We start from the raw sequence: 144,179 nt of genomic DNA, 5'->3' as shown, positions 1-144,179 counted from the left end.
TCTTAGAAACAGGAAGACAAAAACCAGGCTAAAATAATATACTGCTCCATTTGGAAATTGGAATCCAGTAGCCAAAACACTGCTACCAATAGATAAACACATATACAACTCTTAGATTTGTACTCCTGCGCTGATCCTCACTACACTGCTTAAAAGTATCATCTGGATAAGGACGAGTTGCATATAGTATCCCTGCAAGGGGTATCCCGGAAACAGAATGGGCCTCGCGATGCCTTTGGCCTGGTACTGGCAAAACATGCTAATTAGACTGCAGAGTGATAGTCGAACTCGATGAAGCACCCGATGCATCAATCAACAAATCAGTAATATGTGGCAGCGGCGCCGTAGTATGGCTGAGGAGCTGCCGCAGGTTGCTGAGGGTAAGCAGCTACTGGTGCCGGTGTCGGTGATGGTGCGGCTACTGGTGCTGCCACTGGCATTGCTGCAGGTTGTGCATAGCTTTGCTGCGGGTACGCCTACAATATTTTCACCATGACATTCATCAGTTGGATTTCTTACGGCAGATTAAAAACAATAGTAGTAGAGAGAATATGGAAAGCTCACTGGACAAATGAGTATTAAGGTGCAAGAGGAAATGGTGAATTATAGTCAAATATCAGCAAGTCCAAACAAATAAAGTAATGAAAACCAGTACATAGGATAGTGGAGAAAAACACTCTAAAACTGAATGCTAACAAGTTAGCATGAAACATGACATTGAACAATCTGCATATAACAGAAACTACAGCCAGTGTAGCAAATTTGGTTATTCTAGGTAGACAACTACCTCGCACTTTAAAAAAAGTGAATAAATGGCTCCAAACAACCAACTTGAGGTGATTATGCAACACAACGCATAAGTTGCTGTCTGTTGATAATAGGTTCATGTACTACTTCGTCTGTTTGCACTGAATGAGGCGGTAGAATGTGGAAGGAATCTTCTACAGGATTAACTTCCAAAATAATAAAATAATTCAATTCTCAACCAACCATGTGCATAAATACACGTGCATGTAAATGTTTCTAGAAAAAAACTGTATGTATGACTAAATATGACCTTAATTTCCAGAAGTATTTTGCGAATGTTGGAGGAAAGAAGATTCGGTACCTGAGGTGGGTATGTAGAAGGATAGGCACCATAAGCTGCCGCTTGAGGAGCAGATTGGGGCATTTGATGGCTGTAGTCATACGCTCCATATGCAGGATAAGTGGCCTGTCCAACACATATAGTTAAGTATAACACTACAGAAACAGTAAAAACTATAGGTCACAGAAGTAGTACAATGAGATCTAAATCTCTTTGTTTTAGGATTCCAGGATTCGGTAAAAAAATAAAGTGGCAAAACTACAGACCACATTAGTAGTACAGTAACATCCAAATTTATTCTCATGTTCCATCATGAGAATTCCAAGACGCGGTAAAAGAAGTAGCATAGGAGTGAGAAGCAAATCATATGTTTAAACAAAAGAAGCAAGTGATGGGAAGAAGTTGACAAAATCAACATCTTCTAATGTTGACCGACAACATGAAGAACATTATTTTAGCTGCATGTTTGGTGAAAGATTGACCTAAAAGCAAAAAAAAAAAAAACAAGAAAAATAACCGCTATGATCCATGACCTGAAAGATCTAGCGGTTCTAAGTTCTAGCCCAAGCAAAACAACAACAATGACCCATTTTTCTTCTTCCTCCCTGTTTGATTTTTAAAATTTTCAACCCCATTGTCCAAATACGTTCACAAAATAATGCATAAAATAGTAAAACATGTAAGTAATAAGCAACCTGCGGTGGATAAGCAGCCCCCCATTGCTGCGCTGATGATTCAGAAGTTGCAGGCCAAACTGGAGGATTATGAGCATTAGGATCAGTTCCCGTGAATGGTTGGGCGCCATCTTCAGTTTTGGCCATTTTTTCTCTGTCAGACATGCCAGCATCATCTGCTTTCCGTTTCTTTGATGGCAGAATGCTCCTTTTCCGTGAGAAAAGAACAGTATGCCGAGTTGTAGCCTTCTTGATTGACTGTGCATCTCCAAAGGTATCCATAAACTGTAAGCAATTTGCAAATGTATCAGTAAAGTTGTAAGGATGGTTACGTTACATAGAACTGTTAGGCAAAAGTAGTATAAATTTATCTTCTGCCCACGACTCACACGTGTAAGATGAAACAGATACTCATTTAAGTATCTGAAGTACATATTATTGTTCTCTTTAAGCATACCTCTAAGAATATGGAAGATATTTCTTCTTTGTCGCTTAAACTTGCCAACTCCCCTTGAGTTGGAGTTGGCTCAGGTGTAAGGAACTTCTCTACCAGTGAATCTAAGAAATCAATGCGCTTTTCAGATGGAAAGACCGACTCAAGAAAGATGACAGCCTGCAGAAAAATAAAATAAACAGTGGCCAAATTAGACTGGATCAAAGATGGTATACAAGAAAAATAAAGGTGGCTAAATGAAACAATTCAGATAGATTTCATAAGCAATAACCTCAAGAATTGATTTAGTCATGTTAACTAGCCCGTGCAGTCCAGATGAGATCTCCTTTGCCTTTTCGAAGTCACGGACCTACACATTTTGGAGAATACATCAAATTTCCTAAACCAAAACAAAAATATATAGAAGAGAAGATAAAAAGGAAAAAAGGAAACGACTTCAACCAGCTACTCATTTTGATTAAAGAAATGTGATTCCTAGCTCAAAGACAAATTGGAGTCTTTAGATTGTTCAGCATATGCCAAATGAAGTACTCCCTCAGTCCCGTAAAGGAAATTCGGATGTATATACATCGAATTTATAGAAATCTAAGACATCATTTACAGGACTTAGGGACTTGTTCTTTTAATTGGTATGGGCACACTTAAACTGCACGAAAACACTGGTCTTTCCAATATGCATGTTCAATCAAAAATGTCACATGTTCAAATGGCAAATTTTAGACAGGTATATAAAATTACTAGTTATACAAACATGATCCTAGTCTTTCGATGAAACACCCACCATGTACAAGAAACGTGAGTACTGAATCAGCAATGTTGGCAAAAGCTGGCTCTGCTCCTTTTCCTTTTCAACAGCTATGGCTTTCTCATAAACTAGGCAAGCAGATTCTTTATCTCCCTGCGTGGAAATAAGAGGAAACAATGAACTCTTGAACACTGAAAAAAAAAGCAACAAGGCCACTTTTTGTTTGAAGAGGTGGGGATATACCAGCCGGTGCTCCATATTGGCATGCTTCACAATGGCTTCGAGGAAGCCAGGATATAACTCTGAGTGAAGGTGCTGATATTCTGCACGTGCTCCAGCACTATCGCCATTTAGCTCCTTGAATCTTGCACTAAACAGATGGATCTCTGTCTGCTTCTGTTACAAGTAATAAAGAAATAGAATGTAGCTGTCAGGAAATGAAGATAGATTATATTATAACCTATATACAAAGTTATGCAGCAGTAAGCACAGAAAATACACTCATTATCATCAAATTACACATTACTTCCAGGCTCCAATGCAAACAAAAATCTGAACAAGATTTCTAATGGCAAAACCGCTGCTAGTACTAATCATGGCAAAGCTTTTGATTTTTTAAATTGAGTTATCAACACATCAATATCAAACGAGATTTCAAAAGGCAAGTCTGCTCAAATAAGTACAGCATTAGTGAACTTATTAGGATAGTGTATACATTATATTTAAAAAACCAATAAACTAAAGTACTTAAGGTATTGTACAAATTTCCCTTTCTTTTTCTCAACAAACATGGAAAATCAAGAAAGTCAAATCATAAAAGCTTCAATCTTAAAAACGCAGAACCAATATGTTATGTGACAGTGAAAAATTATGCCATTTGGATCCACGCTGATGAGCTGGTTGATGTGTATGATAAGGAACAGGGTAACAGGGGTAATTAAAGAGTAACAATAGAATATTATTGAGTATAGATCATAATGTATATAATACCTTGACAAACACATGAGTGGCACGAGCAAGAGCATTGTTAGCTAGTTCTAGGCTTTGTCTATCCTCCATGCATTGAACATAGCGGATCCAGAATTCTGAATAGCTAGCACACGCAATAACACATCTTTCATACAGCTTGATAACCTGAAACGGTATAGTTTACCATCAGAAAACAGGCATGACGAGACAAAATGAATACAAAGTGAATTACGAATTATGATATTGACAACAAAAAAGAGAAGTTCACAAGTTACTCCATTAGCTGATTAGGTTGGCCCCTCCAAAAGAAAGGAGGGACCATCCTTGCTCGATAGATAGATGGTTAAGAAGGTGAGCATAAAGCAAATACCTGCATATATGAGATTCAAAATTCAAACAACTGATATTTGGTACCAAATATCATTAACCCAGAACGGCCACTGACAAATGAAAGTTTGGAGTACTTAGCCTCATCGAAACCAAACATTATGTCCACGCTCTATCCTCAATTCAATATCCCATTACAAAGGAAGCTTCGTCCAAATACTAGCCGTAAGCATAGAATGGAGCCCAATAAGACTAGATTGTAAGTTATAAGGTAGCAAGCAATGCATGAAATCTACTAAACGAAAAGGTGACTAAGTGTCAGAATTGCAAAAGCATACCTTATTAATGTCTTCTTCACTCTCGATGAAATCAAGATAGCTGTGCCAATTTTCAAGTTCTGGTTTGTCAAGAGGCCTGACGTGAAAGTATGGTCTTCTAATAGCTTGCTCAAAAACAATAATCTTTGATTCATACTCTTTAGCCTTCTTATACATCTCTTCTCTAACAGAAACATATTTTGCCTTGTCCTCTGCTTCTGTTGAACATGAAATTTCAGGTTCGGCAGTTTTATCTACATCATTCTGATGTGCCTCCCCATCAAGGGCCTGAGCACTGTTCTCAACAGTAAGACCATACATGGAAGTTTCCTCAGCAGTAAGTATTTCTGATAGGTTCCGTGTCGTGGTTAACTCCTTCAAGCTGAGCAATATAACGATAAAAATTAGAATCACATTACATATTTATTTTCTGTACTATTGTTATATAGTTATGTTCTCAGTAAAAATTGCAAAATTAGAATCCTAGATGGATTAAGAAATACTATGCCAATGGATGTGTTTGTTATATTCTTATTAATCCACTAACCAGTGAATAAGATTAACTAGTAGCACTTAGAATAGTAATGGTAGTGTACACTAAAAGGTGAGAATCCCGAAAACATACTTGAATACTAAAATATACAAACAATGCCAATGAACTCACCAATTAAAGTACCGATCAAGCTGTTGTACAGGATGTTCTAGTATTCTTGTATATATCACAGCCAGATGACTCCATGCCTGAAGTGATTCTTCATACTTGAGGTACTCATCCCACAAAGTATTGGAACGAAAATCTGATCCAACATAGGCCAGACCCCGCTCAAACAGTCTGTGGAAAAACAAACAATTAGTTAAGCTAGTGATACAAACATTACTAGAAAATTCAAGAAACGGTCAGTGAATGATTGTCTTGCAGGATCAAACAGTGGTAGCTACATTAATCCAAAGAGGGACACATTTTTCTTGATAGACATGTTCTAACTTGCGTACTTTTTGATCGCACAACATGTTTATCTCAAAACGAACCAATTAGCTCATGCATTATTAAATGCGTTAGTAAGAAAACACCTACAGAGATTACAGCTGTCTTGGATCCAAGAAGGCCAAACAAATAGAGCATTTTATGGAGAAAGAAATAGTCATTGCAACTGTGAGACATGCGTGAAGTCCAATAACACGCTACCACGTAGGCACATACAGATTTAAACACATGTGGCCTACACTACAAAATGGACTTGAAGATACACAGTACTAAGATATTATACAGCATTTTATCAGGTCTTCCTGTAAGGTGCCGAGATATTATAAAAGCACTTCTCATTAGGCACTCCAGTATACAGATAACCTAATAAAGCAATCATTAAAAATAAAGTGGACACAAACTAAACTTGCAAAAGGTTAAAAAAACATGAAAATAGTCAGTATATGCATACCTTCTGATGATATCTGGGTCATCGTATGTCGAAATTGCAAACAGACAATAGTTAACCCAAATGTCCACTGAATAAGTAACTGCAAGAACTGCCCGTTCATAAACCTCTATAACTTTACTGACGCCATCAAGATGGCCTTCGTGATCTGCGTATTTCTTCCAATACCCAAAGCATAGAGGGAACTCCGCAAGGAATGCGTCATACACTTTGCGTATTTTCAAAATATTGCCCTGAGCAGGAATATACGGAAATATTGCATTAGCTGAAAGTAATTATCATAAAACGTTACGTTTTATTTATTGCTTAACATAGATTAAATTTAAAGTATTTAGTACACTTAGTCACTTACCAAACACAAAAATCAAAGATTGACAAGACTACGATAAAACAATGATAAGCTTCAAGAAGACTACCAAAACCTTCAATACAGTACAGCTACAGGGAACAAGGCTTATGAAATCTACTAGCAAGCATATACTGAGATCCAACATTAAGAGGAGAAAATATATACCAGAGTACCAGACAGCCCTTTTTGGCTGCTAATTGATATGCTAATAGAAACCATGAAGCAAGTTACTATCCATGGCATAACAAAGATTCACATAACTTTGTGGTCGTCTAATTATATATGAATCCAGTATAACAAAAGAAATATCTATTGCATGTATATAACAAAAATAAAATGATAAGCTGAAGAAAAACAGAGCATTCTGCATAGCAATTTGCACAAAAAGAGAATTATGGATTCACTGGATTGTATGGGAAGGCGATAAAGCAAATTTTCTGACTATCCATGGCATAACAAAGATTCACATAACTTTGTGTGGTCGTCTAATAATTATATATGAATCGAGTATAACAGAAGAAACATATACAGCACGTATAACAAGAACTAAAATGACAAGCTGAAGAGAAACAGAGCATTTGCATAAAAACTTGAGCAAAAAGAGAATAATTGATTCATCACTGGATTGTATGGTAAGGCGAAAATCTGAATTTTACCCCGGCAATTCTCTCAGTCTCCTCAATAAGTGCAATCCAAGCATTGAAGTCTAAGCAATCTGCGGTAACAACCTCCCACAACCTAGCCTCCTCTGCTGAAGCTACAGCTGCATAAACGTACACAACATCTTAACAACAAAACAGCAGGCAACCGAAACCAGATGATAAAAGGAAGCTGCAGTCCCAGCAGCAAATTACCATCCTCGTAGGATTGCTCGGGAACCATCGGCTCGGCCATCTCGTCAGTGGCGCCACCGTTCTCCGCAGCTCCCGCGGCCTGGTAACTCGCCTCCTGGCCAGCGGTCCCGTTCAGGGAGGCGTGCTCGGTTGGATACGCAGATCCGTCAGCGCCCTGAGCTCCATTGTAACCCGAGTCTGGGTACTGGACGCCAACGCTCGCGTCAGGGTTCGCGCTCGCCGAGTTCTGGCCGTAAACTGTCGCGTCAGCGCCAGCGGTTGCCGAATCGACGGAGGAGGCCGCGGCGCCGGCCTCTGGGTTTGCGGATTCCGGAGCGGCAGCGCTCTGGTCCTGCTCCATTGCGCGCGAATTGCACGAGCGGTGGGGTCGACCTGCCGAGGCCTGGAAGAACGGGAGCGAGAGGCGGGATTAACGCGTGGGAGAAGTAGGCATGTGGATCTGCGGCGAACAAGTGGCACGCACCGGCGAGTGGACGGCGAGCGACGGCGCGAGGTTGAGGACGGGGAGCGCCGGCGAGCGGGGTCGGGGGTTGGGCGCCGGCGAGTTGGAGAGGGTTAGGGTTGGATCCGAGTGGCGGTGGTGGTGGTGGAGGCGCGGATAGGTGGGCCTTCTTCACACAAGTAGAGCGCTCGTGCGTGACCCGGCAGGGCAACGCAGAGTTTCGATACGGCCCAAATTGCTGTGAGTGGCGGCCCGTTTTGCCTAAGCTCGGAAAACGGAAGTCCTAACGCGATGCGACGGTCCTTGCCACTTCATTCGTGAAGCTTTTTTTTTCCTGCTACTACTACCATATTGTACCACATCTGCTAAGCTCTGTTTACGTCCATGGCTGATGTTTATAAACGGTAAATTGTTTTGTCACATGACTGGATGCAAGTTTCCAATGTGGTGAAGGAAGCATCTTCGAGGCAACAGAAAACATTAAAATATACCCAAAAACCACTTTAGGCTTCGTTCGGTTAGTCCCTACCCCGCCGGGTTCGCGGCCCAACCCCTGTGGATAGGCCGAGATAAAACCGTCCAGGGATTAAACCCCGTCAGCCCGTTAGGTGTGTTCGGTTAGCCCCGCCTGGGCTAAGTTCCCGGCCCAAACCCCGCCAAACTCGTCCATTACACGGGGGAAAAACAATCGACTGTCGACCCGTGGAATCGACTGACAAGGGATTAACTTGTCAATGCCTACGGATTGTAGACTAGGGTTTAGTTGGAAGTAGAGGTAAGTAGATCTCGAGGGTTCAGCCGGAAAAGTACTCGACTGCTAAAAAACTAGGGTTGTGTTGACAATGAAATCGATCCCTTCTTTCTCCCTCGACTCCCCCTTATATAGGAGGTGGAGCCGAGGGTTTTGTGATGTACAAGTTTACAAAGTCCGGGAGACTCTTTGAGTCCGTCCCGAAATAGTTTACAAGTCGAATATTTCTAATACAACTCTATATTTCCAAGCTATCTCTTAATTGGGCTTCTGGGCTTTATAAACTTCGGGTTGTGGGCCTTCCATAAACCCCGGGTACCATATTCGGCAGGCCCATTGGGGATGCCTATGTCATCGACCCCGAGCCGGTACGAGAAAAACGCAAGCCTTTCTCCCCCACTCCTCTCGTGATTGGGGGAGGCAACAACAGCGGCGACCGGCGGCGCCTTCGGGGGCGGAGAGGTCGGCGGCCGGTGGCGCCTTCGGGGGCGGAGAGGTCGGCGGCGCCTTCGGGGACGAAGAGGTCGGAGGCTGCGGAACGAACTGGAGGAGAGGTCCTCCCCTAGTCTCAGCGCCCTTGCTCAAAACCGACGCCACCATGGAGCTCGGCTTCCAATCTCCAGCGTCTCTCTCTTTCATTTGTGTTAACGCGTGCTACTGCTCGATTTTCCTTTGTGTACTGCTGCTTGCTTTTCCTACCCTGTGTGTTTCCTGATTTTGCATGTGGGAAGAGGGGATTAACCGAATGTGCAATAAGAGCATGGATTAACAGGGAATATGGAGATAGGGGTTAGGTGGGATCAGGGTGATGATTGGGGTTCACCCAAATCCCTGCAGGGTTCAGATCCGAGGTGTATCTAACCCTCTGCAACCGAACGAGGCCTTAAGGAGATTAAGTTGCTCTCACAAATAGTGCCTATCCATGTGCAAAGGGAGGCAAGTTTCAATGTGGCAAAGTACGATAGGAATAGATAATTGCCATCAAGCACCGTGTTGGAGGATGATGCTCGCTTTTTCTCGAACCATACTCTTTGGGCCGCATCCATGACGGTTAAGTCGACGAGCATGATTCAACTCTCCTCCGCGAATAACTTGGCCTCGACATTAAGCTTTTGGACTTGTAAAGCTTGTTTGATGATATCGATGAAGGTGGCACATGTGGTCTATTTCTCTCGGTGGCGCTTCTCCTCCCTCTTGACGATGGACTCCTCCTTCTCGGACATCATCGTATTTAGCTTCTTGCTCAATTCAGTGCCAAAGCATCGCCTTTGAGATCAACCTTGGTGACCCTTGGCCGAGATGGAAGGGAACCCTTGCCCGAGGCTTCCTCTTCGCCATCTAGGGCCACTGCCACACGGGCTCTGCCATTCTTGATGTTGATCTTGTAGGCCTCGTAGCTAAGCCGCCACTTTTGAGCATTCTTCACCGCCCTCCAACAATGGACCATGTGATAGCCCTTTTTCAAATTGCCTTAAAGACGTCCAAGGCACGAGGCAACTACAAACATGATATTCGGTAGATGATTTCAATATGCAAAGCCATGTACAATGCTGGATTGGGAAGAAAAGGCCGATGCCTTACCACATCGGCGATGCGGAGGCCGCTCACGGGGAGTGACACGGTGTTATCGATTGTTGCGCAAAACTTGTTACTCTTCTGTTGGATGGTAGCAAGTAGTCGGCGCTCATGAAAATCTTGGGTGACCTTCTACCAATACGCATTGCACTTTTGCTTGGCACCGCATATAGGATCATGGCTAGTTTCCAGCCAAACTCGGTACAGCACGAGGACCTCCTTGGCAGCCGACAGTCATTTGGCTCAACCCTTCTTCTTCCCATCGTTTGTGGCCTCGACCTCGATCTCGCCCTCCTCGAAGCCAAAGCCCCCCTCGTCGCCCATGCCATCATCATGTAGGATAACATTGCATAGAAAACAAAAAAATTCCTACCGCGAACACGCAATCCAAGCCAAGATGCAATCTAGAAGACGGTAGCAACGAGGGGATTATCGAGTCTCACCCTTGAAGAGATTCCAAAGCCTACAAGATGAGGCTCTTGTTGCTGCGGTAGACGTTCACTTGCCGCTTGCAAAAGCGCGTAGAAGATCTTGATCACGGCGCCACGAACGGGCAGCACCTCCGTACTCGGTCACACGTTCGGTTGTTGATGAAGACGACGTCCACCTCCCGTTCTAGCGGGCACCGGAAGTAGTAGCTCCTCTTGAATCCGACAGCACGACGGCGTGGTGTCGGTGGTGGTGGAGAAATCCGGCGGAGCTTCGCTAAGCGTGCGGGATGTGGTGGAGGAGAGAGGGCCGCTAGGGTTTGGGAGAGGGGGGCGCCGGCCACTAGGGGGTGCGGACACCTTGTGGTCTTGGGGTGGCCGGCCCCCTCCCCTTGGCCCCTCATTATATAGGTGGAAGCCCCAAGTGTTGGACTACAAGTCTCCGAATAAGACCCGAACCCAAAACCTTCCATGTGATAGGGAAACCTACCCAAGGTGGGAATCCCACTTGAGGTGGGATTCCCCCCTTCCATGTGGGGGGTTGGCCGGCCCCCATAGGGGAGTCCACTTGGGACTCCTCCCCTCTAGGGTTGGCCGGCCATGGAGGTGGGGTCCCTTTGGGACTCTGCCTTCCATAGTGGTTTCTTCCGGACTTTTCTAGAACCTTCTAGAACCTTCCATAGAACCTTCCGGATCATTTTAAATCTTATAAAATGACTTCCTATATATGAATCTTATTCTCCGGACCATTTCGGAACTCCTCGTGATGTCCGGGATCTCATCCGGGACTCCGAACAAATATTCGAACTCCATTCCATATTCAAATTCTACCATTTCAACATCCAACTTTAAGTGTGCCACCCTACGGTTCGCGAACTATGCGGACATGGTTGAGTACTCACTCCGACCAATAACCAATAGCGGGATCTGGAGATCCATAATGGCTCCCACATATTCAACGATGACTTTAGTGATCGAATGAACCATTCACATACGATACCAATTCCCTTTGTCACGCGATATTTTACTTGTCCAGAGGTTTGATCATCGGTATCACTCTATACCTTGTTCAACCTCGTCTCCCGACAAGTACTCTTTACTCGTACTGTGGTATGTGGTCTCTTATGAACTTATTCATATGCTTACAAGACATTAGACGACATTCCACCGAGAGGGCCCGGAGTATATCTATCCGTCATCCGGATGGACAAATCCCATCGTTGATCCATATGCCTCAACTCATACTTTCCGGATACTTAATCCTACCTTTATAACCACCCATTTACGCAGTGGCGTTTGATGTAATCAAAGTACCTTTCCGGTATAAGTGATTTACATGATCTCATGGTCATAAGGACTAGGTAACTATGTATCGAAAGCTTATAGCAAATAACTTAATGACGTGATCTTATGCTACGCTTAATTGGGTGTGTCCATTACATCATTCATATAATGATATAACCTTGTTATTAATAACATCCAATGTTCATGATTATGAAATTAATCATCCATTAATCAACAAGCTAGTTAAGAGGCATACTAGGGACTCTTTGTTGTTTACATATCACACATGTATCAATGTTTCGGTTAATACAATTATAGCATGGTATATAAACATTTATCATAAACATAAAGATATATAATAACCAATTTTATTATTGCCTCTTGGGCATATCTCCAACAGTCTCCCACTTGCACTAGAGTCAATAATCTAGATTACATTGTAAGGTACCTAACACCCATGGCATTCTGGTGTTGGTCATGCTTTGCCCTAGGGAGAGCTTTAGTCAACGGATCTGCTACATTCAGATCAGTGTGTACTTTGCAAATCTTTACTTCTCCATCTTCGATGTACTCGTGAATCGAGTGATAACACAGCTTGATATGCTTCAGCCTCTTGTGTGACCTTGGTTCTTGCATTGGCGATGGCACCCATGTTGTCACAGTAGATGACTAGTGGGTCCAATGCACTAGGAACCACACCGAGCTCTACAATGAACCTCTTCATCCATACCGCTTCTGATGAAGCCTCTGAAGCCGCTATGTACTCTGATTCTGTTGAAGACTTCGCCACCGTGCACTGCTTCGAGCTTGCCCGACTTACTGCAAGCACCATTCAATATAAACATGTACCCAGACTGTGACTTAGAGTCATCAGGATCAGTGTTCCAACTTGCATCGGTGTAACTTGTTACAACGAGCTTTTGGTCACCTCCATAACAAAGAAACATATCCTTGGTTCTTTTTAAGTACTTCAGGATATTCTTGACCGGTGTCCAGTGTTCCATCCCTGGATCACTTTGATATCTGCTAGTCAAACTAACAGCATGTGCTCACTACAAAGGAAAACATTTTTTTTGACAAATCACTTTCGTCATGTTAAGGCCAATTTTCGTCAAGGATTACTTCGCGGTGACAAAATTTGATCGTCATGGGGTTCGTCAAGGAAGCTCCGTCATAAAATATCGGGGGTGACGGTATGCATTTTTTCGTCAACGTCAAATGTTTGATGGTGACGACACTGCAAATTCGTCAACATCAAAGGTTCATTGTTGACGAGACGGGTTTGTCACGAAAAATTGCAACTTTCGTCAATATCTAAATCTTGGGAAGCTTCGATTGGTCCAAAAAAGCATACGTGGCCTTACATGTGGGTCCATTTGGCTTCGACAACATGGGTCCGACGGCGCTGACATGGATATCCGGTGGGACCCACAAAATATTATGACAAGCTGGACCCACAATATTCGACCGGTGGGATCCACAAAATTCGGACAAGTGGGACCAGGTTGTTGCCGACATATGGGTCCCAATAATGCTGACTGGTGGGACCCACAAATTCGACAAGTGGGACCAGAAATTGGTGCCACGTGGTTTCATTTAATAGTGACGTTGTGACATTTTCCGTCACCTTTTGAATTTGACAAAATTTGAGAGCATTTGAATTATTTGCGAAATTTGGGAAACAAAAAAGCTGGCGAAATATCAAAAAGTAGACAATAAATATCATACTTAAATGGTGGCACAAGAAGTATATATGTCTCTCACGAGACCGAAAGATTCATAAGAAAATTACAATTGGAACACAAAGAAATTAAAAGACCTATGATTAATAATGTTGTAGGACGGTGGTGCAATAGATTAGTTGCCCCGGGATTGAGACATGGATGGTGGCTGGGATGTCCTCAAGAGCAAATTAAGCACGGCATCCATTTACGCCGGCCTCTTTTCATAAGCCGAGTCTTTTCTTCTTGGGCTTTCTTCACGGCTTCAAGTTCTTCCTCCTGCTTCTTCCTGATCTCTTCAAATTTTTCATCTTGTCCTTGTAGTCTTGCTCGCATCTCAACGTGGTACGTTTCAGTCTGCTCGTATGGAGTTACTGCTCTTGATCCGCCGGTCTTTGTTGTAGCTCTCGGATGCGTGTAGCCGAGACGGAAGACTTCCTGGAACTTGTTGCGACGCCCAATCTTGGTAGGAATGTCTTGTTGCGAGTGGTGGATGGGCTTTTCTCGCTCGGAACTAGCTGAACAATTTGCAAATCGGTCAAATCAGGTTCATCTTCATTGCGTGGCGCCGCTTTTTTGCCACCATTTGATCCTGCATAAAGATTACAATCATTGCATGGACAACATACAAAACTGGATTATATTATATTGTGCTAATAAGAAATATTTCTTACATATGCACTTTTTGCTTCGAGCACTCATAATGTTATCCTTGTTAGTGTGTGTGATTCTAAAAAATTCAATTGGAGAGGTTTCTTCTTCCTGTTGCTTAGCCTTCGCTTGAAAAAATGTAGAATGCACATTACCATTGTACACTCGTGTATGACGAAGTATGAAGCTGTATTGGGAAATTCAGAACACTTACTAGATGTTCCCGAGTGAGCAACATAGCTTCGAGATCCGAGTGGTATGGAAGCTGTTTCACAGCTTCTCTGTTCTTTCCATTTATTACACACAGTCCCTATGTTCGGTACATGCATTTTATTTATCCGGATCGGAGAAATGTAAGAATTCGGTAGTCTGTTATTGAAAGGAATAACGTTTATGTACCTGGTACTTCTCATCAAACCATCTTTTCACCAGTTCTTTCCAGCTTTTCTCTTCTACATGATCTGGCTTCTTGAGATATGCTTGCTCCAGTGTGAGATTTTTAATTTTCGGCCAATACTCCTTTTTAAGCCTATATCGGAGATGCCGAATACTAACTTGCAGCATATCAGTGCACACATCTTGAGCCACCTCATCATTTTTGTCCATATTAAACTTTCCCTTCAAAATAGTGATGCATTAATCAGTAGAATCTTAGATAGTTGATCATGTAGCATACTAATTAGGTTAAACCAAGATTGTACAGGACTCACCGCTACTTGTACTTATAGCATGAGGAATGACATGTTTGAGAGTGTCATCTTTCTTGTACTTGTGTCCGAGTGTGTTGCAAGCGGCATTTTTTCACGGATGTGAATACCAACCTCATTGCTCGGCTTTGCTGATTGGACATAATCCTTGGGTCTCCCGACACCAGCGGTGAATTCAATTGGCATCTTATTGCCACCATGTCTTCTTGTGTACTCATGTAGTCCATGGCCCATGGTACGTGCTGCGTCCACCTCTCTTTCTCTTACTACCGCCGGATGTTGTCGGTGTCTCCGAAAGAAGATATATGAAATGATTCTCTTTTATATGAAAATATGCGGTACGGTGTTTAGTTTTTACAAATTTTCATACCTTGCCGCTCAAAGTTTACAATTTGATTGTCCTCGGGAGATGAGGTGCTGCCTCCGGATGTCATGATCTGGTTAGGTGAGGGTGCTCCTTCGGTGTTCGGACCAGCGGTGGCCGTCGGCTCATCGGATGACCCGGCCTCGGGTTCGGTTGTTGCCATTGATCTTGTTGCAATGTTGGATGGTGCAACTTCGGGTATGGATCGCTTCTTACGTGCAACTATTGCAGAAGAAGCAACTATCTGCAAGCAAAGTAGAGGCTACATTAGTAGGAAACATTTAGCATGTACGTATTTCCTATCATAGTTCAGACATAGTTCCACAGACCTGAGCTGAAGTTTTGCCGACAGTGCGCTGATCCTCATCTGAATGAAGATCATCATCGGCGGTAGCTATCTCTTACGGATTCGGTTCATACGAAGGGTCCTCTTCGACCTCCATCTCTTCGCGATCTGTGTCCTTTAGATTGTTACTAGTTCCTATTTGTACCCCACCATACACTAATGTACGTGCAAAACCGAGAGAAATCTTTCTGAAATTTGTGGGCAGGTCCATATCTTTCAGCGAAATTTTTTTCCATGCGTACTACATTTTCTTGCATTTGTTTCTCCTTGGCAAGCTCATATGCCGGCTTGACGGGGTTTTGTGTCTCCGCTGAAATAATCGGAAGAGCGGAGCGTGAACAAAACATAAGAGGGGGCCAATTCCATAGAAAACAGCAAATAATTGTCTTTGCAAAATATTGTACAGCAGCAAATGATTGAAAACATAAGAGTCTACGTGCTGATTGAAAACATAAGATATGTGCTGATAGAAGTTCAGATATGTGCTCATAGAAGTTCAGATTTGTGCTGACAGAAGTTCAGATATGTGCTGAAATTTGATTTTTTACTTTTGAAAGACATAGATAAACAAAAATTGTGGAAATAAATAGACTGATGAAACAAAGTACATGATTAAAAAAACTTCATTACATTGTTAAGACGTGCATTGCAGGTGCAAACTAACTAGTTCCATAGAAAACAGCAAACAATTGTTCTAGATCAAACTCTGCTTCCCTCTGAAACTGAGGAATAAAAGTCTGAAGCAATGTCGTTGTTCACTGTAGCTCGTCGAGCTGTTTTCGGCAACGGCTGGAATTAGTTCGGTTAAGTGTTTCGGCAAACAATTGTCTATGCAAAAGATTGTACGAGCAGCGGGATGGCAAAGATTGTATAGCACGGCATGATTGTCTCTGCAATAAAAACGATAAACCCTATACGTATGATGTCGGGATTGGATCTATCAAATATGCAAGATCTAGATATAGGTCAAACGGGCGTGGTAGACATGTAAAACCGATCTCTCGATCTAACCATCCGAAAAACACGACAACAAGCCGATCACCGACAGATTTACCTTGGCGTTTCTTCGAGCCGGGCGCCTTCTTCGGCGTGTGTGTGCGATTTTCCTTCCCCCCGACGTTTCGACGACTGCCGGCCATGGCGACCACCGGCCGGGGAGATAGATGCGAGATGGATGAACGTCCGGCGAAGACACCGGATCGGGGTGAGCACGAGAGGATGAGGTCGGGGGGTGGGTAGTTAAGATGCTCGTAAATCATGGGGTAGAGGCACGACGTATATAAGGGAGGGCGAAATATTTGATAGGTGGGGTGCGCGGGAGGAGTGGAGGGAACAAAAAATTTGGGCGTTTTGGCAGCCGGCGTACTACAATTTGGAGGGAACAAGTTTTTGCCGCGAAAGAAAAAATATTACTACGAAAATGGAACTGTACATGTATATTTTAATTAAAAAATGACAGAAAACGAGTAAAACTCATAATAAATGCTAAATTCAATGTAAAATCATCGAGTAACTAGTGGGACTGAGTAAATGTTGTGACATTCATGTGCAAAATTCAAATTTAAATTTTTCATGAGGTTTGGTGTAGTTTGATGTGAATTTACACAAGTGAGGGCATTTTCGGCATAACGGTCGAATCGTCGACCCCGGAAGTTGTAAAACCTTTTGCATGTGAGGTATATGTGAGAACACATCCCACATATACATGTTATTGTTCACACATGTGAGATTTTGTCCGAAAACACTTGTGGAACCTCATGTTGGTTGGGTCGATCCATGTGTGGACCCACATCGATCATGTCGGTGAAGGGCTCTTTTTCAAGCAAGCTTGCACTTCAAATACTCGGATTGAGCTGCAAATTTTTGTGAGTGGTCATGAAGGGTAGGTATGTGTGCCTAAGGAGTTTCAGATTTTTCTGACAATTTTAGGTGTTTGTTGATTTTTTTATTAAAAAATGACAGAAAACGAGTAAAACTCATAATAAATGCTAAATTCAATGTAAAATCATCAGTAACTAGTGGGATTGAGTAAATGTTGTGACATTCATGTGGAAAATTCAAATTTAAATTTTTCATGAGGTTTGGTGTAGTTTGATGTGTTGAAGTGATGCCTACTTTGGTATAATTGTGCACTTCGTCCACAAATGAGCATTTGTTTTTATGTATGTTCAAAAATGACTAACATGCCATAATTGTTCGACCTAACCTATAGTCGAACAAAGGCATGTAGTCAACATTTTGTTGTACATTTGAAGTTGTAAATCATATGGTTTTAAATAATTTTGAAGTGCAACGTTATGATTCAATGTATTTTCCATGTGTGATGTTTATGTCATTATCGAACTTATTGCCGCGTCTTGTGTGAAGGGATTGTATAGTGGGATTATGTAGGGGGTACACTTTACGATTGACTATTTGGTCCTGCATTTTTTCTACTGCCAGTTCAATTTTCACTGATTTTAATTGTTCATTTTTTGCAAATTAATATGTACTTCCCTGGGCCTTGGGAAAAACAGAACAAGCCCACTAGGCTGGTAGTTAAACAACTGGGTATGATTGCCCAGGTTCCAAATAACAAAAGTAGAACATAGTCTTTGAAACATGACATAGTTTAACCATGAACCTACGGGGGAACAACTAAACGAAACTAAATTTAGTGGAGAACATGAGGGCCAACAGGCTGGACCGACGAGCGGGATGAGGCCGGTCCCGACGTAGTCCCCGAGGAACTTGCCAAAGGCAGCGTGCTTCGCCTTGCTAGCGAGGATTGTGCTTCGCTTGCTACCTTTTCCAACTCCCGTCGCGTGCTTGGATCGGACACACGAGATCGTTCGGGAAAACCCCGCCGCGAGAATGGGCAATGTGGCTTTCCGTTACGACGGAAAGGGATCTGGCCAGTCTTCAGCTTCTTCAGAACGAAGCGGCTCTTCCGGTCCCGGTCCTCCTTGTCGCTGTCAACGTCCTCAGAGTCTTCCTGCGATTTTGAAAAAAAAGAAGAAGTGAGAGAAGGAAATTAACTGAAATACAATTGAAGCATTAAATATTTTTGTATGAACATTATTAAGAATTAATCATGTAGAATCAACATTTATGATCCAGATCCAACCATACATAATTACTTCACTAATATAAATAACCACCAATTTAAACTGTTGTCACAACTGGTTCATGGGTAGTCCAATCATTATTTCAGTATTATAAGTAAGCACCAATTTAAGAGAAAATGGTGATTATAAATTTCATGGATCAGGGATCAATCATTTGTTCCCTGAAGATGTACTGATTCATAAAACAATATGGATTCATGACGTCAATAAGCAGGAATTGAACAAAAATTATGGTCATAAATTACATGCAACTGATAATTCACTTGTTCCCCAAATTAAAATGATGTACACACTATGGTTTCATCGTATAAATAAGCACCAGTTTAAAACAAATGGTGATTATAAAATCCATGTATCAGATCAATTAATACTACCTATAATATAATTCTTGTAATCATAATCACTCCGGTATGATTCATATTCGGATGAATTTAAGTTTGAAATGCATTGAGCGTTACACTAAGCAGGTATCATTCATCACACAAAAGGAATCATTACGGTTGAATCAAGATGTGCATCAAATATTACGGATCTAGTAACTACAAACCATAAATCAGATGAGCAAGAACCCCGGAATCATCAATTTGTACAAGAAGTCGCAGACGGGGCAAATCAATCTACCCTATGAGCAAACCCTATGGTGAACGAGTAAGATCAAGAAAAACAGGGGATCGATCGGAATAGTAGAGTACCTCGCTGCAGTTGTCGGAGGCCTCCTCTTCGAACTCGTCGCACTCTCTGGGGCCATATAGCTCGCGGTACTGCCTGGAGTGGCGGTAGAACGGGTCATTCGGATCGAAGCCCTGGTCATCTGCTTGTGCCGCGGGAGCGAGGACGTCTCCCTGGGCCTCATCAGCGACGGCGACCACGGCCGGTTGGGCGGAGCCCTCCACGGTCACGGCGCGGCGAAGAGCGGCTCCAGGTCCGGAAGAAGATCCCGCCTCCGCGACGTCGACTACTACCGGACCCTCGCCGTCGCCTGCTGTCGACGTTGACGACCGCACTCGCCTCCGGCTCGTCTCCGCGAACACGCTTCATCTTCGGGATCTTCGGTGGAAGGGGAGGTCGGTGTTGCGCTGGTGGAGGTGCAAGCAGGGTTTTTCGCCAGAGATTGGGGAATAGAAGTTGCGGGTGGGAGAGACGATGGGGCCGATGGATATACAATAGGTGCTGCCGTTTGGGTTCCTCTCTCGATGCGTGGGTGTGAAAACGTGGATTGCTCGCATGTAGTCAGTCCACTTTCCCATTACTTTGACATGGGTCCCACGCATGACGGATGGGCTGGCACAGAATTTTCAGTATGGGTATTAAAAACTCTAAATTATTTGAAATACGAATTAGTGATCACACATAGCCTCTTCTTGAGTTTAGGGGATGAATTTTTGAAAATTTTCAAACCAAACTGCCAAGATAGCATGCTAGCGTCATTACCCACATGTTGATGCACCCTTATGCCAAATTTTTTTCTAGTTTGTTATTTTCCATGGAAAGTGTTAGCCACACATGTCCACCATGGGGACACCAAGCCACCAACTCCAAAAAATCAAAACCCATAGCAGCCAAGGTGTCATATCACAATGTGCACAAGGGTGCCAAATCATGCCCCAGATCCATGGTGGTTTGGTGAGTTTTTGGCGATTTCCCCTCTTTTCGTCCGAAAACCCCTCGTTCGACACATGTCCACCATGGGGACACCATGCCACCAACTCCAAAAAATCAAAACCCATAGCAACCAAGGTGTCATATCACAATGTGCACAAGGGTGCCAAATCATGCCCCAGATCCATGGTGGTTTGGTGAGTTTTTGGCGATTTCCCCTCTTTTCGTCCGAAAACCCCTCGTTCGACACATGTCCACCATGGGGACACCAAGCCACCAACTCCAAAAAATCAAAACCCATAGCAACCAAGGTGTCATATCACAATGTGCACAAGGGTGCCAAATCATGCCCCAGATCCATGGTGGTTTGGTGAGTTTTTGGCGATTTCCCCCTCTTTCGTCCGAAAACCCCTCGTTCGACACATGTCCACCATGGGGACACCATGCCACCAACTCCAAAAAATCAAAACCCATAGCAACCAAGGTGTCATATCACAATGTGCACAAGGGTGCCAAATCATGCCCCAAATCCATGGTGGTTTGGTGAGTTTTTGGCGATTTCCCCCTCTTTTCGTCCGAAAACCCCTCGTTCGACACATGTCCACCAACTCCAAAAAATCAAAACCCATAGCAACCAAGGTGTCATATCACAATGTGCACAAGGGTGCCAAATCATGCCCCAAATCCATGGTGGTTTGGTCAGTTTTTGGCGATTTCCCCCTCTTTTCGTCCGAAAACCTCTCGTTCGACACATGTCCACCATGGGGACACCATATTATGTTATTGTTCACCACTTTGAGATTTTTTCGATGAAAAATTTCAGATAAATGAGTAAAAGTCATAAAGAAAATTTGAATCACAATTTTTGGTGATTTTTACGTCCGGTATGTTTTGATTTTGAAGAACTCTACTTGCTCCGAACATTTAGTTTACTAGCACTTTGAAGTACTAGGATGTACACAACATAAAATTGAAACCTCCCAAGACAATTGTTAACATATCATGGCAAAATATTTACGAGTTTCAAAAGAACGGACTACTAGCCAAAAGCACCTCACGCGGGAGGGAGACCAAACCAAAAGATCAGGGGGTCATGCAGCAGAAGAGATGATCAATCCACCATCAGCAGGACTTTGTCGACCACGATCTTGCGGTAGAGCTCGTACGAGACCCAAGCATCAATGGCTGCATACTCGATGTTCATATTTGGAAGTGGGAAGTCCCCCCACAGTCTGTGCCGATGGTGGTGGAACTTCTTCTTCATATCACCGAACCATGAATCAATGAGTCTTGCTGCCATGGTAGCCATGCCAGCCCTCGCATGACCAGTGTACTTGAAGTACTCGTCCTGGAGATCGACGTAGTACTCAGAAGGAATCTCCATGTGCCATGTCCTCCACAGAACTCTCTTGTCACCACGGATGTCAACACTCGCAAACGTAGCGCCTTCTCGAAAGAAATCGTAGATTGCCGGAGACTCCCACCAGTTAGCACTGCAGTAAACAAAGTAATGTACTAGTCACGGATCGGTTACAAATATGCAAGAACCTACGAGAGGAGACGAAGATGAAACAAATTAATAAATCGGGAACAATGTGTAGCAGATTTAGATCGGGAATGTCTTGCTTTTACGGAACAATGTGTAGCAGATTTAGATCGGGAATGTACTTGATTTTCGGGAACAATGTCTAACGAAAATCAAAGAGAGACAGAACGGCGGCAAGTAAAAAACCCCAATCGAAAGATTAAAAAAGGGGATTAGTTCTTACGCTGCGTAGTGGAACACCGGCACATGTCGACGCATGCGGAGTTGAACCACGGCGATCTTCTTCTCGTCCTCGGCTCGATGGTTGGTGTACTCGAAGTCGAGGCCGACGAACTTGTGCTCGTCCTCCATGAGCCACTCCGTGTACATGTCGAGGACGCGGCGCACTTCCCAGGGGTCGTTGGTGTAGACCACCTCCAGGTCCTCCTCGTCGTGGATGTGGACTGCGCGCGTGCTAGTCCAGTTGTACATTTGCTGCTCATCCATGTCCATGGCGACGCGGCGGCGGGAGACGAAGATAATGAGGGAGAGGAGACGACGAGAAGTGTGGAAAGTGGAAACCGGGATGCGGTGCGAATATTGAGACGGTAGGGGAGGGGAAGGGGATAAATATCATCCCCATTAATTACTCCGTCCCAATATTGACACGGCGGACGAAGAGAAAACGACGCGGGTCTAGTCCAAGCGACGCGCGATCGACCGTGTTGTCACGTCTAAACCCAGCACCGCCCATTTGCACTCCTATTGACCTACCGAAATTTACTCCACGATATAACTTGCCATCATATCACGACCTCCTTCAGCCGCCGCCGGATCTCGCCACGTCTCTCGCCGCCGGATCTCGCCACGTCTCTCGCCGCCACGGCTCGCCACGTCTCTCGCCGGCGAGACTTGTAAGACTCGCGCTCCGCGTCGAGACCAACGATGGCGCCTACTAGTGGAGTACGTAAATAACATGTACGTCTCGCGATCGATCGTTGTTTCCGATTTGTAATCTTTCTTCATATTTTTTGCAGTGTCCAGTTTGCTTTGACAAGAAGGGGATGTGCGGCGGAGGGGGAGTCGCGTTAGGTTTTTTCGTCCAAACACTACAAGAGGGTTTTGAGGAGAAGACGGTACATGCACTTACAAGTTTAAAATTCATTCCGATGTTTTATTAATTCGCCGCCACATCAAAGTTTAACACGTGATCCTAGTAGTTATTGCTAGTTTAGTACTATTATTCAGATGTGTGTAATAATTGTTGGTCACCATATGTATTAACCGCTTATTTATGGTTGAGTTTTACGATAGTTGTGATAACTTTTACGTTCATACCAGTTTTACGATAGTTGTAGTTGTTAGAGATAGAGGTATCGGTAGTTCGGTCCTATACCGATAGAAGTTCGGATATGTGCTGATAGAAGTTCAGATATGTGCTTGATAGAAGTTCAGATATGTGCTTGATAGAAGTCCAAGATACGAGACTCGGTGATTATCCGAGTAGACGCATATTTAACTTACTTTTGTATTAACTCTACTGAATTTAGGTCATCCCTTGCTACTATAGACCGTATTTCCTTAAGAAGTATGGTGTCCAGACCTCCCACCGGACAACTTTTGAAGCTGCACTCAAAACCAAAGATGGCCATGCATTTGTTGTTAATGTTACCAACGGAGCTGGCGAGAACCTATATCAACGGAAGATTTTGGAACGAATTTGCTAGAGTGTACAATTTTAAGGTTGGCATGGAGTTAATTTTCAGAGTTAACTCATCTGCATCGGGATACTCTTGTAATAACTGGAGCTCGAACCACTAATCCATCCAGGTAATTTTCCACCTTTGGACACAATGATTGATCATATTAATTATTCCATCTTATGTCAGTTATTTTAATTATGCGGCTTACTACCAGTTGTCCCGTACGAAGCGTGACATTGTTGACTCGCTCAGTAGTACTGATGGAACAATGATAAATTGGAGGATGATGCATACCGTCATTCTTCGGGTGGACAACTTGGACTACCTTGTTGACTACCACAATGCTTGGAGATTATGATCAAGGAGCACTAGTTGTCCCAATGCTGCATACTCCGAATTGGACAAACGGCGAAAATTACAACAAACACGTGGTAAGCGGTAGATCATATCATTTCATTAAGTTTGCGACCTACATTACGTACAAGTGTTAACTAAACTATGTCCCTACTTGTTGGAACAGAAAATCCCTAGCCGTTTGGTTCCTAAAGATATGGAACAATATGGTGCAATCGGTATTGTGTGCCATCCCGGTACTTTGGTGCATGCGTCCTACGCAATTTCTTCGGACGATGGTCGTCTCGCGTCGGTGGGTGGAAGGAGTTCATGGACAAGGAAAAGCACCTTCGGATGGGTGACAAGATCTTGTTCTTGCTTTACCGGGAAATGCGGGGGTTTACTTGTTTGCTACCCATGTGCACGAAATCGATCCGGAGTAGCTAGTCCGTGATTCATGGTGCCCGTGTGTCCAACTATGCAGCCCCTTTAGGTTTAAATTAAGTTGTAAGACTCTTTATGCGATTGTCGATTTTGCTTGTGTTAAAACAATAGTTAGTCATATCGTCTTGCTTGGTTGTAATCGTGTCAAGTGTCGATTAATTAAAACCATTGTCAAAGTTATGTTACCGACATGTTGGCTTTCTTATATTTGTCCATATTTTTGCTTATATTAATTTGCTCTTAAACCCTTCTGGATAATTCAATGACAAGTTCGAGATCGTAAACATCTAAATAAGAACATTTCAAATGTTTGGAACAAAACATATAGTTGTATGCATTACATGTTTCTATCAATCTAAATCACTATCTTCTTCTGAATTTTTTCCCTCGTCATCATGTATGTTCTCTTCCAAAATGACACTATCTTCCTGATTCTCTAGTTCATCTTCGCTCATATCCATGTCAACATTGGGACTATCTTCCTCATTCTCTAGTTCACGGATTGTACGAGCATCATGAATACGTACAACTTCAGCAGCACGATGATCATCCTCCTCTGCTTCCACCTCTGCTTCCTCGTCTAGGTCGACAACATCATGAAATGTATGGTCGACTGAACCTTCATCCTCCTGGTATGCGTCTTCATTCCGTACAAATGCATCATCGTTACCATCTTCTAATTCTGGAACGTCGTACACATGTCTATGGCTGAACTTACGCACCACTTTCCACGGATCACCAAACTTTGTATCCTCCAAATAGAAGCATGTTTCAGCTTGGTGGCCAATATGAATGGTGAATTCTTGAACCATAGGATAGAAGTGTTAACGCTTTTAAAAAAACCATCATCTTTAATCTTGGAACCCTTGCTCGCAAGGTCGAACCGATCGCAACGAAACAAGTACACGGACTGTCACCGTGTTTGTTAGTCCCGTACTTGCGGTTCAAGAACTTCTTGCGAGAACACCATAGTAGTCGGTCTCATCTGCATCACCAAAAGATCCCTTAGTCGCTACGCCCGAATTTTGAGTCTTCAGGTCTTTATCCCGAGTAAGCGTGCGAAACCTCGCACCCTTTACGTTGCAACCAGCGTATACTACTACACGCCGGTCTGGCCCGGCAGCCGGAGACTTCAAATCTTCGATGCATTGTCCAAGCTGTCTCACATGGTTTGCAAACCAACCTGCAAACTCTCTCCGAACCGTCTCCTCGATGTCACGCACACCCCTACCTCCCAATTCTTGTCGGAATTCCACTGAAACATAGAAAAAACACATATGAAATACAGGACAATTATGTCTGCAACATTGAGAAGTAGTTATTAAAGTGAAGCTAACTACTTACTTGATATAACGTTCTACATCGTCACAGTTATTCAGCACATACCAAACCATGTTGTCAAATTCCTTGTCAAAATGTTTCAAAATGGATTTCCCAAGACCTTTAGCTCCAACTGAAAATACTTCCATCTCGTCAGGATCAGGTTTTCTCCGAATGTCTTGGTTCCTATCATCTTTGTTAAATCTTGTTTCTGTGCCATCCTTGAAAAATCTAGAGCAAAAAATCAAACACTCATCAACAATGTAGCTCTCTGCGATAGAACCTTTGGCCTTGCTTTGTTACGGACCGTAGACTTTAGATAACCTAATCTTCTCTCAACTGGATACATCCAACCATAATGAACAGGACCCCTCGAAAGAGCCTCCTCAGGAAGATGAATAGCTAAGTGCACCATTACATCAAAAAAAGCTGGGGGAAGAGCTTCTCAAGTTTGCATAGGATCACAACAATTTCAACCTTCAATCGATTCAGCACATCAACTTTCGGGGTTTTGGCACACGGCTCTCTAAAAAATCTTCCTAGCTACGCAATAGCCACATACATTTCCTTAGATGCAATTCCCTTGAGCCCAGTCGGCAACACTCGCTGCGAAGTATGTGGCAATCATGCGTCTTCATACCGGTAACCTTACAACCATCAATATTCACACATCTTCCCCGGTTTGCGCAATAACCATGCGGGAACCTAGTGTTTGCCAAATACCTACACAAATGTCTCTTCGTTCCTTCGAAAGCGTCCACGGTGCGGGGGCTTCGCATAAGTTACTGCTGCATCATCATCATCCTTCACAATTTTCTTCAACCAATACTTCTTCCACATTTTGAATTTCTTCAAATCAATTCTAGCACTAACAGTGTCCTTATTCCTGCCCTCAAGTTCAAGTAGTGTACCAACAATATTGTCACATATGTTCTTCTCAATATGCATCACATCTAAGTTGTGAGCTATCTTAAGTTCTGGCCAGTACGGTAGATGATGTAAGCTGACTTTCAGGTGCCATGTTGGTTCACCGGGTACAGTTGCACGCTTCCGCTTTCTACATATTGGATTTTTCCCATGTTCAAAATCCTTAACCATTTCTACCTTCGCAGCTACCTCTTTGGGTGTGTACTTCCTTGGTGGATCTCTAGTCTCAGTTGTACCATTGAAAAGTCTGCTGTTCCTGTATGGGTGATTTTTATCAAGAAATCGCCGATGCCCAATATATCCAATTTTGTTTTTCAAAGGTTCAGCGCAAGGATTCTCATCGCAATGCACACACGCATGAAATCCTCTTGTGCTTCGGCCGACATAGTGGCATATCCAGGATAATCATGAATAGACCAAAGAAACGCAGCATGCAATGGGAAATATTCCTCTGTGCATGCATCAAATGTCTCCACACCACTCCATAGCTGCATCATATCTTTTATCAGTGGCTGCATAAATACATGAAAATCTTTCCCTGAGGAATACTTTCCGGGGATTAGCAATGCCATCATGTAATTCGATTGATCCATGCACATCCATGGTGGGAAGTTGTAAGGAATCACAAAAATAGGCCACATACTGTAAGGATTACTCATACTTCCAAAAGGATTGAAGCCGTCCGTGGCAAAACCTAGTCTTATGTTACGAGGATCTTTAGCAAACCAATCAAACTTGCCATCAAAGTGCTTCCATGCCTCACCATCGGCGGGGTGCCTCGGTACATTGGGCTCAACAACCCTCTTCTCTTTGTGCCATCTAGTATGTGTCGACATTTCCTTTTTAACAAATAGTCTCTGCAACCTTTTAATTATAGGAAAGTACCTTAACACCTTGTGAGGGATTTTCTTTTTTCCGATAGGGTCTCTATATCTTGATAATCCACAAACATGGCAGTTCGTATCGTCCTTGTGATCTCCCCAAAATAAAGAACAATCAAACTTGCATGCATGAATTGTCTCATAACCAAGCCCAACATCGGAAAGAACACTCTTAGCATCGGCATATGATTTGGGAAAGTCCACATACGGCAAAGCTGTACGTAAAAGCTGAAGTAAGAGATCAAATCCTCTGTTTGTTATCCAGTTTGTATGATTTGACATGAAGGAGCTTAATGATGAACGACAACCTAGTGAAAGAGGTGCATCCCTCATAAAGTTCTTTTTCGCTGACTCAATTAGATTAGCATACAGATTTGGCGAGGTCGGGACCTTTATTTCCGGACTTCGCAGTTCATCGATCATACTAGACGAATCATCAACATAACAATCACCATTGTCTTCCTCTTCATCGTTGTCACTATCATACGCACCATCATCGTTTCTATCCCGCCCTTCGTCATCACTAAAATCTTCCCCATGTCTAGTCCATCTTGTATACGTCATGGACATACACGAACAATTGCGGTGATCCTCGATTGTTTTTATATCCCGACGTATCAGATTTAGGCGAGTCCTTGCAAGGGCACAAGATTGGTTCATCTGTATTGTCCAAGTGTTCTCGCGCAAACTTGATGAAATCCCTAACACCTGCCATGTACTTTGTTGTGAACTTCTTGGTGCCATCGGTTATCCAACTTCGATCCATTGCCTACAATTCGGTTAAGAACATGCCAACGTTCTTCGAACGGATCTTGACAAGCTGATTAAAAAATCTAGACCTAACGAACAATCAGGAGAACTCACCGATGATGCGTCTCGCCGCCACCACAATGGAGCCTTCACGGAATTCTTCTCACCTCGACGAGAACCCTAGTCGATTCGACTGTTAGCAAGAGCACCTATATAGGCCGTGTATGCTAGCGGCGCGACTTAAACGAGGCACCCTCGGCCGACATAAATATTAATAAGGGAATTATTATGTCGTAACATCTAGATCACACCATTGAAATAAATATGTAGAATAGACTACTTACGGATCCGAGATCAAAATTCCATATCTACCTTAGCGGTAAGACTCCGCGTCGGTCACGCCGAAGCCCTTGTTCGATTCTTCCAAACCACAATTTTTACTTAATTAAATATGTTCCTGACAAGTGGGTCACGCATGATATATAAAACTAATAACATTTAATAAAGTAACTTAGTATTATTTCGTCACCTCGATCTTTGATTTCGTCACCTATTAACAGACACGATGGAAGCCCTTCCCGCTTGGGTAATGGGTGACGATTTTTCTTGACGAGAAATCATACCGTCAAGCATTACCTTAAATGCTTGACGAAAGATGAATTCGTCACCTATAAGGACACATCCATGACGGTATGCATTTTTGTCACCAGGGTTTTCGTCAACAAATCCCCCATCTCTTGTAGTGGCTATATCCGGTCTAGTACATAGCATGGCATACATGATAGAGCCTACTGCCGAGGCATAGAGGATCTGACTCATCCTTTATCTTTCTTCTGCTGTAGCCGAACCTTGAGTCTTACTCAAGACCTTGCCTGGTAACATAGGTAAGAATCCTTTCTTACTTTCGTCCATTCTAAACTTCTTTAGAATCTTGTCCAGGTATGTACTCTGTGATAGCCCTATTAGGCGTCTTGATCTATCTCTATAAATCTTGATGCCTAATATGTACGATGCTTCACCAAGGTCTTTCATTGAAAAACTATTATTCAAATAACCTTTTACACTGCTTAATAATTCTATATCATTCCCAATTAATAATATGTCATCTACATATAATATCAGGAATGCTACAGAGCTCCCACTCACTTTCTTGTAAATACAGGCCTCTCCATGACACTGTATAAACCCGAAGTCTTTGATCATCTTATCAAAGCGTCGGTTCCAACTTCTTGATGCTTGCTTCAGTCCATAGATTGAACGCTGAAGTTTGCATACTTTGTCGGCGTTTTTAGGATCGACAAAACCTTTGGGTTGTACCATATACAACTCTTCCTCAATGTCTCCATTAAGGAACGTCGTTTTGACATCCATCTGCCAAATCTCATAATCGAAAGTTGCAGCTATTGCTAACAAAATCCTCACAGATTTTAGCTTCGCTACAGGTGAGAAAGTCTCATCGTAGTCAACTCCTTGAATTTGTCGGAAACCCTTTGCGACAAGTCGAGCTTTATAGACGGTAATATTACCATCGGCATCTGTTTTTCTTTTGAAGATCCATTTATTCTCGACAGCCTTGCTGCTATCGGGTAAGTCTACCAAAGTCCACACTTTGTTATCATACATGGATCCCATTTCGGATTTCATGGCTTCTTGCCATTTGTTGGAATACGGGCTCATCATTGCTTCTTCATACGTCGCGGGGTCCTCATCATTGTTGTCCACAATCATGACATTTAGACAAGGATCATACCAATCAGGAGTGGCACGTTCCCTTGTCGATCTGCGAGGTTCGATAGTTTCCTCGTTCGAAGTTTCATGATTATTATCATTAGCTTCCTCTCGTTGCCGGTGTAGGCGGCACAGGAACGATTTCCGGTACTTGCGCTACTCCGATCAACGAGTATAGATTCATCAATCTCATCGAGTTCTACTTTTCTTCCGAGTCACTTCTTTAGTGAGAAATTCTTTCTCAAGAAAGGTTCCGTTCTTGGCAACAAAGATCTTGCCTTCGGATCTGTGATAGAAAGTGTACCCTATAGTTTCCTTAGGGTATCCTATGAAGACGCATTTCTCCGCTTTGGGTTCTAGCTTGTCCGGTTGTAACTTCTTTACATAGGCTTCGCAACCCCAAACTTTAAGGAACGACAACTTAGGTTTCTTATTAAACCATAATTCATACGGTGTCGTTTCTACGGATTATGATGGTGCTCTATTTAAAGTGAATGCAGCTGTCTCTAATGCATAACTCCAAAATGATAACGGCAAATCAGTAAGAGACATCATAGAATGAACCATATCTAAGAGAGTTCGATTACGACGTTCGGACACACCGTTTCGTTGTGGTGTTCCCGGTGGAGTCAATTGTGAAAGTATTCCGCATTCCTTTAAATGCATGCCAAACTCATAACTCAGATATTCACCTCCGCGATTAGATCGTAGAAATTTGATCTTCTTGTTACGTTGATTTTCTACTTCACTTTGGAATTCCTTAAACTTCTCGAAAGTTTCGGATTTATGTTTCATGAAATAGATATACCCATATCTACTCAGATCATCTGTGAAGGTTAGAACATAACGATAACCACCGCGCGATGCTACGCTCATTGGTCCGCACACATCGGTATGTATGATTTCCAATAAGTCGGTAGCTCGCTCCATCATACCGAGAAAATGGAGTCTTAGTCATTTTTCCCATTAGATATGCTTCGCATCTATCAAGTGACTCAAAGTCAAGTGATTCAAGTAATCCATCGGTATGGAGTTTCTTCATGCGTTTCACTCCAATATGACCAAGATGACGAGTGCCACATATAAGTAGAATTATCATTCAATTTAATTCGCTTAGCATCAATGTTATGTATATGTGTATCACTACTATCGAGATCTAACGAGAAATAAGCCATTCTTTTCGGGTGCTCGACCATAAAAGATATTATTCATAAAAATAGAACAACCATTATTCTCAGACTTGAATGAATAACCGTCTTGCATTAAACAAGATCCGGATATAATGTTCATGCTCAACGCGGGTACAAAATAACAATTATTTAGGCTTAAAACTAATCCCGAAGGTAGATGTAGAGGAAGTGTGCCGACGGCGATCACATCGACTTTGGATCCGTTTCCAACGCGCATCGTCACTTCATCCTTTAGTAGTCTTCGTTTATTCTTTAGTTCTGTTTCGAGTTACAAATATGAGCAACCAAACCGAGTATCAAATACCCGGGTACTAGTACGAGAACCGATGAGATAAACATCTATAACATGTATATCAGATATACCTTCTTTCTTCTTCTTGACAAGGCCGCTCTTCAGATCCGCCAAATACTTGGAGCAATTACGCTTCCAGTGTCCCTTGTCCTTGCAGTAATAGCACTTAACATCGGGCTTAGGGCCAGTCTTAGGTTTCACAGGAGGCGTGGCAGCTTTCTTGCCACCCTTCTTGAATTTGCCTTTAGACTTGTCCTGTTTCTTGAAACTGGTAGTTTTGTTTACCATCAACACTTGGTGCTCTTTCTTGATCTCAATCTCAGTAGCTTTAAGCATGGCGAAGAGTTCAGGTAACTCTTTGTTCATGTTCTGCATATTGTAGTTCATCACAAAGTTCTTGTAACTAGGTGGCGATGATTGAAGGATACGATTAATCCCCGATCCGTTAGGAATAACTATTTCCAAGTCATCGAGTTTCTTCGCATGCCCGGTCATAACGAGCATGTGCTCACTAACGGAGCTACCCTCTTCCATCATGCAAGCCGAAGAAGTGTTTCGATGCTTCATAGCATTCCACGGCCGCATGAGTTTCAAAAATAGTCTTCAACTCTTTGATCAACTCATGTGGATCGTGGTGCTCAAAACGTTTTTGAAGATCGGCTTCCAGACTGCATAGGATGGCACACTGTACTTGAGAGTACCGAGTTTTCCGAGTCGCGTAAACATTCTTTACTTCATCGGTTTCCGTTTCACGGGAGGGTCACCTAGCGGTGCATCAAGCACATATTGCAGATTTCCGCCGGCGAGGAAAATCCTCACATGACGGAACCGGTCGGTGAAGTTGCTACCGTTGCTCTTAAGCTTTTCTTTCTCTAGGAACTGGTTAAAATTGATTGGGGACGCCATATCTACAACATATATTTGCAATAGTTTAGACTAATGTTTATGACAAATTGAGTTCAAATTTTAATTCAACAAAATTAAAAATCTATGTGAACTCCCACTCAAAAACAATATCCCTCGCATTGTCTTAGTGATCACACGAACCAAATCCACCGCACCTAAGTCCGATCATCACGAGACAAGGTGTAATTTCAATGGCGAACACTCAAAGTGTTCATCATATCAACCATATGATTCATGCTCTACCTTTCGGTATCACGTGTTCCGAGACCATGTCTGTACATGCTAGGCTCGTCAAGGCCACCTTAGTATCCGCATGTGCAAAAGCTGTCTTGCACCCGTTGTATGCACTTGTTGATTCTATCACACCCGATCATCACGAGATGCTTCGAAACGACAAGTCTTGGCAACGGTGCTACTAAGGATGAACACTTTATTATCTTGAGATTTTAGTGAGGGATCATCTTATAATGCTACCGTCGCGATCTGAGCAAAATAAGATGCATACAAGGATTAACATCACATGCAGTTCATATGTGATATGATATGGCCCTTTTGTCTTTGCGCCTTTGATCTTCATCTCCAAAGCACGGACATGATCTCCATCATCTTCGGGCATGATCTACATCATCTTCGGCGTAGCGTCAAGGTCAATGGCGCCGTCTTCATGATTGTCCTCCATGTAGCAACTATTACAACTACTTTGAAATACTACTCAACATGAAATTTAAAGACAACCATAAGGCTCCTGCCGGTTGCCACAATACAATAATGATCATCTCATACATATTCATCATCACATTATGGCCATATCACATCACCAAACCCTGCAAAAACAAGTTAGACGTCTCTAATATGGTTTGCATATTTTACGTGGTTTAGGGTTTTCGATAGAGATCTAATCTACCTACGAACATGAACCACAACGTTGATACTAATGTTGTCAATAGAAGAGTAAATTGAATCGTCACTATAGTAGGAGAGACAGACACCCGCAAAGCCTCTTATGCAATACAAGTTGCATGTCGAACGAGGAACAAGTCTCATGAACGCGGTCATGTAAAGTTAGTCCGAGCCGCTTCATCCCACTATGCCACAAAGATGCAAAGTACTCAAACTAAAGATAACGAGAGCATCAACGCCCACAAAATCATTGTGTTCTACTCGTGCAACCATCTATGCATAGACACGGCTCTGATACCACTGTAGGATAACGTTGCATAGAAAACAAAAAAATTCCTACCGCGAACACGCAATCCAAGCCAAGATGCAATCTAGAAGACGGTAGCAACGAGGGGATTATCGAGTCTCACCCTTGAAGAGATTCCAAAGCCTACAAGATGAGGCTCTTGTTGCTGCGGTAGACGTTCACTTGCCGCTTGAAAAAGCGCGTAGAAGATCTTGATCACGGCGCCACGAACGGGCGGCACCTCCGTACTCGATCACACGTTCGGTTGTTGATGAAGACGACGTCCACCTCCCGTTCCAGCGGGCAGCGGAAGTAGTAGCTCCTCTTGAATCCGACAGCACGATGGCGTGGTGTCGGTGGTGGTGGAGAAATCCGGCGGAGCTTCGCTAAGCGTGCGGGATGTGGTGGAGGAGAGAGGGCCGCTAGGGTTTGGGAGAGGGGGGCGCCGGCCACTAGGGGGTGCGGCCACCTTGTGGTCTTGGGGTGGCCGGCCCCCTCCCCTTGGCCCCTCATTATATAGGTGGAAGCCCCAAGTGTTGGACTACAAGTCTCCGAATAAGACCCGAACCCAAAACCTTCCATGTGATAGGGAAACCTACCCAAGGTGGGAATCCCACTTGAGGTGGGATCCCCCCTTCCATGTGGGGGGGTTGGCCGGCCCCCATAGGGGGATTCCACTTGGGACTCCTCCTCCTCCTCTAGGGTTGGCCGGCCATGGAGGTGGGGTCCCTTTGGGACTCTGCCTTCCATAGTGGTTTCTTCCGGACTTTTCTAGAACCTTCTAGAACCTTTCATAGAACCTTCCGGATCATTTTAAATCTTATAAAAATGACTTCCTATATATGAATCTTATTCTCCGGACCATTCCGGAACTCCTCGTGATGTCCGGGATCTCATCCGGGACTCCGAACAAATATTCGAACTCCATTCCATATTCAAATTCTACAATTTCAACATCCAACTTTAAGTGTGTCACCCTACGGTTCGCAAACTATGCGGACATGGTTGAGTACTCACTCCGACCAATAACCAATAGCGGGATCTGGAGATCCATAATGGCTCCCACATATTCAACGATGACTTTAGTGATCGAATGAACCATTCACATACGATACCAATTCCCTTTGTCACGCGATATTTTACTTGTCCGAGGTTTGATCATCGGTATCACTCTATACCTTGTTCAACCTCGTCTCCGACAAGTACTCTTTACTAAGTGCCGTGGTATGTGGTCTCTTATGAACTTATTCATATGCTTGCAAGACATTAGACGACATTCCACCGAGAGGGCCCGGAGTATATCTATCCAGTCATCCGGATGGACAAATCCCATTTGTTGATCCATATGCCTCAACTCATACTTTCCGGATACTTAATCCCACCTTTATAACCACCCATTTACGCGGTGGCGTTTGATGTAATCAAAGTACCTTTCCGGTATAAGTGATTTACATGATCTCATGGTCATAAGGACTAGGTAACTATGTATCGAAAGCTTATAGCAAATAACTTAATGACGTGATCTTATGCTACGCTTAATTGGGTGTGTCCATTACATCATTCATATAATGATATAACCTTGTTATTAATAACATCCAATGTTCATGATTATGAAACTAATCATCCATTAATCAACAAGCTAGTTAAGAGGCATACTAGGGACTCTTTGTTGTTTACATATCACACATGTATCAATGTTTCGGTTAATGCAATTATAGCATGGTATATAAACATTTATCATAAACATAAAGATATATAGTAACCACTTTTATTATTGCCTCTTGGGCATATCTCCAACACATCAAACATTGTTGTATCTTGGTACATTGGTTGGCGCAATTGGTAAAATAATGGCGGCTCATTGACGCCGTACTCTTGTGTTTGTTCCTTGATCTCGGGCCGTCATCCGGGATGAATCCACCGCCATTGAGCATGACATGCATGTACTCTCGTCGTCATCCGCAAAGCACGCCTCCGGATCATTGGTCATCACATGGGAATGTCAAATGGCAATCGAAACGCAGGGCGCGGTCATACCTCGTCGGCAGGCATTGTGAGGGTCGGCGGCATTTCGATGAACAGGTTGATGGACACGGGAATGTTCTCCGACAGGATGGCCCGGGACTTCCTAGTACACCCTGGCCCCAAATCTGCGCACGTCGACGACCGATTGAGGTCAAGATCAACAGACGGGGCCTTCGACAATGAGAGGTGGGAGAGCGGTTGCTGGACATGCATGACCGGGTAAGGCGAAGACGGTGGAAAATGCGATGGTCATCGATGCATAGGTAGTAGTGCAGTGATACGTCTCAAACGTATCTATAATTTCTTATGTTCCATGCTAGTTTTATGACAATACTCACATGTTTTATATACACTTTATATCATTTTTATGCATTTTCCGGTACTAACCTATTAACAAGATGCTGAAGCGCCAGTTCCTGTTTTCTGCTGTTTTTGGTTTCATAAATCCTACACAGGAAATATTCTCGGAATTGGACGAAACAAAAGCTCACGGTCTTATATTCCACGGAGTCTTCCAGAACACCGAAGAGGAGACGAAGAGGGGCCACGAGGCGGCCACACCATAGGGGGGCGCGGCCCCACCCCTAGCCGCGCCGCCATATGGGGTGGGCCCCTCGGGCGTCCCCCGACTCTGCCCCTTCGCCTATATAATCCTTCCGTCGTGAAAACCCTAGTACCGAGAGCCACGATACGAGAAAAGTCACTGAGACGCCGCCACCGTCAACCCCATCTCGGGGGGTTCTGAAGATCACCTCCGGCACCCTGCCGGAGAAGGGAATCATCACCGGAGGGCTCTACATCACCATGCCCGCCTCCGGACTGATGCGTGAGTAGTTCATCCTTGGACTATGGGTCCATAGCGATAGCTAGATGGTTGTCTTCTCCTCTTGTGCTATCATGTTTAGATCTTGTGAGCTGCCTATCATGATCAAGATCATCTATTTGTAATGCTACATGTTGTGTTTGTTGGGATTCGATGAATATGGAATACTATGTCAAGTTGATTATCGATCTATCATATATGTGTTGTTTATGATCTTGCATGCTCTCCGTTGCTAGTAGAGGCTCTGGACAAGTTGATACTTGTAACTCCAAGAGGGGGTATTTATGCTCGATAGTGGGTTCATGCCTCCATTGAATGCAGGACGAGTGATGAGAAAGTTCTAAGGTTATGGATGTGTTGTTGCCACTAGGGATAAAACATCAATGCTTTGTCTAACGATATTTGTATTATTTACATTACGCACGGTACTTAATGCAATTGTACGTTGTTTGCAACTTAATACTTGGAAGGGGTGCGGATGCTAACCCGAAGGTGGACTTTTTAGGCATAGATGCATGCTTGGATATCGGTCTATGTTCTTTGTCGTAATGCCCTAAGTAAATCTCATAGTAGTCACCATGATATGTATGTGCATTGTTATGCCCTCTCTATTTGTCAATTGCCCAACTGTAATTTGTTCACCCAACATGTTATTTATCTTATTGGAGCGACACCACTAGTGAACTGTGGACCCCGGTCCATTCTTTTACATCTGAAATACAACCTATCGCAATCATTGTTCTCTGTTGTTCTTTGCAAGCAAACATCATTCTCCACACCATACGTTTAATCCTTTGTTTACAGCAAGCCGGTGAGATTGACATCCTCACTGTTAAGTTGGGGCAAATTATTTTGATTGTGTTGTGCAGGTTCCACGTTGGCGCCGGAATCCCTGGTGTTGCGCCGCACTACACTCCTTCACGTGGCCTTCATCTCCTACCGGTTCGATAACCTTGGTTTCTTACTGAGGGAAAACTTGCTGCTGTACGCATCACACCTTCCTCTTGGGGTTCCCAACGGACGTGTGCTTCACGCGTTATCAAGCAACTTTTTCTGGCGCCGTTGCCGGGGAGATCAAGACACGCTGCAAGGGGAGTCTCTCACACCCAATCTCTTTACTTTGGTTATTGTCTTGCTTTATTTTATTCTGTGTCTTGTTTGCTTTCTTTATATCAAAAACACAAAAAAATTAGTTACTTGTTTTACTTTACTTAATTCGGTTTGCTTTACTTATTTTTATTATTGTTAAAATGGATACTCATGAGAACACTAAGTTGTGTGACTTCACTAGCACCAATAATAATGATTTCATATGCACTCCTATTGCTCCACCTGCTACTACAGCAGAATTTTATGAAATTAAACCTGCTTTACTAAATCTTGTTATGAGAGAGCAATTTTCTGGTGTTAATACTGATGATGTTGCTGCCCATCTTAATAATTTTGTAGAACTTTGTGAAATGCAAAAGTATAATGATGTAGATGGGGACATTATAAAACTGAAATTGTTTCCTTTCTGCTTAAGAGGAACAGCTAAAGATTGGTTGCTATCTTTGCCTAAGAATAGTATTGATTCATGGACTAAATGTAAAGATGCTTTCATTGGAAGATATTATCCTCCTGCTAAAATTATATCTTTGAGAAGTAGCATTATGAATTTTAAGCAATTGGATAATGAACATGTTGCCCAAGCATGGGAAAGAATGAAATCTTTGGTAAAGAATTTCCCTACCCATGGACTAACTACTTGGATGATCATCCAAACCTTTTGTGCAGGATTAAATTTTTCTTCAAGGAACCTATTGGATTCAGCTGCTGGAGGTACTTTTATGTCCATCATTTTGGGTGCTGCAACAAAGCTTCTTGATGATATGATGATCAACTACTCTAAATGGCACACTGAAAGGACTCCTCAAGGTAAGAAGGTAAATTCTGTTGAAGAAACCTCCTCCTTGAGTGATAAGATTGATGTTATTATGTCTATGCTTGTTAATGGTAGATCTAATGTTGATCCTAATAATGTTCCTTTAGCTTCATTGGTTGCTCAAGAAGAGCATGTTGATGTGAACTTCATTAAAATAGTAATTTCAACAACAATGCTTATAGGAATAATTTTGGTAACAACAACTATAGGCCATATCCTTCTAATAATGGTAATGGTTATGGTAATTCTTATGGTAATTCTTACAACAATAGTAGGAGTGTACCCTCTGGTCTTGAAGTCATGCTTAAAGAATTTATTAGTACACAAAGCTTGCTTTTAACAAATTTGTTGAGGAAAAGCTTGGTAAAATTGATGTTCTTGCTTCTAAGGTTGATAGTCTTGATGCTGATGTTGATCTTTTAAAACTGAAAGTTATGCCTAATGAAACTAAAGATATTAAGTCATTTTCTACAGCAAACGCTATCCAAGTTCGAATTAATAACAATATTAGAATGATGGCTGAATTGCATGCTAGGTGGGAAAGAGAAGAAAAACTTGCTAAAGAGAATAATGTAGCTAAAGTTTGGACTATTACCAGCACTAGTAATGTTGATGCTTCACATGTTGCTAAACCTCCTACTATCAATGGTAAAATAATTGGTGTTGGCAATGTTTCTACTTCTAACACAAAGCATGCAAAATTGCCTGAAACTGCTGAAACTGTTTGTGATAAAAGTGCTGAAATTTTTCAGAATATTGGGGACAATGATCCCATTGCTTTAGATCATAATGGTTTTGATTTTGATAATTGTCATATCTCTGAAGTTATTAAGTTCTTGCAAAAACTTGCTAGAAGTCCTAATGCTAGTGCTACAAACTTGGCCTTTACAAAACATATTACAAATGCTCTCATCAAAGCTAGAGAAGAGGAATTAAAACTTGAAACTTCTATTCCTAGGAAGTTAGAAGATGGTTGGGAGCCCATCATTAAAATGAAGGTCAATGATTTTGATTGTAATGCTTTATATGATCTTGGTGCAAGTATTTCTGTTATGCGTAAGAAACTTTATGATATGCTTGACTTGCCACCTTTCAAATATTGTTATTTGGATGTTAATCTTGCTGATAATTCTATAAAGAAACCTTTGGGGAGGATTGACAATGTTCACATTACGGTTAACAATAACCTTGTCTCCGTTGATTTTGTTGTTTTTGGATATTGAATGCAATGCATCTTGTCCTATTATTTTTGGAAGACCCTTTCTTCGAACCGTTGGTGCTATTATTGATACGAAAGAAGAAAATATTAATATCAATTCCCTCTTAAGAAAGGTATGGAACACTTCCCTAGAAAGAAAATGAAGTTGTCTTTTGATTCTATTATTAGAACAATTTATGATGTTGATGCTTCTTCTCTTGATGTTACTTGATTTACACTTTCTGCGCCTAGCTGAAAGGCGTTAAAGAAAAACGCTTATGGGAGATAACCCATTATTTTATTTCTGCAATTTTTGTTTTATATTTGAGTCAAGGTGCTTGTTACTGTTGGAGATATGCCCAAGAGGCAATAATAAAATGGTTATTATAATATATCTTTGTGTTTATGATAATGTTTACATACCATGCTATAATTGTATTAACCGAAACATTGATACATGTGTGTTATGTGAATAACAAGGAGTCCCTAGTAAGCCTTTTGTATAACTAGCTTGTTGATTAATAGATGATCATGGTTTCGTGATCATGAACATTGGATGTTATTAATAACAAGGTTATGTCATTATATGAATGATGTAATGGACACACCCAATTAAGCGTAGCATAAGATCACGTCATTAAGTTATTTGCTATAAGCTTTCGATACATAATTACCTAGTCCTTATGACCATGAGATCATGTAAATCACTTATACCGGAAAGGTACTTTAATTACATCAAACGCCACTGCATAAATGGGTGGTTATAAAGGTGGGATTAAGTATCCAGAAAGTATGAGTTGAGGCATATGGATCAACAGTGGGATTTGTCCATCCCGATGACGGATAGATATACTCTGGGCCCTCTCGGTGGAATGTCGTCTAAATGTCTTGCAAGCATATGAATAAGTTCATAAGAGACCACATACCATGGTACGAGTAAAGAGTACTTGTCAGGAGACGAGGTTGAACAAGGTATAGAGTGATACCGATGATCAAACCTCGGACAAGTAAAATATCGCGTGACAAAGGGAATTGGTATCGTATGTGAATGGTTCATTCGATCACTAAAGTCATCGTTGAATATGTGGGAGCCATTATGGATCTCCAGATCCCGCTATTGGTTATTGGTCGGAGAGAGTTCTCAACCATGTCTACATAGTTCGCGAACCGTAGGGTGACACACTTAAGGTTTGATGTCGTTTAAGTAGATATGGAAATATGGAATGGAGTTCGAAGTTTTGTTCGGAGTCTCGGATGGGATCTAGGACATCACGAGGAGGTCCGGAATGGTCCGGAGAATAAGATTCATATATAGGAAGTCATTTTCTAGGTTTGAAAATGATCCGGTATTTTTCCAGAAAGGTTCTAGAAGGTTCTGGAAGAGTCCGGAATAAATCGGCATGGAAGGTGGAGTCCCAAAGGGACTCCACCCACCTTGGCCGGCCAGCCTAAAGGGAGGAGGAGTCCCAAGTGGACTGCTCCCCATGGTGGCCGGCCACCCCACCAAAGGAAAGGGGGGAGTCCCACTCCCCCTAGGTTTGGTCATATGGAAGGTTTATGTTGGGGTCTTATTCGGAGACTTTTGACCTAACCCTTGGGGCTTCCACCTATATAAAGAGGGGAGAGGAGGGGCTGGCCGGCCACACCAAGACCACCATGGCCGCACCCCCTCAAGGCTGCCCTAGCTGGCGCCCTCTCTCCCAAACCCTAGCGGTTCCCTCCTACTTCTCTCTCCCACATAGCTTAGGCGAAGCTCTGTCGGAGATCTCCACCACCACCGCCACCATGCCGTCGTGCTGCCGGGATTTCGAGGAGGATCTACTACTTCCGCTACCCGCTGGAACGGGGAGAAGGACGTCGTCATCAACACCGAACGTGTGACCGAGTACGGAGGTGCTGCCCGATTGTGGCACCGTCAAGATCTTCTACGCGCTTTTGAAAGCGGCAAGTGATCGTTGATGTCTACGTTCCCCCTCCTTTCCTGTAGACAGTGTTGGGCCTCCAAGAGCAGAGGTTTGTAGAACAGCAGCAAGTTTTCCCTTAAGTGGATCACCCAAGGTTTATCGAACTCAGGGAGGAAGAGGTCAAAGATATCCCTCTCATGCAACCACTGCAACCACAAAGCAAGAAGTCTCTTGTGTCCCCAACACACCAAATAGGTGCACTAGTTCGGCGAAGAGATAGTGAAATACAGGTGGTATGAATAAGTATGAGCAGGTAGCAACGGTGCCAGAAAATAGCTTGCTGGCGTGTAGTTGATGGTGGTAGTATTGCAGCAGTAGTAACACAGTGAAACAGTAAACAAGCAGTAGTAACGCAGCAGTATTTAGGAACAAGGCCTAGGGATTGCATCTTGGCTTTGGAAATCTTCAAGGGTTAGTCTCGTTCATCCCCTCGTTGCTCCCATCTTCTAGATTGCATCTTGGCTTGGATTGCGTTCTCGCGGTAGGAAATTTTTTGTTTTCTATGCTACGAATCCCATCAGTGGTATCAGAGCCGTGTCTATGCATAGATGGTTGCATGAGTAGAACACAATGGTTTTGTGGGCATTGATGCTTATGTTGTCTTTAGTTTGAGTACTTTGCATCTTTGTGGCATAGTAAGATGAAGCGGCTCGGGCTAACTTTACATGACCGCGTTCATGAGACTTGCTCCTCGTTCGACATGCAACTTGTATTGCATAAGAGGCTTTGCGGGTGTCTATCTCTCCTACTATAGTGAAGATTCAGTTTACTCTTCTATTGACAACACTAGTATCACCGTTGTGGTTCATGTTCTTAGGTAGATTAGATCTCTCTCGAAAACCCTAAACCACGTAAAATATGCAAACCAAATTAGAGACGTCTAACTTGTTTTTGCAGGGTTTGGTGATGTGATATGGCCATAATGTGATGATGAATATGTATGAGATGATCATTATTGTATTGTGGCAACCGGCAGGAGCCTTATGGTTGTCTTTAAATTTCATGTTGAATAGTATTTCAAAGTAGTTGTAATAGTTGCTACATGAGGTGAACAACCATGAAGACGGCGCCATGGACCTTGACGCTACGCCGACGATGATGGAGATCATGCCCGTTGATGATGGAGATCATGTCCGTGCTTTGGAGATGAAGATCAAAAGGCGCAAAGACAAAAGGGCCATATCATATCACATATGAACTGCATGTGATGTTAATCCTTTTATGCATCTTATTTTGCTTAGATCGTGACGGTAGCATTATAAGATGATCCCTCACATTTATAAGATGATCCCTCACATTAATATCAAGATAATAAAGTGTTCTCCCCTCGTATGCACCGTTGCAACAGTTCGTCGTTTCGATGCATCTCGTGATGATCGGATGTGATAGACTCAACGTTCACAAACAACGGGTGTAAGCCATGTTGCACACGCGGAATACTTGGGTTTGCTTGATGAGCCTAGCATGTACAGACATGGCCTCGGGACAACGGAAACCGAAAGGTTGAACACGAGTCATATGGATGATATGATCAACATGTTGATGTTCACCATTGAAGCTACATCATCTCGCGTGATGATCGGTTTTGGTGTAGTGGAATTGGGTCGTGTACCACTTAACAACTATGAGGGATGTTGTATTAAGTGGGAGTTCATTAGTAATTAGATTAAAACATGAACTAATTATCATAAACATAGTTTGAGTAGTTTTTTGAATTAATTTTGTAGTATTGGCATCCGTTTTCTACCATGCGCTAGTCTTGTAATTGAGATAGAAATACTGTTAAGTCTGACAAGAAACTTTACGGACTGGTACCGTATTGTTAAAGAATCAAGAAATGATTAAGTCCTATTGCAAACTTTTAGTAAACCTCACATTGTTGATTCAAAGAGCTATGGTTTCAATTAGTACCTAAAGTTATCTTGTCTCCATGAAACTTGAAGTTCAAATATGTTTGAAAAGTAAGGAGCTGGAAATTTAGTTTTCAGAAATAATCAAGGTACGAGATATATGTGATATCTAAGACCTTATTGCAAGATGATAGAATATAATTTGGTGAGACTACATAAACTCATAAGTTTTATGGGAATGTACGAAGGTTGAAGACGCAAGGCATCCCAATCCTCCAACTATTGGGGCACTGACAAAATTCGCATATCCATGAAGTTATCATCCTTAGTATGCACCGTTGCTAAGACTCGTCGTATCGAAGCATCACGTGATGATCTGGTGTTATAGATTCTACGTGTGCATACAACGGGTGCAAGCCAGTTTTGCACATGCGAATACTGAGGTTAAACTTTACGAGCCTAGCATGTACAGACATGGTCTCGGAAAGTCATCATGATACAATGGATAAAATTATGAGTGAAATTGTTCATCATATTACAAGATTACTAATAGTGAAATCTGGAACACTTGTCATATGATGATCAACTTCAAAGTAAAAACCTCAAGGTTATTGGTATTTGACCAACAAACCTAGAAGTTATTGATGTTGAAGTGTCTTTCTGAATAATGAGGAAAGCTAAAAGAGAAACTACAAAAGATTATTGGCGGAAAGAAAGAAAAGACCGGAAAGTCTAGCTCGTGTGTATATAAATGATATACATGTTATGGATATATTCCTCGTTTGGTCACACAATGAAATTCTTGGGTATTTGTACCATATTGGTTGGTATGAAGTGTCATACAAAACAACGCAATACAAGAATACAATGGCCTAAGTGACTAACAAGGAATATGATAGGAATGCACGTCTGGAACAAAAATAAAGTGTTATTATGTTCGTCGTTGGCATTCTATCTAGCCCTTAGAATTTATAATAAAGAACTTAATAATTGTTATTTTGCTCTGGTCAAATAAAAACAATGAGCTGTTCAAATTATGACATTACTCCATGTACGATGGATAAGTTATTATAAATCTTAATGGTGAAACACACATACATAACACTGACGCTAAAATGCCATAAGGCAAATGATTTGAATTCCACTTATTTGTGGAACCGCCATTTAGGTCATGTTGGAAAGGAACGCATGAAGAAACTCCATGCAAATGGATTATTGGAGTCATTTGATTTTTGAATCATTTGGCGCTTGCAAATCTCTTCTAAAAAGAATGACTTAAGTACCGTTCATAGGCCAAGATTTGAACGGGCAACTAACTTAGTGGAAACATACATGATGATGTATATGGTTCACTGGGCATAGTTGTGTGCGGGAGATTCTTCTACTTCATGAAAACTTCAAACAATGAATTGAGTATATATATGTGGATATATTCGATAAGGAAGAAGTTTGAAACATTTGAATGGATTCAAATAGATTTCAGCATGAAGTGGAAATCATCGTAATAGAAAAGTCAAATATCTATGATTGGATCATTGAGAAAATATTTGAATTACGAGTTTTAGCGAACATCTAAAAGAGTTATGAAATTGTTCTACAACTCACGTTTCTTGGAGTATCATAGTGATGATGGAGTATCCGAGAGATGTATCCAAACCTTGTTGGGTCAATGATGAGATAATATATTGATGCCATTATATTTTTGTGGATTGTGCTTTAGAGACTACCGCTTTTACACTAAATAGAGCATCATCACGATCCGTTGAAATGCCACCATACGAGTAATGGCATGGGTATGAACCCTAATAGTCTTTTCTTAAATTTTGGTATGCATAGCATAAGTAAATAAGTTTACAACCAAAATCGGATGAATGTCTTTGTTGGTTATCCCAGAGAATTGATTGGGAATTCTTCCCACTATGGAGACAAAGACAAAAGTGTTTGTCAATGTTTCTTATTTCCAAGAAATTATTTCTAGCGAAGTTTTTGAGTGGGAGGACAATAGAACTTGATAAGGTTTATAAACCTGAGCATAATGATCAGAGTAGCGCAGCTTCGGAATTGGTTCCGAAAGCGGCCACGACGATCATGGCTCCCATGACTACAAAGTGTTTTAGCCATGGAGATCGAAGTACATATTGAACCTTGTAGGTATGGTTTACTTTGTGATCAAATAAATGATTTGTGGACAAAGGATTGATTTTGAATAATGATAAACCAACTACAAACAAAGAAGTTATGATGGGCCCTGACTCCGTTAAAATGGCTATACGCCATGAAACCCAAGATAGATGAATACTTTTTGAAAGTAAATGGATCTATAAAATTGATGGACTTGGATGAAATATCCTTGAAGAAGCTTGACTTGTCGAAAAGTTGTTTACGGCAAAGTTCAAAGAGTTGACTACGATAAGATTAGATCTTCCATAGCAATGCTTATAGTCTATGTGGATTATTCTAGTAATCACTACATATTTCTTTTATGAGATATGTTAGTAGGATGGCAAAATACATTACTTATCAGAAGTGTGTATTAAAAGGTGTATACAAGATACAACCAAGAGTTTTGCTGGTCCATGAAATACTAGATAGGTATACAAACTTCAATTGGATGAAGTGAGTATCACGGAGTTGGAATCTTCACCAGATGAAATAGTCAAAGAGTTTTTGACTTCATCAGAGACGATGAAGAGGCTTGCATTTGCAAGAAATTAAGTGGGAGCGCTGAGACATATTTATAATACTTATGTAGATGACATATAGTTGGTTATAAATGATGTAATTATATACTTGATTAAAAGGTTTCATTGAAAATTAAACTTCAATGAAAGGATATGGATCGAAACATATTTAGTGTCAAGATCTATGAAGATAGATTGAAACACATAATAAGTTTAAGTCAAAGTACATAGAATGGATATTGAAGTAGTTCAATATAGAAATATTAAGAAAATGTTCTTGTCATGTGAAGGTTTAACAAGACTTGAGTGTATGTGACACTCGATGAGTAAAAAACACATGAGTGATTTTAGATCACGAATAATATGTACAAAATCAGATATCTTGTGCTCTAAAAGGTTAGAGCATATACCAGAATGATTCATGTGATGAGTATTGGACAACAGTAAGAATATCCTTGAGTACTTTAGAAGAACCAAGGATACATATATAATTTTGTATGGAGAAATGACAAACAAATCGCTGTAAGGTGTTGCACCGATATTGGTTTTGTCACATATAAAATACAATTTCAATATCAAATTTGACTAAGTGTTGTTTAAAAGGTAGCACAATGAGCTAGAAGTTGTCTATGCTAGATTTAGAAGAGTTCTAAATATTGTGACGGATTCTACAAATGAAGGAAGAATATGTCATTGTTTTGACAATGACTGAGGATGTTAAGTCAAGAGGTTCTTTGAGAACTTGGTGTAGTTCCGATAGTGTCAGAACTTTGAAGCTATATTGTGTGTGACAATATTAGTGACATATTTCAGACCGCGGAATTAAGGTTCCACCGAAAGACCAAACATATTTAATGCCGACTCATTTGTAAAATGAGTGATGCGTTGAGACGCAAATGAATTGCAAAATACATACGTTTCTGAGCGTGTCAGATACGTTGACTAAAACCTCTCCTGTGAGCAATACATGATGAAACTAGATTATTGACTCTAGTGCAAGTGGGAGACTGTTGGAGATATGCCCAAGAGGCAATAATAAAATGGTTATTATAATATATCTTTGTGTTTATGATAATGTTTACATACCATGCTATAATTGTATTAACCGAAACATTTATACATGTGTGTTATGTGAATAACAAGGAGTCCCTAGTAAGCCTTTTGTATAACTAGCTTGTTGATTAATAGATGATCATGGTTTCGTGATCATGAACATTGGATGTTATTAATAACAAGGTTATGTCATTATATGAATGATGTAATGGACACACCCAATTAAGCGTAGCATAAGATCACGTCATTAAGTTATTTGCTATAAGCTTTCGATATATAGTTACCTAGTCCTTATGACCATGAGATCATGTAAATCACTTATACCGGAAAGGTACTTTAATTACATCAAACACCACTGCATAAATGGGTGGTTATAAAGGTGGGATTAAGTATCCGGAAAGTATGAGTTGAGGCATATGGATCAATAGTGGGATTTGTCCATCCCGATGACGGATAGATATACTCTGGGCCCTCTCGGTGGAATGTCGTCTAAATGTCTTGCAAGCATATGAATAAGTTCATAAGAGACCACATACCACAGTACAAGTAAAGAGTACTTGTCAGGAGACGAGGTTGAACAAGGTATAGAGTGATACCGATGATCAAACCTCGGACAAGTAAAATATCGCGTGACAAAGAGAATTGGTATCGTACGTGAATGGTTCATTCGATCACTAAAGTCATCGTTGAATATGTGATACGTCTCCAACGTATCCATAATTTCTGATGTTCCATGCTTGTTTTATGACAATACTTACATGTTTTGCTTGCACTTTATGATGATTTTATGCGTTTTCCGGAACTAACCTATTAACGAGATGCCACAGTGCGCGTTCCTCTTTTCGCTCGTTTTTGGTTCCGTAAAGGCTGCTCGAGCAATATTCTCGGAATTGGACGAAATCAACGCCAAACCTCCTATTTTTCCCGGAAGGCTCCAGAACACCGAAGAAGAGTCGGAGAGGGGCCAGGGGGCCACCACACCACAAGGCGGCGCGGGCCAGACCCTGGCCGCGCCGGCCTAGGGTGAGGCGCCCCCAGGTGCCCCCTGTGCCGCCTCTTCGCCTATAAAATCCCTTTCGACCTAAAAACGCGATACCAATTGACGAAACTCCAGAAAAGTTACTGAGGCGCCGCCGCCATCGCGAAACTCCAATTCGGGGGACAAAAGTCTCTGTTCCGGCACCCTGCTGGGACGGGGAAGTGCCCCCGGAAGCCATCTCCATCAACGCCATCGCCTCCATCATGCTCCGTGAGTAGTTCCCCCATGGACTACGGGTTCTAGCTGTAGCTAGTTGGTATTCTCTCCCCCATGTACTTCAATACAATGATCTCATGAGCTGCCTTACATGATTGAGATTCATCTGATGTAATCGGTGTTGTGTTTGTCGGGATCCGATGGATTGATACATTATGAATAGTCTATCTATAAAGTTTGTGAAGTTATTGTTGCTGCAATATTGTTGTGTTTAATGCTTGTCACTAGGGCCCGAGTGGCATGATCTTAGATTTAAGCTCTATACTTATTGCTTAGATTGTATCTACAAGTTGTATGCACATGTCACTGTCCGGAACCAAAGGCCCCGAAGTGACAAGAATCGGGACAACCGGAGGGGATGGCGGTGATGTGAGGGACACATGTTTTCACGGAGTGTTAATGCTTTGCTCGGTGCTCTATTAAAAGGAGTACCTTAATATCCGAGTAGTTTCCCTTGAGGCCCTGGCTGCCACCGGCTGGTAGGACAATAGATGTTGTGCAAGTTTCTCATTGCGAGCACGTACGACTATAATTGGAAAACATGCCTACATGATTAATGAATTGATGTTCTTTCTTAATGCTTTATCAATCCTATCAATTGCCCAACTGTAATTTGTTCACCCAACACTTGTTACTTGTTATTGGAGAGTTGCCACTAGTGTAGATAGCTGGGAACCCCGGTCCATCTTTCATCATCATATACTTGTTCTCTATGTCATTAGAAGTAGTATCAACTATCTTCTGGTGCCATTACCTCTGTGTTACTATTACTGCTGTTGTGTTACTGTTACTACTGCTCTCATATTACTGCTACTTTCACATCACCCCTGTTACTAGTGCTTTTCCAGGTGCAGCTGAATTGACAACTCAGTTGTTAAGGCTTATAAGTATTCTTTACCTCCCCTTGTGTCGAATCAATAAATTTGGGTTTTACTTCCCTCGAAGACTGCTGCGATCCCCTATACTTGTGGGTTATCAATATGTGGGAGCCATTATGGATCTCCAGATCCCGCTATTGGTTATTGGTCGGAGAGAGTTCTCAACCATGTCTACATAGTTCGCGAACCGTAGGGTGACACACTTAAGGTTTGATGTCGTTTAAGTAGATATGGAAATATGGAATGGACTTCGAAGTTTTGTTCGGAGTCTCAGATGGGATCCAGGACATCACGAGGAGGTCCGGAATGGTCCGAAGAATAATATTCATACATAGGAAGTCATTTTCTAGGTTTGAAAATGATCCGGTATTTTTCCAGAAAGGTTCTAGAAGAGTCCGGAATAAATCGGCATGGAAGGTGGAGTCCCTCTGGGACTCCACCCACCTTGGCCGGCCAGCCTAAAGGGAGGAGGAGTCCCAAGTGGACTCCTCCCCATGGTGGCCGGCCACCCCACCAAAGGAAAGGGGGAGTCTGATACGTCTCCGACGTATCGATAATTTCTTATGTTACATGCTTGTTTTATGACAATACCTACATGTTTTGTTCACACTTTATATTGTTTTGATGCATTTTTTGGAACTAACCTATTGACAAGATGCCGCAGTGCCAGTTCCTGTTTTCTGCTGTTTTTGGTTTCAGAAATCCTAGTAAGGAAATATTCTCGGAATTGGACGAAATCAACGCCCAGCATCTTATAATTCCACGAAGCTTCCAGAACACCCGAGAGGCACCAGAGGGGGGCCACAGGGCCACCAGATGCCAGGCTGGCGCGGCCAGAGGGGGGGCCGCACCCCCCTATTGTGTCGTCGCCTCGTCAGCCCTCCGACTCCGCCTGTTCGCCTATTTAAAGGTCCCTGACCTAAAACTTCGATACGGAAAAGCCACGGTATGAGAAACCTTCCAGAGCCGCCGCCATCGCGAAGCCAAGATCTGGGGGACAGGAGTCTCTGTTCCGGCACGCTGCCGGGACGGGGAAGTGCCCCGGAAGGTATCTCCATCGACACCACCGCCATCTTCATCAACGCCGCTGTCTCCCATGAGGAGGGAGTAGTTCTCCATCGAGGCTAAGGGGCCGTACCGGTAGCTATGTGGTTAATCTCTCTCCCATGTACTTCAATACAATGATCTCATGAGCTGCCTTACATGATTGAGATTCATATGAGTTTTGTATCACTATTCATCTATGTGCTACTCTAGTGATGTTATTAAAGTACTCTATTCCTCCTTCATGATGTAATGGTGACAAGTGTGTGCATCATGTAGTACTTGGCGTAGTTTATGATTATGATCTCTTGTAGATTATGAAGTTAACTATTACTATGATGGTATTGATGTGATCTATTCCTCCTTTCATAATATGATGGTGACAGTGTGCATGCTATGTTAGTACTTGGTATAATTGCAATGATCTATCATGCACTCTAAGGTTATTTAAATATGAATATCGAATATTGTGGAGCTTGTTAACTCCGGCATTGAGGTGCTCTTGTAGCCCTACACATTTAGTGGTGTTCATCACCCAACAAGAGAGTGTAGAGTGGTTTTATTATGTGATCAATGTTGAGAGTGTCCACTAGTGAAAGTATGATCCCTAGGCCTTGTTTCCTAATACTGCAATCATCGCTTATTTACTCGTTCTCATCGCATCTTTACTTACTCGCACGCCAGACAAGCTATTTTCTCGGCACCGTTGCTACCGCTCATATACATTCATACCACCTGTATTTCACTATCTCTTCGCCGAACTAGTGCACCTATACATCCGACAAGTGTATTAGGTGTGTTGGGGACACAAGAGACTTCTTGTATCGTGATTGCAGTGGTTGCTTGAGAGGGATTTCTTTGACCTCTTCCTCCCCGAGTTCGATAAACCTTGGGTGATCCACTTAAGGGAAACTTGTTGCTCGTTCTACAAACCTCTCGCTCTTGGAGGCCCAACACCGTCTACGGGAGTAGAAGCGTGCGTAGACATCAAACACTTTTCTGGCGCCGTTGCCGGGGAGGAAAGGTAAAAGGCATTCACACTCCGGTCCCAGGTAACCAAACACTTTTCTGGTACCGTTGTGAGTGCTCGAAGCTATTTCCTTTAGATCCTACAATGGCATCTTTTTGTTTCTTGTTTACACTAGTGAGGCATAATGGAAGCAACCGTGAGCTTTTTAAGCTATTTCCTGATTTAAGACATGGATGGTTTGATGCGGAAATTAAAAAACCTATGGAACCTTATTTGCATGCTAGTAGTAATATTAGTATGAACGCTTTGAACACCATTGTTGATAATGATATAGAAAATTCTAAGCTTGGGGAAGCTGGCTTTGATGAGCATGATATTTTTAGTCCCCCAAGCATTGAGGAGAAAATTTACTTTGATGATACTTTGCCTCCTATTTATGATGATTATAATGATAGTAGCCTTTTGGTGCCGCCTACTATGGAGGATAAATTTGATTATGATTACAATATGCCTCCTATATTTGATGATAGCTACTTTGTTGAATTTGCTCCCACTACAATTAATAAGAATGACTATGCTTATGTTGGGAGTAGTAAATATTTTATGCATGAGACTCATGATAAGAATGCTATATGTGATAGTTATATTGTTGAGTTTGCTCATGACACTACTGAAAGTTATTATGAGAGAGGAAAATACGGTTGTAGGAATTTTCATGTTACTAAAACACCTCTCTATATGCTGAAAATCTTGAAGCTGCACTTGTTTTATCTTTCTATGCTTGTTGCATTATGCTTCATGAATTTGTTTATTTACAAGATTCCTTTTCATAGGAAGTGGGTTAGACTTAAAAGTTTTTCATATTTGCTTTTTGATGCTCTCTTTTGCTTCAACTCTTATTTCTTGCGAGTGCATGATTGAAATTACTGAGCCCATCTTAATGGCTATAAAGAAAGCACTTCTTGGGAGATAACCCATGTTTTTATTTTGCTACAGTAATTTTTGTTTTATATTTGTGTCTTGAAAGTTGTTACTACTGTAGCAACCTCTTCTTATCTTTATTTTATTGCATTGTTGTGCCAAGTGAAGTCTCTAATAGAAGGTTGATACTAGATTTGGATTACTGCGCTAGAACAGCTTTTCTTGCTGTCACGAAATTGAGTCACTACGTATGTAGGTAACTCAGAAAAATAAGCCAATTTACGTGCGTGATCCTCAGATATGTACGCAACTTTCATTCAATTTGAGCATTTTCATCTGAGTAAGTCTGGTGCCTCTAAAAAATTCGTCTTTACGGACCGTTCTGTTTTGACAGATTCTGCCTTTTATTTCACATTGTCTCTTTTGCTGTGATGGATGGATTTCTTTGTTCCATTAACTTCCAGTAGCTTTGTGAAATGTGCAGAAGTGTTAAGAGTGATTGTGTCACCTCTGAACATGTGAATTTTGATTATGCACTAACCCTCTAATGAGTTTGTTTTGAGTTTGGTGTGGAGGAAGTTTTCAAGGGTCAAGAGAGGAGGATGATATATGATTAAGAAGAGTGAAAAGTCTAAGCTTGGGGATGCCCCCGTGGTTCATCCCTGCATATTTCAAGAAGACTCAAGCGTCTAAGCTTGGGGATGCCCAAGGCATCCCCTTCTTCATCAACAATTTATCAGGTTCTTCTATTGAAACTATATTTTTATTCCGTCACATCTTATGTGCTTTACTTGGAGCGTCTGTGTGCTTTTATTTTCGTTTTTGTTATTCTCATTCTCTGAATAAATGCTTGTGTGGGAGAGAGACATGCTCCGCTGGTTCATATGAACACATGTGTTCTTAGCTTTTAATGTTCATGGCGAAGGTTGAAACTGCTTCGTTAATTGTTATATGGTTGGAAAAGAAAATGCTTGATGGCGTGTAACTCACACGTTCGTTGGGAACCCCAAGAGGAAGGTATGATGTCGTATAGCAGCAGGTTTTCCCTCAGTAAGAAACCAAGGTTTATCGAACCAGTAGGAGCCAAGAAGCACGTTGAAGGTTGATGGCGGCGAGATGTAGTGCAGCGCAACACTAGGGATTCCGGCGCCAATGTGGAACCTGCACAACACAACCAAAGTACATTGCCCCAACGAAACAGTGAGGTTGTCAATCTCACCGGCTTGCTGTAACAAAGGATTAGATGTATAGTGTGGATGATGATTGTTTGCGTAAAAACAGTAGAAACAAGATTGCAGAGATTGTATTCGATGTAAAAGAATGGACCGGGGTCCACAGTTCACTAGAGGTGTCTCTCCCATAAGAAATAGCATATTGGGTAAAAAAATTACAGTTGGGCAATTGACAAATAGAGAGGGCATGACAATGCACATACATGACATGATGAGTATTGTGAGATTTAATTGGGCATTACGACAAAGTACATAGACCGCTATCCAGCATGCATCTATGCCTAAAAAGTCCACTTTCAGAGTTATCATCCGAACCCCTTCCGGTATTAAGTTGCAAGCAACGAGACAATTGCATTAAGTATGGTGCGTAATGTAATCAATAACTATATCCTCGAACATAGCATCAATGTTTTATCCCTAGTGGCAACAAGACATCCACAACCTTAGAACTTTCCGTCACTCGTCCCAGATTTAATGGAGGCATGAACCCACTATCGAGCATAAATACTCCCTCTTGGAGTTACAAGCAATGACTTGGCCAGAGCCTCTACTAGCAATGGAGAGCATGCAAGATCATAAACAACTGTCAACACCCGGATTTTTAAGACCAGATGCCTATTATGCCATTCCTCGCAATCCCAGGAATATTGTTTTTGCGAGACATAATAGATTTATATCACAACACATCATTCATTACAACACATAACCGTCTTACAAATAAAGGATCACATGATCCAGTCTCATTACAACATAGGGGATCTAGAGATCCAAATACAAATCAAATAGCGGAAGCGAAGTAGTAACGGTCTTGGTCCATTTATTCCACAGGCAACAGCTTGACGTCGGGAGTGATCCTAGTTGTCGTAGACGTCCTGCTGTCCTTCTTCCGGGTTCTGGTACTCGTCTTCATAGTCTGGCCATTTGAATAGCCAGGGACACAGCCATGAGTACTTTAAAGTACTCGCAAACTAATACTATGGTAAAATACTATCAATGTAGTAAGGGGTTTCTAAGCTCTAGTTTCATTTGCATAAAGCCAGTTTTATTGCATAAACACTTTAATAATCAAAACTCTTCATTTGCTTAACTAACTCCAGTGGGAACAATAGTGTCATTCCCACAACTCAGTTGTGATTCAAAGTCAAAGTCACCTTTCAATTCAAATCACAAGTCACTATTCATATTTTTGGAAAAGTTCTGATGACGGAACAGTATGGCCTTTCCAATCGTCCATAACCGCGGACGCGGCTATTCGAATAGGTTTAACTCTGCAGAGGTTGTACACTTGTGCCACAACAATTGCAATAGTTCGTCGGGGTAATCGGCCCCGATTTATCGTACGCAGTACGCGAACTACCAATCCTAACCTTTCATTTACATATCCTAGTATAGGCACCTCTCCCCATGAGCTTGGCCTCCCAGGTGAAAACCAACCGTCAACCCGGGAACTGCACAGGGCTTGGGCCGGACATTCACCTCAGTTCACGTCATCTCACATTCAACGGAGGCAGCCTCGGCGTAACCCCCATGATGCTTGTTCAGAGGGAACCCATACTAAAATACATAAGTTTCCAGCTAAGCCTTACCCAGATTCAGGTATTGTGGGGGTACTTGAAAATTGGAAATGGTATCGCATCCGAACCCAACCATCAGATTTTTTGTAAGTTTCACCAAATCATTCACAAGTCACATTCACCTTCAAAAGCTTTCAATGGAATGAATCTTCATTCCAAGGTTTTCAAAGTCATTTCAAATCACAAGTTCCCAACTAGAGTAGTCACTTTTAATCTTTAGCACTAGCAACTAGATATGAGGGGTGCTAAGTATCTTGGAGCTTGCTAAGCTAAGTGGGATGCTCTCGTACTACTCTATAACTAAACCAAGTGAAACATTACTCAAAAGTAACTTTGATAAATAAATTACAAGAAAACTTGTAAAGTAAAAACTTGGGATAGGACCATAAAGTAAAATGTAATGTGCCTTGCTCTTGTAGAGCTTTGCACAAAGTAGCTTGCATTGGTAAAATCTTGCAAACAAAATAGTTTGCAATAGTCTAACTTGCATTGGTAATAGCTTGCCTTGATTGGTGAGATGATCAAAGTGTTCTTCTTCTTCCTCTTGGTAGAATACCTCTTCCTCTTGATAGTCTCCGGTACTAGCGTATATAAACGAATACGAGGATACAATCACCAAACAACACTTAAGTAGTCTTAGTTAGCCTTAATGGCTCACACAATTGATCTAGCATCACTACTTAACCTTTATTCCCAAATTATGCTAGGGTTTCTTTATTTAACAACAGGAAAAATAATTTCCTCCCATTAAAATGGAGTTAGGGTTTCTCTTTGGTTTGGAGAAAAATAATTTCCTCTCATTGAATCTTCTTAAGATTTAATCTTCTCAAACAACCAGGGATGATCACATGTTGACCAAAGTCAACAATTCACCTCATCATTTGAGAAACAAGATTTAAATGAGCTTCATTAACTCATGTGAATTAAATAACCATTGTACTTTAAATACTATGTTGAATTACAATCTACAAGTGAGCAAGTATGAGCCTATGCAATTAAAGGTCAACACATCTCTTCATATCACTTGAGAAAAGGATTTAAATTAGGTGCTATACCTCATAGATTTAAATTCCTAAAATTTGAAATAGTTTAAATGGGCTAGACATTGACTACATAGCCAATCTTTGCTTCTAGCCCATGATCATGAACAGAACCCATGCTATATTTTTACATACTAAATTAGAGTTTGTTAAATGTGAATTATTGCAATTGGATTCAATTCAAAATTCAAATTAGTTGATTTTTAAGATTTATTTGAATACTGAAAAGTATCTGTTTTGTTATTTTTGCTATTCAAAAACTACACAAGATATGTGGTTGAAACCAATGGGATTTGCTAGATAATTTCTTAGGCTTTCCAACAATATAAAGTTTTTCCAAAATGGTTCAGTAGATTTGGAGATATTTGATTTTTAGCAAAGCATCTGAGAGCAAAAAGACTGAAAGTGTTTAATTCAAATTCGAATAGGTGGGCTTAGGCGGGAAAGCAAACGGGCTGGCCCAGTGAAGCGTCAGCGCTCAGAGGGCCACCTGACAGGGCTTCCCCACCTGTCAGTGTGTTTTAACACCCAAAACGGTATGGGGTGAGCTGCGCCGTTGGATTAAAAGGTTGATCGACGGCCGAGGGTCGTCCTCATCCTCGACCAAGCTCGCCGGAGAGCTAACCCTACCGGCGGCAGCGAGGGTCGTCGGCGGCGTACCTGGGCTCAGGCAGGACTTGGCGAGGCGGGCGATCGAACGAGAAGACGATGGCGAGGCAGAGGGTGGTCGCAGCAGGGCTTGGGGTGAAGTAGATCAATGGCATCGTGGAGCTACTGTGGCGGCGGACTCCGACCAAATTCCGGTGAACTAGCGACTAATTGAGGAGGGGGGGTGGTCGAGGAGAACAAGGGGAAGGAGGGGAGGCGACTGGGGTGAAGAATGCACCAAGGGGGTGCCTCTATTTATAGTGGCGCGTGAGTGCTGTGGGTGCCCGTGGAGGTCGTCCATGGCGCCGGCGTTCTAAGGTGCGAAGGGGCAAGCTACGATGCGCGTCGGGTAGGCGACGGCTAGGCGGAGCTAGCGCGCGTGATGGCGTGCTAAATGATGGTCTGTGGCGTGCTAGCGAGGGTGGCGTCCTTGCGGTACCGTGGCGGCGAGAACTTGGATCATGGCGACGTCGACCGGTCCTCCGCGGGCGAGTGGGCATGTCTAGCGTGTAGCCGGAGTGGTGAGGATGCGTGATGCAGAAATAGGGAGGTAGGGGAGGACTGAGGCGATGGCCCGGCTCGCCGCTCTGGCGTGTCCAGTGCACGGTGAGCGTGCTCACTGGCACGTACTGGACGTGCATGGGCGCGCCTGGTTTGGCCAATGGGGGCGTCGCGCGAGTTCTAGCTGGGCAGGGTGATGATCAACGAGTACAAGGCGTGCTCCAGGACATGATGATCGAGAGAGAGGAGGGCCAGAGAGGATCAGGGCTTGTGTGTGTGTCATGTGCACGGCATGGCCAAAGTTTTGCCGTCTCCCCACTTTATTCAGCACCAGCAAGGACATGCACTGATGCAGGGGATGCAGGGGAGCCCAATGATCACAAATGGAAAGGGGTGGAGGCTAAAAACCAGTGTGTAATAGAGGGTTTGTGGAATTCGGATTGTTGCACTGCCATGTGCTCGATTAAATGGCCGCAAGAGAAATTTGGTTGAATTTTGGAAATCTTTTTGGTGAATCTCAATTATATAAATAAAGAGAAAGAATGGTGGTGGTGGTGGTGGATTTGGTGAAGGTTTGTGAGATTTCAAATTTGGGGTTATCTTCACATAGTTTCAAAGTCTCCATTTGTCAAAATCCTACTGGTCAACCTGGTCAACATTGGCACCAATGGTCAACATGAAAGTTGTTCACCATCACTTGGTCTTGGATGACATGGCAAAGGTTGACCAAGTTTGGTTGTAGAAACAAAAGATAGATGGGTGCAAAGTGGGGAAGAAATTATAAATGTGACATATGACCATTATCATATGTGAATTGAATTTGAGATTTCCTTTGATTTGATTCTTGTTTCTTTGATGCAATTGTGTTTGTTTATCATATATAAACATTTTACAAGCAACAGATCAAGCAATGATGGCCTTTGGTGAAGTTTTGCAAAATTGGCCTTATGTGTATTGAGTGAATTTTGGGATTTTCTCACTAATTGATTTCTCTCCATTTGATTTGACTTTTCTTGACTCTAATGTGATTCTTATTAGTTTAGAAACATTTTCCAACCATTGAAACCAATTCAAATGGTCTTGCTCAAAGATTTGCAAAAATGGCCATAAACACATAAGAGGTGAAAATCCAAATTTCTTGATTTCTTATTTTATTTTCCTTGGCTTTATTTGGGCAAGGTATAGGGTCCATGTGATGTGAGATTATGTTTAAAGATGGTTTCACACCATTTGGGTAAGGTCTAGATGCTTAGAAGAAGATTTGGGAAAAATGGCTAAGTGCCACATATGCATCTATGCATAGGTTGCATTGAGTTTTTATTTAACTTGGCTTGACCTAATTGGTGTTGTTGAGTGTTTAAATGGTATATAGGAGTAATCCCACCATTCACAACAAGTCCTAGGGTCAAGATCCTCAATTTCACAAATTGCTAATTTACTCTCATATGCCACTATGGCATTTTTAATTTCTTTTTATTAAATTTGGATTTTCTTTGGATTTGGTTTGATAGGTGCTAGGTAAGGTGTATGAGGGTTTTACAAACCTCTAAATAAAGTAGAAGGGTATAGGGTAAAGATTCATAAAAATAACCATAAGCACCTATGCCTTTTTCTTATTTAATTTCTTTTTATTTTATTTTAACTAGGGTGATGAAAAGAGGGGTGAGGTTTAGGGTTTAAATTCATTTCAAATACTAATAACAAGCAATCATGGCAATAACACAAGAATTAAGCAAGGTTGCTATGTATCAAACTTAATTTAATAAAAGTTTTTGTTGGTTCCAAAATTTGGGAAAAAGGGAAATTCATTTGTTTTGTTTTGAAATTTTTGGGATGTTACAAACCCTTCCCCCTTAAACAAATCTCGTCCCGAGATTTTAAGAAAGTTAGGTTCCTAAGAGCGATTGAGAAATTGATTAACAGGAAGACATACTTGGCATGGTCTGGGGTGCTTCCTGGGCTTCAGTGGCATTCATGTGGTATAAACGGCCATTGTTGTTGTTCTGGTTCCTTCTACCGGCGAAGCGACGCTGTTGCTGGGCAGGTGCAGCAGTATTGGGGGCAGTCTTGGCTAGTTTCTTGGGGCATTCATTTGAGTAGTGGCCAACAGTGCCACATTCATAGCAGGTCACAGTTGACTTGTCCTTCGGGGCGGCGGGGGTGGCATTGCTTCCGGTTCTCGGGGCAGTATTGGTGTTGTTGTTGTTCCCATTGTTGTTGTTGCTGTTGTGGTGGTTGTTGTGGTTGTGGCTATTGTTATTGTTGCCTCCGGTCTTCGGGGGTCCTCCGTTATTATTGGGGTAGTTGGGGCGATAACTCTGAGCAGTTGGCTTGTTGTTTCTTGGGGTGAATCCTCCAGAGGAGTTATTGCGATACTTCTGGGTATGGTGGGGTCCACTCTGGTTCATCATCCTTCGTTTGCGGTTCTCATTGGCCTGATGCACCTTTCCTTCCATCTGTATGGCTGAGTCTACAAGGGCTTCTAAGTCAGCGAACGGAATGTTCACTAACACAGTTTGCATCTCGTCATGCAGTCCGTTCAGAAATCTTTCCTTTCTCTTCTCATTGGTGTCCGTCTCATCCGGGGCGTACCTTGACAGAGTAAGAAACCTGTCGCGGTATTCCACCACGGACATCCTTCCTTGCTTGAGTTCCCGGAACTCGTCTCTCATTTTCTTGATCAGTCCTTGGGGCACATGGTACTTGCTAAACTTCAGCTTGAATTCTTCCCAGGTCATCATCTGTCCCGCATTCATTGCACGGGCACTTGTCCACCAGGCTCTGGCAGGTCCTGACAGGTAGTGGGTGGCGAACAGTACTTTCTCTGCGGCTTCAACCCCCGCAACTTCAAGGTTGTTCTCCATGGTCTGGAGCCAGTCATCAGCATCGAGGGGCTCTTCAGTCTTGTTGAACATCGGAGGGTTGGTGTTCTGAAAGTTCTTCAGCTTTGACCCAGGGTGGTCGTGGTTTCCATGGCCGTTGTTGTTCTGAGCGATCTGTTGTAGCGCAGCGATATTGGCTTGTCGTTCAGCTCTCTCGGCTTCTCGGTCTGCCATCATTGTCTGCAGCAGTTGCATCATGGCTTCCGGGTGGTGTTGCGGGTTGGTGGGGCCATCTGAACATTGAGGTAGATGATAAGATAAGGTGGAAATTTCTATGTTTTGTTTTGGTAGAGTTTTAAAAGTTCATAACGTAAAAAGTTGAGTAGTGTTGCAGGGGTAAAACTGACAACACTTTTTCATTCATACCAAGCATCACATTTACAAAGCTAACACACCGTTGGTTTGAAGAACCATTCATCGCTCTACGATACAAGGGGGGATCCTGATACAACTCACACCTACTTAAGTGCTTAGATGATACTACTCTTCAGGGTGGATTCTTCGTCTTCACAGGTGATATGCTTGGCGAGAGGCGAGGGCGTTGTCCAAATTCCTGCGGGTTTGGTACAGCCTGAAGTCCTGATGTGCTACATAGGGGTTCATCTTCGTGTGTGGTGGGATGATCATCGATCTTCCCATGGGGTCATGTCTTGGGTAGTAGATGAAGCGAGTGTTCTTGATCTTGTTCTCATTCTGTCCACACAGACGGAAAATTGCTTCTTGCATAGCTTTGACTAGTCCTTCCTTCCAAGTGTTTCCCGTTACAGAAAACCAGATGGTTTCCCATACCGGGGCTCCCAACTTTCTTCGTAGATCAGTAGAAACTTCCCACCGAGGTGGTGTAACATCCCAAAAATTTCAAAACAAACAAAATGAATTTCCCTAGTTCCAAATTTTGGAACCAACAAAAACTTTTATTAAATTAAGTTGATACATATAGATCTTGTTTAATTCCTGTGCTATTGCCATGATTGCTTGTTTAAGTTAGTAGTTGAGATAATCTTAAACCCTAAACCTCACACCTCTTTTTACCACCCAAGTTAAAATAAAATAAAAACAATTGAAATAAGAAAAAGGCATAGGTGCCTATGGCTATTTTCATAAAACTTTACCCTAGGCCTTTCCACTTTATTTAGAGGATTGGAAAACCTTTATAAACCTTATCTAGTACTTCTCAAACCATTTCCAAGTTGAACCCAAAGAAAATAAAAAGAAACTAAAAATGCCATAGAGGCATATGAGGGTAAAATGCAAATTGGTAAATTTGAGAATCTTGACCCTAAGATTTGATGTGAATGGTTGGATCACTCCTATATACCATTTCAACACTCAACAACATCAATTGGGTCAAGCCAAGTCAAATTTAAAACCAAATACAACATATGCATAGAGGCATATGTGACACTTAGCCAATTTCACCAAATCTTGACCTATGCACTTCTACCTTGACCAAATGGTGTGAAACCATCTCTCAACCTAATATAACACTAAATTGACCCTAACCCATGCCCAAGTAAAGCAAGGTGAACAATTTACAAAAATAATAAAATTTAACACATCACCTCTTATGTGTTATGGCCATTTTTGCAAATCTTTGATCAAGACCTTTTGAAATGGATTCAATGGTCTTAAAATGTTTCTAAACCAATAAGAATCACATTAGAGTCAACAAAAGTCAACTCAAATGGAGAGAAATCAAATAGGGAGAAAATCCCCAAAATTCACTCACATACACTTAGCCAAATTTGCAAATCTTCAACCAAGGCCACCTTTGCTTGATCTATTGTTTGTAAAACTCTTATATATGATAAACAAACACAATTGCATCAAAGAAACCAAATTCAAATCAAAGCAAATCTCAAATTCAACATACATGTGATAATGGTCATTTGGCCATTTTATAAAATGTTCCTCACTTTACCCCTCTGGCTTTGACTTTTCTTCAACCAAACTTGGTCAACTATTGCCATGTCATCCAAGACCATGTCAAGGTGAACAACTTTCATGTTGACCACCATACCTAATGTTGACCAGGTTGACCAGAATGAATTTGACAAGTGGAGACTTTGAAACTATGTGAAGATGACCCACTTTTTGAAAACTTGCAAAACAACACCAAATTGACCACCACCACCACCATTCCATCCCTATGATTATATGAATGCAACCCACCAAATTTTTTTCCAAAATTTGAAAACAATTTTCTTTCGGCCATTAGATCAAACACCTTGTGGGCAGCACCTATTTTTGTGCCCATGCTAGTATTTTGGTTGGACCAAGTCCATCTCTGCCCCTCTCTGCTGCCTTGGCACTTCACCTCACCCCTCAGGACCAGTGTCAATCCTTGCCACCACTTGCCTTGGACCATTTTTGACCAGAACACCACCATGCCGGCCCTCATGTCACTCCCCATGCCCTTCCCCTCTCCTCTCACATCCACCCTGCACCACCATGTCTCTGAGCAGGACCTGACCCTGCTGATGCTGACCCTGCACGCCCTTGACCGAGACGGCGACGACACTGCCCAGGCCACGCGCGCCCAGACGCGCCCAGCACCTGCCAGGATCGGCATGGACGCGCGCCAGGACGCCCCGGAGCGCGACAGGACGTCGCCGAGCCCCGTCGACTCAGCGCTCGCCTTGACCTCTCCTTGCACCTGCACGCTCCCCTCGACGTCAGGAACCAAGTGGACACGCTCCCCTGACCTCGCACGCCCCGTCGCCGTCGTCACGGACGACGACTGTCCGCCACGGTACCGCACGCGCGCGTCACGCTCCTGCTCGCTACAGACCACCGTTTTCAGTACCTTCAAGCGCGTCGTGATCCCCGTGACGTAGGGAAGAGAGCAGCATCACCGCCCACTCCTCTCCGCCACTGTGCCATCGTCGCCATGATCGACCAACCCATGCCGCGCTGCCCTTCCTCGCCCGCTATAAAAGAAGGCACCCCCCGGACGATTTCTTCACTCCACCTGCTTCTCCTCTCATCCCTGAACCTCCCTGACTCCTTCCCCTCTCCAATTAAGCCCGAGGTCGCCGGAATTTGGCCGGAGCCCGCCGCTGCAGCAGCTCAACGAAGCCGACGTTTCCGAGCACCCCTGGAGCCGCCGCAACCCTCCTTCGACTTGCCTTCGTCGACCAGTTCGTTTGCCCGCCTCGCCGACCTCGCTGGACGTCGGTAAGCCGCCCCTCGCCACCCTCCTGGCCGCCGGTAGGGTTAGCCCTCGCCGGAGCTCGTCGACGATGAGGACAAACCCTGGCCGTCCGATCTCCTTAAATCCCACGGCCCCCATTCACGTACCGGTTCGGTGTTTTTAAAACAAACTGACAGTGGACCCCACTGTCAGGCGGCCCGCGAGCATCGCCCGCGTAGCTAGGCCGGCCCAACTCCGTTCCCGCCCCCGTTTGAATTCAAATGTTGTTTAATTCTTTTTCATTTAAATGGATATCAGATGATTTGCTAGAAATCAAATATCTCCAAATCTACTTGGCCATTTTTAGTGAATTTCATATGGTTGGAAAGCCTGTGAAATTATCTACCCAATGCCACTGGATTCAAACCTAGATCTGTTATAGAATTAAAATGGGAAATTAAACAAGACAGGGACTTTTCTCGCCTTAGAATAATTATTAAAAATCAACCCTTTTGAATTTTGAGGTGATTCCACCTCTCATAATTCACATTTCACAAACTCTAATTGGTTATGTAAAAATATGATATAGGTTCTGTGTATGATCATGGCCTAGTTTAAAGATTGGCCCTATGGCTAGTTCTAGATCATTTAATTTAGGCAAGATAATTTATTTAAAATGTATGAGAGCTTCCCTCTCATTTAAATCTTGTCTCAACTAATTCAACATGAGGTAGATACCTTGGTTAGCTAAATCTCATATTGAATTAGTTGATGATATTAAATCTTTACTATGTGTTATTAAAATGCATGAGGTGCACCACCTCATTTAAATTATGTTCAAAATTAGGGTTCAAATCTATGAGGTGTAGCACCTCATTTAAATCAACTTACCAAGTGGCCTAAAGTAATGTGATGACCCTTATTGTTTGGTCTCATATATGCTCCCTTGAGGATATTAAATCAAATAGGATTTAAATAGCATGAGGTATGGAACCTCATTTAAATCATTTTCTCAAATGATAAGTATGAAGAGGTTGACCTTGGTCAACCTAGGTCATATATTGTTCATGAGAGAAATTAAATCTTAATAAGATAATGAGAGGAAATTATTTCTCTAAGTAATTAAAAATAACACCTAAGTTAAAATGAGAGGAAATTATTCTTCCTCAAGGCAAGACCACCAATGCACCAAATTGTATTAATTGTGTGAAGAAAATAGTTTGTGTGAATATATGTGATGTTTGGAATAGCCAATGAATTGTTTGGTGATTGTATCCTCGTATTCGTATTTTAGACGCTAGTACCGAGGATTATCAAGAGGAGGAGGAAGTCTACTTTCAAGGAGAAGAAGACCACTTTGATCACCTCAACAACCAAGGCAAGCTAACACCTTTGCAAGCTATATTATGGCAAGCTATTACCCATGCAAGCTAATATTCTTGCAAGATAATACTCTTGCAAAGTGCAAAGCTCACCATGAGCAAGGCATTACCCCATTTACTTTACGCTTATGATCCTATTTCCCAGTTTTACTTTACAAGCTTTACTTATTTTTTGTTTTATCAAAGTACTTTTTTTATGATTCACTTGATTAGCCTTGGAGTAGTACAAGAGTATCAAAGTTAGCCTAGAAGCAAAATAAATTACTTAGCACCCCTCATACTTAGATGCTAGTGCAAAACCCTAAAAGTGACTACTCTAGTTGGGAACTTGTGAAATGAAATGACTTTGAAAACCTTGGAATGATGAGTCATTCTATTGAAAGATTTTGAAGGTAAATGTGACTTGTGAATGACTTGGTGAAACTTACCAAAAACTGATGGTTGGGTTCGGATGCGATACCATTCCAATTCTTGAGTATCCCCACAATACCTGAATCTGGGTAAGGCTTAGCTGGAAACTTATGTATTTTAGTATGGGTTCCCTCTGAACAAACGTCATAGGGGTTATGCCGAGGCTGCCTCCGTTGAAAGTAAAATGACGTGAAATGAGGTGAATGTACGACCCAAGCCCTGTGCAGTTCCCGGGTTGACGGTTTGTCTTCACCGGGAGGCCAAGCTCATGGGGAGAGGTGCCTATACTAGGGTATGTAAAATGAAAGGTTATGATTGGTAGTTCGCGTACTGCGTACGATAAATCAGGGCCAGTTACCCCTGACGAACTATTGCAATTGTTGTGGCACAAGTGTACAACCTCTGCAGAGTGTAAACCTATTCGAATAGCCGCGTCCTCGGTTATGGACAGTTGGAAAGGCCATACCTGTTCCGTCATCGAACTTTTCTAAAAATATGAATGGTGACTGGTGATTTAAATTGAAAGGTGACTTTGACCTTGGATCACAACTGAGTTGTGGGAATGACACTAATGTTCCCACTTGATTTAGTTAAATGAAGAGGCTTTGATTAGTAAAGTTTTTATGAAATAAAACTGGCTTTATTGCAAATGAAACTAGAGCTTAGAACCCCCTTATTATAGTTGATACTACTTACATTAGTATTAGTTTGCGAGTACTTTAAAGTACTCACGGACGTAGTCCCTGGCTATTCAAATGGCCGGACTATGAAGAGGAGTATCGGAACCCGGAAGAAGGACCACGGGACGTCTACGACAACTAGGATCACTCCCGACGTCAACGGTTGCTCGTGGAATAGATGGACTACTACTACGCTACTTTCGCTTCCGCTATGTGTTATATAATGAATATATAGAACTTCTCATCGTTGTAATGAGAATGGATCATGTGATCCTTTATTTGTAAGACGATTATGGTATGTAATGAATGATGTGTTGTGATATCAATCTATTATGTCTCGCAAAAACAATATTCCTGGGATTGCGATGGATGGCATAATAGGCATCTGGACTTAAAAATCCGGGTGTTGACAAGTTGGTATCAGAGCCAGGTTGACCTTAGGAGACCCTAGTTAGAATGGACGTCTGTAAAACTTAGTTTCAAAACCAAGGAAGTGAATATTTGTGAAAAACTTATTCTCACTCTTATCCTTAAGATCTTTTAAAAAGAAGAATTTCACGCTCTACTCTTTCTTTGTAGAACTATCTAAAATTTTGCACACCTGAATACTTCTCTAATTTACTCCTCCTCTTTGTTCATAGATGGAATACAAATGGGAGTGCTATCAGCTTGGTCACGGAGGAGAACTGAGGTTCGAAAAGGATTTGAAGCAACTAGTGGACTATCTAGGACACCCGTATCCCGAGTTCTTCGGAATACCCCTCAACAACCACTCCGGAGAACACCCTCGGTGGGAAGTTTCTACTGATCTACGAAGAAAGCTTGGAGCCCCGGTATGGGAAACCATCTGGTTTTCTACGTAACGGGAAACACTTGGAAGGAAGGACTAGTCAGAGCTATGCAAGAAGCAATTTCCCGTCTGTGTGGACAAAATGAGAACAAGATCAAGAACACTCGCTTCATCTACTACCCAAGACACGACTCCATGGGAAGATCGATGACCATGCCACCACACACGGAGATGAACCCCTATGTAGCACATCAGGACTTCAGGCTGTACAAAACCCGCAGGGATTTGGACAACGCCCTCGCCTCTCGCCAAGCACATCACCTGTGAAGACGAAGAATCCACCCTGAAGAGTAGTATCATTAAAGCACTTGAGTAGGTGTGAGTTGGTATCAGGATCCCCTTGTATCGTAGAGCGAATGAATGGTTCTTCAAACCAACGGTGTGTTAGATTTGTAATGTGTGATGTGTGATGCTTGGTATGAATGAAAAAGTGTTGTTGGTTTTTACCCCCGCAACACTACTCAAAATTTCAAATTGTGAACTTTTAAAATTTAACAAAACAAACTTTAGAAATTTCCCTCTTATCTTATCATCCACCTCGATATTCAGATGGCCCCACCAACCCGCAGCGCCAATCAAGACGCCATGATGCAGATGTTGCAAACCATGCTGGAGGATAGGCAAGCTGAACGAGCTGAACGCCAAGCCAACATTGCTGCACTGCAACAAATAGCTCAGAACAATCAAGGCCATGGAAACCACGATCACCCTGGATCGAAGCTGAAGAACTTTCAGCACACCAACCCTCCGATATTCAACAAGACTGAAGAGCCCCTTGATGCTGATGAGCGGCTCCGGACCATGGAGAACAACCTCGAAGTTGCGGGAGTTGAAGCCGCGGAGAAAGTGCTTGTTTGCCACGCACTACTTAGCAGGACCAGCCAGAGCTTGGTGGACCAGCACCCGTGCCATGAATGCAGGACAGATGATGACCTGGGAAGACTTCAAGCTGAAGTTTAGCAAATATCATGTGCCCCAAGGACTGACCAAGAAAATGAGAGATGAGTTCCGTGAACTCAAGCAAGGAAGGATGTCCGTGGTGGAATACCGCGACAAGTTTCTCACTCTGTCAAGGTACGCCCCGGATGAGACCGACACCAACGAGAAGAGAAAGGAAAGATTTCTGAACGGACTGCATGATGAAATGCAAACTGTGTTAGTGAACATTCCGTTCGCTGACTTGGAAGCCCTCGTAGACTCAGCCATACAGATGGAAGGAAAGCTGCATCAGGCCAATGAGAACCGCAAGCGCAGAATGATGAACCAGAATGGACCCCACCACACCCAGAAGTACCGCAATAACTCCTCTGGAGTATTCACCCCAAGATACAACCAGCCCCCTGCCCAGAATTATCGCCCCAACTACACCAACAACAACGGAGGACCCCCGAAGCCCGGAGGCAACAACAACAATAGCCACAACAACAACAACCACCACAACAGCAACAACAACAATGGAACCAACAACAACACCAATACTGCCCCAAGGACTGGAAGCAATGCTACCCCCGTCAACCCCAAGGACAAGTCCACCGTCAACTGCTATGAATGTGGAGTTGTGGGTCACTACTCCAATGAGTGCCCCAAGAAGCTTGCCAAGATTGCCGCCAATACCGCAGCACCTGCTCAGCAACAGCGCCGCTTTGCCGGGAGAAGGAACCAGAACAACAACAACGGCCGTTTCTACCACATGACTGCCAATGAAGCCCAGGAAGCCCCTCAGGCCATGCCAAGTATGTTCCCCTGTTAATCTCACCGCTCAATCTTCTTAGGAACCTAACTTTTCTTAAAATCTCGGGACGAGATTTGTTTAAGGGGGAAGGGTTTGTAACATCCCAAAAATTTCAAAACAAACAAAATGAATTTCCCTAGTTCCAAATTTTGGAACCAACAAAAACTTCTATTAAATTAAGTTGATACATATAGATCTTGTTTAATTCCTGTGCTATTGCCATGATTGCTTGTTTAAGTTAGTAGTTGAGATAATCTTAAACCCTAAACCTCACACCTCTTTTTACCACCCAAGTTAAAATAAAATAAAAACAATTGAAATAAGAAAAAGGCATAGGTGCCTATGGCTATTTTCATAAAACTTTACCCTAGGCCTTTCCACTTTATTTAGAGGATTGGAAAACCTTTATAAACCTTATCTAGTACTTCTCAAACCATTTCCAAGTTGAACCCAAAGAAAATAAAAAGAAACTAAAAATGCCATAGAGGCATATGAGGGTAAAATGCAAATTGGTAAATTTGAGAATCTTGACCCTAAGATTTGATGTGAATGGTTGGATCACTCCTATATACCATTTCAACACTCAACAACATCAATTGGGTCAAGCCAAGTCAAATTTAAAACCAAATACAACATATGCATAGAGGCATATGTGACACTTAGCCAATTTCACCAAATCTTGACCTATGCACTTCTACCTTGACCAAATGGTGTGAAACCATCTCTCAACCTAATATAACACTAAATTGACCCTAACCCATGCCCAAGTAAAGCAAGGTGAACAATTTACAAAAATAATAAAATTTAACACATCACCTCTTATGTGTTATGGCCATTTTGCAAATCTTTGATCAAGACCTTTTGAAATGGATTCAATGGTCTTAAAATGTTTCTAAACCAATAAGAATCACATTAGAGTCAACAAAAGTCAACTCAAATGGAGAGAAATCAAATAGGGAGAAAATCCCCAAAATTCACTCACATACACTTAGCCAAATTTGCAAATCTTCAACCAAGGCCACCTTTGCTTGATCTATTGTTTGTAAAACTCTTATATATGATAAACAAACACAATTGCATCAAAGAAACCAAATTCAAATCAAAGCAAATCTCAAATTCAACATACATGTGATAATGGTCATTTGGCCATTTTATAAAATGTTCCTCACTTTACCCCTCTGGCTTTGACTTTTCTTCAACCAAACTTGGTCAACTATTGCCATGTCATCCAAGACCATGTCAAGGTGAACAACTTTCATGTTGACCACCATACCTAATGTTGACCAGGTTGACCAGAATGAATTTGACAAGTGGAGACTTTAAAACTATGTGAAGATGACCCACTTTTTGAAAACTTGCAAAACAACACCAAATTGACCACCACCACCACCATTCCATCCCTATGATTATATGAATGCAACCCACCAAATTTTTTTCCAAAATTTGAAAACAATTTTCTTTCGGCCATTAGATCAAACACCTTGTGGGCAGCACCTATTTTTGTGCCCATGCTAGTATTTTGGTTGGACCAAGTCCATCTCTGCCCTCTCTGCTGCCTTGGCACTTCACCTCACCCCTCGGGACCGGTGTCAATCCTTGCCACCACTTGCCTTGGACCATTTTTGACCGAACACCACCATGCCGGCCCTCATGTCACTCCCCATGCCCTTCCCCTCTCCTCTCACATCCACCCCGCACCACCATGTCTCCGAGCGGGACCCGACCCCTGCCGATGCTGACCCCGCACGCCCTTGACCGAGACGGCGACGACACCGCCCGAGGCCACGCGCGCCCGGACGCGCCCAGGCACCCGCCGGGATCGGCATGGACGCGCGCCAGGACGCCCCGGAGCGCGACAGGACATCGCCGAGCCCCGTCGACTCAGCGCTCGCCTTGACCTCTCCTTGCACCTGCACGCTCCCCTCGACGTCAGGAACCAAGTGGACACGCTCCCCTGACCTCGCACGCCCCGTCGCCGTCGTCACGGACGACGACTGTCCGCCACGGTACAGCACGCGCGCGTCACGCTCCTGCTCGCTACAGACCACCGTTTTCAGTGCCTTCAAGTGCGTCGTGATCCCCGTGACGTAGGGAAGAGAGCAGCATCACCGCCCACTCCTCTCCGCCACTGTGCCGTCGTCGCCATGATCGACCAACCCATGCCGCGCTGCCCTTCCTCGCCCGCTATAAAAGAAGGCACCCCCCGGACGATTTCTTCACTCCACCTGCTTCTCCTCTCATCCCTGAACCTCCCTGACTCCTTCCCCTCTCCAATTAAGCCCGAGGTCGCCGGAATTTGGCCGGAGCCCGCCGCTGCAGCAGCTCAACGAAGCCGACGTTTCCGAGCACCCCTGGAGCCGCCGCAACCCTCCTTCGACTCGCCTTCGTCGACCAGTTCGTTTGCCCGCCTCGCCGACCTCGCTGGACGTCGGTAAGCCGCCCCTCGCCACCCTCCTGGCCGCCGGTAGGGTTAGCCCTCGCCGGAGCTCGTCGACGATGAGGACAAACCCTGGCCGTCCGATCTCCTTAAATCCCACGGCCCCCATTCACGTACCGGTTCAGTGTTTTTAAAACAAACTGACAGTGGACCCCACTGTCAGGCGGCCCGCGAGCATCGCCCGCGTAGCTAGGCCGGCCCAACTCCGTTCCCGCCCCCGTTTGAATTCAAATGTTGTTTAATTCTTTTTCATTTAAATGGATATCAGATGCTTTGCTAGAAATCAAATATCTCCAAATCTACTTGGCCATTTTTAGTGAATTTCATATGGTTGGAAAGCCTGTGAAATTATCTACCCAATGCCACTGGATTCAAACCTAGATCTGTTATAGAATTAAAATGGGAAATTAAACAAGACAGGGACTTTTCTGCCTTAGAATAATTATTAAAAATCAACCCTTTTGAATTTTGAGGTGATTCCACCTCTCATAATTCACATTTCACAAACTCTAATTGGTTATGTAAAAATATGATATAGGTTCTGTGTATGATCATGGCCTAGTTTAAAGATTGGCCCTATGGCTAGTTCTAGATCATTTAATTTAGGCAAGATAATTTATTTAAAATGTATGAGAGCTTCCCTCTCATTTAAATCTTGTCTCAACTAATTCAACATGAGGTAGATACCTTGGTTAGCTAAATCTCATATTGAATTAGTTGATGATATTAAATCTTTACTATGTGTTATTAAAATGCATGAGGTGCACCACCTCATTTAAATTATGTTCAAAATTAGGGTTCAAATCTATGAGGTGTAGCACCTCATTTAAATCAACTTACCAAGTGGCCTAAAGTAATGTGATGACCCTTATTGTTTGGTCTCATATATGCTCCCTTGAGGATATTAAATCAAATAGGATTTAAATAGCATGAGGTATGGAACCTCATTTAAATCATTTTCTCAAATGATAAGTATGAAGAGGTTGACCTTGGTCAACCTAGGTCATATATTGTTCATGAGAGAAATTAAATCTTAATAAGATAATGAGAGGAAATTATTTCTCTAAGTAATTAAAAATAACACCTAAGTTAAAATGAGAGGAAATTATTCTTCCTCAAGGCAAGACCACCAATGCACCAAATTGTATTAATTGTGTGAAGAAAATAGTTTGTGTGAATATATGTGATGTTTGGAATAGCCAATGAATTGTTTGGTGATTGTATCCTCGTATTCGTATTTTAGACGCTAGTACCGAGGATTATCAAGAGGAGGAGGAAGTCTACTTTCAAGGAGAAGAAGACCACTTTGATCACCTCAACAACCAAGGCAAGCTAACACCTTTGCAAGCTATATTATGGCAAGCTATTACCCATGCAAGCTAATATTCTTGCAAGATAATACTCTTGCAAAGTGCAAAGCTCACCATGAGCAAGGCATTACCCCATTTACTTTACGCTTATGATCCTATTTCCCGAGTTTTACTTTACAAGCTTTACTTATTTTTTGTTTTATCAAAGTACTTTTTTATGATTCACTTGATTAGCCTTGGAGTAGTACAAGAGTATCAAAGTTAGCCTAGAAGCAAAATAAATTACTTAGCACCCCTCATACTTAGATGCTAGTGCAAAACCCTAAAAGTGACTACTCTAGTTGGGAACTTGTGAAATGAAATGACTTTGAAAACCTTGGAATGATGAGTCATTCTATTGAAAGATTTTGAAGGTAAATGTGACTTGTGAATGACTTGGTGAAACTTACCAAAAACTGATGGTTGGGTTCGGATGCGATACCATTCCAATTCTTGAGTATCCCCACAATACCTGAATCTGGGTAAGGCTTAGCTGGAAACTTATGTATTTTAGTATGGGTTCCCTCTGAACAAACGTCATAGGGGTTATGCCGAGGCTGCCTCCGTTGAAAGTAAAATGACGTGAAATGAGGTGAATGTACGACCCAAGCCCTGTGCAGTTCCCGGGTTGACGGTTGGTCTTCACCGGGAGGCCAAGCTCATGGGGAGAGGTGCCTATACTAGGGTATGTAAAATGAAAGGTTATGATTGGTAGTTCGCGTACTGCGTACGATAAATCAGGGCCAGTTACCCCTGACGAACTATTGCAATTGTTGTGGCACAAGTGTACAACCTCTGCAGAGTGTAAACCTATTCGAATAGCCGCGTCCTCGGTTATGGACAGTTGGAAAGGCCATACTGTTCCGTCATCAGAACTTTTCTAAAAATATGAATGGTGACTGGTGATTTAAATTGAAAGGTGACTTTGACCTTGGATCACAACTGAGTTGTGGGAATGACACTAATGTTCCCACTTGATTTAGTTAAATGAAGAGGCTTTGATTAGTAAAGTTTTTATGAAATAAAACTGGCTTTATTGCAAATGAAACTAGAGCTTAGAACCCCCTTATTATAGTTGTTACTACTTACATTAGTATTAGTTTGCGAGTACTTTAAAGTACTCACGGCTGTGTCCCTGGCTATTCAAATGGCCAGACTATGAAGAGGAGTATCAGAACCCGGAAGAAGGACCACAGGACGTCTACGACAACTAGGATCACTCCTGACGTCAACAGTTGCCTGTGGAATAGATGGACTACTACTACGCTACTTTTGCTTCCGCTATTTGTTATGTAATGAATAAATAGAACTTCTACTGTTGTAATGAGAATGGATCATGTGATCCTTTATTTGTAAGACGATTATGGTATGTAATGAATGATGTGTTGTGATATCAATCTATTATGTCTCGCAAAAACAATATTCCTGGGATTGCGATGGATGGCATAATAGGCATCTGGACTTAAAAATCCGGGTGTTGACAGGTGGTTTTCCGGAGTGGTTGTTGAGGGGTATTCCGAAGAACTCGGGGTACGGGTGTCCTAGATATTCCACTAGTTGCTTCAAATCCTTTTCGAACATCAGTTCTCCTTCGTGACCAAGCTGATAGCACTCCCACTTGTATTCCATCTATGAACAAAGAGGAGGAGTAAATTAGAGAAGTATTCCAGTGTGCAAAATTTTAGATATTGCTACAAAGAAAAAGTAGAGCATGAATTTCTTATTTTGAAAAATATTTCAAGGATAAGAGTGAGAATAAGTTTTTCGCAAATATTCACTTCTTTGGTTTTGAAACTAAGTTTTGCAGACGTCCATTCTAACTAGGGTCTCCTAAGGTCAAACAATGGCTCGATACCAACTTGTCAACACCCGGATTTTTAAGTCCAGATGCCTATTATGCCATTCCTCGCAATCCCAGGAATATTGTTTTTGCGAGACATAATAGATTGATATCACAACACATCATTCATTACAACACATAACCGTCTTACAAATAAAGGATCACATGATCCAGTCTCATTACAACATAGGGGATCTAGAGATCCAAATACAAATCAAATAGTGGAAGCGAAGTAGTAACGGTCTTGGTCCATTTATTCCACAGGCAACAGTTGACGTCAGGAGTGATCCTAGTTGTCGTAGACGTCCTGCTGTCCTTCTTCCGGGTTCTGGTACTCGTCTTCATAGTATGGCCATTTGAATAGCCAGGGACACAGCCATGAGTACTTTAAAGTACTCGCAAACTAATACTATGGTAAAATACTATCAATTTAGTAAGGGGTTTCTAAGCTCTAGTTTCATTTGCATAAAGCCAGTTTTATTGCATAAACACTTTAATAATCAAAACTCTTCATTTGCTTAACTAACTCCAGTGGGAACAATAGTGTCATTCCCACAACTCAGTTGTGATTCAAAGTCAAAGTCACCTTTCAATTCAAATCACAAGTCACTATTCATATTTTTGGAAAAGTTCTGATGACGGAACAGTATGGCCTTTCTAACTGTCCATAACCGCGGACGCGGCTATTCGAATAGGTTTAACTCTGCAGAGGTTGTACACTTGTGCCACAACAATTGCAATAGTTCGTCAGGGTAACTGGCCCTGATTTATCGTACGCAGTACGCGAACTACCAATCCTAACCTTTCATTTACATATCCTAGTATAGGCACCTCTCCCCATGAGCTTGGCCTCCCGGTGAAAACAAACCGTCAACCCGGGAACTGCACAGGGCTTGGGCCGGACATTCACCTCAGTTCACGTCATCTCACATTCAACGGAGGCAGCCTCGGCGTAACCCCCATGACGCTTGTTCAGAGGGAACCCATACTAAAATACATGAGTTTCCAGCTAAGCCTTACCCAGATTCAGGTATTGTGGGGGTACTTGTAAAATTGGAAATGGTATCGCATCCGAACCCAACCATCAGATTTTTTGTAAGTTTCACCAAATCATTCACAAGTCACATTCACCTTCAAAAGCTTTCAATGGAATGAATCTTCATTCCAAGGTTTTCAAAGTCATTTCAAATCACAAGTTCCCAACTAGAGTAGTCACTTTTAATCTTTAGCACTAGCAACTAGATATGAGGGGTGCTAAGTATCTTGGAGCTTGCTAAGCTAAGTGGGATGCTCTCGTACTACTCTATAACTAAACCAAGTGAAACATTACTCAAAAGTAACTTTGATAAATAAATTACAAGAAAACTTGTAAAGTAAAAACTTGGGATAGGACCATAAAGTAAAATGTAATGGTGCCTTGCTCTTGTAGAGCTTTGCACAAAGTAGCTTGCATTGGTAAAATCTTGCAAACAAAATAGTTTGCAATAGTCTAACTTGCATTGGTAATAGCTTGCCTTGATTGGTGAGATGATCAAAGTGTTCTTCTTCTTCCTCTTGGTAGAATACCTCTTCCTCTTGATAGTCTCCGGTACTAGCGTATATAAACGAATACGAGGATACAATCACCAAACAACACTTAAGTAGTCTTAGTTAGCCTTAATGGCTCACACAATTGATCTAGCATCACTACTTAACCTTTATTCCCAAATTATGCTAGGGTTTCTTTATTTAACAACAGGAAAAATAATTTCCTCCCATTAAAATGGAGTTAGGGTTTCTCTTTGGTTTGGAGAAAAATAATTTCCTCTCATTGAATCTTCTTAAGATTTAATCTTCTCAAACAACCAGGGATGATCACATGTTGACCAAAGTCAACAATTCACCTCATCATTTGAGAAACAAGATTTAAATGAGCTTCATTAACTCATGTGAATTAAATAACCATTGTACTTTAAATACTATGTTGAATTACAATCTACAAGTGAGCAAGTATGAGCCTATGCAATTAAAGGTCAACACATTTCTTCATATCACTTTAGAAAAGGATTTAAATGAGGTGCTATACCTCATAGATTTAAATTCCTAAAATTTGAAATAGTTTAAATGGGCTAGACATTGACTACATAGCCAATCTTTGCTTCTAGCCCATGATCATGAACAGAACCCATGCTATATTTTTACATACTAAATTAGAGTTTGTTAAATGTGAATTATTGCAATTGGATTCAATTCAAAATTCAAATTGGTTGATTTTTAAGATTTATTTGAATACTGAAAAGTATCAATTTTGTTATTTTTGCTATTCAAAAACTACACAAGATATGTGGTTGAAACCAATGGGATTTGCTAGATAATTTCTTAGGATTTCCAACAATATAAAGTTTTTCCAAAATGGTTCAGTAGATTTGGAGATATTTGATTTTTAGCAAAGCATCTAAGAGCAAAAAGACTGAAAGTGTTTAATTCAAATTCGAATAGGTGGGCTTAGGCGGGAAAGCAAACGGGCCGGCCCAGTGAAGCGTCAGCGCTCAGAGGGCCACCTGACAGGGCTTCCCCACCTGTCAGTGTGTTTTAACACCCAAAGCGGTATGGGGTGAGCTGCGCCGTTGGATTAAAAGGTTGATCGACGGCCGAGGGTCGTCCTCATCCTCGACCAAGCTCGCCGGAGAGCTAACCCTACCAGCGGCAGCGAGGGTCGTCGGCGGCGTACCTGGGCTCAGGCAGGACTTGGCGAGGCGGGTGATCGAACGAGAAGACGATGGCGAGGCAGAGGGTGGTCGCAGCAGGGCTTGGGGTGAAGTAGATCAATGGCGTCGTGGAGCTACTGTGGCGGCGGACTCCGACCAAATTCCGGTGAACTAGCGACTAATTGAGGAGGGGAGGTGGTCGAGGAGAACAAGGGGAAGGAGGGGAGGCGACTGGGGTGAAGAATGCACCAAGGGGGTGCCTCTATTTATAGTGGCGCGTGAGTGTTGTGGGTGCCCGTGGAGGTCGTCCATGGCGCCGGCGTTCTGAGGCGCGAAGGGGCAAGCTACGATGCGCGTCGGGTAGGCGACGGCTAGGCGGAGCTAGCGCGCGTGATGGCGTGCTAAATGATGGTCTGTGGCGTGCTAGCGAGGGTGGCGTCCTTGCAGTACCGTGGCGGCAGAACTTGGATCATGGCGACGTCGACTGGTCCTCCGCAGGCGAGTGGGCATGTCTAGCGTGTAGCTGGAGTGGTGCGGGTGCGTGATGCAGAAATAGGGAGGTAGGGGAGGACTGAGGCGATGGCACGGCTCGCCGCTCTGGCGTGTCCAGTGCACGGTGAGCGTGCTCACTGGCACGTACTAGACGTGCATGGGCGCGCCTGGTTTGGCCAATGTGGGCGTCGCGCGAGTTCTAGCTGGGCAGGGTGATGATCAACGAGTACAAGGCGTGCTCCAGGACATGACGATCGAGAGAGAGGAGGGCCAGAGAGGATCAGGGCTTGTGTGTGTGTCATGTGCACGGCATGGCCAAAGTTTTGCCGTCTCCCCACTTTATTCAGCACCAGCAAGGACATGCACTGATGCAGGGGATGCAGGGGAGCCCAATGATCACAAATGGAAAGGGGTGGAGGCTAAAAACCAGTGTGTAATAGAGGGTTTGTGGAATTCAGATTGTTGCCTGCCATGTGCTCGATTAAATGGCCGCAAGAGAAATTTGGTTGAATTTTGGAAATCTTTTTGGTGAATCTCAATTATATAAATAAAGAGAAAGAATGGTGGTGGTGGTGGTGGATTTGGTGAAGGTTTGTGAGATTTCAAATTTGGGGTTATCTTCACATAGTTTCAAAGTCTCCATTTGTCAAAATCCTACTGGTCAACCTGGTCAACATTGGCACCAATGGTCAACATGAAAGTTGTTCACCATCACTTGGTCTTGGATGACATGGCAAAGTTTGACCAAGTTTGGTTGCAGAAACAAAAGATAGATGGGTGCAAAGTGGGGAAGAAATTATAAATGTGACATATGACCATTATCATATGTGAATTGAATTTGAGATTTCCTTTGATTTGATTCTTGTTTCTTTGATGCAATTGTGTTTGTTTATCATATATAAACATTTTACAAGCAAGAGATCAAGCAATGGTGGCCTTTGGTGAAGTTTTGCAAAATTGGCCTTATGTGTATGTGAGTGAATTTTGGGATTTTCTCACTAATTGATTTCTCTCCATTTGATTTGACTTTTCTTGACTCTAATGTGATTCTTATTAGTTTAGAAACATTTTCCAACCATTGAAACCAATTCAAATGGTCTTGCTCAAAGATTTGCAAAAATGGCCATAAACACATAAGAGGTGAAAATCCAAATTTCTTGATTTCTTATTTTATTTTCCTTGGCTTTATTTGGGCAAGGTATAGGGTCCATGTGATGTGAGATTATGTTTAAAGATGGTTTCACACCATTTGGGTAAGGTCTAGATGCTTAGAAGAAGATTTGGGAAAAATGGCTAAGTGCCACATATGCATCTATGCATAGGTTGCATTGAGTTTTTATTTAACTTGGCTTGACCTAATTGGTGTTGTTGAGTGTTGAAATGGTATATAGGAGTAATCCCACCATTCACAACAAGTCCTAGGGTCAAGATCCTCAATTTCACAAATTGCTAATTTTCTCTCATATGCCACTATGGCATTTTTAATTTCTTTTTATTAAATTTGGATTTTCTTTGGATTTGGTTTGATAGGTGCTAGGTAAGGTGTATGAGGGTTTTACAAACCTCTAAATAAAGTAGAAGGGTATAGGGTAAAGATTCATAAAAATAGCCATAGGCACCTATGCCTTTTTCTTATTTAATTTCTTTTTATTTTATTTTAACTAGGGTGATGAAAAGAGGGGTGAGGTTTAGGGTTTAAATTCATTTCAAATACTAATAACAAGCAATCATGGCAATAACACAAGAATTAAGCAAGGTTGCTATGTATCAAACTTAATTTAATAAAAGTTTTTGTTGGTTCCAAAATTTGGGAAAAAGGGAAATTCATTTGTTTTGTTTTGAAATTTTTGGGATGTTACAACAACGCATAGGTAATAGATTGATAATCAACATAACATAGTATTCTCTATTCATCGGATCCCAACAAACACACATGTAGCATTACAGATAGATGATCTTGATCATGATAGGCAGCTCACAAGATCAGACAATGATAGCACAATGAGGAGAAGACAACCATCTAGCTACTGCTATGGACCCATAGTCTAGGGGTGAACTACTCACACATCAATCCGGAGGCGACCATGGCGGTGTAGAGTCCTCCGGGAGATGATTCCCCTCTCCGGCAGGGTGCCGGAGGCGATCTCCTGAATCCCCCGAGATGGGATTGGCGGCGGCGGCGTCTCAGTATGTTTTCTCGTATCGTGGCTCTCGGTACTGGGGGTTTCGCGACGGAGGCTATTTGTAGGCGGAAGGGTAGGTCAAAGGGCGTCACGAGGGGCCCACACAATAGGGCCGCGCGGCCAAGGGCCAGGCCGCGCCGCCCTGTGGTGTCGCCACCTCGTGGCCCCACTTCGTCTCTCCCTCGGACTTCTGGAAGCTTCGTGCAAAAATAGGACCCCGGGCGTTGATTTCGTCCAATTCCGAGAATATTTCCTTACTAGGATTTCTGAAACCAAAAACAGCAGAAAACAACAACTGGCTCTTCGGCATCTCGTTAATAGGTTAGTGCCGGAAAATGCATAATAATGACATATAATGTGTATAAAACATGTGAGTATCATCATAAAGTAGCATGGAACATAAGAAATTATAGATACGTTTGAGACATATCAAGCATCCCCAAGCTTAGTTCCTACTCGTCCCGAGTAGTAAACGATAACAAAGATAATTTCTTAAGTGACAATGCTACCAACATAATCTTGATCATACTATTGTAAGCACATGTAATGAATGCAGCGATCAAAACAATGGTAATGTCATGAGTAAACAACTGAATCATAAAGCAAAGACTTTTCATGAATAGTACTTAAAGACAAGCATCAATAAGTCTTGCATAAGAGTTAACTCATAAAGCAATAAATTCAAAGTAGAAAGCATTGAAGCAACACAAAGGAAGATAAAGTTTCAGCGGTTGCTTTCAACTTGTAACATGTATATCTCATGGATATTGTCAACATAAAGTAATATAACAAGTGCAATATGCAAGTATGTAGGAATCAATGCACGGTTCACACAAGTGTTTGCTTCTTGAGGTAGAGAGAAATAGGTGAACTGACTCAACATAAAAGTAAAAGAATGGTCCTTCAAAGAGGAAAGCATCGATTGCTATATTTGTGCTAGAGCTTTTATTTTGAAAACAAGAAACAATTTTGTCAACGGTAGTAATAAAGCATATGAGTTATGTAAATTATATCCTACAAGTTGCAAGCCTCATGCATAGTATACCAATAGTGCCCGCACCTTGTCCTAATTAGCTTGGATTTACATGGATTATCATAGCATAGCACATGTTTCAACCAAGTGTCACAAAGGGGTACCTCTATGCCGCCTATACAAAGGTCTAAGGAGAAAGCTCGCATTGGATTTCTCGCTTTTGGTTATCCTCAACTTAGACATCCATACTGGGACAACATAGACAACAGATAATGGACTCCTCTTTTAATGCATAAGCATTCAACAACAGATAATATTCTCATAAGAGATTGAGGTTTGTTGTCCAAACTGAAACTTCCACCATGGATCATGGCTTTAGTTAGCGGCCCAATGTTCTTCTCTAACAATATGCATACTCAAACCATTTGATCATGATAAATCACTCTTACTTCGGACAAGACGAACATGCATAGCAACTCACATGATATTCAACAAAGAAATAGTTGATGGCGTCCCCAGGAACATGGTTATCGCACAACAAGCAACTTAATAAGAGATAAAGTGCATAAGTACATATTCAATACCACAATAGTTTTTAAGCTATTTGTCCCATGAGCTATATATTGTAAAGACAAAGAATGGAAATTTTAAAGGTAGCACTCAAGCAATGTACTTTGGAATGGCGGAGAAATACCATGTGGTAGGTAGGTAGGGTGGACACAAATGGCATAGTGGTTGGCTCAAGGATTTTGGATGCATGAGAAGTATTCCCTCTCGATATAAGGTTTAGGATAGCAAGGTTATTTGAAACAAACACAAGGATGAACCGGTACAGCAAAACTCACATAAAAGACATATTGTAAATATTATAAGACTCTATACCGTCTTCCTTGTTGTTCAAACTCAATACTAGAAATTATCTAGACCTTAGAGAAACCAAACATGCAAATCAGATTTTAGCATGCTCTATGTATTTCTTCATTAATAGGTGCAAAGTATATGATGCAAGAGCTTAAACATGAGCACAAAAATTGCCAAGTATCACATTATCCAAGATATTATACCAATTACCACATATATCATTTTCCAATTCCGACCATATAACAATTTAACGAAGAAGAAACTTTCGCCATGAATACTATGAGTAAAGCCTAAGGACAAATTTGTCCATATGCAACAGCGGAGTGTGTCTCTCTCCCATACAATAAATGCTAGGATCCATTTTATTCAAACAAAACAAAAACAAAAACAAACAGACGCTCCAAGCAAAGTACATAAGATGTGATGGAATAAAAATATAGTTTCAGGGGAGGAACCTGATAATATTGTCGATGAAGAAGGGGATGCCTTGGGCATCCCCAAGCTTAGACGCTTGAGTCTTCTTGATATATGCAGGGATGAACCACCGGGGCATCCCCAAGCTTAGAGCTTTCACTCTCCTTAATCATAGTGTATATCATCCTCCTCTCTTGATCCTTGAAAACTTCCTCCACACCAAACTCAAAGCAACTCATTAGAGGGTTAGTGCACAACTAAAATCCACATATTCAGAGGTGACACAATCATTCTTTATACTTCTGGACATTGCACAAAGCTACTGAAAGTCAATGGAACAAAGAAATCCATCAAGCATGACAAAACAGACAATGCAAAATAAAAGGCAGAATCTGTCAAAACAGAACAGTTCGTAAAGACGAATTTTTAACAGGCACCAGACTTGCTCAGATGAGAAAACTTAAAACTAATGAAAGTTGCGTACATATCTGAGGATCACTCACGTAAATTGGCATAATTTTCTGAGTTAGCTACAGAGAATTAGACCCAGATTCGTGACAGCAAAGAAACTGTTTCTGCGCAGTAATCCAAATCTAGTATCATACTTTTATTAGAGACTTTACTTGGCACAACAATGCAATAAAACTAAGATAAGGAGAGGTTTCTACAGTAGTAAACAACTTCCAAGACTCAAATATAAAACAAAATTACTGTAGTAAAAACATGGGTTGTCTCCCATAAGCGCTTTTCTTTAACGCCTTTCAGCTAGGCGCAGAAAGTGTGTATCAAGTATTATCGAGAGATGAAGCATCAACATCATAATTTGTTCTAATAATAGAATCAAAAGTTAACTTCATTCTCTTTCTAGGGAAGTGTTCCATACCTTTTTTGAGGGGAAATTGATATTTAATATTACCTTCCTTCATATCAATGGTAGCACCAACAGTTCGAAGAAAAGGTCTTCCCAATATAATGGGACAAGATGCATTGCATTCAATATCCAAGACAACAAAATCAACGGGGACAAGGTTATTGTTAACGGTAATGCGAACATTATCAACTCTCCCCAAAGGTTTCTTTGTAGAATTATCAACAAGATTAACATCCAAATAACAATTTTTCAATGGTGGCAAGTCAAGCATATCATAAATTTTCTTAGGCATAACAGAAATACTTGCACCAAGATCACATAAAGCATTACAACCAAAGTCATTGACCTTCATCTTAATGATGGGCTCCCAACCATCCTCTAGCTTCCTAGGAATAGAAGCTTCGCGTTCTAATTTCTCTTCTCTAGCTTTTATGAGAGCATTTGTAATATGTTTCGTGAAAGCCAAATTTATAGCACTAGCATTAGGACTCTTAGCAAGTTTTTGCAAGAACTTTATAACTTCAGAGATATGACAATCATCAAAATCTAAACCATTATGATCTAAAGCAATGGGATCATTATCCCCAATGTTGGAAAAAATTTCAGCAGTTTTATCACAGAGCGGTTTCAGCAGTTTTAGCAGTTTCAGGCAGTTTTGCTCGCTTTGCATTAGGAGTAGAAACATTGCCAACACCAATTATTTTACCATTGATAGTAGGAGGTGCAGCAACATGTGGAGCATTAGCATTACTAGTGGTGGTAATAGTCCAAACTTTAGCTACATTATTCTCTTTAGCTAGTTTTTCATTTTCTTCTCTTTCCCACCTAGCATGCAGTTCAACCATTAATCTTATATTCTCATTAATTCTAACTTGGATGGCATTTGCTGTAGTAACAATTTTATTTTCATTATCCCTATTAGGCATAACTTTCAATTTCAAAAGATCAACATCAGCAGCAAGACTATCAACTTTAGAAGCAAGTATATCAATTTTCCCAAGCTTTTCTTCAACAGATTTGTTAAAAGCAGTTTGTGTACTAATAAATTCTTTAAGCATGGCTTCAAGTCCAGGGGGTGTATTCCTATTATTGTTGTAAGAATTCCCATAAGAATTACCATAGCCGTTGCCATTATTATAAGGATATGGCCTATAGTTGTTACTAGAATTGTTCCGGTAAGCATTGTTGTTGAAATTATTATTTTTAATGTAGTTTACATCAACATGTTCTTCTTGTGCAACCAATGAAGCTAACGGAACATTATTAGGATCAATATTTGTCCTACCACTCACAAGCATAGACATAATAGCATCAATCTTATCACTCAAGGAAGAGGTTTCTTCGACAGAATTTACCTTCTTACCTTGTGGAGCTCTTTCCGTGTGCCATTCAGAGTAATTGATCATCATATTATCAAGAAGATTTGTTGCTTCACCAAGGGTGATGGACATAAAGGTACCTCCAGCAGCTGAATCCAATAAGTTCCGTGAAGAAAAATTCAGTCCTGCATAAAAGGTTTGGATGATCATCCAAGTAGTCAGTCAATGGGTTGGGAAATTTTTAACCAAAGATTTCATTCTTTCCCATGCTTGTGCAACATGCTCAGTATCCAATTGTTTAAAATTCATTATGCTACTCCTCAAAGATATAATTTTAGCAGGGGATAATATCTACCAATAAAAGCATCCTTGCATTTAGTCCATGAATCAATACTATTCTTAGGCAGAGATAGCAACCAATCTTTAGCTCTTCCTCTTAATGAGAAAGGGAACAATTTTAATTTTATTATGTCACCATCTACATCTTTATACTTTTGCATTTCACAAAGTTCAACAAAATTATTGAGATGGGCAGCAGCATCATCAGAACTAACACCGAGAAAATTTCTCTCTCATAACAAGATTCGATGAAAGCAGGTTTAATTTCAAAGAATTCTGCTGTGGTAGCAGGTGGAGCAATAGGTGTGCATAAGAAATCATTATTATTTGTGGTTGTGAAGTCACACAACTTAGTATTTTCAGGAGTACCCATTTTAGCAGCTGTAAATAAAGTAAACTAGATAAAGTAAATGCAAGTAACTAATTTTTTGTGTTTTTGATATAGAGTGCAAGACAGTAAATAAAGTAAAACTAGCAACTAATTTTTTTGTGTTTTGATATAATGCAGCAAACAAAGTAGTAAATAAAATAAAGCAAGACAAAAACAAAGTAAAGAGGTTGGATTGTGAAGACTCCCCTTGCAGCGTGTCTTGATCTCCCCGGCAACGGCGCCAGAAAAACTGCTTGATGGCGTGTAACTCACACGTTCGTTGGGAACCCCAAGAGGAAGGTATGATGTCGTATAGCAGCAGGTTTTCCCTCAGTAAGAAACCAAGGTTTATCGAACCAGTAGGAGCCAAGAAGCACGTTGAAGGTTGATGGCGGCGAGATGTAGTGCGGCGCAACACTAGGGATTCCGGCGCCAACGTGGAACCTGCACAACACAACCAAAGTACTTTGCCCCAACGAAACAAGTGAGGTTGTCAATCTCACCAGCTTGCTGTAACAAAGGATTAGATGTATAGTGTGGATGATGATTGTTTGCGAGAAAACAGTAGAAACAGTATTGCAGTAGATTGTATTCGATGTAAAAGAATGGACCGGGGTCCACAGTTCTCTAGAGGTGTCTCTCCCATAAGAAATAGCATATTGGGTAAACAAATTATAGTTGGGCAATTGACAAATAGAGAGGGCATGACAATGCACATACATGACATGATGAGTATTGTGAGATTTAATTGGGCATTACGACAAAGTACATAGACCGCTATCCAGCATGCATCTATGCCTAAAAAGTCCACTTTCAGGTTATCATCCGAACCCCTTCCGGTATTAAGTTGCAAGCAACAGACAATTGCATTAAGTATGGTGCGTAATGTAATAAATAACTATATCCTCGAACATAGCATCAATGTTTTATCCCTAGTGGCAACAGCACATCCACAACCTTAGAACTTTCTGTCACTTGTCCCGGATTTAATGGAGGCATGAACCCACTATCGAGCATAAATACTCCCTCTTGGAGTTACAAGCAATGACTTGGCCGAGCCTCTACTAGCAACGGAGAGCATGCAAGATCATAAACAACACATAGGTAATAGATTGATAATCAACATAACATAGTATTCTCTATTCATCGGATCCCAACAAACACACATGTAGCATTACAGATAGACGATCTTGATCATGATAGGCAGCTCACAAGATCAGACAATGATAGCACAATGAGGAGAAGACAACCATCTAGCTACTGCTATGGACCCATAGTCCAGGGGTGAACTACTCACACATCAATCCGGAGGCGACCATGGCGGTGTAGAGTCCTCCGGGAGATGATTCCCCTCTCCGGCAGGGTGCCGGAGGCGATCTCCTGAATCCCCCGAGATGGGATTGGCGGCGGCGGCGTCTCAGTATGTTTTCTCGTATCGTGGCTCTCGGTACTGGGGGTTTCGCGATGGAGGCTATTTGTAGGCGGAAGGGTAGGTCAAAGGGCGTCACGAGGGGCCCACACAACAGGGCCGCGCGGCCAAGGGCCAGGCCGCGCCGCCCTGTGGTGTCACCACCTCGTGGCCCCACTTTGTCTCTCCCTCGGACTTCTGGAAGCTTCGTGCAAAAATAGGACCCTGGGCGTTGATTTCGTCCAATTCCGAGAATATTTCCTTACTAGGATTTCTGAAACCAAAAATAGCAGAAAACAACAACTGGCTCTTCGGCATCTCGTTAATAGGTTAGTGCCGGAAAATGCATAATAATGACATATAATGTGTATAAAACATGTGAGTATCATCATAAAAGTAGCATGGAACATAAGAAATTATAGATACGTTTGAGACGTATCAATGCTACATGTGGTAATTGGTATAATGTCTTGAATAATTTGATACTTGGCAATTGTTGTGCTCATGTTTAAGCTCTTGCATCATATACTTTGCACCTATTAGTGAAGAAATACTGTAGAGCTTGTTAAAATTTGGTTTGCATGATTGGTCTCTCTAAGTCTAGATATTTTCTAGTAAGGGTTTGAACAACAAGGAAGACAGTGTGGAGTCTTATAATGCTTGCAATATGTTCTTATGTAAGTTTTGCTGTACCAGTTCATACTTGTGTTTGCTTCAAACAACCTTGCTAGCCTAAGCCTTGTATTGAGAGGGATTACTTCTCGTGCATCCAAAATCCTTGAGCCAAAAACTATGCCATTTGAGTCCACCATACCTACCTACTACATGGTATTTCTCTGCCATTCCAAAGTAAATTTCTTGAGTGCTACCTTTAAAATTCCATTCTTTGTCTTTGCAATATATAGCTCATGGGACAAATAGCCTAAAAACTATTGTGGTATTGAATATGTACTTATGCATTTTATCTCTTATAAGTTGCTTGTTGAGCGATAACCATGTTCCTGGGGACGCCATCAACTATTTCACCTTTGTTGAATATCATGTGAGTTGCTATGCATGTTCGTCTTGTCTGAAGTAAGGGTGATTTATCATGAGTTGAATGGTTTGAGTATGCATATTGTTAGAGAAGAACATTGGGCCGCTAACTAAAACCATGATCCATGGTGGAAGTTTCAGTTTGGACAACAAACCTCAATCTCTCATGAGAATATTATCTGTTGTTGAATGCTTATGCATTAAAGAGGAGTCCATTATCTCGTTGTCTATGTTGTCCCGGTATGGATGTCTAAGTTGAGAATAACCAAAAGCGAGAAATCCAATGCGAGCTTTCTCCTTAGACCTTTGTACAGGCGGCATAGAGGTACCCCTTTGTGACACTTGGTTAAAACATATGTTATGCAATGATAATCCATGTGAATCCAAGCTAATTAGGACAAGGTGCGGGCACTATTGGTAATCTATGCATGAGGCTTGCAACTTGTAGGATATAATATACATAACGCATATGCTTTATTACTACCGTTGACAAAATTGTTTCTATGTTTTTAAAATAAAAGCTCTAGCACAAATATAGCAATCAATGCTTCTCTCTGCGAAGGGCCTTTCTTCTACTTTTATGTTGAGTCAGTTTACCCATTTCTCTCTATCTCAAGAAGCAAACACTTGTGTTAACTGTGCATTGATTCCTACATACTTGCATATTGCACTTGTTATATTACTTTATGTTGACAATTATCCATGATATATACATGTTACAAGTTGAAAGCAACCGCTGAAACTTAATCTTCCTTTGTGTTGCTTCAATGCCTTTATTTTGAATCTATTGCTTTATGAGTTAACTCTTATGCAAGACTTATTGATGCTTGTCTTGAAAGTACTATTCATGAAAAGTCTTTGCTATATGATTCAGTTGTTTACTCATTATCTTTGCCATTGCTTCGAATCGCTGCATTCATTACATGTGCTTACAATAGTATTGATCAAGATTATGGTAGCATGTCACTTCAGAAATTATCTTTGTTACCGTTTACCTACTCGGGACGTGTAGGAACTAAGCTTGGGGATGCTGATACGTCTCCGACGTATCGATAATTTCTTATGTTCCATGCTTGTTTTATGACAATACATACATGTTTTGTTCACACTTTATATCGTTTTGATGCATTTTCTGGAACTAACCTATTGACAAGATGCCACAGTGCCAGTTCCTGTTTTCTGCTGTTTTTGGTTTCAGAAATCCTAGTAAGGAAATATTCTCGGAATTGGACGAAATCAACGCCCAGCATCTTATAATTCCACGAAGCTTCCAGAACACCCGAGAGGCACCAGAGGGGGGCTACAGGGCCACCAGATGCCAGGCTGGCGCGGCCAGAGGGGGCTCGCGCCCCCCCTATTGTGTCGTCGCCTCGTCAGCCCTCCGACTCTGCCTCTTCGCCTATTTAAAGGTCCCTGACCTAAAACTTCGATACGGAAAAGCCACGGTACGAGAAACCTTCCAGAGCCGCCGCCATCGCGAAGCCAAGATGCGGGGACAGGAGTCTCTGTTCCGGCACGCTGCCGGGATGGGGAAGTGCCCCCGGAAGGCATCTCCATCGACACCACCGCCATATTCATTAACGTTGTTGTCTCCCATGAGGAGGGAGTAGTTCTCCATCGAGGCTAAGGGGCTATACCGGTAGCTATGTGGTTAATCTCTCTCCCATGTACTTCAATACAATGATCTCATGAGCTGCCTTACATGATTGAGATTCATATGAGTTTTGTATCACTATTCATCTATGTGCTACTCTAGTGATGTTATTAAAGTACTCTATTCCTCCTTCATGATGTAATGGTGACGAGTGTGTGCATCATGTAGTACTTGGCGTAGTTTATGATTATGATCTCTTGTAGATTATGAAGTTAACTATTACTATGATGGTATTGATGTGATCTATTCCTCCTTTCATAGTATGATGGTGACGAGTGTGCATGCTATGTTAGTACTTGGTATAATTGCAATGATCTATCATGCACTCTAAGGTTATTTAAATATGAATATCGAATATTGTGGAGCTTGATAACTCCGGCATTGAGGTGCTCTTGTAGCCCTACACATTTAGTGGTGTTCATCATCCAACAAGAGAGTGTAGAGTGGTTTTATTATGTGATCAATGTTGAGAGTGTCTACTAGTGAAAGTATGATCCCTAGGCCTTGTTTCCTAATACTGCAATCATCGCTTATTTACTGTTCTACTGCATCTTTACTTACTGCACGCCAGCAAGCTATTTTCTGGCACCGTTGCTACTACTCATATACATTCATACCACCTGTATTTCACTATGTCTTCGCCGAACTAGTGCACCTATACATCTGACAAGTGTATTAGGTGTGTTGGGGACACAAGAGACTTCTTGTATCGTGATTGCAGGGTTGCTTGAGAGGGATATCTTTGACCTCTTCCTCCCCGAGTTCGATAAACCTTGGGTGATCCACTTAAGGGACACTTGCTGCTGTTCTACAAACCTCTGCTCTTGGAGGCCCAACACTGTCTACAGGAATAGAAGCGTGCGTAGACATCAGAGTCCCACTCCCCCTAGGTTTGGTCATATGGAAGGTTTATGTTGGGGTCTTATTCGGAGACTTTTGACCTAACCCTTGGGGCTTCCACCTATATAAAGAGGGGAGAGGAGGGGTTGGCCAGCCACACCAAGACCACCATGGCCGCACCCCCTCAAGGCTGCCCTAGCCGGCGCCCTCTCTCCCAAACCCTAGCGGTTCCCTCCTACCTATCTCTCCCACATAGCTTAGGCGAAGCTCTGTCGGAGATCTCCACCACCACCGCCACCACGCCGTCGTGCTGCCGAGATTCCGAGGAGGATCTACTACTTCCGCTGCCCGCTGGAACGGGGAGAAGGACGTCGTCATCAACACCGAACGTGTGACCGAGTACGGAGGTGCTGCCCGATTGTGGCACCGTCAAGATCTTCTACGCGCTTTTGAAAGCGGCAAGTGATCGTCTACCGCAGCAACGAGAGCCTCCTCTTGTAGGCTTTGGAAATCTTCAAGGGTTAGTCTCGTTCATCCCCTCGTTGCTCCCTTCTTCTAGATTGCATCTTGGCTTGGATTGCGTTCTCGTGGTAGGAATTTTTTTTGTTTTATATGCTACGAATCCCATCAGTTACTACTGTAGCAATACCTTTGTATCTTTACTTTATTGCATTGTTGTGCCAAGTAAAAGTCTTTGATAGAAGGTTGATACTAGATTTGGATTTCTGCGCAGAAACAGATTTTTAGCTGTCACGAATTTGAGTTGTTCTCTCTGTAGGAGAATCTAAAAATTCTGCAAAAATTCATGAGTAATCCTCAGATATGTACACAACTTTCATTCAATTTGATCTTCTTCATCTGAGCATGTTAAGTGCCTCGAAAACATTCGTCTTTACGAACTGTTTTGTTTTGACAGATTCTGCCTTTTATTTCACATTGCCTCTTTTACTGTGTTTGAGTGGATTTCTTTGCTCCATTAAATTTCAGTAGCCTTGGGTAATGTCCAGAAGTGTTGGGAATGATTGTGTCCTTGCTGAACATGTGAATTTTTGATTATGCACTAACCCTCTAATGAGATTGTTTTGAGTCTGATGTGAAGGAAGTTTTCAAGGATCAAGAGAGGAGGATGATATAATATGATCAAGAAGAGTGAAAAGTCTAAGCTTGGGGATGCCCCCGTGGTTCATCCCTGCATATTTAAAGAAGACTCAAGCATCTATGCTTGGGGATGCCCAAGGCATCCCCTTCTTCATCAACAACTTATCAGGTCACCTCTAGTGAAATTATATTTTTATTCCATCACATCTTATGTGCTTTACTTGGAGCGTCTGTGTGCTTTTATTTTTGTTTGTGTTCGAATAAAATCAGATCCTAGCATTCCTTGTGTGGGAGAGAGACACGCTCCGCTTTTTCATATTGAACACTGGTGTTCTTAGTTTTACTTTTAGAGAGTGGATTTGGTGATCAGGGGGGTACGTGAGCACCCGGTGACATAGGCATCCCCAATGGGCCTGCTGAAGATGGTACCTGGGGTTTGCTGAAGGCCCATGACTCGAAGAATATGAAGTTCGGAAGCCCAAGATAGAATTAAGGAAAGCTAGAGTTGTATTAGGAAACATAGACTTGTAATCTTGCGGGACGGGTTAGAAACCCTCCCGGACTCTGTAAACTTGTGTATCACGAATCCCTCGGCTCCGCCTCCTATATAAGGGGGAGTCGAGGGACAAAGTTAGGATCGAATCATTGTCTCACAACACCCTAGTTTTCATAATCGTCGAGTACTTTTCGGCTGAAACCTTCGAGATCTACTTGCCCTCTACTTCCAGCAAATACCCAGTCTACAACTTGTAGGCATTGATAAGTTAATCCCTTGTCAATTGGCACCGTCCGTGGGGATTAGAGGTGTCAAGGAGCTGATCTCGATGGCACGTTCAAGATCGTCGACTTCATCAACTGCAAGCAAAGCGATGGACAGAGGTAAACAGATCAAAACTGGTCTAGTCGATTTTGTGCCTCACCCGCCCTCCCGTTTGGATGCATATGCGTATCTGGAGGAGCCCATGGAGATGACGTTCGGAAGGTTCCACTTTCGCGTCGGGAAGGAAGGAGCGTATCGTCTCGAAATTCCGATCTTGTCGGGATTATCAGCGGTCGATCCCGATTTTTCGAGCTCGACATCATCAGTCGAGTCAGGCGACGAAAAAATCTCCTCGCCACGCTTCATCAGCACCAGGGCAAGCGAAAAACTCGCCAAGATCTTCAGCGACATGTCCTTCGAGTCGTCTGCGGACTCCAATATAAGCAGCGATTCTAACAGTGTCGACAGTTTCGACTTCATCGACAAATCCATTACTGTGGGAAAGGTCTTCGCCAGTCCACACGATGGTGTCACCGATCTCGAAAAAATAGAAAAAATAAAGTATCATCAGATGTACGCGATCGGAGAACCAGGCCGACCTCAAGAGGAAACATCAGAGAACTTCGACGAGGCGGGAAATCTGTTCGTTGATCCTACGGATCTCACGCGAGGCCTAGGGACAAAATATATCGGCACGGCAACGCGAGAGATGGTGCGATTTCCGCAGGCAGTATGGGATCGAGTGGAAAGAGCTATCAATGGGACAGAGCCAATGACTGTAACGGCGACACCAGAGGAGTTACAGGCATACCAATATAGGCTCGCGCGTACCAGGCGAGAACTCGAAAAACAGAAAATCGAGCTAGACAGGAGGCAAGAAGCAGCATCAGCATCGAGCAGACGAAGAGCGGAACTGAGTCGACAATCAGGTACTTCGGGGAGCAGTCACAGAGAGGCTCGCAACAGGGCAAGGTCTCGACTAAACAACATACCTGAAGCTGAGAGGGAAAATCTAGTGCAAAACCTCGGCATGTCCTTTATGTCGATAGACACGAGGGGGAACATTATTCCTAAGACACCAGAAGCAGGGTACATGGCGACGCAAGCTTTCATCCTCGCGTCCAAACCACCTGCCGGAGATCCAAGAGAGGCATTGTACAACATGGCCATGGCGGGAGTTGGAGCCATGGGAGCGGCGTTCGTAAATTCACCTCCTGAAGGATCAGCAAGGCAAAATAGTCCACGACCTGCTGTAATAGCGCCAGTTCTCGAGAGAACAAGCGGAGCAAGAGACACAGAAATTCAAGCAAGGGTGGACAGGGCACGATAAAATAGAAGGGAGCATCGACATTCTCCAGACATAACCGAAGAGGATATGTGTGGGTTACCATGTTTTACGAGGAGGGTCCGAAAAACTCGGGTGCCTTCAGGGTTTAAGTTACCCGACAATTTCAAGAAATTCGATGGCCTGCAAGATCCCGAGGATTGGCTGGTCGATTATCTCGAGACGGTGAAGCTGATAGGCGGAACAAGGGCAACGGCCATGCAACGCATTCAGGTACACCTGAGTGGAGCTGCAAGGTCTTGGATAAAGAAGCTTCCTCCAGGTTCTATCGACAGCTGGGATGACTTCGAGGAGATATTCGTCAAGAATTTCCGATCCACCTGCAAAAAGCCTGCATCGCTAGAGAAACTGAGGTCGTGTCGACAAAAGCATGACGAATCTATGAGAAAGTACATCCAGAGGTGGAACATCATTAAAAACTCGGCAGAGAACATATCTGACGAGAGGGCAATAGATGCGTTCGTGGCAGGAATCCGGCGGGGCGATTTCGTCGAGGACTTGGGAAGAACGAATCCAAAAACAGTATCAGCGCTGATGGAGATAGCAAACAGGTGGGCGGATGGAGAAGATGCTGTTCACAATAAGCGACATAGGTCACCAGAGGAGAACCGTGGTCGAAATTTTCAAAATAGACGACGTTCTTTCCGGCAGTTCTCGAGTTACGATGCTCCTGGCCAAATATCGGCTGGTTTTCGAGCAGGCAGTGGAGGAAGCAATAGAGATAACTACCAACGAAGCAACGAGCAGCAAAACGACAATAGAGATGATTCCCGAAACAACAGGCAAAATAGTGGGCCAAGGTTCCAGAGGCCGTATGTGTCTCCCGAGGATATGATGAACGGCCCGTGTCAGATGCATTTCTATGTCGACAATAACGGGAAGAGGCAGTCGGGGCATTTGCAGAAGGACTGCCGAAACTTTCAAGCAATGTTGAGGTTCGCCGGGCAAGCCAATGCTCAGGCAGCAAGTCGAAATCCTCAGGGACCTAGGAGTGAGATCCACCTACCACCTCCTCCCGCAATTACGGACGAAAATCGGCACCAGCTGAGGATTGCGGCAGCACCACATCCACCTCCATATGTCGACCCCAATTCCAATGGTGCGGTGTCGATGATTCAGAAGGCCAGGCCCTCTAACAGGGCTCAGAAAGTAATTTCGCGGCAGGTGTTCATGGCAGAGAAGATGCCTCCACCAACGATTGACTACCTAAATTGGTCAGGACAGGACATTGGCTTCACAATCGCGGATCACCCACAGCAAGTTCCTCGACCAGGGCAGTCAGCACTTATCTTACCAGCAGTGATCGCAGGGTTTGATGTATCTCGAGTGTTCATTGATGGAGGCAGCAGTTTAAACCTTATGTATGCAGATACATTAAGGAAAATGAACATATCCTTGGCAAACCTTAAGCCAACGGACACACGTTTTCACGGCATCACACCAGAGAAGCCAAGTTACCCATTGGGGAAGATCAACCTCGACGTTCAGTTTGGTACTCAAGAAAACTACAGAATAGAGAGGCTGGAGTTTGAAGTCGTTGATTTCCCGTCGCAATACCACGCCTTGTTGGGACGACCAGCATAAGCCAGGTTTATGGCGGTACCACATTACACATACCTGTTATGGAGGCTACCTGGTCCTAAGGGACCAATTACAGTCAAAGGCAGCTTTGCGTTAGCTGATAAGTGCGACAAAGATTTCCATAGGCTGTCAGAAACTTTCGGGATGCAAGCAGAGTATATGGCGTCAAGGCTCACAACTGATTATGACGTGTTACCAGATGTAGGAAGGCCTCTCAGGGAGCCAACCTTCAGCACTACGAAAGATTCTAAGGAAGTACAGATTCACCCGATAGATCCGAAAAAGACGACGTCCATCGCAACAGACATGGACCTCGCATAGGAAAGCGCGCTCGTCGAGTTCCTCCGTGAGCACTGGAAAATCTTCGCATGGTGTCCAGCTGACATGCCAGGAGTACCCAGGGAACTTGCCGAGCACCACCTAAATTTGGATCCAATAGCGAGACCAATCAAACAACCTTTGCGGCGTTTTTCGGAACCAAACCGCAAAGCTATGCTGTCGGAAATTGATAGACTGAGAGAAGCTGGATTCATCAAGGAATTACATACAGAGGCCACCTGGGTAGCTAACCCAGTGCTGGTGCCGAAGAAAAACACGAAAGTCCTTCGCATGTGCGTCGACTTCACGTGTCTAAATAAACATTGCCCAAAGGATCACTTCCCCTCCCAAGGATCGATCAAATTATCGACTCCACGGCAGGCTGCGAACGTCTTTCCTCCCTGGACGCATATTCTGGTTATAACCAGATCAGATTAAAAGAAGAAGATGAGGTCAAGACAGCGTTCATAATACCTTATGGCGTGTTTTGCTACAAAACAATGCCGTTTGGTTTAAAAAACGCGGGAGCAACATATCAGCGGATGATGCAGAAGTGCCTAGCAACACAGATTGGAAAAAAACGTACAAGTATACATCGACGATGTCGTCATAACAACAAAGAAAGGGGCAACGTTGATCGAAGACCTAAAGGAAACTTTCGACAACCTAGACAAGTTCTGCCTCAAGCTGAACCCAACAAAGTGCTCTTTCGGCGTACCTGCGGGAGAACTTCTCGGGTTCCTAGTTTCAGCAAGAGGGATTGAAGCTAATCCAGAAAAAATACAAGCTATCATAACAATGAGGAAGCCAACAAAGTTAAAATAAATACAACAACTAACCGGGCGAGCCGCAGCTCTGAGCAGATTCGTCGCCAGGTTAGGGGAAAAGGCGTTACTGTTTTATGCCTTGATCAAGCAGGGAGAGAAGTTCCAATGGAACGAAGAGGCAGACAAAGCTTTCGAAGATCTCAAGCGCACAATCTCGACACCACCAATCTTGGTGGCGCCGAAGGAGAAGGAACCTCTACTGTTGTACATTGCGGCCACACCTCAGGTGGTAAGCACAGCACTTGTTGTCGAAAGAGAGGAAGAAGGGAAACTCCATGGAGTACAGAGGCCTGTATACTTCATCAGCGAAGTCTTATCGCCTTCAAAACAGCGGTATCCTCAGTACCAAAAGCTAGCATATGGAGTGTTTACAACCGCAAGAAAATTGCGGCACTATTTTTGGGCACACCCGATAATAGTGGTCAATGAGGCGCCCTTATCCAATATACTGAACAATCCAGAAGCTACAGGTCGTGTCTCCCTTTGGGGAATAGAACTTTCCCCTCGGGACATCACGTATGAAAAGAGAAAAGCAATAAAGTCACAGATTCTACCAGACTTCATCGCAGAGTGGATGGAGCTGCAAAATACAGGACCACCGGACTTATCGAGAACTTGGACTATGAACTTCGACGGGTCCAAGAGATTGGAAGGAGCTGGAGCAGGCGTGATACTAATATCACCTGAGGCCGACAAGCTGAAATATGTCTTAAGGATGACGTTCCCAAACGCATCTAACAATGAGGCAGAATACGAAGCCCTCATACACGGGATGAAGATGGCGAAAGCTTGTGGCACAACTCGACTAAAAATCTTCGGTGACTCGCAATTGCTGGCTCAGCAAGTCATGAATCAATGTGATGTAGTCAACGATAGTATGATAGCATACAAAGAAGTATACAACGAGCTAGAGAAGTTGTTTGATGGATGCGAAGTAAATCACATCAGCAGGTTGAGTAATGATGAAGCCGATGTTCTCGCCAACATCGGGTCGCAATGTCTCCCAATTCCACCAGGCGTATTTTGGGAGGAGATAGCTGAGAGATCTACGAAGTCGACAAAACCAAAAAAGAAGGAGAAGGAAAAGAAACCCTCGGGGGCTGCAAAAGAGGCACCAGAAGAAGAAGAGGAACAGGACCTGGTTATGATGGTACAGATACCATGGATGCAGGTGTACATATCATACATCCTAAGGAAAGAAATACCCGACGATCCAGTTGAAGCAAGGCGAGTTATTAGACGATCTAAAGCTTTTACTGTGGTCAAAGGAGAGTTATACAAACGAAGTATTTCGGGAGTGCTACAAAGGTGCGTCACACCTGAGGAAGGAAGGATGATCTTGAAGGATGTACACGAAGGAATTTGTGGTCATCATGCAAGCAGTCGAGCTATAGCAGCCAAGGTTTTCAGAGCAGGGTTTTATTGGCTGACAGCAATTGAGGATGCGAAAGAAATAGTTCGTACTTGCGACGCGTGCCAGAGATTTGCCGCAAAACCTCAATCTCCGGCAGCAGAATTAATGACAATACCATTGTCTTGGCCTTTTGCTCAATGGGGCCTCGATATGGTGGGTAAGCTACACAAAGCTTCGCCAGGAGGATACGAGTACATGCTCGTCGCTGTCGACAAATTCACAAAGTGGATAGAAGCGAAGCTGATAAACTCACCAGACGGAGCATCTGCCGTTAAATTCGTAAAAAGTATCGTTTTCAGGTTTGGAGTACCTCACAGCATCGTCACGGATAATGGTAGTAACTTCACATCCCATGAATTCAAGGACTACTGTGCAGAAGTAGGCATCAAACTGCACTTTGCGTCGGTTGCGCACCCGCAGACCAGTGGCCAAGTCGAGAAAGCTAATGGTATCATCTGCAATGGTATCAAGAAGCGTTTATTGGAACCACTGGAAAAAGCTCGACACACCTGACCAGAAGAGTTGCCTAGTGTGTTATGGAGTATACGAACAACACCAAATACAGCGACACAAGAAACTCTGTTCTTTCTGGTCCATGGAGCGGAAGCAATATTACCAATCGAGATAGAGCACGATTCTCCGCGAGTCACGGAATATGATGAAGAAGTTTCGAGAAAAGCACTGGAGGATGATGTCGATGCACTTGACGAAGCTCGAGATGAAGTACTCTCACGGGTGACCAAGTATCAGCAAGACTTGAAGAACTACCACAGTCGACGTTTGCGACCAAGATCCTTTCAGGTGGGAGACTTAGTTCTTCGGCTTACGCAAAAAAGTCATGAGAAGCTCGAGTCGCCATGGCTTGGCCCTTACATCGTCACATAAGTAATCGGAGGAGGAGCATACATGATAAAGGACAAGAAGACAGGGGTTGTCGAGCAAAACCCCTGGAACGTGGCGCAACTCAGGCGGTTCTACGCCTAGAGTCGAAATATAGATCCTCCTGTGTAAAAATACAATGTACTGAAACGCCCGCGAGCTTTCAGACGCACTATTTTCCTTTTCAGGGCACCGAGTGGGGCTGGAAAGGTTTTTAATGAGGCGGGCACGCGGTGCTGCAATATAGTAAAGATAGTGATGACATACATCTTTTTCTTCAACACGCTCGGGGGCTAAAAGCCCGACAAAATACAATATAGTTCTTCAAAAGTACAAAAGATAGTTTTGCCTTGGTATAAAATACCTCGCAAGACAATAAAAGATACAAAATAGTGATCAACAAAAAGCTCGGGGGCTCATACCCACGAGAACTACATATTTGCCTTGGTTCAAACCTCGCAAAGTACAATAAAGAAAATCGCCACCGAAATACTCGGGGGCTAGAAAACAAAATCTTTGTTACACAGTATAGTTACAAATCCTCTCGATAAAGAAAGTTATCTATTGAAAAAATAAAACTAGTCATGCTTCAATATATCGTCAAGAGTGACTTTGCCTTCTTCAGCAGAGGCGCCCAGGAAATCGGCATAATGGCCATCTGCAAAAAAGTCGGCATCCATCCGAAGAAGATCGCCAATTATTTCTTCGGCTACAGGCGTAACTTTTGCATCAATTCTGTCGACACCAACTCTTCGTTGTTTTAACCTATCATGAACTTTTTCGACCACCTGGGTCATGTCAAGTTTTGAGTGGCAGATTTGAAGCATGATAAGGGCAAACCTGGCGCCAGCTACTAATTGAGCTCTGATACGTCTCCAACGTATCGATAATTTCTTATGTTCCATGCTTGTTTTATGACAATACCTACATGTTTTATACATACTTTATGATGATTTTATGCGTTTTCCGGAACTAACCTATTGACGAGATGCCAAAGGGCCGATTCTGTTGTTCGCTGTTTTTGGTTTCAGAAATCCTAGTAAGGAAATATTCTCGGAATCAGACGAAATCAACGCCCAGCATCTTAGAATTCCACGAAGCTTCCAGAACACCCGAGAGCCGCCAGAGGAGGGCCTTGTGGGCCCCACACATGCAGGTGGTGCGGCCCAGGCCCTGGCCGCGCCACCCTAGTGTGTCGTCGCCTCGTCAGCCCTCCGACTCCGCCTCTTCGCCTATTTAAAGGTCCCTGACCTAAATCTTCGATACGGAAAAGCCACGGTACGAGAAACCTTCCAGAGCCGCCGCCATCGCGAAGCCAAGATCTGGGGGACAGGACTCTCTGTTCCGGCACACCGCCGGGACGGGGAAGTGCCCCCGGAAGGCTCCTCCATCGACACCACCGCCATCTTCATCACCACTGTTGTCTCCCATGAGGAGGGAGTAGTTCTCCATCGAGGCTAAGGGCTGTACCGGTAGCTATGTGGTTAATCTCTCTCCTATGTACTTCAATACAATAATCTCATGAGCTGCCTTACATGATTGAGATTCATATGATGATGCTTGTAATCTAGATGTCATTATGCTAGTCAAGTGGATTTTACTTATGTGATCTCCGGAGACTCCTTGTCCCACGTGTGTAAAGGTGACAGTGTGTGCACCGTGTGGGTCTCTTAGGCTATATTTCACAGAATACTTATTCACTGTTATGAATAGCATAGTGAAGTGCTTATTTATACCCCTTTATGATTGCAATGTGTTTTGTACCACTATTCATCTATGTGCTACTCTAGTGATTTTATAAAAGTACTCTATTCCTCCTGCACGGTGTAATGGTGACAGTGTGTGCATCGTGTAGTACTTGGCGTAGGTTATGATTGTGATCTCTTGTAGACTATGAAGTTAACTATTGCTATGATAGTATTGATGTGATCTATGCCTCCTTCATAGTGTGATGGTGACAGTGTGCATGCTATGTTAGTACTTGGTTTAGTTGTGTTGATCTATCATGCACTCTAAGGTTATTTAAACATGAATATCGAATATTGTGGAGCTTGTTAACTCCGGCATTGAGGGTTCGTGTAATCCTACACAATTAGTGGTGTTCATCATCCAACAAGAGAGTGTAGAGTATAGCATTTATCTATTCTGTTATGTGATCAATGTTGAGAGTGTCCACTAGTGAAAGTATAATCCCTAGGCCTTGTTTCCAAATACTGCAATCTCTGTTTACTTATCGTTCTGCTGCATGTTTACTTACTACACGCCAACAAGCACTTTTACGGCGCTCGTTACTACTCGCTCATATACATTCATACCACCTGTATTTCACTATCTCTTCGCCGAACTAGTGCACCTATACATCTGACAAGTGTATTAGGTGTGTTGGGGACACAAGAGACTTCTTGTATTGTGGTTGCAGGGTTGCTTGAGAGGGATATCTTTGACCTCTTCCTCCCTGAGTTCGATAAACCTTGGGTGATCCACTTAAGGGAAAACTTGCTGCTGTTCTACAAACCTCTGCTCTTGGAGGCCCAACACTGTCTACAGGAAAAGAAGCGTGCGTAGACATCAAGCACTTTTCTGGCGCCGTTGCCGGGGAGGAAAGGTAAAAGGCATTCACACTCCGGTCCCACGTAACCAAACACTTTTCTGGTACCGTTGTGATTGCTCGAAGCTATTTCCTTTAGATCCTGCAATTGCATCTTTTTGTTTCTTGTTTACACTAGTTAGGCATAATGGACAACAATGAGCTTCTTATTCTATTTCCTGATTTAAGACATGGATGGTTTGATGCGGAAATTAAAAAACCCATGGAACATATTAGTATGAACGCTTTGGACACCATTGTTGCTAATGATATGGAAAATTCTAAGCTTGGGGAAGCTGGTTTTGATGAGCATGATATTTTTAGTCCCCCAAGCATTGAGGAGAAAATTTTCTTTGATGATACTTTGCCTCCTATTTATGATGATTATAATGATAGTAGCCTTTTGGTGCCACCTACTATGGAGGATAAATTTGATTATGATTACAATATGCCTCCTATATTTGATGATAGCTACTTTGTTGAATTTGCTCCCACTACAATTAATAAGAATGATTATGCTTATGTGGAGAGTAATGATACTTTTATGCATGAGACTCATGATAAGAATGCTTTATGTGATAGTTATATTGTTGAGTTTGCTCATGACACTACTGAAAGTTATTATGAGAGAGGAAAATATGGTTGTAGAGATTTTCATGTTACTAAAACACCTCTCTATATGCTGAAAATCTTGAAGCTGCACTTGTTTTATCTTTCTATGCTTGTTGCATTATGCTTCATGAATTTGTTTATTTACAAGATTACTTTTCATAGGAAGTGGGTTAGACTTAAAAGTGTTTCATATTTGCTTTTTGATGCTCTCTTTTGCTTCAACTTTTATTTCTTGCGAGTGCATCATTAAAACTGCTGAGCCCATCTTAATGGCTATAAAGAAAGCACTTCTTGGGAGATAACCCATGTTTTTATTTTACTACAGTACTTTTGTTTTATATTTGTGTCTTGGAAGTTGTTACTACTGTAGCAACCTCTCCTTATCTTAGTTTTATTGCATTGTTGTGCTAAGTAAAGTCTTTGATAGTAGAGTTGATACTAGATTTGGATTACTGCGCAGAAACAGTTTTCTTGCTGTCACGAAATTGAGTCCCTACGTCTGTAGGTAACTCAGAAAAATAAGCCAATTTACGTGCGTGATCCTCAGATATGTACGCAACTTTCATTCAATTTTAGCATTTTCATCTGAGCAAGTCTGGTGCCTCTAAAAAATTTGTCTTTACGGACTCGTTACGTTTTGACAGATTCTGCCTTTTATTTCACATTGCCTCTTTTGCTGTGTTGGATGGATTTCTTTGTTCCATTAACCTCCAGTAGCTTTGTGCAATGTACAGAAGTGTTAAGAATGATTGTGTCACCTCTGAACATGTGAGTTTCTGATTATGCACTAACCCTCTAATGAGTTTGTTTTGAGTTTGGTGTGGAGGAAGTTTTCAAGGGTCAAGAGAGGAGGATGATATATGATTAAGAAGAGTGAAAAGTCTAAGCTTGGGGATGCCCCCGTGGTTCATCCCTGCATATTTCAAGAAGACTCAAGCGTCTAAGCTTGGGGATGCCCAAGGCATCCCCTTCTTCATCAACTTATCAGGTTTCTTCTATTGAAACTATATTTTTATTCCGTCACATCTTATGTACTTTACTTGGAGCGTCTGTTTGTTTTCATTTTTGTTTTGCTTGAATAAATGCTTGTGTGGGAGAGAGACACGCTCCGCTGGTTCATATGAACACATGTGTTCTTAGCTTTTAATGTTCATGGCGAAGGTTGAAACTGCTTCGTTAATTGTTATGTGGTTGGAAACAGAAAATGCTACATGTGGTAATTGGTATAATGTCTTGAATAATTTGATACTTGGCAATTGTTGTGCTCATGTTTAAGCTCTTGCATCATGTACTTTGCACCTATTAGTGAAGAAATACTGTAGAGCTTGTTGAAATTTGGTTTGCATGATTGGTCTCTCTAAGTCTAGATATTTTCTGGAGAGGGTTTGAACAACAAGGAAGACAGTGTAGAGTCTTATAATGCTTGCAATATGTTCTTATGTAAGTTTTGCTGTACCGGTTCATACTTGTGTTTGCTTCAAACAACCTTGCTAGCCTAAGCCTTGTATTGAGAGGGATTACTTCTCGTGCATCCAAAACCTTGAGCCAAACACTATGCCACTTGTGTCCACCATACCTACCTACTACATGGTATTTCTCCGCCATTCCAAAGTAAATTGCTTGAGTGCTACCTTTAAAATTTCTATTCTTTATCTTTGCAATATATAGCTCATGGGACAAATAGCCTAAAAACTATTGTCGTATTGAATATGTACTTATGCATCTTATCTCTTATAAGTTGCTTGTTGAGCGATAACCATGTTCCTGGGGACGCCATCAACTATTTTCTTTGTTGAATATCATGTGAGTTGCTATGCATGTTCGTCTTGTCTGAAGTAAGGGTGATTTATCATGATCAAATGGTTTGAGTATGCATATTGTTAGAGAAGAACATTGGGCCGCTAACTAAAGCCATGATCCAAGGTGGAAGTTTCAGTTTGGACAACAAACTTCAATCTCTCATGATAATATTATATGTTGTTGAATGCTTATGCATTAAAGAGGATTCCATTATCTGTTGTCTATGTTGTCCCGGTATGGATGTCTAATTTGAGAATAATCAAAAGCGAGAAATCCAATGCGAGCTTTCTCCTTAGACCTTTGTACAGGCGGCATAGAGGTACCCCTTTGTGACACTTGGTTAAAACATATGTTATGCAATGATAATCCATGTAAATCCAAGCTAATTAGGACAAGGTGCGGGCACTATTGGTAATCTATGCATGAGGCTTGCAACTTGTAGGATATAATTTACATAATGCATATGCTTTATTACTACCGTTGACAAAATTGTTTCTTGTTTTAAAAATAAAAGCTCTAGCACAAATATAGCAATCCATGCTTCCCTCTTCGAAGGGCCATTCTTTTACTTTAATGTTGAGTCAGTTTACCTACTTCCTTACATCTTAGAAGCAAACACTTGTGTCAACTGTGCATTGATTCTTACATGCTTTCTTATTGCACTTATTATTTTACTTTATGTTGACAATTATCCATGAGATATACATGTTACAAGTTGAAAGCAACCACTGGAACTTAATCTTCCTTTGTGTTGCTTCAATGCCTTTACTTTGAATTTATTGCTTTATGAGTTAACTCTTATGCAAGACTTATTGATGCTTGTCTTGAAAGTACTATTCATGAAAAGTATTTGCTATATGATTCAGTTGTTTAGTCATTATCTTACCATTGCTTTGAATCGCTTCATTCATTACATATGCTTGCAATAGTATGATTAAGATTATGTTGGTAGCATGTCACTTCAGAAATTATCCTTGTTATCGTTTACCTACTCGGGACGAGTAGGAACTAAGCTTGGGGATGCTGATACGTCTCCGACGTATCGATAATTTCTTATGTTCCATGCTTGTTTTATGACAATACCTACATGTTTTATACATACTTTATGATGATTTTATGCGTTTTCCGGAACTAACCTATTGACGAGATGCCAAAGGGCCGATTCTTGTTTCTCGCTGTTTTTGGTTTCGTAAATCCTAGTAAGGAAATATTCTCGGAATCGGACGAAATCAACGCCCAGCATCTTAGAATTCCACGAAGCTTCCGGAACACCCGAGAGCCGCCGCAGGAGGGCCTTGTGGGCCCCACACATGCAGGTGGCGCGGCCCAGGCCCTGGCCGCGCCACCCTAGTGTGTCGTCGCCTCGTCAGCCCTCCGACTCCGCCTCTTCGCCTATTTAAAGGTCCCTGACCTAGATCTTCGATACGGAAAATCCACGGTACGAGAAACCTTCCAGAGCCGCCGCCATCGCGAAGCCAAGATCTGGGGGATAGGAGTCTCTGTTCCGGCACGCCGCCGGGACGGGGAAGTGCCCCGGAAGGCTCCTCCATCGACACCACTCGCCATCTTCATCACCGCTCGTTGTCTCCCATGAGGAGGGAGTAGTTCTCCATCGAGGCTAAGGGCTGTACCGGTAGCTATGTGGTTAATCTCTCTCCTATGTACTTCAATACAATAATCTCATGAGCTGCCTTACATGATTGAGATTCATATGATGATGCTTGTAATCTAGATGTCATTATGCTAGTCAAGTGGATTTTACTTATGTGATCTCCAGGAGACTCCTTGTCCCACGTGTGTAAAGGTGACAGTGTGTGCACCGTGTGGGTCTCTTAGGCTATATTTCACGGAATACTTATTCACTCGTTATGAATAGCATAGTGAAGTGCTTATTTATACCCCTTTATGATTGCAATGTGTTTTGTATCACTATTCATCTATGTGCTACTCTAGTGATGTTATTAAAGTACTCTATTCCTCCCGCACGGTGTAATGGTGACGAGTGTGTGCATCGTGTAGTACTTGGCGTAGGTTATGATTGTGATCTCTTGTAGACTATGAAGTTAACTATTGCTATGATAGTATTGATGTGATCTATGCCTCCTTCATAGTGTGATGGTGACGGTGTGCATGCTATGTTAGTACTTGGTTTAGTTGTGTTGATCTATCATGCACTCTAAGGTTATTTAAACATGAATATCGAATATTGTGGAGCTTGTTAACTCCGGCATTGAGGGTTCGTGTAATCCTACACAATTAGTGGTGTTCATCATCCAACAAGAGAGTGTAGAGTATAGCATTTATCTATTCTGTTATGTGATCAATGTTGAGAGTGTCCACTAGTGAAAGTATAATCCCTAGGCCTTGTTTCCAAATACTGCAATCTCTGTTTACTTACTGTTCTGCTGCATGTTTACTTACTACACGCCAACAAGCACTTTTCTGGCGCCGTTACTACTGCTCATATACATTCATACCACCTGTATTTCACTATCTCTTCGCCGAACTAGTGCACCTATACATCTGACAAGTGTATTAGGTGTGTTGGGGACACAAGAGACTTCTTGTATTGTGGTTGCATGGTTGCTTGAGAGGGATATCTTTGACCTCTTCCTCCCTGAGTTCGATAAACCTTGGGTGATCCACTTAAGGGAAAACTTGCTGCTATTCTACAAACCTCTGCTCTTGGAGGCCCAACACTGTCTACAGGAAAAGAAGCGTGCGTAGACATCAAGCTCTCACAAAACCATGGATTTTGTGTGAGTCCTCAAATTTCTCCATCAGCTCAGGAAGGGTCTTGGGCTGAACATTCCGAGGAAACATGGAGTTGTAAATCATGGACAAGGTCTTGGTGCAGAAGTCAAGGAATTCACGAACTTGGCATGCTCGATCTTGAAATCTGACGATCTGGCGGGTGCGTTCAGGGGTAGCCCAAAAAAGGACACCATGGTCAAGCGCAAGATTGATAAGATATTTGATCTTGTGTCAACCCGTTGATTTTCAGCATCAGCGTCTAAAAAGGGACCTACTTGGCGACAGCATACCAGTTAAAGATAGAAAATAGGCAAAGAAAAAAGAGGAAGGAAAAAGTTGAGAGATGTACCCGCTATATCTTGACTCGCTTCAACCATTAGCTCAAGCATGCAATTTTCTGGAGAAGAAGCTTGTGCAGCCTCAGCAACTGCAGTCTCCTTCAATGATATGGCCTCTTGAGCTTGTTGCACAACAAGTTTTTCCTTTTCAGAAGATCTTTGAGATCGTTCCATTATCACGAGAATTTGTTTTTTCATCGGCTGCAACTGTTGACGGAGATCGTCCAAATCTTCAGTATGTGCAGCACTCGAAGAATTTTCAATGAACTTGCTAGCAGAAGACTTTTTTGAGCAAGGCGCAGAAGGCAAGACAGTCGACGAAGGCACCACAGTATAGTTGTCAAAAATCAACTGGAAAGAAAGAACTTCGACATCAATAACTTAGCAACACAGCTTTTCTATTGATAAGGTCAGATATTTACATAGTCATTACAAGAGAAATCTCCTAGTGGATAAGTGGGAAAGTTGTCGCCAAAACTATCATGGAGACAACATCAAAAGAACGACAACAAAACAAAAACGAAAAGTGGTCTACTTGACCTCCGGCTTCGATGAGCTTGGAGCTGGAGTTGGCTTGAATCCAAGGAAGGCAAGGATTTTCTTCGAGTTTGGCTTGGCAGCCTTGATCAAATACACCCATGTCTTCGTCTCCATCTTCGGCACGTCGCCAACCTTGGCCCAGTCGACGTTCTGCTGGCTGCTAGCAACCAAGGAAATGGTGCCTTCAACACCAACCTTCAGGCCTTCTTGACGAAGATTGTGCCCAAGATCTTCTTCAACGTTGAAGCACTTGGCTAGTTCACCAAAAGTCTTGGGTTCTTCTTTCTTCGAGAAGAAAAATGGAAAAAGCTTCGCCAGGCCCGAGTTAGCATCATCAATGCCTTGGCGTGCTTCATCTCACTGAATCTCGAGAAGAGAGAGCGCGTCGAGAAGGGGGTCACCTTCAGGAAATTCAAGTTCGTACTCTTGACGCGTTCTCCCTGATGATGCAAAATATAGCTTGTCAAAAAGGGCATGTTAAGGAAAGGAGGGAACTCGAAGAACAAAGAAACATTTAGAGCACTCACTGACAAAACGTCGACTTTGTGACTCTAGTCGAGAGATAATGTCTTTCTCTCGAGTAGTCTGTTGAGTAACGTTGTTACTCAAAGAGGTCTCTGCGTCGTGAAGTCTTTTTCGAAGATCTTCAACAACGGCGGCGCTGGATTCAGCTTTCTTGCGAGCCTTTTCGCTTTGATCCAATTTCAGAGCAAGAGCGTCAGTACGTTTGTTTGCTTCTGCAAGGTCAGCTGGAAAAACAATCGACAGTAACAATTGTCATGACAAAAAGTATGATAAAGAACATTCAATCAAGAGAAAAATAGCAAGATAGTACCTTTCAGCTTGTTCGAAAGATCACGGTACCCGACGAATTGGGTACCGAGACGGAAAAATTCCTTCATCAAAGGCTGAAGAGAGAGTCAGAGAAAGAAAAATCAAATATAGTGTGGAAAAAGTTCGACGACAACCAAGCAAAAGGAGGCAACACACAAAAAAGACAAAGGGAAAACTTACATCATTCAATGAAGAAGTCGTGAAACCACCACTTAATTGGGTGGGTTCTTCGACTGGCTCGACCCTGGCTCTCTTCGGTGAAGGGGCTCGGGGGCTTACAGCTGGAGCAGTAAGCTCAACACCCCGTTGAGGTGTCGAGTTTTCGTCTCCATCAGGTTGAGCTTCCGAGATAACCAAAGTACGAGACGTGCTCGTTCGAGCAGTCACGTCAATGGCGGGATTGTCCTCCTCTTCGTCACTGCAATAAACAGGTTACAGTATAAAGAGACAACATAGTAAAAAAAATTCGAGAGCAAAAAGTAACAAGAAACTTACGAGCTGATAAGGGCAGCCTCATAAGGATGTAAAGTTGTCCCTTCTTCAGTAGGAGCAACTTCTTCGGCATGAGATGTGCTGGCTTTGGATGTGCCAGTGTCGACAGCTTCAAGCCTCTTTCTTTTGTTTCTTGGGGAAACAGCAGAAGGAAGGGATTGTGTCGAAACGCTGGCGTCAGATTCAATTTCTTTTTCAGAGGAAGCCGCAGATTTGCGAGAACCTACGACTTCACTCTCAGGGAGAGAAGTACCCTGGTTGTCTTCAGTGAAAACAGCCTGTTCTTCGACTTCCCCATCTTCAGGAAGAGGAGGAAGAGAAGCTAGGACTGGATGGTTCTACAGAAAAATAGCGACAAGGAAATATGTAGGGGTGTCAGTAAAAAAACTAGCAGTCGATAAAACAGCAAAAGTTCGGGAAGACAAAAAAGGTCGAGAGGACAAAATACAAGAAAAATACCTGGGGGAGAGGATTGGTGGCGTTGTATGGCTCCACGCGGCAAGAGGATGGAATAGGATCCTTCTTGCCGAGCGATGAAATTCTTCGGATAAGCTTCTCCAAGTCCTTTACAGAAAGATCCTTGGAGAGCCTATTAGCATCTTTTTCGCCAGCGTAAGTCCAAAGGGGATTTTTGCGAGCCTGCAGAGGCTGCACTCTAATCCTAAGGAAATAGGCTGTGATCTAGATACCCGACAGTTCCTTGCCTCGGGTATTCTGAAGCTCATGGATGCGGGACATCAGGGCCTCTGTCGCCGTTTCTCTTCTTCGGTAGCTTCAGCATACCAGGAACGGCAGTGAAGAATCTTGGCGCTTCCATCAAAAGGAGCTACGTTGTACTCGATGGAGTTGGCGCTTTCTTCATGCACGTAGAGCCATCTTTTGCGCCACCCTTGGACGGAGTCGGAGAATTTAACGTCGAAATACTCGACGTCAGAGCGGACGCAGATAACAACACCACCTATGTTGTAGGTGGCGTTGTGGGAGCCATTGCGGCGGAGGCAGAAGATGCGCTTCCACAGAGCCCAGTTAGAAGGGACTCCGAGGAAGCATTCGCAGAGGGTGATGAAAATGGCGACATGGAGGATGGAGTTGGGGGTCAGCTGGTGCAGCTGAACCCCATAGACAAAGAGGAGGCCGCGTGACAAGGTATTAACTTGTCAATGCCTACGATTAGTAGACTAGGGTTTAGTTGGATGTAGAGGGCAAGTAGATCTCGAAGGTTTCAGCCGAAAAGTAATCGATGAAATAAAACTAGGGTTTGCTCAACAATGATTCGATGCCTTTCTCGTCCCTCGACTCCCCCTTATATATGAGGCGGAGCCGAGGGATTCGTATTGTACAAGTTACAGAGTCCGGGAAGGTTTCTAACTCATCCCGCAAGATTACAAATAACACTTCCTATTACAACTCTAGCTTTCCTTAATAATATCTTTGGGCTTCCGAGTCTTCTTATTCTTCGGGTAGTGGGCCTTCAGTAAACCCCGGGTACTATCTTTGGCAAGCCCATTGGGGATGCCTATGTCAGTAGCCCCCGAGATTGTCAACACCCGGATTTTTAAGTCCGGATGCCTGTTATGCCATACATCGCAATCCCAGGAATATTGTTGTTGCAAGACATAACAGTTGAATATCATAAGTCATCATTCATTACGTACCATAGTCGTCTTACAAATAGAGATCACATGATCCATATTACACAAATAGTTGATCTATTGATCAACATACACAAAGTTCATAGTTTCATAGCGGAAGCGTAAATAGAAGGGACTCTCTAGTCCACAGGCCAACGTCTGACGTCAGAAGATTCCCTAGTTGTCGTAGGCGTCCTGCTGGTCGTCATCTTGATAGTTCTGCTCCTCTTCATAGTCTGGCCATTTGAATAGCCAGGGACACAGCCGTGAGTACTTTAAAGTACTCGCAAACTAATACAAATGTAAATGCTAACAATTCTAGTAAGGGAGTGCTAAGCTCTAGTTTATTTTGCATAAAGCTAGTTTTAGTTCACAAAAATCTTTGTAAACAACCATTCATGTGCTAACTAACTCAAGTGGGAACATTAGTGACATTCCCACAACTCTGTTGTGATTCAAAGTCAAAGTCACCCTTTTCAAGTTCAAATTCACCAGTCACCAATCAACACTCATAGTTTTAGGAAAAATTCTGATGACGGAACAGTATGGCCTTCCCAACTGTCCATAACCGAGGACGCGGCTATTCGAATAGGTTTAACTCTGCAGAGGTTGTACACTTGTGCCACAACAATTGCAATAGTTCGTCAGGGGTAACTGGCCCTGATTTATCGTACGCGATGCGCGAACTACCAATCCTAACCTTTCATTTACATACCCTAGTATAGGCACCTCTCCCATGAGCTTGGCCTCCCAGTGAAGACAGACAGTCAGCCTGGGAACTGCACAGGGCTTGGGCCGGACATTCACCTCATTTCGCGTCATATCTCATCATTTCCTTTGTGGTAGAGGCAGCTTTCGGCATAACCCCGATGACGCTTGTTTAGAGGGAACCCATACTAAGACACACAAACTTCCGGTTAAGCCCTACCCAGATTCAGGTATTGTGGGGGTACTTGTAAAATTGGAATGGTATCGCATCCGAACCCAACCATCAGATTTTGGTAAGTTTCACCAAATCATTCTCAAGTCCTATTCACCTTCCAAAGCTTTCAATAGAATTACTCTTCATTCCAAGGTTTTCAAAGTCATTTCACACACACTTGTTCCCATCTAGAATAGACACTTTTAACTTAGCACTAGCATCTAGGTAGGGGGGGGGTGCTAAGTACTTTGCTTTGCTTCTAAGCTGACCTTGATGCTCTTGTACTAATCCAATACTAACCCAGTGAATCATGAATCAAAAAGGTACTTTGATAAAACAAAGGTAAATAAAGCTTTGTAAAGTAAAACTGGGAAATAGGAGCATAAGCATAAAGTAAATAAGGTAATGCCTTGCTCATGGTGCTTTGCCCTTGGCAAGATTATTATCTTGCTTTGAGGTAGCCTAACTTTACTATTCTAGTAAACTTCTTTACTTTGACCAAAGTTAACTATAAAAGTAACTCTTTTTAGAAAACAAGTAAAAACTTGTAAAGTAAAACTTGGGATAGGCTTATGTAAGAAAAGATAAGAATTCATGGTGCCTTGCCCCAAGGGGGCTTTGCATTTTGCAAGAGTATTAGCTTGCAACAATAAAACTTGCACTAGTCTAGCTTGCATTGGTGTTAGCTTGCCTTGGTTGAAGTGGGGGTCCAAGTTCTCTTCTCCTTCCTCTTTGTAGAAGTCCTCCTCCTCCTGATAGTCTCCGGTACTAGCGTCTAAAATACGAATGCGGGGTACACAATCATCATACCAAACTTATAGACTAAACTAAGCACACACAAGCTTTACACAACTTAAACTAGCATCACACACTACTATTAAGTGGGTGGATGTGCTCCTCTTATTTAAGAAAAATAATTTCCTCTCATACTAACTTAGGTGTTACTTTCAATTACTTAGAGAAATAATTTCCTCTCATTATCTTATTAAGATTTAATTTCTCTTATGAATAATATATGACCTAGGTTGACCAAAGTCAACCTCTTCATACTTATCATCTGAGAAAATGATTTAAATGAGGTTCCATACCTCATACAATTTAATCCTAACCTGGTATTGATTTAATGTCACCAAGTAATTTAATATGAGATCTTATAGACCATGGTCACTACCTCATGTTGAATTACTTGAGACCAAGATTTAAATGAGAGGAAGACCTCTCATCTGATTTAACACATAGTTGTAACTAAGTTAACAACTACTATTGAGGTGATTTAACATCATCAACAAACCATTGGCTATTCTAAACATCACTTTTATTTACACAAACTATCTTATTCACACAATTGTTACAACTAGGGTGCATTGGTTGTGTTGCTTGAGGAAAAAATAATTTCCTCTCCTTACATATGTAAATGATAGTTTCCATATGGTTCTTGAGAAATAATTTTCTCTCATTGGAAATCTTCTTAAGATTTAATTTCTCAAACAATCATACATGAAATCATGTTGACCCAAGTCAACCATTCATCATCATCCTTTGAGAAAATGATTTAAATGAGGTAGAATACCTCATACTATTTAACAATCCTACATATGATTTAAAATCTCCAAGTATTTCATGTGAGAGTAGTTGACCAGGGTCAATACTTCATATGAAAATATTTGGGACAAGATTTAAATGAAGTGAAACACTTCATAAGGTTTGCATAATAGTTTTGGACAATATCACTTAAGTAAACCAGCCATATTGTCCATAAATTAATCTAGGGCATGATCATGCAAAGTGACCACACCATTTTCTTGCAGAAACAATTAGTGTAAGTCAAATGTGAGCTATTGGAGTTGGAATCAACTCAATATCTATTTTGGTTGATTTTTAAGAATTATTTGAAATCACAAAAGTCCCTGGTTTATTCTTTTTACTACTTTAATTTTACACCAGATCTAGGGTTCAAACCAGTGCCATTAGTTAGAGCATTTCATAAGCTTTTCAACAACATAAAGTTTGTTGAATTTGGTGCAGTAGTTTTGCAGCTATTCAAATTTGAACAAAGCATCTGTGAGTCATTTGAAATTGAACCAGAAATCTAGATTTGAATTTAACAGGCCGGCGGGAAAGCTAGATGGGCTCAAAGGGTTAAAATGGCCCAAGGCCAGCCCAGCAGTGCGTCCAGCGCAGCGGGCCGTCTGACTAGTGGGGCCAACGTGTCAGTGTGATTTAAAACCCGAACCGGTACGCAGGCGTGCGAAGCGTTGGATTAAAAGGAAATCGGACGGTGCACGATCGTCACCTTCCGCGACGGCGAGCAAACCCTGGCGTGGCAGAGGGGGTCGACGGCGGCTGGTCGGAGGCTCGGCGAGGGTTGGCGATGCGGGCAAACGACGTTGGAGACGACGATGAGTCGATGGAGGGTCGAGGGAGCGGCTGAGGTGGCCTGGAGCTTCTCCTCCGTCGAGCTACTGCGGCGGCGGTCGGCGGTGAAATTGGGGCTACTCCGGCGGAATTGGGAAGGGGGAGGTGGTCGAGGAGATCAAGGAGGAGGAGGGGAGGTGACTGGTGTGAATGAATTGGCCGCGGGTGTCCTCCTTTTATAGCGACGCGAGGTGCTGCGGGTGCGAGCTTCGGGTCGACCACGGCGCGGCGATCACAGCGGCGGAGAGGGGTTGTAGAGGGCAGGGCTGCGTAGGCGGCGGCAAGAAGGTGCTAGAGAGCTAGGGGATGAGGTGGGGGACGGTCAAGCGAGCGCTAGCGAGGGCGATGCCTGGCGGCACGGGTGCGGGAATATCGGCGAGCTGGTCGTCGGCGAGGGTGCTTGCGCGGGGCATGGAGCATGTCTGGCGGGCGCTGGTCGTCCAGGGGAGTGCGTGGGGGAAGGGATAGGGCGAGAGGGGGCCTGGGTTGACGGCGGCAGGTGGCGCTCTGAGCCGCCCATGGCGTGTTCTGGGGCGTGTCCACGCCGTGATCGGCATTGCCTGGGCCGCCCTGGGCGCGCGTTGCCTGACGCGTGTGAGGTTCCTCTCCGGGCCTGGTGGGGCTAGGCAGCTTCAGGGGTGCAAGGGGAAGCTCAGGGACATGGGGGCCAGGGTTGAGAGGAAAGGAGGAGGGAGGAGGGTGCACCATGTGTCCATGGCCGGCATGGCCATGTCATGCTAGCTTGGCTAGATCCTCCTAGGGTTGCTGTGGGTGGTGAGGCAGAGAGGGGGCAAGGGGACCAGATAGGGTAGTTAGGGCAGGTTAGAGTTGGGTAGAGTCACTATTTCAAATAGTGTCACATAGTGCTATAGATGCTATTTGCAAATTTGGTCCAAATTTGGTTTAATTCAAATAGTTGGCCAACTTGAATTGTGTGTGTTTAGATAGGTTGCATTTGACCAGAGATGATGAGATGTGGTGGTGGAATGGTGGAATTCAACAATTTGCAAAAATGGCTAAGTGGGAGATTGTTGATTATGTTAAAAGTTGAAACTTTGGATGAGCATAGCTAATGATCAAGAAAGATTTTTGGATGGTGATCTTTACAAAAAGTGTTCACCTTGATGTTGACTTTGAAGTGGTGCAAAGAGTTAGCAAGATTTAGTTTAAGAAAAAAGAATGGCAAAGGCTCAAAGTAGTGATCAGACTAAAATGGGCAGATTTGACCATTATTGTATGTGAGCCAATTTTGAGTTTGAATTTGATTTGAAAAGGGTTTCTTTGATTCCAAAAGTTGTAATAAGTGTTTAGTATCATATTACAACTAATGGTGAAGACCAACATGGTCTAGGTCAAAGATTTTGAAAAATGGCATAAACCATATGTGAGGGTTTTGTGATTTTCTAACTTTTATTCTTTTATTTTTCTTTGCTTCCTTTTGGCAAGGGTGAGGTTTATTTGGTGTTATATTGAGTTGGATAAAAGGTTCCAACCATTTTGAGGCAAAGTTGGTGCCTGGGTCAAGGTTTGATAATTTTGGCTAAGTGTGTATGTGAGTGAAAATGGGATTTTCTCCCTATTTGTTTTCTCTCCTTTTGATTTGACTTTTCTTGACTCCAAAGTGATTCTTACTAGTTTAGGAACATTTCCCAACCATTGAAACCATTCCAAAAGATCTAGCTCAAAGATTTGCAAAATTGGCCACAACACATGAGAGGTGACATGTCAAATCTTCTTATTCTTGTAAAGTGCTCCCCTTGCTTCACTTGAGCAAGGTTGAGGGTCAGTTTAGGGTTAGGTTAGGTTTAGAGATGGTTTCACACCATTTGGTCAAAGTAGAAGTGCATAGGACAAGAATTGGTGAAAATGGCTATGTGTCACATATGCCTCTATGCATATGTGGCATTTGATTTTTAATTTGACTAAGCTTGACCCAATTGATGTTGTTGAGTGTTGAAATGGTATATAGGAGTGATCCAACCATTCACTACAAGTCTTAGGGTCAAGATCCTCACTTTCAAAATTTGATATTTTGCTCTCATATGCCTCCATGGCATTATTACTTTCTTTTTAAAATCTTTTGTTTTCTTTTTGGATTGGGTTGGAGAAGTACTAGATAAGGTTTATGAAGGTTTTCCAATCCTCTAAATAAAGTAGAAAGGCCTAGGATAAGGTTTTATAAAAATAGCCATAGGCACATATGCCTTTTTCTTAAATAAGATCTTTCCTTTTTATTTTATTTCTCAAAGATTGATGACAAGAGGGATGAGGTTTTAGGGTTTAATAAGTTTTGCAAAGGTTCACCACCCCTTAGCAAAGTAAGAAAAGGTAGAGTTCAAGAATCTCCATATTAGGGCTATAGGCCCACATATGTATTTTTCTTTTAATTTAGGTTTCTCCAAAATAGACCACTTTAATTTTTGAGAAGGTTAGGGTTTAAGGTTTTTCTTATTTGACTTCTTTCTCTTTTAATTTCATTTGGTTTGTGATCTTCACTTGATCACTTTAGGGTTTTAGGGTTTATCACATAAGCATAAAAGCACTCATCATGGCAAAACACAAACATTAGGTAGGAGCACTAAGCATAGCACTCTATATAATAAAAGTTTTTGTTGGTTCTCATTTTTGTAAAAAGGAAATTCATTTTCTCTTTGTTTTGAAATTTGGGGTGTTACAGAGATTTTGCTTGAATCGTAGAGTCAGGGAAAATCTCCACTGTTTATTTTCACTCGACAACTTTAGCTTGTCTATATTTCTTCACATGAATTTCTATATTGTACAGGGATAATGGTAGTTGGGGCTAGTTCATCTGACGGATCAGGTACTAGTTAACTGCTCTAGTGGCAATCCGCAAAAACCTACTTCAAGATCACGTCCCCGGACATGATCTCGGGATACCGGTGTAAACTTCGACAGGTGCCGCTTAAGGTCTTACCATTCTGTCGAGTCCCAGTCAAATTTATCGGGTACCTAACGCGTCCGTTAGGGTTTTTCTTCGTATCTGTTGATACGGATAAAAGTAGCAAACCATCATCAGAGACGGTGCCACGCCGCACAGAACGGATCTGGGGTCTTACCTTCGCAGTGTTTTGCGGCATTCAGAATTTATTCGCAACTTTTGGCGTTCTGAGAATATATTGTCGAGTGCTTATTCGGCTGTTGGAATAGCACATTTTAACGAGTCAAAAGATGACTTATATTGTTCTCCCGATGGGAGTATATGTAGAGTTATCTTTATAACTCGAAATATGCTCCTTCTTTCTTCTTTTACTTTTTTCCTCTCTCTTTTCTTTTTCTTTTCTTTCTTCTTTTTGTATAATTTCATCGGGCACGCGAACAACGTTCCCGATGGGAGTAGCCCCCGAGGCTACAGCCAAGAACTTGTGCTTGGTTGTAGGCTCAACATTTTAGTGCACCGTGTCGCTATATTGTCATTTTTTCTCGAAATTTTCGTCTTTTTATCTTTCGGGTGCGCGAACAGCGCTCCCGATAGGAGTAGCCCCCGAGGCTATGAACAAATGCTTGCGTTTGATCATAGGCTCCCGCAATTTCTATATTGTCACACTCGAAATTTACTTCTCTCAAAGTAGCCCCCGAGCATTTGGGCAAAAACTTGTATTTGATCAAAGGCTTCCGAAGTATGCAGTAATTTCCCTTGTCGCCAAATGTTCTTTATTTTCCTTGTCGAAATTTCCTCCCTTGGTCAAAGTGACCTCATATCTAACAAGAGCCTCGATTTTTGCCTCCATAAAACTTGAGTACTACTCTTTCTCTGTCTTGTGGGTCCGCTTTTTATACCACGTTGACACGTCGTGCAAGTGGGGGACACACGTCCTCCGCTTTTTCTAGCGCACGTACTGTAGCGCCTATTCCGCTCCATCCCAGTAAAAATACTTTTTTACCCTTCAGTTACAAGATCTTTTTCCACCGCACGATTTCTTCATCCAACGGTTCATTGCTTCGCCGAATTCCTATATAAACCTTTCTTCAACCTCCGTTCACATCTTCGCTCGCGCCGCACCTCTGCTCTCCAAAACCTTCATTGCGCCCTAATTCTCTCTGAGCTCACCTACGCACGAGCTTCGCTCCTTCAGTGCCGTTGATGCCACCACGCGCGCGACTCACTCGCCACAGCACCCCCGAGTCCAAGATGGCCGCGGAAGGTTTCGAGTGGGAGAGATCTAAAATCTCCAACCAAGATGTCAATATGCTGAAGAGACTGGGCCTGATGAAGAAGGAGGACGCCATCCGCTTCCCCAGTGAAGAAAGCTACCCTTCTCCGCCAATGGAGTACCGGGTTAGTTTTGTCGACCATCTCATCCGCGGTCTTTCTACCCCAATCCACGATTTCCTTCGTGGCCTCCTCTTTGTCTATGGGATTCAGCTACACCAGCTGACTCCCAATTCTATTTTCCATGTCGCCATTTTTATCACCCTTTGCGAGTGCTTCCTCGGAGTCCCTCCTAACTGGGCTCTGTGGAAGCGCATCTTCTGTCTCCGCCGCAATGGCTCCCACAACGCCACCTACAACATAGGCGGCGTTGTTATCTGTGTCCGCACTGATGTTGATTATTTCGACGTCAAATTCCCTGATTCTGTCCAAGGGTGGCGCAAAAGGTGGCTCTATATACACGAAGAAAGTGCCAACTCTGTTGAGCACAACATAGTCCCCTTTAACGGCAGTGCCAAAATTCTTCGCCGCCGCTCCTGGGATGCTGAAGCTACCGAAGAAGAGAAAACGGCGACAGAAGCCCTCATGTCCCGTATTTATCAGCTTCAAAATACCCGAGGCAAGGAGCTGTCGGGTGTCCAAATCACCGCCTACTTCCTTAGGATTAGGGTGCAGCCTCTTCAAGATCGCAAAAATCCCCTTTGGACGTATGCTGGTGCAAATGACGCAAATAGGCTCTCCAAGGATCTCTCTGTGAAGGACTTGGAGAAGCTTATTCGAAGAATTTCTTCGCTCAGCAAGAAGGATCCTATTCCTTCCTCTTGCCACGTGGAACCATACAGTGCTGCCAATCCTCTCCCTCAGGTATTTTTGTCTTCTCGAGTTTTTGACTTGCTACGAACTTTTCCTTCTTTTTTTTTACTTGTCAAATTTCACTGACATTTCTATAAACTTTCTTTATCGCTATTTTTCCGTAGAACCATCCAACTTTGGCTTCCCTTCCTCCTCTTCCTGAGGATGGAGAAGTCGAAGAACAAGCTGTTGTCGCTGAAGACAACCAGGGTTCTTCTCTCCCTGAGAGTGAAGTCGCAGGTTCTCACAAATCTGCGGCCTCCTCTGAAAAAGAAGCCGAATCTGAGGCCAGCGAGTCGACGCAATCCCTTCCTCCTGCTGTCTCCCCAAGGAGCAAAAGGAAAAGGTCTGAAGCCGTCGACACTGGTACCTCCAAAGCTGCCAAAGAAATTGGTCCTTCATGTCAGAAGGAAACTTATGATCCATACCTTGGATCCCTCATCAGCTCGTAAGTCATCTTTATTTCCCCTTATTTTGGTACTCGAAGATTTTGGTCTGTCTTGCTTTTTAAGCTGTCTTCTTTTTATCGCAGTGATGATGAGGAAGAAATACCAACTCTCGATGTGGCTGCTCGAACGAGTACGTCACATACTTTAGTTGTTTCGGGGACGCCAGTCGAAGGAGAGGAATCCTCGCCTCCTCAACTAAACATTGGCGCTGCCACTCCACCTTCAAGCCCTCTTGTCCCTTCACCAAAAAGGACAAGGGTAGAAACGATCGTGGAGCCTACCCTCCAATTGGGTAGCTCCTCCAATCCTCTCTTGGATGATGTAAGTTCTTAATTTGCTTGTTACTATCTATGTTTCCTCTTGTTTCCTTCTTTATGCCTTCATATTTTTCCCATACCGACGTTTTCTTTCTTTGTCCTTCTTTGACAGCCTATGGTCAAAGAGCTTGTTCGTATCGGTACCCAATTTGTTGGGTACCGTGAATATGCCAGCAAGACTGAAGGTAATAACTTTTTCAATGACCCCTGTTTATAACTTCTTGCTCCTGGTTTGTTGCAATTTTGACGATTCTTGACTATTGTGGCAGAGAAACTTGCAGAAGCCAACAAGCTTGTCGACACTCTTGCTCAGAAACTGGAGCAAAGTGAAACGGCTCGCAACAAGGCTGAACTTGATGCTAGCCAAGCTAAAGCAGAAGCTGAGAAGGCCACGGCAAAAGCTGCTGGTGTCGAAGATCTGCAAAAAAGACTTGATGACGCCGAAACTGCTTTGAATGAACACAAGGCCGCACAGGCTGCTCGTGAAAAGGCGATCATCAAGCGCTTGAACACGCAGAATCGGCGCTTCGTCGGTAATTTTGTCGATCCCTTTTATCTTTTCTTTTTAGGCTTGATTTTCCTTTCTTGCTGTCGACCAACGCATATTTTCTACGGCAGGTAAAACAAACCAAGAATTTGAGCTTGAAGATCCCGACAATGATCCTCTCCTTGACGCACTCTCTTTCCTGGAGTTTCATGGAACCGGAGTTCGCGAAGGCATGGAGCATGCTGACGCAGGATTATCAAAGCTGTTCCCCTACTTCTTCCCAAGGAAAGTGGAGCCTAAAACTTTCCTTGCTCTTGCCAAGGACTTCAATCCGCCAGAAGATCTTGGACTGAAGATGCGCCAGGAGAACATGAAGGTTGCTGTCGAAAGCATTGTTTCCTTGGTCGCGGACAGCCAACAAACTGTTGACTGGATGAAAGTTGGCGACACCGAACAGATAGAACAAACGAAATGGCTTCTTTGATCAAGGCAGCCAAGCCCAACACGAAGAAAATCCTGGCCTATCTCTGGATCAAGCCATCTTCAACTCCTAGCTCATCAAGGCCGGAAGTCTAGTTGAATGCCTCTTCGTTTTCTTTCTTTGCTTTTGATGATGTCGCCAAAGTAGCTATTGGTGACACTTATCCCGCTAGTTCCACTGTAATGCCTTGTAAATATTCTGAAAGATCAATGAAACTCTATCTTGCTTGTTGATTGATGTCAACTTTTTTTGTTAAATTTCAGTTGGTATTTGATAACTATACTCCGACTCCTGCTCCTTCCGATGTTTTGCCTTCTTCCTCTCGCTCAAGAAAAGTTCTTGCTGATACTGAACCTGTCGAAGATTCCTTGTGTATGGGTTTGCCGCAAGAATTGGAAGAACTTCGGCAGCAACTTCAATATGCGAAGAAACAGACACGTGTGATGATGGAACAGTCTTGCAGGGCTTCTGAAGCCGAAAACATTGCGCTTCGGCAAGCTCAAGAGGCTATGGCTGCTAAGGAAATCGCCGTTTCTGAGGCTGAGAAGGCGACTACCCGAGAAAATTTTATGCTCGAGTTAATGAATGAAGCCAGCGCGGATATGTCGGGTATGCTTATCGCATCTTTTTTATAGGACCACGACACCTTCTGTCTTCTTGCTGCGTCTCTTAAAAATTTCTGCACCATTGCTTGATAGGTTCCTTTCTTGACGCTGCTGCCGAAGAAGAGAGGGTAAATACTAGGACGAACCTCCTTGTTAACCTTTCCCTTGACCATGGTTCTCTGTTCTGGGCTATCCCGGAAAGGACCCGACAGATTGTCAGATTTCAAGATCGCACCTCTCAAACTCGCGACTTCCTTGACTTTTGTACCAGGACCCTGTCTATGATTTACAACTCCATGTTTCCTCGGAACGTTCAGCCACAAACTCTTCCCGAGCTGATGGGGAAATTTAAGGATTCACACAAGATCCATGGTTTTGTAAAAGCTCAACTGATAGCTGGCGCCAGATCTGCCCTTATCATGCTTCAGATCTGCCATTCGAAGCTTGACCTGAACCAAGTCGTTGCAAAAGTTCATGATAAGGTAAAGCGTTGAAGAGTTGGTGTCGACAGAATTAACACGAAGGTTTCGCCTGTAGCCGAAGAAATGATTGAAGATCTTCTTCGAATGGACGCCGACTTTTTTGCAGACGGTCATTATGCTGACTTCCTTGGCGCTGCTCCCAAAGAAGGCAGAATTACCCTTGATAACATATTGAATCATGACTAACTATTTTTCTTTGGTAGACAACTCTTTTTTGTAAGTCACAATTGTAACTATATTGTGAAACATCATATGTCTATATTTGTCTAGCCCCCGAATGTTTCGGTGTCTATTTTCTGTATTGTGTTATGCGAGGTTTTGAACCAAGGCATTTATTCAATATGGAGTTTTGGCGAGTATCAGCCCCCGAGCTTTTTTGTCGAGTACTATTTTGTATTTTTATTGACTCGCGAGGTATTTAATACCAAGGCGAAACTATCTTTTTTCGAGGAACTATATTGAGGATCGTCAGGCCTGAGCCTTTGAGCGTGTCGATGAAAAAGAGCTATATTGTCAGTATCTTTACTATATTGCAGCACCGCGAGCCCGCCTCATTAAAAACCTTTTCCGGCCCCACTCGGTGCCCCGAAAAAGGAAAAGAGTGCGTCTGAAAGCTCGCGGGCGTTTCAGTACATTGTGTTTTTACAAGGACTATATTTCGACTTAGGCGTAGAACCGCCTGAGTTGCGCCACGTTCCAGGGGTTTTGCTCCTCCACCCCTGTCTTCTTGTCCTTTATCCTGTATGCTCCTCCTCCGATTACTTCTGTGACGATGTAAGGTCCGAGCCATGGTGACTCGAGCTTTTCATGACTTTTTTGCGTGAGCCGAAGAACTAAGTCTCCCACCTGAAAGGATCTTGGCCGTAGACGTCGACTATGGTAATTTTTCAAGTCCTGTTGATATTTGGCTACTCGAGAGAGTACTTCATCTCTAGCCTCGTCAAGTGCGTCGACGTCATCCTCTAATGCTTTTCTCGACACCTCTTCGTCATATTCCACGACTCGTGGAGAATTATGTTCTATCTCAATTGGCAGTACTGCTTCCGCTCCATGGACCAAGAAAAACGGAGTTTCTTGTGTCGCTGTGTTTGGTGTTGTTCGTATGCTCCACAACACACTGGGCAACTCCTCTGGCCAGGTGTGTCGAGCTTTCTCCAGTGGTGCTAACAAGCGTTTCTTGATGCCGTTGCAGATGATGCCATTGGCTTTCTCGACTTGACCATTGGTTTGCGGGTGCGCAACTGACGCAAAGTGTAGCTTAATACCCACTTCTTCACAGTAATCCTTGAATTCATGGGATGTGAAGTTACTGCCATTGTCTGTGACGATGCTATGTGGCACCCCAAATCTAAAGATGATACTTTTTATGAATTTGACGGCGGATGCTCCATCCGGTGAATTTATCGGCTTTGCTTCTATCCACTTTGTGAATTTGTCGACAGCTACCAGCATATACTCCTTCCCTCCTGGCCAGGATTTGTGTAGCTTTCCCACCATATCGAGGCCCCATTGAGCAAAGGGCCAAGACAATGGTATTGGCATCAGTTCTACTGCCGGAGAATGAGGTTTTGCGGCAAATCTCTGGCACGCATCACAGGTTCGTACTATCTCTTTTGCATCTTCTATTGCCGTCAACCAATAAAATCCAGCTCGAAAGACTTTGGCAGCAATAGCTCAGCTGCTCGCGTGGTGACCGCAAATTCCCTCGTGTACATCTTTCAGGATCATCCTTCCTTCTTCGGGTGTGACGCACCTTTGTAGTACTCCCGAAATACTTCGTTTGTATAGTTCCCCTTTGACCACAGTAAAAGCTTTCGATCGTCTAATAACTCGCCTTGCTTCAACTGGATCGTCGGGTATTTCCTTCTTCAGGATGTATGATATGTACACCTGCATCCATGGTATCTGTATCATCATAACCAGGTCCTGATCTTCTTCTTCTTCTTCTTCCTCTAGTACTTCTTTGGTAGCCCCCGAGGGTTTTTTCTCCTTCTTTTTTGGTTTTGTCGACTTCGTGGATCTCTCTGCTATCTCTTCCCAAAATACACCTGGCGGAACTGCGAGGCATTGCGACCCGATGTTTGCGAGAACGTCGGCTTCATCATTGCTCAATCTACTGATGTGATTTACTTCGCATCCATCGAACAACTTTTCGAGCTCGTTGTAGACTTCCTTGTATGCTATCATACTGTCATTGACTGCATCGCATTGGTTCATGACTTGTTGTGCTACCAACTGCGAGTCGCCAAAGATCTTTAGTCGAGTTGCACCGCAGGCTTTCACCATCTTCATCCCATGTATGAGGGCTTCATATTCTGCCTCATTGTTAGACACGTTTGGGAACGTCATCCTCAGGACGTATTTCAATTTTTCGCCTTCAGGTGATATTAGTATCACGCCTGCGCCAGCTCCTTCTAATCTCTTGGACCTGTCGAAGTTCATGGTCCAAGTTCTCGATAAATCTGGTGGTCCTGTATTTTGCAGCTCCATCCATTCTGCGATGAAGTCTGGTAAAATCTGCGACTTGATTGCTTTTCTTTTTTCATACGTGATGTCCCGAGGAGAAAGTTCTATTCCCCAAAGGGAGACACGACCTGTAGCTTCTGGATTGTTGAGTATATTTGACAAGGGAGCTTCATTGACCACTATGATCGGGTGTGCCGAAAAATAGTGCCGCAATTTTCTTGCGGTTGTGAACACTCCATATGCTAACTTTTGATACTGAGGGTATCTCTGTTTTGAAGGCGATAAAACTTCGCTGACGAAGTATACTGGCCTCTGTACTCCGTGGAGTTTTCCTTCTTCCTCTCTTTCAACGACAAGTACTGTGCTTACCACCTGAGGTGTGGCCGCAATATATAACAACAGAGGTTCCTTTTCTTTCGGCGCCACCAAGACTGGAGGTGTCGAAATTTTGCGCTTGAGGTCCTCAAAGGCTCTGTCCGCCTCTTCGTTCCATTGGAACTTCTCTCCTTGCTTGATCAAGGCGTAAAATGGTAACGCCTTTTCTCCTAACATGGCGACGAATCTGCTTAAAGCTGCTACTCGTCCGGTTAACTGCTGTACTTCTTTCAACTTTGTTGGCTTCCTCATCGTTACGATGGCCTGTATTTTTTCGGGGTTTGCTTCGATCCCTCTTGATGAAACTAAGAACCCGAGGAGTTCTCCTGCAGGGACGCCAAAAGAGCACTTTGTCGGGTTCAGCTTGAGACAGAACTTATCGAGGTTATCGAAAGTTTCCTTCAAATCCTCAATTAGCGTGTCGCCCTTTTTTGATGTTATGACGACGTCGTCGATGTATACTTGTACATTTTTCCCGATTTGTGTTGCTAAGCACTTCTGCATCATCCGCTGATATGTTGCTCCCGCGTTTTTCAAACCAAAGGGCATTGTTCGATAGCAGAACACGCCATAAGGTGTGATGAACGCTGTTTTAACCTCGTCTTCTTCTTTTAATCTGATCTGGTTATAACCAGAGTAGGCATCCAGGAAGGAAAGACGTTCGCATCCTGCCGTGGAGTCGATAATTTGATCGATCCTTGGGAGGGGGAAGTGATCCTTTGGACAATGTTTGTTGAGACACGTGAAGTCGACGCACATGCGAAGGACTTTCGTGTTTTTCTTTGGCACCAACACTGGGTTAGCTACCCATGTGGCCTCTGTATGTATTTCTTTGATGAAACATGCTTCTCTGAGTCTGTTAATTTCCGACAGCATAGCCTTGCGGTTTGGTTCCGAAAAACGCCGCAGAGGTTGTTTGATTGGTTTCGCGATTGGATCCAAGTGTAGGTGGTGCTCGGCAAGTTCCCTGGGTACTCCTGGCATGTCAGCTGGACACCATGCGAAGATTTTCCAGTGCTCACGGAGGAACTCGACGAGCGCGCTTTTCTATGCGAGGTCCATGTTATTTGCAATGGACGTCGTTTTCTTCGGGTCTGTTGGGTGGATCTGCACTTCCTTGGAGTCTTTTGCGGTGTTAAAGGTTGATTCTTTATTAGGCCTCCCCACATCTGGCAGTACGTCGTAGTCTGTCGTGAGCTTTGACTCCATGTACTCTGCTTGCATCCCGAAGGTTTCTGAGAGCCGATGAAAATCCTTATCACATTTATCGGCAAGCGCAAAACTTCCTTTGACTGTAATTGGCCCCTTAGGACCAGGCATCCTCCACAACAGGTATGTGTAGTGTGGCACCGCCATAAACCTGGCGTATGCTGGGCGCCCCAGCAAAGCGTGGTATTGTGATGGAAAATCCACGACTTCAAACTCCAACCTCTCTATCCTGTAATTCTCTCGGGTGCCAAACTGAACGTCAAGATTGATCTTCCCCAATAGGTAACTTGGCTTTTCCGGTGTGATGCCGTGAAAACGCGTATCCGTTGGTTTAAGGTTTGCCAAGGATATGTTCATCTTCCTTAATGTATCTGCATACATAAGGTTTAAATTGCTTCCTCCGTCGATGGAAACTCTGGATACATCGAATCCTGCGATCACTGCTGGCAAAATAAGTGCTGATTGCCCTGGTCGAGGAACTTGCTGCGGGTGATCCGCAATTGTGAAACCAATATCTTGTCCCGACCAATTGAGATACTCAACTGTTGGTGGAGGCATCTTCTCTGCCATGAACACCTGCCGCGAAATTACTTTCTGAGCTCTATTGGACGGTTTGCCTTTCTGAATCATCGAGACCGCTCCATGGGAGTTGGGATCGACATATGGTGGTGGTGCTGGTGCTGCCGCTATTCTAAGCTGATGTCGATTTTCTTCCGTAATTGCGGGAGGAGGTGGTAGGTGGATCTCACTCCTAGGTCCTTGGGGATTTCGACTTGCTGCCTGAGCATGGGCTTGCGCGGCAACCCTCATCATCGCTTGAAAATTCCGACAATCTTTCTGTAAATGTCCGGACTGCCTTACCCCATTGCTGTCGACGAAGAAGTGCATCTGACATGGACCGTTCATCATATCCTCAAGGGACACGAAGGGCCTCTGAAACCTAGGTCCATTGTTTGGCCTGTTATTTCGCGAATCGTCTCTGTTGTCACCTCGCTGCTCGTTGCTTCGTTGATAGTTTTCTCTATTGCTTCCTCCAGCGCCTGCTCGAAACCCAGCCAAAATTTGGCCAGGTGGATCATAACTCAAAAATCGAGAGAATCGTCGCCTGCCCTGATAATTTCGACTGCGGTCCTCCTCTGGTGACCTGTGTCGCTTGTTGTGTACAGCATCTTCGCCATCTGCCCATTTGGTTGCTATCTCCATTAATGCTGATACTGTTTTTGGGTTAGTTCTTCCCAAATCCTCCACGAAATCTCCTCGTCGGACTCCTGCAACAAACGCATCTATGGCTCTCTCGTCAGATATGTTTTCTGCCGAGTTTTTGATGATGTTCCACCTTTGGATGTACTTCCTCATTGATTCATCATGTTTTTGTCGACACGATCTCAACTCCTCGAGTGTCGCAGGCTTTTTGCAAGTAGACCGGAAATTCTTGATGAATATGTCCTCAAAATCAGTCCAGCTGTCGATGGAACCTACAGGAAGCTTCTTTATCCAAGATCTTGCGGCTCCACTCAAGTGCACCTGAATGCTTTGCATTGCCGTTGCCCTTGTTCCGCCAATTAATTTCACTGTCTCGAGATAATCTACCAGCCAATCCTCAGGATCCTGCAATCCGTCGAATTTTTTGAAATTATCGGGTAGCTTAAACCCTGAAGGCACCCGAGTTTTTCGGATCCTTCGTGTAAAACATGGTAGCCCACACATATCCTCTTCTTCTATGTCTGGAGAGTGTCGATGTTCCCTTCTATGTTGTCGTGCCCTGTCTACCCTTGCCTGAGTTTCTGCGTCCCTTGCTTCGCCTGTTCTCTCGGGAGCTGCTGCTGCCGCCGGTCGTGGACTATTTTGCCTTGCTGATCCTTCGGGAGGCGTCGATGCGAACGCTGTTCCCATGGCTCCAACACCTGCCATGGCCATGTTATACAATGCTTCCCTTGGATCTCCAGGAGGTGGCCTAGGTGCGAGGATAAAGGCTTGTGTCGCCATATATCCAGCTTCCGGTGTTTTGGGTATGATGTTCCCTCTTGTGTCTATCGACATAAAGGACATGTCGAGGTTTTGAACTAGATTCTCTCTTTCTGCCTCAGGTATGTTTTGCAACCTTGACCTTGCTCTGTTCCGAGCTTCTCTGTGGCTATCTCCCGAAGTTCCTGAATGTCGACTGAGGTCTGCCCTTCGCCTGCTTGACGCGGAAGCTGCCTCCTTTCTTCTGTTCAAATCAGCTGTCTGTTTTTCCAATTGCCTTGCAGCTCGAGCGAGTCTATATTGGTATGCCTGCAATTCTTCAGTCGTGGCGGTTGTCGCCATAGGTTCTGAACCATCCATAGCTCTTGCGGCTCTGTCCCATGCTGCTTGTGGCAGTTGAACTCTCATACGTGGGCTAGGCCCGACGTATTTGTTGCCTAAACCTCGCCTCAGGTCAGAGGGATCGACGTATGGATTTCCCAAATCGTCGAAAGCCTCCGACGTTTCGTCCTGATCACGACTTGCTTCTCCAATGACGTAGATTTGATGATATTTTGATTTCTGCGCTTTGCTGGATTCGGTGACACCATCATATAGATTGGTGAAGACCTTTTCAATGGTGATGGATTTGTCGATGAAGTCGAAGCTGTCGATGCTCTCAGAATCGCTGCTTATATAGGAGTCCGCAGACGACTCGAAAGACATGTCGCTGAAGATCTTGGCGAGTTTTTCGCTTGCCTTAGTGCTGATGAAGCGTGGCGAAGAAGTTCCTTCGTCGCCTGACTCGACCGATGATGCCGAGCTTGAAGATTCAGTGTGTTCCACAGAAAACCTCGAGAAGGTCAGAATTTCGAGACAATACGTTCCTTCCTTCCCGACGCGAAAGTGGAACCTTCCGAACGTCATCTCCATGGACTCCTCCAGATACGTATATGCATCCAAACGGGAGGGCGGGTGAGGTATAAAATCAACGAGACTAGTTTCGATCTGTTTACCTTTGTCCATGATGTTGCTTGCTGCCGATGAAATCGACGATCCTGAACGTGCCATCGAGATCAGCTCCTTATCGCCTCTAAATCCCACAGACGGCGCCAATTGACAAGGTATTAACTTGTCAATTCCTACGATTAGTAGACTAGGGTTTAGTTGGATGTAGAGGGCAAGTAGATCTCGAAGGTTTCAGCCGAAAAGTACTCGACGAAATAAAACTAGGGTTTGCTCAACAATGATTCGATGCCTTTCTCGTCCCTCGACTCCCCCTTATATATGAGGCGGAGCCGAGGGATTCGTATTGTACAAGTTACAGAGTCCGGGAAGGTTTCTAACTCATCCCGCAAGATTACAAATAACACTTCCTATTACAACTCTAGCTTTCCTTAATAATATCTTTGGGCTTCCGAGTCTTCTTATTCTTCGGGTAGTGGGCCTTCAGTAAACCCCGGGTACTATCTTTGGCAAGCCCATTGGGGATGCCTATGTCACCGCGGAGGAAATCGTGAATTGGGGTGGAGAGACCGCGGATGAGGTGGTCGACAAAACTAACCCGATATTCGATTGGAGGAGCGGGGTAGCTTTCTTCGCTAGGGAAGCGAATGGCGCCGTCCTTCTTCATCAGGCCCAGCTTCTTCATCAGATTGATGTCCTGGTTGGAGATTTTCGATCTCTCCCACTCCAGATCTTCAGCGGCCATCTTGGACTCGGGCGTGCTGTGGCGAGTGAGTCGCGCGCGTGGTGGCATCAACGGTGGTGAAAGAGCGAAGCTTGTGCGTGGGCGAGCTTAGGAAGCAATGGGCGCAATGTAGGTTTTCGCAGAGGAGAGCAAAGGTGCGGCGTGAGCGAAGGTGTGAACGGAGGTAGAAGAAGGACTTATATAGGGATTTGGCGAAGCAATGCACCGTTGGATGGAGAAATCGTACAGTGGAAAATGAACTCGTAACTGAAGGGTAGAAAGGTATTTTTACTGGGATGGAACAGAACAGGCGCTACAGTGCGTGCGCCAGGAAAAGCGGAGGACGTGTGTCCCCCACTTGCACGACGTGTCAACTTAACAGGAAATTTGGACCCACAAGACAGAGAGAGCACTACTCGTGGTTTCCGGATGCAACGATCGTGGCTATCGTCAGTTATGAGGTCACTTTGACCAAGGGAAAAACCTCGACAGTAAAAAAATAAAAAGAAGATTGGCGACAGGGAAAAATTATCGATTATTTCGGGAGCCTTCGGTCAAATACAAGTTTTTGCCCAAATGCTCGGGGGCTACTTTGGAAAAAAGTAAAATTCGAGTATGACAATATAGAAATTGCGGGAGCCTATGATCAAACGCAAGCATTTGTTCATAGCCTCGGGGGCTACTCCCATCGGGAGCGCTGTTCGCGCACCCGGCTCGAGAAAGAATGACAATATAGCGGCATAAAAAGTAGAGCCTACAACCAAGTCGAAGTCCTTGGCTGTAGCCTCGGGGGCTACTCCCATCGGGAACGCTGTTCGTGTGCCCGATGAAATAATACAAGAAGTGAGCATATTTCGAGTTACATAAATAACTCGACATATACTCCCATCGGGAAGTCAATATAAGTCATCCGTGACTCAATAAAATGTGCTATTCCAACAGCCAAAAAAGCACTCGACAATATATTCTCAGAGCGCTAAAAGTCGCGAGTAATCTCTGAATGCCGCAAAACTTTGCGAAGGTAAGACCCCAGATCCATTCTGAGCGGCGTGGCACCGTCTCTGACGTCGGATTGCTACTTTTTTCCGTATCAAAAGATACGAAGAAAAATCCTAACGGACGCGTTAGGTACCCGATAAAATATGACTGGGACTCGATAGAATGGTAAGACCTTAAGCGGCACCTGTCGAAGTTTACACCAGTATCCCGAGATCATGTCCAGGGACGTGATCTTGAAGTAGGTTTTTGCGGATTGCCACTAGAGCAGTTAACTAGTACCTGATCCGTCAGATGAACTAGCCCCAACTACCAGTATCCCTGTACAATATAGAATTGCGTATCTAAAAGATATGTGATGAGCTTGGCGAAAATATAAAATTGGAGATTTTCCCTGACTCTTCGATTGAATCAAAATCTCGGGGGCTACTGACATAGGCATCCCCAATGGGCCTGCTGAAGATGGTACCCGGGGTTTGCTGAAGGCCCATGACTCGAAGAATATGAAGTTCGGAAGCTCAAGATAGAATTAAGGAAAGCTAGAGTTGTATTAGAAAACATAGACTTGTAATCTTGCGGGACGGGTTAGAAACCCTCCCGGACTCTGTAAACTTGTGTATCACGAATCCCTCGGCTCCGCCTCCTATATAAGGGGGAGTCGAGGGACAAAGAGAGGATCGAATCATTGTCTCACAACACCCTAGTTTTCATAATCGTCGAGTACTTTTCGGCTGAAACCTTCGAGATCTACTTGCCCTCTACTTCCAGCAAAACCCTAGTCTACAACTTGTAGGCATTGATAAGTTAATCCCTTGTCACCCGGTTATCACCATTGGATTTCCTCCAGCACCGTTGGATGTTTCCCATCTCACCTTGTCCACTAACGGCGACTACACGGTTGCATTGAACTTTTCATCCTGCTACAGAATGCATGCGCATGGGACCCGCTTCATGGAGAGAATAAAAAAGGCAGATGCTCTTATCTCTTTATTACGTGTCCCTTTTATACAGTAGCTACCAACCACGTAATCTCCTCCTCTGTCTCTCACACAGGCAACCATGGATTCTATACAGACGGCTACCAAATTAGTTTCAAATGACTACTAGGTTAATTACTCATAGTCACCAGGTTTTGACTGTTAGTACTACTAATTTGCATGCTAAAGAAAACTGCCAGGTTCATTAAGGCTAATTGCAATTTTAATTAAACCTAACTGCCAGGTTCTAGACTTCAAAATCTGCGAGAAAATTAAGGAGTATCTCAGCCAAAAGAAATCAAGAAGAGGACTGGTAAAGGACTACTGGGGTTGGCTCTATGTGCTTGTCAGCGGCTCCGTACTTGGCGGCGACGACGGCTTCAAGCACTGCTTCATGCTCGGCAGCAACGGCGGTCGTGCCTCGGCGGCGGCGACGACCTCCAGCGCTGCTTCGAGCTTCACGCCGGTAGCTGCCGTGCTCGGTGGCGGCGACAACCTCCCCGCTGCTCCGTTCTCGGCGCGAGGCGGCGGCCGTGTGGCGATGGCGACGGCGACTTCAAGCCATGCTTGAGGAGCTCGCCGCAGCAGCCGAGGAGCTCGCGCTCGCGGAACCCGCGCGTGGCGTGCTTCAGCTCCGGGTACTTGTACCGGTGCGGGCCGTAGTCCAGCTCCCACGGCTCGATCACCTCGCGGTTCTTGTAGCGGTACCTCCGCTGCTCCTCTTGTCCGGCTTGGGCTGCGGCAGCGACGGTAGCGACGACAGGTCGAGCGGCGGGGCGGCGCCGCCGCCCAGCTTGAAGCTCCAGCCCATGAGGTAGTGGGAGCTCGACAGGAGCCCCGTGGAGGCGGAGATGCATCGCAGGGGATGTGCAGTGGAGATAAGGATGGGTAGCACAGCCAGGATTAGATGTAATCGGTCATAAAAAGGAGCGATGCATTTTTTCCTTATAGGAGCCACCGCACAGGAGACTCGTAGATGCGGCGCTGGTAGATTTCCCCAAAATTCAATACATTTTTTCTCTACTCTGCCGCTTTGCATCATCCAAGGAACATGACTAATCATTGCATACCTGATCATCGAGTGCGTCGGCTAGACACGACAACACCCAACAGTGTTAACGGATTAATGGATGGCGTTAGACGCGTGTTGAGCAGCTAGGGGGTGCTCACGTACCCCCCCTGATCACCGGGCTTCATTCGTTTACTTTTAATGTTCATGGCGAAAAGTTGAAAGCCGCTTCATTTATTGCTATTTGGTTGGAAACAGAAAATGCTTCATGTGGTAATTGGTATATTGTCTTGAATAATTTGATATTTGGCAATTGTTTTGAGCTCTCAAGTAGATCATGTTTAAGCTCTTGCATCATGTAGTTTGAACCTATTAGTGGAGAATTACTGTAGAGCTTGTTAAAATTTGGTTTGAATGATTGGTCTCTCTAAAGTCTAGATATTTGCTGGTAAAAGTGTTTGAGCAACAAGGAAGACTGTGTAGAGTCTTATAATGCTTGCAATATGTTCTTATGTAAGTTTTGCTATACCGGTTCATACTTGTGTTTGCTTCAAACAACCTTGCTAGCTAAAGCCTTGTACTGAGAGGGAATGCTTCTCGTGCATCCAAAACCTTGAGCCAAAACCTATGCCATCTATGTCCACCATAACTACCTACAATGTGCTATTTTTCTGCCATTCCAAAGTAAATTGCTTGCGTGCTACCTTTAAAAAAATTTATTCCTTGTCTTTGCAATACATAGCTCATGGGAAAGTAGCCTAAAAAACTATTATAGTAAATAGTATGTCGCTTATGTATCTTAGTTCTTATAAGTTGCTTGTTGATCGGTAACCATGTTTCTGGGGACGCCATCAACCATTCACACCTTTGTTGAATATCATGTGAGTTGCTATGCATGTTCGTCTTGTCTGAAGTAAGGGAGATTTGCCATGAGTTAAATGGTTTGAGTATGCATATTGTTAGAGAGGAACATTGGGCCGCCAAAGCCATGTATCATGGTGGAAGTTTCAGCTTGGACATTAATCCTCAAATCTCTTATGAGAATATTATTGTTGAATGCTTAAAGCATAAAAGAGGAGTTCATTATCTGTTTTCTATGTTGTCCTGGTATGGATGTCCTCAAGTTGAGATCTATCAAAATCGAGAAATCAAATGCGATTTATCTCCTTGGACCTTTGTACAGGTTGCATAGAGGTACCCCTTTGTGACACATGGTTGAAACATATGTAATGCAATGATAATCCATGGAAATCCGAGCTAATTAGGACAAGGAGCGGGCACTATTAGTATTCGATGCATGAGGCTTGCAACTTATAGGGAGTTTTATACATAACCTATATGAATTATTACTACCGTTGACAAAATTGTTTCCATGTTTTCAAAATAAAAAGCTCTAGCACATGAGTAATCCCTGCTTCCCTCTGCGAAGGGCCTTTCTTTTACTTTATGTTGAGTCAGTTTACCTACTTCTTTCTATCTTAGAAGCAAACACTTGTGTCAACTGTGTGCATTGATTCTTACATACTTGCTTATTTGCACTCATCATATTACTTTGTGTTGATAATTATCCATGAGATATACATGTTGAAAGTTGAAAGCAACTGCTGAAACTTAAATCTTCCTTTGTGTTGCTTCAAAACCTTCTATTAAGAATCTATTGCTTTATGAGTTAACTCTTATGCAAGACTTGTTGATGCTTGTCTTGAAAGTACTATTCATGAAAAGTCTTTGCTATATGATTCAGTTGTTTAGTCATTATCTATTTGTTAACAAACTATAGACCATTGCTTTGAATCATTTCATTCATCTCATATGCTTTACAATAGTATTGATCAAGATTATGATGGTAGCATGTCACTTCAGAAATTATCCTTTTTATCGTTTACCTACTCGAAGGCGAGTAGGAACTAAGCTTGGGGATGCTTGATACGTCTCAAACGTATCTATAATTAGTTGAAACTCCGCGCGTTGCGGCGGGCATTACAGATAAAAAAAAATTATTTGAAAAATGGCATGAACTGCCTAAAAATAATGTTCATTTGCATATACTGCTATGAAGTGTTGTTGTGGGAATCATACATGCAAAATAGAAAAATAGCCTTGAATTCAAAGATATTGTACATCTGAAGTAGAATATAGCTGTACGTGACATTTTGTGATACATATTTTAACATATGAAGTGAGCCAATTGATCAAGAGCAGATGTCCAATAAAGTTCCAGCACAACGAACCCAAAGGGGCAATTCTAGTATAGATGGTCATGTGCCATGCGTCTTATCTCTCATGTTCTTCTGAATCATAAAACAGTCTCCTCGGTGACCTGAATGTGGGCACCCTGAAGCATATATGTCTTTGGATAGCAGACAAGAAAAGGCTAGTTATCATGGAGGAATTTCATGAGAGAACTTTTCAACACGTGTCCAGTCCAGCGGGAACGCGAAGCGCAAACGAACGTGATGCCTAAAAGATTGGTTATATAAATTCATGGAGGAATTTCATGGAGGAAAAGGCTAGTTATATAAATTCATGGAGGAATTCCATGGAGGAAAAGCCGCTCTCATGTTCAGATTTCTGAGAAAGCAAGTTTAACAAATACCACTTGCTGGTCATCATGATGAACTTTATTCATCAGAAGACCCCCGGCTATCCGCAGTATAAACAGAAAACATTAGATTCGAAACTGAATTCCAAAATAAGATCTATTAGATAGACAATTCAAAATACGGTCGAACATATCTAGTAGAACCAAAGCTTGTGGCACAGTAATAACATATTTCATTTGATGCAAATACCTGCTCTACACAAAGATCTTTATTGTCTAACATGTAACTGAAACAGAATCATTTATAAAATTAGAAGTATCAATTTTCCTATTAGCTGGTATTATGTCATCTACAAAGGAAGAGAAACCTGCTTACATGTACAATGGACTTTTTATTCCTAAAAATTGTGCAAAGTGTACATCGTCATTTATCTATCATGTGAATTAAGAGAGTTCATTCAGTACAGCAGATAAGGGATAGAGACTTAAGCACATGGCCAGTACAAAGTATAATCTGGATGGTGCCCTGGGTGCTATGTGCGGAAAAATGTGGAGCCTTGGAATAGCTTGTGAATTGATCGATTATTACCTGATAGCATTTTTTTTTTACCAGGACATGAACCATGTGAAACAACAAATTATGGTAAACATGTAATGTACAACAGTAGGACTGTTAGCAATTCTTGTTGAAGACACATACCGTTTGAAATAGGCTTGCTGGAACAAAAGTAATTTAACTCAAGCACGGCAATATTAGTTTGGTTAGTCAGTGGTAAAACAAAAGGTGCGTTCGGTTGGCCGGCAAGAACTGAAGAATACTATTCCTTGAGGCAATACTAACAGTAGAAAAATCCTTGGTCAAGACAATACATAAGGAACGGACTGCAGGGGCAAACGAAGGGACAATTACCTATAAATCTGATGGCGTGAGATTGTTTCAGATGATGATTCAGCAGCACAGTGCCACTGAGACGATTCTTGAGGACGAACAAAGATATATCTGAGTTCCTTGATGAACCTGTTAATAGAACAATCTTCACATTCATCAATGAAATGCAATCCACCTCCATCCTCAAGAATATTGGAAGAGAGCGAAGAGGGGCGGCTTGCTGATGTTTGACTTCATCCGCTCCCTCGTGCTGGTTAATTGGAGCAAAGCTCAAGGGGAATACATCTGGCAATAGCTACACACACAAGTAACACAAGATTCTGAGAGGGAAAAATGAAGGGGCTTGAAGAAGAGACAACCTAGGGGTTCTTATACACAATGGAAAGCAACAGTCGGCCGACGGAAGCCTTTAAAATTGATTGAGCGGCTCGTGGAAGATGTCGTGGAATAGGGGGAGGAGTAAATATGGCATCAACGTGGCACTAGTAGGAAAACCCTTATAGGCAAAAGCTTAGTTCTGTGGCGCACCACAAAATATGCGCCACAGAAACTTTTTTTGTGGCGCACCAGGAAAGGTGCGCCACAAAAATAGCTTAATTTTGTGGCGCACCAAAGAATCCTGCGCCACAAAAACTTGGTGGGCACCACCAGCTGACACCCCCAATCATTGGTTTTACTATTTCTATGGCGCATGTACCGCAGTGCGCCACAAAAATAAGATATTCTGTGGCGCACGGCCACGGTGCGCCACAAAAATAAGCTATTCTGTGGCGCACAGCCACGGTGCGCCACAAAAATAAGCTATTCTGTGGCGCAGCTTGGCTCGTGCGCCACAGAAATAAGGTATTCTGTGGCGCATTTGTTCAGGTGCGCCACAGAATTAGCGAACCAGATCTACAAAAGTGAGCCAACCTCCCACCTACCACACTACACAAGTCATTCTTCTTCCTCCATCTAGCTCGTCCCCCCTTCTCTCTCATACCATTTTGACTCTACTTTTCATTTGCTTGGGTATTTATTGCACTTACTTTGGTTGATACTTAATTGGAGTTGAGGAGAAGGCTCTCCATACTCTCTCCTCCTCTCGAACTCATCGATCGCGGTCTCGTCTCGGTATCGAATCTAGAAGGTGAGTAGTTGGAGGAGACATACATATGCTTGGAGGAGACATGCATATGCTTGTTGATCTTGTGTGGCCGTCGTGTGTATGGATGCTTGTTGCGAGGTGAAGCGCTTGTGTGTGTCGGTGTGGTGCATGGATGTTTGCCGAAATGTTGATTCATTTCCGTTTCGGCAAGTTTTGCACTACCCATATGTCCTACTTTGAGGAGAGGTCATGCCGAATTTTTCCGCTCCATGTAATACCTTGAGGAGAGGTACGGCCCATGCATGTGTGTGCATTTGGTGCGGTTCTAATTTCCTGTTCTATGTATACCATTTGCAGGCAAGCATGGTCCTCTCGATGAGTTCCGCTCGAATCTCTAGATACAAGATAGACGCGAAGGAGGACATGATTCGGAACAATAGGCGCCGAGATAAGATGTCCGTGTCGATCATGCAAACTCGAGCGCTGGATCAACCCCGATTCCGGACAAGCTGGAGGAGCACCTGCCGAGGCGCGGTTTCATGCAAGACAACCGGGCGCGGCCGGCCCCATCAAATGGTGCGCATGAAGACCATGTCGAGCGAGATGACTATCATCATGAAGAAGACTATCATCATGCCGACGGGGACTATCATCATGAAGAAGAAGTCGGCGGAGAAGATCATCATGAAGAAGAAGATGCCGGCGGAGAACATCATCATGATGAAGAAGAAGATTCCGGCGCGACCCCGCTAATTTCGGCCTTGCGGGACTCTCATGTTCAAGATCTTCTCCTCCGGGAGACGAGCAACGATAGAGTTGCAGCTAGAGAGAGAGCCAAGCTGTCGCAAATGGAGAAAGACGGGATGACTCCGATCTTTCCTGGGTGTCGTCCGCAGGATACGCGCTTGCATGTAACACTTGATTACCTGCAGATGAAGACGCAGAACAAGTGGACCGATTCCAGCTTCAGCAAGAACTTAAAATTCTGGCACGATCGTCTCCCGGAGGGGAACACATTGCCAAGTAGTACCGAGGAGGCCAAGAAAGTCGTGTGTCCCCTTGACCTACCGCACGAAAAATACCACGCCTGCATTAATGATTGTGTGATTTATAGGTGCGAGTACAAGGACGAGAACCACATGTCCGGTGTGTGGCCACGGACGGTACAAGGTTGGGAACAAGAAGGTACCTCGAAAGGTGGTATGGTACTTTCCTATCACTCCCCGTCTGCAGCGGTATTTCGTGGACCCTAAGGAAGCAAAGCTCATGCAATGGCACGCGGAAAGGCGGAAGCCCGAAGAAGATCCGGAGATGGGCTATATGCTGACACACCCTTCAGACGCTGGACAGTGGCAAGCATTGGACATCGCCTTCCCTAGGTTCGGGGCGACGCAAGGAACATCGGGCTGGGTATGAGCACCGATGGACTCAATCCGTTCGGCAACCAGAGTAGCACGCATAGCACCTGGCCTGTGTTTGTATGGCCTTACAACCTACCCCCGTGGCTGTGCACCAAGCAAAGGTACATACACCTGAGTATTCTCATTCGGGGGCCGAAACAACCAGGCGTCGACATGCATTTGTATCTCGGGCTGCTGAAAGAGGAGTTAGACACGTTGTGGAAGACGCCACCCCGTACGTGGGACGCCTACACTAGAACTTATTTCGATATGAGAGCCGCGTTGATCACGACGGTCACGGACTATCCTGGTTACGCATATGTATCTGCCCAGGTGGGCCACGGATTCAACGGCTGTGTGAAGTGCATGGACGATACCCCGCATCTACAACTACCAAGGGATCCCGGGTCCTCGAAAACCGTCTACCCGGGTGCTCGAAGGTGGCTTCGCTTGGATCACCCGTGGAGAAAACGCGGTGATATGTTCAATGGTAAAGATGAGCCCGATGGACCCCCACGCCCGAGGAGCGGCGCGAGAAATCGATGATCTTCGAAAAATTGGAAGGAGTGCCCGAGCGCCGGGAAAGAAGCGACCGAAGCGAGCCGCTGCTCGGTGTATGGAAAGCGAGGTCTGTTTTCCACGACTTGGAGTATCGGAAGGTCCTCCACACGCCCCACGACCTCGATGTCATGCACATTACGAAGAACGTTACCGAGAGTCCGCTTGGCACTCTTTGCAACTCGGAAAAGTCCAAGGATGGACCGAAAGCAAGATACGATCTTAAACATTTTGGCATCGGGAAAGATCTTCAAGCCCCCGATACGACGATGATGATGATGATGATGATCGGACGGAAGGGACTCAACGTCTCCGTAAAAGGGCTAAGAAGAACGCGGTGCAGCTTCCCGCTGCACGCTTCTACAACGAGTCCGGAGGAGCTCGAGCAGTTTTTCAGGTGCCTCCTAGGAGTGAAAGTTCCTCACGGTTACTCGGGGAATATAAGCAGATATCTGGACGTAGCGAAGAAGAGGTTCACCGGGATGAAGTCTCACGATTGCCACGTGCTAATGACGCAGATACTTCCCGTTGCGATCCGAGGCATAATGGATGAGCACGAAGATGAAAAACTCATATACACCTTATCACAGGGACCCGCGCATAACGTAAGGACCTATCAGGGGTACGACATCAACGGTTACAGATTCTACACCGAGGAGAAGGACAGAAATAGTGAAAATCAAAACTCAGGAGTAACTATGCTGTCATACGCCGATGACGAGACTAATGTCAATGAAAGATTTTTGGAAGGATCGAGGAGATATGGGAGCTCAATTACTCGTGGAGAGACGGTGCCAATGTTTCGTGTGAGATGGGCCAAGAAGGTCGAAAAAGAAGGCCGATATTTCACAACCATGGTTATACCCGATGCAAAATCGAAGAACGCATCCGCGAAAAATGAGCCATGGGTACTCGGTAGCCAAGTTGACCAATGCTTCTTCATCACCGATCCGTCGAGGCCTAGCCGTGTTGTCGTCGGGAGGGGCAAGAGGAGCATCATAGGAATGCAAGGAGACGCCAACGAGGAAGACTTGGACAAGAACGGTGACCCGAAGATTGAGGAGGAATTCGACGAGCACTTCGACATGCCTACTACTAGTAAAGTAAGAAGGAAGACCTCCCTACCCTCTAAAGGTTGTCCGTTCACGCGAAGAAATCTCAAGGTGGCCGGCATAAAGTATTCAACCGCCAACAACCGAAAGGGCAAGAAGATTGCGAAGAGACGCTAGCTAGAGCTCGAAGCCGGGACGAAGAAGATCTTTTTTTGGTCTATCACATGTGTGTGTGAGTGTGTGTTAGACAAGTACATCCATGTGTGTGTGAGAGAAACAAGAACGTACATGTTTGTATGAGACAATTAATTTATAATACTCTACTAATTACTAAATAATGTTGTGTTATTTATTGAAATGTAACTAAAATGTGAAAAAAAGGAAGAAAAATTGTGTGGCAGCCAGGGTTCGAACCTGGGTACTAATGGGCAAACATTGACCTTAACCACTGGGCTAGTGCTAAGTAACTGTCAGTACACAGCAGTAAACCATTTTGTTTTGCTAAGTGCCTAAATTCTGTGGCGCACGCCCCTTTAGGTGCGCCACAGAATTAAGGGATTCTGTGGCGCATGTCAGAGCTGGTGCGCCACAGAATGCTTAATTCTGTGGCGCACATGGAGGGGTGCGCCACAGAATTTAGACACTTGGTGAAATATCGATCGACCCTTTCTTCCCCACACTCACAACAGCGAGTTTCCTTCCCCGACAACCCTAGCGCCCACTGCAACCACCACCACCGCCAAGCGCCGCCACCCTAGCGATGCGCGCCGCCGAGGAGGAGGAGGAGGAGGAGGATGGCCACGCCACCGCCGAGCGGGACGCCCAAGCCCGAGCCGCCACCGCAGATCGAGGGAGGAGGACGCGCGAGCCCGAGCCGCCGCCGCGGGAGGAGGAGGGAGGAGGACCGCCACGCCGCCACCTAGCGCTGCTGCCGCCGAGGAGGAGGAGGAGGACGGGCACGCCACCGCCGAGCAGGACGCCCAAGCCCGAGCCGCCACCGCAGATCGAGGAGGAGGACGCGCAGCCCGAGCCGCCGCCGCAGAGGAGGAGGACGTACAACGCCATCACCACCGCGCCCTGCCACCGCCGCCGTTCGGTGAGAGTCCCTCTCCCCCTCCCCACTCCCTTGTCCCCCTCCCCACTTGCTTGTGCCCGAATTTCGGAGAAGAAGGGCAACATTGGTCAGATTTTGTATTGTCTCATGTTCTTGTTGTTTGCATTGCCATGATCCAAGCCATCCAAGCCATCAAAGAATTGCCATGATCCTAACAGTAGCTAATTTCTTGGTTATGGCATTATATTCTTTCTATGTGATGAAATTCAGGGGCTCCATAGCTAGATGTAGAAAGTTCTTGCTATTTTTTTAATTCATTGGTTGCTGTTTTTTTTTTAATTCATTGCTTGCACTAGAGCTAATTGATTTTGCAGTAAACAATTAATTGGTCTCTTGTGTTTTGCAGTAAACAATTATACAATTTTAGGACAATTTTAATTAGTTGATAAAGTAGCAGCAGTAGCTAGCAGTAGGTTTATTTAGTTGATATAATTTGGTGATTTAAATTTGCTACTCGCTGGGTAATGCTATGCTAGCTATTGGTAGGTAATGCTATGTTAGCAATAGCTCATGCTCATTTTCTAAATTCGAATTGGCAGAGAAATGTAGATACAAATAATTGGTTGATTTAGGTTTTGAATGTAGTTAGTGAATTGGCAGATACAAATTGGTTAGTGAATGTAGTTAGTGAATTGGTTGATTTAGGTTTTTGAATGTAGTTAGTGAATGTAGATACAAATTTACTACTGCTAGGTAATGTTTTGAATGTAGATGGTTTTAGTTCACCTTTGGCCACTGATTAAATAGATGGTTTTAGTTCACATATGACCACTAATTAAATACATGATTAAATGCATAGATGGTTGCAGTATATATACAGTATATATATAGTATATATGAACTGTGTTCGTTGAGAAAATGCAGTAGAGCTAATAAAGTTCTTGAAGTTCTCTCTGAAAAAGAATGAAGTTTGTTTAAATGAAAATGAACAATGCAGTAGGTTTTTTAATACAATGCAATAGGTTTTTTAATACAAATGAAAAAATGAACAAGCTAATGATGAAATGATACTGCCTAGTTGATTTTGAATGAAATGCTACTGCCTACTATTGAAGTCATTTTTCTAAGTCATTAGCTACTGCCTTGGCTGCACTAAATATGCTAACAGTTGGTTAAAAAGATGCTCCAGGTTTGTTGTAGTGCTCCAGGTGATTGCTCCAGGTTTTGTTTGATGTATTGTAGATGCTTCAGGTTAATTTGTTGTAGATGCTCCAGGTTAATAATATCTGTTGTATTGATGCTCTAGGTTAATAATGCCTCCTGTACTGATGCTCCAGGTTTTGTTTGATGTATTGTAGATGCTTCAGGTTAATTTGTTGTAGTGCTCCAGGTTAAAAAAATAGGAACTATATGGTGTTGTAGTGCTCCGTGGTTTCTGGTTTGTAGTACTCCGGGTTAATTTGTTGTAGTGCTCCAGGTTTCTGGTTTGTAGTACTAACTGATATGGTGGATATGGTGGATATATGGTGTATATGGTGGATATATGGTGTATATGGTGGATATTTTTGCAGGGATTTCATTGAGTTGCCCATTTCTCCCGAAGCGTTGATTAACTTCCGTTTCGGTTGAGAAATGGGCACTCCTACGTAGAAAAAAATAGCAAAGGCCATGCCGAATTTTTGGTTCACTTTTGTACTAACTTGTTGCCTCTTTTTAATGAAGTGCAAAAATAAACATGTCGGGCAACACTTCTAAGCCCGGGAGCCGGAACGAAGAAGCGAGAGAGGCCAACAAGGACTTCGGGAGGACTACGAGCAGCCCCGGAAGGCCGCCGCCGAGTCGCCCGACGATGAGGAAGAGGGCCGGGACACCGCCTCGAGGGAGAGGGCCGGGGGCCGCCGCCGACACCGGCGACGATGAAGATACACGGGACGACGCCGCCCGGACCGGTGAAGAGACGACCGGGTGAAGAGAACGCGGCCAACCGCACGGAAGGTGATAGCGGCGGCAACCCTCGGGAGGGTAAGAAGAAGAGGACGGCGAGGAGGGCGAGGAGGGATCGGAGGCCGCAAGTGCTCGCCAACGTCACCGATGTTGTCACGGTAGTCTCCCCAAGTGGCCAACCGATGGAGCCTTCGTGGGTTGCCAAAGGGTACGGCATGCAACTAGGGTGCATCGTCCGTGAAACCGTGCCGATCCTAACTCATGACCTCAGAAGCAAGGAGAACGAGGCTATCGTCCAATCCCTCCTCCAGAAGCTTCTACCAACGATACACGTTCCCGGAGCCGTTCAATAAGAAGGTGGACTCTTTAGCTCTCACGAAGATGAGCACCGCCTTGAGCAGCTGGAAGAACCGGCTGAAGAAAAGATCGACGCCGGTGAAAGCTGGGAGAGGATAAGTACCAAAGAACCGTCGCTCTCCTTACAAGACTTTAATGCATTCAAGTCTTACTTAGAGAGTGACGATGTTAAAAAATGGACCGCCTGGGGAAGAAAATGCGGGATTTGAACTTAGGGACCCACCATTGCGGAAGCGGCGGTTTACCGAGGAAAACAGCCCACTTGGGACAAGGAGGATGCCGAGATGGTACGTACTGGGGAAAGAAAACCCCTGGCACAAAATCCAGGATGAACGAGGCTAGGAACTTTGTCCGGTCCCGCTACTACTTAGACTCGGAAGACGGGGGAATTTATTACGGATCACGAAGACGTGAAGGATTTCGAGAAGTACCTGGTAAGGATAGTTCTATATTATTTCGCTCATCTTATTAGGCAATGAAGCCAAATGGGCTAACCTTAAGTTCCTTTGTCTCGAAGGATGAAGAGTTGACGAAGGCTGGCCCGTCGTCCCAGGGGTCAACGGAACCGTGGGACACGCCTTTCAACGGGCGATGAACAAATACAAGGAGAGGGAGCTAGACAAGCCACCGACGTCGGGTGGCCGTGTGTCCGGCTTTGGCACAAGTATGAAGCTATCCGAGTACTACGGATCGGATGCCAAGACGAGAAAGCTGGAGAGGAGGTCATCGGCAAAGGATAAATCCGAGGTTCAGGAGCTGAAGAAGAAGGTGGAGTCACTAGAGAAGCTGGTGGCCGAAAAGCCTCTGGAGAACACGGAGATGATGAATAAGTTATTGGACGAGAAGATCCGACAGATCATCCCCCCTGGGTTGATGGAGGGGTTAGCTGCTTGGAATGCAGGAGGTCAAGTGGGGCCGATACATGTGCCCAGCATTAGCGGCAGCAACTCAAGCTTCCACGTGTCGCCGACGGTGCCGCTCCACCCGACGCCGGCGCCGGGGCTCCACCGAGACGCCGCCGCAGCTCCAACCGCCGCCGCAGCTCCAGCCGGTCGCATCGACGCCCCCAACCGCCGCCCTTGTATCGACGGTAGCCGAGATCGACGCCATCAAGGAGGTAAACTCATTAGTTACTCCTTCGCGTCATCTTCTTTAACTATATATGCCTTTCGTGACTGCCATCTCACGATGCCCAACATGGCGCCCACGACTCGGGATGAACAATGCATACTTCGCAAACGGTGGAGCCCGGCGGCGAGTTGGTGGAAGTTGCTAGCGGCTATGTCATGGCTTCCCGCGTTATGCACGGCACTACATTGGCGAAAGACGTGGCGAAGGTCAAGTTGGTAATGGTAGTGCCGGAGTACCGCTACGCCCTCCCCCTTTCAACCTCCGGGCACGGACGAAGGCGACGTTTTCCCCCTTGGGGATTGCACCTCATGGCTTATGACATGGCCGAAGAACCAGATTCGTGCCGGGGGGGGTCTTCCGAGTGGTAAGAAAAGCACCGGCGCCACCTCCCCTATCATCCGGCCCAAGATCGCCGGCGCCGCCGACACCCTTAAGGAAACGGCGGTCGCCGCCCCCACTACCCTGAAGGAACCGGCGGTCGCCGCCGCCACCCGGAAGGAACCGGCGGTCGCCGCCGCCACCCGGAAGGAACCGACGATCGCCGTCACCACCAGACGCCACAAACAGTTGTTGGGAGCGCTACCGCAACGACCGTCTACTAGACACGCGGTACGCCAAGCGGCGGCATCGCAACCGCCACCACCTAAGGTCCAGGACATGGCGCCACTTGATGGCAACGATGTAGATGATGATGATGACATCGATGCCTACATCAACACTGGCGCCTGCAGCCAAGATATGTACATGCCTCCTATGGATGAACAAGCCTTCCGCACACACGGCGATCAACTTACTCGTCCCCCTACGGTCACGAAGCGGCGCCTGGTCTTCACGGGTCTTTCTCAAGACACTCCTCCGGAGGGCTGGCAATCCAGCTCAAGTCAAGCCTGCTACCGTTTTCAGCCCTAACACGCTGCGTAAGACGATCATCGGGGAGCCACCCAAATCAACCCCGGCAACCTCGGAAGCACCACCGGCACCCGAAGCACCACCATCGGCACCACAAGCACCCCCAGTAGGTCAGGTGAAGAAGGGAAGGAAGAGAGGACCCAAGAAGGGCGCATCTTCGAGCCAGCCTGCTCCTAAGAGGATCCGGGCCGACGACATGGTACCACCTACCCCGGATGGCTTGCCCCGGTGTCATGAGGCTGGTAAACCTATACCGCCTCCGGACATGGAACACCTCGCAAGTGGACAAATGCTCCCTTTGCAGCACTCTATTCATTATCAAGAGAGCGTCCTTCTTAAAGAAAAGGATCCAAATTACCCGGTGTTCTCGGTCAAGGTGCCGTCCGACCGGAGCTTCGTCAATGAAGACCCCGCGGATATCTTCTTCATAGCGTTCGAGGACGTCTTCAATCTATTTCACTCGAAACGGCTCGACTATAACTTGGTGCGCCTATACGCGATCAATCT

General features: G+C 43.5%; 1 protein-coding gene across 1 annotated transcript; it reads right to left on the bottom strand.

Moving 5' to 3' along the window:
- Positions 1-57: 57 nt before the first annotated feature.
- On the bottom strand, positions 58-7,564 carry LOC124701749 (pre-mRNA-processing factor 39-2-like; the record flags this gene model as incomplete). Its single annotated transcript, XM_047233848.1, is given in 13 exon segments — positions 58-476; positions 1,109-1,213; positions 1,783-2,046; positions 2,219-2,374; positions 2,487-2,564; positions 2,997-3,113; positions 3,204-3,356; positions 3,951-4,094; positions 4,595-4,955; positions 5,238-5,405; positions 6,010-6,239; positions 7,012-7,118; positions 7,210-7,564. Coding segments are annotated over 13 exon segments (2,379 nt in total). The 5' UTR covers positions 7,550-7,564.
- Positions 7,565-144,179: the final 136,615 nt, after the last annotated feature.

The sequence above is a fragment of the Lolium rigidum genome, chromosome 3 (genome assembly GCF_022539505.1).
Source record: "Lolium rigidum isolate FL_2022 chromosome 3, APGP_CSIRO_Lrig_0.1, whole genome shotgun sequence".
Lineage (NCBI taxonomy): Eukaryota > Viridiplantae > Streptophyta > Magnoliopsida > Poales > Poaceae > Lolium > Lolium rigidum.
This window is presented reverse-complemented; position numbering and strand designations above follow the sequence as displayed.